The 144,179-nt window shown below is 41.5% G+C and overlaps 4 protein-coding genes across 5 annotated transcripts; 2 read left to right on the top strand and 2 right to left on the bottom strand.

Moving 5' to 3' along the window:
- Window positions 1–2,418: 2,418 nt before the first annotated feature.
- Window positions 2,419–10,486, top strand: LOC306982998 (cystatin). 2 transcript variants are annotated; one of them, XM_079582648.1, is made up of 6 exons: window positions 2,419–2,564; window positions 4,052–4,158; window positions 6,650–6,801; window positions 7,069–7,170; window positions 7,239–7,385; window positions 10,473–10,486. In XM_079582648.1, the coding sequence occupies exons 2-5, from the start codon at window positions 4,071–4,073 to the stop codon at window positions 7,335–7,337; spliced, it is 441 nt and encodes a 146-aa protein (XP_079438774.1). In that variant the 5' UTR covers window positions 2,419–2,564; window positions 4,052–4,070; the 3' UTR covers window positions 7,338–7,385; window positions 10,473–10,486. The 2 variants fall into 2 exon arrangements, with proteins under 2 accessions (XP_079438774.1, XP_079438773.1); XM_079582647.1 differs by lacking the exon at window positions 10,473–10,486 and having other exon boundaries at window positions 7,239–7,433.
- rassf6 (Ras association domain family member 6) lies at window positions 9,724–19,275 on the bottom strand. The gene is made up of 11 exons (XM_079582630.1): window positions 18,977–19,275; window positions 18,768–18,844; window positions 17,297–17,375; window positions 14,857–15,017; window positions 14,692–14,783; window positions 13,548–13,744; window positions 13,362–13,463; window positions 13,226–13,277; window positions 12,456–12,574; window positions 12,176–12,273; window positions 9,724–10,132 (listed from the first exon to the last, which is right to left on the bottom strand). Exons 2-11 carry the CDS (start codon window positions 18,824–18,826, stop codon window positions 10,057–10,059), a joined length of 1,035 nt encoding a protein of 344 aa, XP_079438756.1. The 5' UTR covers window positions 18,827–18,844; window positions 18,977–19,275; the 3' UTR covers window positions 9,724–10,056.
- Window positions 19,276–30,688: 11,413 nt separating this feature from the next.
- musk (muscle, skeletal, receptor tyrosine kinase) lies at window positions 30,689–59,378 on the top strand (the record flags this gene model as incomplete). Its single annotated transcript, XM_079552171.1, has 17 exons — window positions 30,689–30,695; window positions 31,887–32,013; window positions 32,089–32,240; window positions 32,455–32,582; window positions 32,653–32,794; window positions 33,372–33,496; window positions 36,633–36,792; window positions 39,658–39,664; window positions 44,763–45,026; window positions 45,475–45,668; window positions 46,082–46,105; window positions 46,178–46,266; window positions 52,190–52,358; window positions 52,843–53,026; window positions 53,476–53,667; window positions 55,463–55,611; window positions 58,646–59,378. 17 exons carry the CDS (start codon window positions 30,689–30,691, stop codon window positions 59,374–59,376), a joined length of 2,844 nt encoding a protein of 947 aa, XP_079408297.1. The 3' UTR covers window positions 59,377–59,378.
- Window positions 59,379–72,665: 13,287 nt separating this feature from the next.
- lpar1 (lysophosphatidic acid receptor 1) lies at window positions 72,666–117,208 on the bottom strand. The gene is made up of 3 exons (XM_079582628.1): window positions 116,850–117,208; window positions 94,412–95,163; window positions 72,666–73,768 (listed from the first exon to the last, which is right to left on the bottom strand). Exons 2-3 carry the CDS (start codon window positions 95,145–95,147, stop codon window positions 73,449–73,451), a joined length of 1,056 nt encoding a protein of 351 aa, XP_079438754.1. The 5' UTR covers window positions 95,148–95,163; window positions 116,850–117,208; the 3' UTR covers window positions 72,666–73,448.
- Window positions 117,209–144,179: the final 26,971 nt, after the last annotated feature.

Here is a 144,179-nt window from a genome sequence, read left to right as displayed (position 1 = left end):
CGGGGTGGCCGCGTGTTGAGATTAATAGTGTAGAGTAAACACAACAGCAGTTTTTATTAGAACGAATAGCACTTCCAATGCAGCTGAGAGGCAAACTTTCCCGTCTTCATTTTTTGCATATAATGTTGGCGCCCCCTTCTGGAACATACTTTACATTACAAAGTATTCCATCTCTGCTTTTGCAAATACGTACATGTGTTTTCAGTTTAGAATTGCATTTTTGTCATGACTATCTGAGAGAATAGAGTATTCTAAATTGATCATATTGTCAACATTGTTACATGTGTGTAGGCTATACTACAGTGGGGAACCATATGTTTACATACACATTTGCATTTTATTTTTCTCGCTGTCTGACATGAAACCAGAATGAACTTTTATTTTTATGTTTTAGGTCAATTAGAATTTGAAAAAATATTTCTTTTTGTCAAATACCAGAAGAATGAGGGAATTTTCTGCGCAATTTTTTTTTAAATCACTTTTTACAAAACCAAAAGCTTACATACAGTGCTGAGAAAAAGTAAGTGCACCATCTGGAATTTCTCATATTTCTGCCTAAATTGGTCACTGACGAAAATAAATAAATAAATAAAATTTAAAAAAAGGGGGGGAATCTTGCAAGCCTGGGAACACCATCCCAACTGTGAAATAGGGGGGGGGGGCAGCATCATGCTGTGGGGTTGTTTTGTTGCCTGGCCTGCCAAATATCATGCTTTTTCATAGATATTTCAAAGACGTGTAGCCAGACTACGCGCCTGATCTCAAGTATGATCTCAACGATTGCCCGATGTCCATGATTGACAGACGGCTTCAACCAATTAGAGCAACGATGGACACGTCGCAGTAACAAGCAGCAGGAAGCCTTTTCAAAAACTTCCTTATTTATGAGGAACGCTTGGAACGCTGTTTCTAGCTCCGGTTTTGGGGATTGTACATTTTTCAAATGATTTAAAAATGAGAAAAGAGCAGAAGAAAAGAGTGTATCGGTCGCCTTTAATGTTTTGGAAGAGCGCGTGATGGTAACCACCCAGACGGTTCTTCTTTTAAACAGAAAGGAGGAGTGTCTGGCAGGCCAGGCAAGTTTTCCTGCGGGAGGGACTGGTGCACTTCACAAAATAGAAGACATCATGAAGAAAGAACACTATGCGGAAATATTGGAGCGACATCTCAAGACATCAGCCAGGAAGTTAAAGCTTGGGCGCTGATGGGTCGTCTGAATGGACAATGACCCAAAGCAAACTGCCAATGCTGGTTACAAAGCGGCTTAAGGAAAACAAAGTCAATGTTTTGAAGTGGTCATCACAAAGTCCTGATCTCAATCCAGTTGAAAACGTATGGGCAGAGCTGAAAAGGCATAGGCACACAAGGCGACCTTTAAATGTGTCTCAGTTACACCAGTTGTTTGGAGGAATGGACCAAAACTCCTGTCAACTATTGTGAGAAGCTTAAGGAAGGAAATCCAAAACGTTTGACCCAAGTTATACAGTTTAAAGGCAGTTCTAACAAATATTTATGAAATGTATGTAAAGTTTTGGTTTTGTAAAAAGTAATAAAAAAAAATGTGTAGAAAATTCTATCTCGCATTCTTCTGGAATTTGACGAACACACACAAAAAAAAGTAAAATTCTAGTTGACCTATATAAAAGTAAAAGCTAATTCTGGTTTCATGTCAGACAATGAGAAAAAAAATGCAAATGTGTCATTTTATAAAGTGTATGTAAACATATGGTTCTCACTGTATGATTAAGATTGAGCCACCACTTGTAATTGGTTGTTCGTTTGTGCAACTGGTTAATGTCAGAATAAATAATAATAAAACGCATTAACCTCATGTAGGATGTTCTCTGATTGGAACTGCAGCTGTAAGTGTGGGAACCCCCCACTTATTCATTCATTCATTTCCAAAATACAAACTATTATGTTCATTTTATCTTTTTTCTCATGCTACAATTTTTTCCTCTAACACAATTTGTCCTTTAAAGCAGAAAGTGGCAGTGGCTATTTCTTTATTTCTTTATTAAATTCCAAAATACAAATTATTACGTTGTTCATTAGATCTTCTTTCTCTTGCTACAATATTTTCTTACCCCCCACAATCTTTCCTTTAAAGCAGCAATTCAATTTTATTTTCATCTATTCTTTTGTATACAAAATATGTGGTGTGAGATTAATTTCTAGCACCTTGTGAGTCATCCCACACACTAAAACACCCTGACTTTCAAAGTAACACTCATTTTCACTTCCACTGCTTCCACTCCTTCTGCTCACAGCCTCTAAAAGCTCCCCCCTCCCCAAGCCCTCCCCTCCTATTAGAGACAGAGCTGGTTTAAAGCCCGTGTGTGTGTGTTTGTGTGTGTGCATGGCGTCACTACCAGGCAGCAGCAGCAGCAGCAGTCAGCGTGGTGGTGTTGGCGGTGGTGGGTGTGGCTTTTACCGAATGGCTGAACATTCCTGTGCACTTGTCTGACAACTCCCGCCCTCCTTTCTCCTACTTATATGCAGATTATTCCCCTCAAGCTGGCATTACGGTGCTCCACTTCCAGGCAGTCCACACACTTCACAAGGTAAAGCTGTTTTTTATTTTGTGTTTCTGGTGATTTCATTGAAGATGCAGCACATTTCCATGGCCCCTTCTTTGTGTGTGTTGAAACAATGGGCTGTGTTCTAGATGTGATGACGTGATCATTTCAGATGGGTGGCAGGAACATATTGCAACTTTACTGGGCAGTTTCTGAAGAAAAAAAATATATAAAAAATGCACCAGCTTATCACTGTAACCTTGTTTCATACTTGGGTTTGTGTTCACAATTTCCCCACATTAAGGCGAGACACTGCAGGTGAATAGGGGAAAAAATGCATATTTACAGATATCAATTTGAAACTTTTGCTGTAGATCACTGGCATAAATGTGAGAAAAAAATACATTGCAGGTTTTCTGTCATTTTATCTTTTCATATAAGAACAAGGTGTTTTATGCCTAAAAATGCCCCAAATTTCCCATCTTTTCGGCGACGAAATCTGAATAATAGATAGAGCTACGTTCAAATTTATGGTTTCATTTTATTGGTAAATGAGTTGCCAAGATTTTTGTCAGAGGGGATTTAGGATATCTTGTTTAGTTTTAAAATAAGCTGTTTTATGTGGAAACATTTTTTGACATTCAAAACTCAATAAATGGGGCTTAGGGATTAAATAATAAAAAAATCCCTCTGAAAAAATCTTCCAAATATTGTTCAGTCTAAGGCTGGAAAATTTGAAGTCTTTAGGTCCTACTGACGTGGACATAGCGTCGCAACAATGACAGAAAAATGTGTTTTGAGAAAAAGGACCTTGACATTGCATTCTCCCATGTAAGTCTATGGGGGAACATTGAATCAGCGCAATATTTAAACATGTCATTGTGAAGATTAGGCATATTTTTTGTTTCCAGGTGAAAGCTTGTATGTTCTGAGACCAATTTGGCCCAAAACCTGAAAACTGACAAAATTGAGTTTTGCCTGTAGTGTTTCCCCTTAATCTTGAGATTTAAAGTAAATACTATGTGCAATACATATTTCACCTTAGTTCATTTTTGCTGACAGAGAAAACACTGAATATCCTACCAGTGTTTTTGCCTCATATATGTGCACCCTTTAATTATATAGATATTAACCATAACCAGGGTCAAAACATCTGTGTGTTTTTACTGTTTAAAGCCACCTCAATTTTAATTACTGGACTTGGGATTGTATCATCAAAACCACTGCGATTTCTGGGATTCCTGGTGCAACCCATAGTAATAAACCAATGATTTTGAATTATAAAACGCTCATTATTGTTGATATAAAAGCATGTGCACGCTACAATAACATGGTTTGCACTTTTCTATATTGATTCTAGTCTTTGGGCGATGTTTGCTAGAAGCCCCCTAACATTGATTTTCATTGTAACATTCAATTTAAAGCCTTCAATCTTAAACGCTCTACACTCAAGGCAACACTAGTAAGAACCACTTTTGATCCGTGACTTCTCGGCGTAGTATCCTCTAGCTAAGGCATGTATTTCCGTGCAGGTTTTGCTGAGAAGTGAAGATGTCGGCCCCACTGTCAGTGCTGATCACGTTTTCCGTGGTTCTGCTGTGTCTCGGGGAAAAGCCCGTGGAAGACGTCATCAAGCCAAGTGAGTATTTGAATATTCCAAAATAAACTCTTCCCTTATGAGTGTGTGGCTTCACAAACACGACACAGTGCCAAGTCCTGGGAGGGATCACGCAAACAGTCGTTGATAATGTGCGTTGCCTGAAGTGGAATAATGCAGTCGAAGTGTTTGCGCTGCACCCGTTGTCGTATCATGTCAAGAGCGGTTTCCTCCATGTGGACAAACTTGTAATTGTGAACATACCTGCACTAATGGCACACAAAACCTGTTTGGCGTGGATGATATGACGCCTCAACGATAACAAGAACAACTTTCCAGACCACGTAGACTCCGACGTAATCTCTAATCCTTCCACTCAACAGTGTCGGTTTGGGAACACCATATGCCGCAGGGACATGGAATTTATCATATTAATGGCAAAAGCTCAGGATAATGTGACTTCAAATGGGTAATCCGGTGAAGAAAAACAAGTTGCTCTGTGGATCTTTTCTTGTTTTTTCTGTATTCTACGAACGAAAAGGACTAGAGTGGACCTAAAAAGAATCAAAGCGCCGAGGAACACGTCTCGTCCGTTTGGCCAAAAGAAACACTTAGGATATAATGTTACACAAAAGCAAACACTCAGCACAGTTTTCCCTTATTAACGGGTGCTCCACAGTTGCTGAAGCGCGCATAGGACCTGCATTGTATTTGGTGTGGCAGTATACACAATGACTTCATGATGCCTGTGTCTGCCTGGGTGAAGTGACTCACTGTGTGTCATTGAGCTAGATGTATGGGGGCAGCTGTCAGTGGTCACATGACAGAACTGTGTGGTTTGTCAAAGGCTTTACCGTCGTCATTTACTGCACTTTAAACGGTGTCCAACGCAACAAATCATGCCCCATGGGTGTATTAATTATACCCCTAACCAGAGATGTTATTCAGTTGTGATTTGCAATAATTCAGTCCTGTTTTTTTTCCATCTCATTTATGACCATTTGAGTGAGCCTTAATATTTTTCCGCTCTCAAACGCTATGCTCACTCCAAGATACGCCGGTACATCATCATGATCCATGTTGTTCCTCACATGTTTTCAAAAAGAGAGTTCATTCTTTATTTTGTACAGACACAATAAATATATTATATATTCATTTCAAAGAAAAAAAAAAAAAAAAATAGTGTGATTCAGGCATTTTAGTACTTTAGGCGCACACTTAAGACAAGATATGTAATAAAACATCAATAAATGCATGCTTTTACCAGGATGTTCAGCACCAAACATCTTTAAAAACAACAACAACAGCAAGTGCATGCAAAAATTCAAACCTTTTCCTGCAAACTATTATTAAAAAGATAATGTTATTTTCAAATAATATTGAGACACTGTTCGGTTTAACCTTCAGTTTAGATCTGAAATATTTCCAAGTACCCCTGAGATGCTCTTTTATGTGTCCTTTATTTCCAGTCAAGATCATTTTTTATAATGCTTCCCATTGTGTTCCCATTGTGTTCCCATCATTTGTTTCCCCTATTACTTTAATAGCAACTCCTAAAGGTATTTTGTTGCAAAGGTCCACATGACATAATGTCTGGAACCTCTTATCCCCATATCATTCACAGTAGAAGAACACACTTGGTCCTATCTGTAAAATGGGATTTGTTTCTTGGGAAAGGCTGCTGTGCGTCATTGGTGACAGGCTGGGCTTCGGCCCAGTGGCACAGAGGGAGGGTGTGGATGTTGCTTTAGGGTTGTTGACTAATAACTTTCCACGATTCTTCAACAGCCACTTAATTGTGGAGGACTTTATTTTTCCTGCTCCGGGAACTGCATTTAAGTGCCTAAAATTAACTTCATTTCAAAGTCTTGAGTGGCATTAAATATTTCTGGTTGATTGTGGCATTCTCTTGACTAGAGATAAGAAGGAGGTTGGATTGACGCACCGGCCACATTTAAAGTGGGCATGTAATGCAGAATTGTGCGTCTCAGCACTGATTGTTTAATGGCCTTGGCGGACAGCATTCAGAATTATAAATATGGCCATGGTTAAGCACTCATTTTTCAGGCCATTCATATATTCATTCATTTGCTTGCTTGAAGTCATTGAAGTATCCCAGAAATCCTCTACCTTCCCTTTTAATTCAAATGTAGTTTATTTTTCCAATTGAAAGTGTTCCATTACATCATTTAACAGATTAAAATAGGTTGGAAGGTAAGCACTCATTTTTTTAATGGCATGCTAACAAATCAATGCGGCGTATAACGGTCAGAACAGGTCTTTTAAGGGCTTCATAAAATTAGATACACTTTTGCATTCTATCTATTACAAACAAAATCCAGAAAATCCAAATCAAAGCCCTTCAGCTGTTGAAGAAGAAATGGCCAGAATAAACAGACTTACTCAAAACTTAAACGTTTAGTTGGCACGTGATGACATTTGAACAAATAAATTGTATTTAGCCTTGATTTCTGGGCTGTTTTGCTTTAAGGAACATTACATTTCCTAATCCATGTTACTCTTGTCCTGACAGAAAAGACGCAGTTGCTTGGAGGGTGGTTTGAGAGGAGCCCAGACTCAAAGGAGGTTCAGGATGCAGTGCAGTACTCTATTAAGATGTACAACTCCCACTCTAAGGGCAAGAGGCTGTTCCGATTGGACTCAATCACCACAGTACAAAGTCAGGTACGTCTTTATAAATACTGAAAACACAAAGCAACAAACAGTAAGTTGTCTTGTCAGGATGTTCATGGAGCTCAGCGGTGACCGTCCAGCTCAAAAACTAGCTCAGGAAGAACATGTTTGATTAACGTATTCCATAGATTTGTCAAAAAACGAATAATTTATGGTAAAAAAATATATATTTTCCTATGACTGCGTATCAACAAAACATGTGCTTCTGCCATATCTTTTGTGATATAGCACAATGCTTGTCTTTGCTCTTTACTGTAGGTGACAAACGTTGTCAACTTCAAGATTAAAGCCATATTGGGAAAAACCAAGTGTTCCAAAGCCGAAAACCATGACTTGGAGCACTGTGAGCTGGAGAAGAAGGTATAATTGTCAGTTGTCATTATTGCATATAAATGAGTTGGTTGTATAACATGTCTGGGTTTCGACAGCGCATGGATTGCCAGTTTGTGGTTGCCTTCAACCATAGCAACAAAAAGCACGAGATGAAGAGCCGGAAATGTACGAAAATGGTCAAGCCTAAAGCCTAATCTCTCCTTTTACTTCATACTCCCCATGTGTTTGAGTTTATAAGCCTGGTCAATTTTTGATACAGTTTTTGTTCCTTTTCTTCAATAAACAACTTTCCCAAAAAACATTTGGCTGTTGATAATTTATTGTAAATGGTTTCTCCTCAAGTTGTGTCAGAAGTCACAACACATAATCCCACACCAAAGATAAGGTCATAGAAAGAGAAAACTGTATGCTACACAGAATGGAAGCAATAACCTAAACGGAAGCCTGCATCTTTTATGAAATACCTCTGGAAGAAGGAGTTTGCATTATGAAACCAATCCGAGAAATTGAAATGTTGATTTTGATACCCACTTTGAGGAACAATCATTTTCTTGATGTGTTCTTGATACGATGAGTTCATGAATCGTTCTCAGCTCATGTGGCAGTGGAACCGACCATCAATTTAATGATGCCAAGCTACGACCCAAATAAAAACATATTTTCCCATCCAATGCTTAAATCATTGATTCAAGCATTGAGCTGATCATTTAACAGACTCAGGTTGTGAGTCTGTTAAATGAGAGAGATTATGGTTTACTTCCAATTCACAGACAGGACGTTCATGGTGAGTGTGGATACTTGCTCCTCTAAGGTGCATGGAATTACATGTGGTGTGCCCCAGGGTTCAATTTTAGGCCCAGTGCTTTTTAATCTGTATATGCTCCCTCTTGGTGATGTCATCAGGAGACACGGGGTCAATTTTCACAGTTATGCTGACGATACACAGTTATACATCTCCATGTCTCCAGATGACACCGGGCCAAAAGATGCACTTTTTAACTGCATTTTAGATATCAAATTCTGGATGGCAGAAAACTTTCTCCAGCTTAACCAGGACAAAACTGAAATGTTAATCATCGGCCCTGAGAGAGAGACTTTTTCCAAAACTACAGTCACTGTCTCTTCCTCACAGGTGAAGAACCTGGGTGTGATCTTTGACTCTGAGCTGGCGTTTATTCCACACATTAAGAATATTACAAAGATATGTTTTTACCATCTAAAGAACATAGCCAGAGTCCGCCCCATTCTCTCTCGGGCCAACACGGAGACGCTCATGCATGCTTTTATCACCAGTTGCATCGACTACTGTAATGCCCTGCTTTCTGGTCTTCCCAAAAAGAGGATCTCAGGTCTACAACTTTTACAAAATTCGGCAGCTCCTGTCATGATGAAGACCAGGAGGCGGGACCACATTACACCGGTTTTAGAATCGCTGCATTGGCTCCCCGTGTGTTTCAGGATCGATTTTAAGGTTCTTTTAATGCTTTTTAGATGTCTTTATGGTCTTGGTCCTTCTTATCTGTCAGAACTGCTTTTACCTTACGAACCTTCACGGCCCCTTCGCTCCTCCGGCAGGGGTCTCCTAGTTATTCCTAAAGTCACCAAAAAGACTCATGGTGAGGCGTCTTTCCAATATTACGGCCCTCGCCTCTGGAACGACCTGAGGAGGAGCTCAGGGCTGCAGAGAACGTTCATGTTTTTAAACCACCTTTTTAGCTTAGCCTTTAACTGACTAATCTATTTATTTAATCCTAATATATAAAATATATATATGGGAGGTTGTCCCAGGCGCATTGTTTGAAATGTTGTAATCTGTAAAGCACTTTGTGATACCTTTCCGTATGAAAAGCGCTTTATAAATAAAGTTTGATTGATTGATTGATTGATTGATTGATTGATTGATTGATTGAGTGTGATGGGCTCCAACCCCTTTCCAAATGTTTCCCCGGAGACCTTTCTGCTTTATTTTACTTAACAATTATCTGTCTCCCTTCTGAGAAATTTGGTTTCGACGTGTGATCAGCTGCACGTCAGGACATCACACAAACTGCTGCACAATACAAGAGACACACAGTAGTACACATAAGTTGCAAAAAGTCTTTAATGTGCAATTTGTGTCAATTACATCAGCGTTCTCTGCTCCCTCTACACTCACTCGTGCACACGTACGTACGCCCCACACTCACCTCTGGTCATGTAACAGCTTCACTGAAACTGGGACAAAAGAATGTAGGTTTTGTATGTACACAGATGCTCCTGGTCTGTCGAGATTCCCAAAGCAGCTGGTGGTTTCGTATTTGAGGACTGACTCGATTGTAAAGATTAGGATGATGTTCCGATAGGCACCGAACAGTCTTAGCTTGATACTGTATGTCAAATGTTATTATGCCGAATAAAAACAACTAATGTATATTATACGTGCATTTTCTCTGTACAATGATTTAGGGATGAACACAATCTGCAGACATTTGGACTGTTGTTTTGTAAAAGCTGCTTTTAAACAAAAATGATTGAATGGTTTTTACATTACGTACAATGTTATATTTAAGATGTGACTGAAATCCCTGTTTCAAACTCCAATATATTTTTGAATCCTGAAAGAAAGTCTTAGTTATGTGCAGTCAGTGGAACAGTGAGATCACTGGCTGAGGTTGCCTTGTGGGAATAGGACTTTTCCGTGAACACATTTCCACCACGGCCATTTTTTTTTTCTTCTCAAATATCACACACATAGCAAAAGATATTCCAACTGAAGCAATGTTAAATAAAGCACTTTAAAAACTACCCATTAAAAAAAACTAGTTACAAAACCACATTCAAATATTATTGTCCACATGATCCTGTCTTTGCCATCTCTCAGGGAAAAAATGTGTGTGTCTTTTAATCTCTTTCCTCGATCCTCACAGCGAAGTATCAGACGCTGGTCTCGATGTGAGGAGACACTTTGCAGTTCAGAACATTGGACAGGAGTCTGTGCTGATGATGGTACCTGGAACACAACCAAGACTGAGATAGACCACACTGGCTCCACCACCTGGTTTAAACACGCTATTGCAATTATTATCAAGCGTCCTTTCTTCATATGCATTCTTACAGAGAACAGTACTTGTATGCAGTTTCAGGGCACTGTGCGCATGTGGGAAAAGTGTTTCGTCCTGTATTGTACTTTGGGCAGTGCCATTAAAGGTGATCTGATATCCCGTGGCAATGTTGTAAATTGACAAGACAAAGTTTTGTAATGTATTGTAATAGTCAAAATTGACCTCTTGCAGAAACCCCACCCCCTTTCAGAAATGTTAGCTACTAGTTCCGGGAGAAGTGTGTGTTAGTGGCACTTTTTGATGCATTACCTGTGTGATATCCTCCAGATTGAGGCAAAATGGGTTTCAATGTGCAGTAGAAGAACTATATTCAAAATGTGTGTTGAAGCGGACACTACTTCTAGACCAAATATATAATATCAGAAATTATCCCTGGAGCTACCTGAAATGCAAACAGCACAGCGACCACTCAGACTTAAGCCCACTGTGCCCTACAACCGAGTGTAACTTATACGGCCAGTCTGAGGTAGGCGTAAGTTGCAGATTTAGCATGAGATGTGCGGAAAGCGGCTCACATAAGCCTGACAAGACGGCCTCATACCGCATGGTGCCAGATATTCCATGTTTTTGTTATTCGGTTTTGAAAGGGAAGAAACAGGCCCCCGCTCCATCTATTTCTATGGGAGGATATCCAGGAGATGTCTGGTAGCAACGGTCAGGGGCATCAAACTGCTGGGGTAAAGAGTAGCCAGGGCCCAGAGCAGGGTAGGGGCCCTCAGAAGTGCTCCTATAAAAGCGTTCTGTATTGCACTTTCTAAATGCAGAATTTGGTGCTTTACCCCTGGCAACGGTTGCTGTGAGGTATGATTGGACAATGACCATTTTTGGGGCAGGGTTTTGCGAAAGGTCAGTGGATCAGCTGCAACAGTCATTGGTGGCTATTATGAAAATTGCTTACATTGGTTTTAGCAGTATAAATTTGTAATGCTTAGCTAGTGAAGAGAAGTGATGAATAGGGAATATGTGCAAAATCACACAAAAGATCATATTTTGCTCCAAACTTTGACAATATCATCATTGACCAACAAAATTTGGGAACACTTTATATTAAGATATACTGTGTTGTGAAGCACTTTGTGGCCTTTGTCTGTGAAAGATTACTTACTTACAACTACTTACTAAGTATTAATAAACTATTACTAAGCATGAACAATTAACAGACCATGAATAATACTGTATGCTAGACAGTGTTAATTTCGTCGACTAAAATATTTAGTCTTAATTTTAGTCAAAGTGTTATTTTTGCCGACTAAAACTGGACTAAAACTAAATTAAAAGTTTCTTGTGAGACTAAAACTATGACTAAAATGTCCAGATATTTTAGTCGACTAAAACAAGACTAAATAAAAATGAAAGGGAGAGACTAAAATCAGCCAAACTTCTATTGACCGTCTGAAAGAGCCTCAGATCATGTAAATTCTCTGCCAAAGGATCAGCTCTGAGCTTTGTTCATGTGGAGCAGCTCCATGAAGCAGAGGAACAAGATAAAATATGATTATAATGAATATTATCAATGCAAAGTCGAGTAAATTCGTCTTAAATTTAGTCGACTAAATTTACTTGCAATTTTAGTCGACTAAAACTAGACTAAAATTGAAGATATTTGTTTGACTAAAGCTAGACTAAAATCGAATTACATTTTTGTCAAAAGACTAAGACTAAAACTAAATTAAAATATGTTGTCAAAATTAACAATGATGCTAGAGTAGAATAAACTACTTATTATATTATTATCTATTAACATACTAATAGGCCATGAACAATATCCCTACTCTAACCTTAACCTTAACCCTAAACTTAAACAGATTACAAATGCTAATTAATACCATAATGCTTAACAAGTACATATATAAAGCGAAACCCAAAAGTTCACTACATTTGTATAGCTTCACCAGGACAGCTCATACGACAATGTAGTAAATAGTACTTACTTGCTGATGACCCTCTGTATCTCTTTGCTCTCCTCTTCTCTCAGCTTTAGGAGGACCTGCTCCAGAATAGGAAGCTCGAGATTTAGGTACTGAGCAACCTGTTCACAAAAAATTAACAAATGAAAATACAAATCAATTTTTCAAACACTAGTACATTTTTAGACTGATACATCAAAATATTAATCTTTGTGAGAAAAATATATATCATTGATTCAATATTTGTAATGACATGAAGATTATACTGAGTAACTTTGTGGTTTCGCAGTAACCCAACACGTACATCATTGCTGACTTCCTCCTCCTCTCTGTCCATCAGAAAGACCTTCATGATGTCCTCTGATGGGCCCTGGAGGATGCGCTCCCACAGCGGCTGGTCTCTGTTGCACAGCTTCCTCTTTTCTAAAATGATGCACACACAGTCAGTATCAAAACTGGTCATTCAAAGGAACCATGTTTTACACAGGATGTAAAACAGGCTGATGAGGTGGCCCTCTACTGGTCAAAGTGAGTAATAGAGTACGTTTTAAAGTCTGGTGAAACTGTGTGATCGGGGCACTTAAATCACAGTTAACTATTGGGAATTGTGTGACATATCATGTATATAAACTGTTCCCTTGTCAAAACCATACAGTTTTTCAGTTTGTTGAGTTTCTTCACCCACTGTGTATTCAGTATGTGTTCTGTATTTCCAGGATTTTGAGTTTTTAAAAGACTTTATTAAAGCCCATAATCCTGTGTGTGAGTGTGTCATTGATTCCTAGTGTGTCATTAGCCAAAAGGTTAAGCCTGTATTCACTGTTTTATAGATAGGATCCACGTCTATGTCACTATTTTTATACATGGCCTTATAGTTTTAAAGTCTACAGTTTTCAAAGGTTTCCATTTACAGTGTCTACCCAGTTTAATTTTTCAGGTTCAATATTTCAATATCCCAAAAGTGATTTATCACCAAGAAACAGAGCCAGAAAGGCTTTCGTATGAGATGATGTCTTTCTAAGTCTAAATTAAACAAGTCCACTTTCATTTTAATTCATAAATTCATATTGTTACCTCCACTCTGGTGAACACAGTACAAGGCGAATTCTTCAGGATCGTTCTCTATCTGCAAAAGAAAAAGTATGTATTAATCAGCATAAATACATGTTTAATCATTTAATTTTACATTTCTTTCAGTATTTCTTTTTACCTTGAACTTGTGCAGTAACTGTTCTATGACCTGATGTGTCGACATTCTGCTGGTTATCCGGACCTTTGTTGATGCTCCGTGGGTGGGAGTGAAAATAGATGTCTAGAGGCAAACAAATTGGTATTATTGTTGTTGTAAGTTAAGCTATTGGGACCAGCTGTGGCCAAGTTGTTAAATAAAAGGTACCTTATAATTATAAAAGTGCCCATTGATAGAAAATCGGTGCTGTCGTTCCTCCTCTCTTTGCGCTGCTGTTTTGGCCTTTCTCCTCATTTTGACCAATGACGCGTCGCTCTGGCACCGGACCAGGTTTGACTCCGCCTCCTGCTCTGTGTTCTTGTGTCTCATTGGACGCAGTGTGGTCGTCTCATAAGGAATCGGAGCTTTAAAACGTGAAAACAGAAAACAAAAACTTAACAATTGATCAAGCACGCAGGTTTCCAGTTTCCATTTTTAGGGATTAACTTCTAAACTTTTTTGTGTTGATAAAACTGTATAATCCAGTGTTGCATTAAATGGCGAGATCTCCCATTAGAAACCTCATACCACATACGTTCAGTAGTGTTGCTCTGGTACAATTTTCTTGCTGATACGAATACCAGTCCGAAACCGTATTGAGTGAATCGGACTTATGCCGGGGTTCCACGCTTCTATTCAGTACGGTTCAGTAGAAGTACTCGGCTTCCCACGCATCTACTCTCATGGATGTGCACGCTGGAATACACATTACTGAAGGAATAACGGAAAACTTTTGTGAGCCGCGGTGAGAACTATGTGGACTTTTGGTGGAGTTTATGGAATTGTTCAGAGGTGCCAAGGCAAACACTAGAGGAAAGAAGCAGCTAAAAACAAGCAATGAAGGTAAACTAAGTGCTAATGTTATGCTAACAGCAGCTAAAGTTGTGCTAACAGCGTCTGAATGCGATCAACGGCAAAGGTGTGAGGGCTGTTCTGTCTTTCGTTGGCCAATCAGAGGCCAGCAGTCTGTTTACATCATGTTAGTATCTAAATCTTGTACCTGGTCAGCCTGGATTGGCTTTGACCTGGGCAGTGGGGACGCTCGCCTAACAGGGACAGGGTAGACCAGGCACTGGGCTGGGTAGGCCTTGCCAATGGAAACATGCCATTGTGGAGTTTTTTTCCGTTTGTTTATTCCTCAAAACCACGGCTGCTTCCCATTCTTCTATGAATCAAATGCAAACTCCTATAGATTCTACAATTGTTGGTGTTGTTCTTGGTCTATATAAGACAACACTTCACCTGACCATATTTTTTCTTCCTCCGACAAGGCATGAAGCATATTTTCTGGACGAATGTTAAACCATTTCACCTGGTGGAACGTTGCTGATGATGATGTCTGGTGTCTCTGCATTCTCATCAATCTGGTGCAAGTCAGAATATTCTCCCCATCGGGTCATGCCTCTGAAATCCCCAAAAGAAGTTGTCACCTTAAGAACTTAAGAAAAATAAAAAACCTCCTTAAGCTTTACCTCACCTCTTGCTCTCCAGTGGGCTGACAGGGATGCTGATCTCTGGGGTGATGAGAGGAGACGGCGGGGTCTGTTTGTCGTCCTGTATCTGCAGTCTGATGGGCATGGTCACTCCCCATGAGATGTTTAGAAAGCCCTCCACTGTCACCTCCCCATCCCTGTCCTGCTACACATACACCAGAACACAATTCACAAAAAACATAACGCTTTAATGCTTTTTGGGGATACTACTACTACACTACAGGCAAAACTATTTATTTTTTTCAGTTTTCAGGTTTTGGGCCAAATTGGTCTCTGAACACATAAGTTTTCACACGGAAACAAAAAATATACCTAATCTTCACAATGACATGTTTAAATATTGCACTGATTCAATGTTTGCCCATAGACTTATATGGGACAATGCAATTTCAAGGGCCTTTTTCTCAAAACACATTTTTCCGTCATTGTGGCGACACTATGTCCACGTCAGTCAGACCAAAAGACTTCAAATTTTCCAGCCTTGGACTGAACAATATTTGGAAGATTTTTTCAGAGGGATTTTTTATTATCTAATCCCTAGCCTGATTTATTGAGTTTTGAATGTTAAAAAATAAGGCGAAAATAAAATTTGTACACATTATTCCACTAAAAAACAGATTTTTTTTTTATTTACCATAAATTTGAATGTAGCTCTATCCATTATTCAGATTTAGTCGCCGAAAAGATGTGAAATATGGGGCATTTTTAGGCATAAAACACCTTGTTCTTATATGAAAAGGTACAATGACAGAAAACTTGCAATGTATTTTTTTCTCACATTCATGCCAGTGATCTACAGCAAAAGTTTCAAATTGATGTCTGTAATTTTTTTTTTTTCCCAATTCACCTGCAGTGTCTCGCCTTAATCTGTCACTCTTCATCCCTCACAAATAATAGTGTGATAATTGATATGGAAACTTGGACACCCATGTGAGCACAAGACATCAATGTTTAGTTGAAAAATCATCCAAAATCAGCAGACACTCTTTATCAAAGATGCGTCACACCGGGAGGAATACAAATCACCTCAGACCATAAGTTCACACACATACATGCCCTCTGAGAGATCAGCCCAAATACAACCTCTACTTCAATCATTCAAAACAAAAGCATTTGTCTGTTTGAATTGCAGAGTGTTGGTTGTTTGCTTTTTGGTTTGTTGTTTTTTCTGTAATGTAAGAAGCTGTGACTCTGAGCATGATGCGCTGTACCCAAAAATAAAATTCCATCAAGCCTACTGAGGGTTATAATACTTGAGCTGTGTGCCACATGTTTATATATATATATATAGCTACTAGCTAGTTGTAGAGTTCTATAGTAAACTGCAGACTTTTCTTCTATTTACATTAGTTAACAAAGGTGTCAAACAGTGTCATCTTCAAGCAGAAAGTTGGCGATTCTATCCCAGGTCTGGTGTGTGTAGCATCGTTTTCACTCTGGCACTGGTTATATTAACAATAATAATGCTTTTATTTTAAATAGCGCTTTTCTGGACACCCAAGGATGCTTTACATTGTATTATTCATTCACTCCATACTTAATGGTGGTAAGCCACTATTGTAGCCACAGCTGCCCTTGGGTGGACTGCCAGAAGCGAGGCTACCAATCAGTGCAATCGGCCCCTCCGACGACCACCAACAACTCACTCACTCACTACATTCACTCAGGCCTCCTGGTGTCTCCCATCCAAGTACCAACCAGGCGTTGCCCTGCTTAGCTTCAGAGATATGACGGGATCGGGCATAGCAAAGGCGTTGTGGTTAGTTGGACCCAAAGGGGCCCCCGACCGGAGTGCTTTTTTGGTCAGAGTGAATCCAACAGCAGCACTTTGGGCTAAACTAAACAGCTGAAACTGGAATCTGAGTAGCTCCTCTTGCACTCTGGAGCGGGTGTGGTGGGAAGGCGGCTGACGTCAAACCAGTTTTGCCTTCATTCCTCTTTTTGGAGCGAATAAAGGGCTTTGTTTTAATGAACTCAGTATGACAGGACGTTTGGATAACTATTCTGACAAGCAAAAATGTATCAGCTTTATATCATATCAAGGTATGTCTCTCTCTCTTGCCTGTCTCTTCTGCCTGCTGGAGTAAAGCTTTCCTTTCCATGTGCCCATTAAAGTGCATTGCTCCTCGGTCCTGCAGCCTCATTGTATTTATCCACGAGAGAGAAGTGACCACTGCGTGACATCAGGACAGCACATTCTCTGATTCTCCGATTCTCTTGTTTACGTGGCTGATGACGATGGCCTTTGGAGCGGGAGTGGCCTATGCGAATGCGACTGAACTTTGAAGTCCAGCATATACAGATGAAACTGGTCTCGGTCACAAAGCGCTCCGACTTGTGTGACCATACTTGCAAACGTATGGTATTGTTTTGTAAATCTAGCTCTATGACTTGAAAAGATCAGCAGCCTCATGAATGTCATACCTGAGAGTAGGTGAGATGTAGCTGAGCCTGGTCTTTCAGGAACCAGTTGTAGGTGTTTATCAGAGACAGGAATTCTGATCTGAAACGAAAGCAACGCAAACTTCAAGTTTGTCTGTGAACAACGACTCTACCTTTCTTCAAATCAAATAATAGTTTTACAAACACACCAGTGGAATTTTATGACCACAGCCTTTACAAGAAAAACTTTACAGCCTTTTTAAGTAGCATGTTTAAGAGCTGGAAAGATGGTGTCTAGGCCTATATTAATTCTGTCTGTACCACAAAAAGAAACTGCAATAAAATGTTATACGACCATGATGCAGTAGCTCTTTTAGCTCACAAGCTGATCCCAGAAAAAAACATGCGGTAAAAGAAAACAGACCAAATGTAAACCAACAAGAAACCTTATGCCTTATCACCAAATGTTGAATTATTAGATTTGAAGGGGAGACACTACAGGCAAAACTCAATTTTTTCAGTTTTCAGGTTTTGGGCCAAATTGCTCTCTGAACATATAAGCTTTCACCTGGAAACAGAAAATATGCCGAATCTTCGCAATAACATGTTTAAATATTGCGCTGATTCAATGTTCCCCCATAGACTTATATGGGAGAATGCAATTTCAAGGGTCTTTTTCTCAAAACACATTTTTCTGTCATTGTGGCGACACTATGTCCACGTCAGTCGGACCTAAACACTTCAAATTTTCCAGCCTTGGACTGAACAATATTTGGAAGATTTTTTCAGAGGGATTTTTTATTATTTAATCCGTAGCCCCATTTATTGAGTTTTGAATGTCAAAAAATAAGGCGAAAATTACATTTTTACAAATTTTTCCACTAAAAAACAGCTTGTTTTAAAACTAAACAAGAAATCCTAAATCCCCGCTGAAAAAGTCTTGGCAACTCATTCATCAATAAAATGAAACCATAAATTTGAATGTAGCTCTATCCATTATTCAGATTTTGCCGCCGAAAAGATGGGAAATTTGGGGCATTTTTAGGCATAAAACACTTTGTTCTTATATGAAAAGATAAAATGACAGAAAACTTGCAATGTATTTTTTTCTCACATTCATGCCAGTGATCGACAGCAAAAGTTTCAAAGTGATATCTGTAAATTTACATTTTTTCCCTATTCACCTGCAGTGTCTCGCCTTAAATACATATAAACATACAAACATATTGTGCTTTTTTGGAAAGACTGTATAGACATTTATTTTTGTTCTTGCGTATTTCTTTGTAAAGTCGCCTCGCTTTAACCTTTTTACCGCTACCTTAAAGTTTTGAAGGAATTAAGGCATGTTCATGAGCCTTAGAGAATTAAAAATCTCTCAGTTGAATAACTCAGAGTCTCCAATTACAATGAAACTACAAAAGGCCATGGTTTCTAGAAAGCACTATGATGCATCTGCGTGTTTGCACTACTTAGTACTTCAATGTTGTGATTGTCAACCTTCATGATGACTAACCTGGTCAGAGTCCTCCCATCTCCTGTGTGGATCACCGACTGCAATGCGCTCTCACTCATCTCAGCTTACATCTGCTCCTGTAGACAAACACACAGCAAAGCAACACATTACCTCAAGCACACGTACAAAGCATTACTTCAGTTTTCATAATTTGGGACTTTGTTGCACTGTAAATACATCCCAGAGCACCACAAGACTGTTATTCTTACCCGCGTTGTTTCTTTGCCTGCTTCGTAGTTCTTCTTCTCTTTGAAATGTGTTATAAATATCCCCTCTGTCTCTCTCTCTACTGCGCTGCAAGCACTGTCTTTCACTTTCTTTCTTTCTTTCTTTTTTCCCCACTTGTCTCCTGGAGATTTAATAACAGCGCTCCACCCAGTAACCAGTGATGACAGTCCCAGCGCTTGTTTACTCTTGGGTTACAGACCAAAGCGAGCGCATGTGCACAGTTGGAGTACGCCATGGAGTTTTCCCTTTCATTTTCATTCTTCAAGGATAAATTCTCCAGAACGCTTTCCCAGCTCGAGCTCCCGAGTTGGTCCGTGCACCGCGATACTGTGTCTAAGCCTGTTTGCAGCCACAGGAACTATCTCAGGTATTCGCAGTTGTCAGTCAAAGCCACGCCTCAGAATGTGCATTTACAGGAACAAAGGGTAGTAAAGCAAGTGTATGCCTTCCTAAATAACATGCTAGCAGAGAAGTAATAGCATGGTACCTAACGGCATCCGTTTAAGGTGCAGTGAGAATATGTGAATTCCCCTCATTTCATTCAGCGAGATGGGGCTGGGACAATACAGTATATGATTTCATGATGTATCACATATTAAGCTGAAAAACCAGTACCACATACTTTCACTGCAGCCTTTAATGGGGCCAAAGTGCTCCACTGCTTCCACTGTCGATAAGGGGCAAGAGTGGCTTTGTATTCTGCCAGGGCAGGACAGGACAGCTCTGTAGGTGCACACCTAACCACACTATTTCACTTGACATTTGGTTCATGACTTTTGCTTTTTATTCTATCGCATTCCAGATTGTGTTCTATTAATGAGTTGTATAAATGTGCTGGTTTGTAACCAATGTGGGGGGGGGGGCTGCATCATAATATGTCTCCACTTTATGGATCAAGATCAGAGAAGCAGCAGGACTTTGTGGCTGCAAATGAGACCTAATGACTCTCAGTTTCACCCCAGCCCAGGTCATTTGGCATGGTGGCACAGCGGTTAGCGCTCGTGCTTCACAGCGAGAGGGTTTCAATCTGCGGCCGGACGTGGCCTTTGTGTGTGGAGTTTGCGTATTCTCCCTGAGTCTGCGTAGATTTCCTCCGGGTACTCTGGTTTCCTCTACCACTACAAACATGTACAATAGTCCAGAATGAATGCAGTGTATCTGTGAATGGGAGGTGGCGACAGTTGTGGCTACAATAGTAGCTTATCACTGCTGAGTATGATGTACTGACTATAGCGTGGCGCTTTGAGAAGTTTAAGTAATTATTCAAAATGAGTGAATTTGTTGTTTGTAATTAAATAAGAAATGGGTGTTTTATGGCAGTCCTGCTCCCTCTTTTAGGGAGAGACAGAGCTTAAATAGTCCTCTATCTTAGTCTTATTTCTGGAACCAACAACAAGAAGAAGCTTCTGAAGATTTAAGCGAACTGTCCACAACACAATAAACCCAGTCCAGTGTCCACTGTCCAGGCCATGTACACAATGCAAAGTCAATGCATAGGGCCAAGAGGCATATAACAAAGTCCCTTACACATGCATGGATCAAACACAATACAAGTCCAAGTTTTTGATAAGAAAACTGACTTATATATAAAGACCCTTAAAGAATAATTGTTGTCATGTTAAGCCTTTTCCTGATGTGTTTTTCATCCTGTGCATTTGCCTTGTTGACTTTTCAAGTTACAAAACCCTGAATGTTGACCCCCTGCAGCTCTTCCCAGTGCAGATTTCAGCTCTGCAGTCTCACGCCTTGACTTGTGTTTTAACATTGCTTAAAGTGATTGCATCAGTCGTGTCTGACGTGTGTCTCTGCAGCGAAGTCTCTGTGCACGCTGTGTGTCAAGCTCGGGTCAATAGAACGAGACCTGCTGAACTACGGTCAACAGCTCTATGTCAACAGGGCGACTGCAGGTTTACACGAGGAACTGCACAGTCACTGTAGCCACCATTAGTCAGCACTGAGACAAACATGAAAAGATTAAATATATTGTAATTATCAGCCAAGATCCACAACTATGTTAACTACTAACAGCTATTACTACTTCCACTAGTAATAAACCACAAACTGTTTCTGCTGTTACTTCCAGATTCGGTTGGTAGTACACAGTTACAAGTATGATGTACGAGAGCAACTTTTTAAATTGTTTGTTTCCCATCATTTACGTCACTACTGAAACATAAATCAGTCTTTTACATCAAACTATTAGGCCTACTCTTCACTCACAGTACAGTACAGTACTCACTACTTCCACTTGGATAAAGTTACTGTTAAGCTACCATTACTCTCACTTAAGTAAAGAATCTACCTACCTAAATACACAGGCCTAATATACAAAGTGTTACTATGTATGATACTAGTGCTGTTCTGTTACTACCACTACTTTTTCTACTAATACTATGACTACTGTTACTACTGTTACTACTGCTCAGAGGTGAGTAGAGTAGCCAAAATATTTACTGAAGTAAATGGAACGTTCCTTTAAAAACATATTTTTTTACTAAAGTTTAAGTAAAAAGTAGTGGCCCAGATATTGACTCAAGTAAGAGTAAAAACGTACTTTTTGCTTGAGTACCTGAGCGTAAAAGTCGAATTCACGTTTCAGTGCTGACATCAATTATGAGAAACAAAACATGAAATAATGTGAAAATTGTAAACACCATAAAAAAACATATAAAATGCAACATTTGGAAGAAGAAATACGCGTCGAAATCAAGATTTACTCCCAGGGACCTGAGTTACTTTTTTTGTTTTACTTAACTAAGAGTACAGATAGTACATTTTAGCGTTACTCAAGAACAAGTAAAAAGTAGTCTACTGTATAACAAGAAAATACTTACAAAACTAGTTACTTCAAAAAGTTACTGAAGTGCATGTGCTTGAGTAAATGTAACTGAGTACTACCCACCGCGTTACTGCTTACCTGTAACCCAACATATGTACTAATTCTAAGGGCACCTAAGATAGTTTTGCGCTCCCACGTTACACTAGGTATACAAACAGAAAATAAGAGCACCCACCTGTTTGGCTGGTCTTGTAGCTTCACTCCTTTATATCTGCTGAGTGTTGTACATTATGGGTTCATAGGTCCATGTGGTAAAAACAGCTGCTGGTTAATGATTGCAGAACACGTTAGGACAGCTCAGTATGGGCGGGGCCTGCAATACCTGGCACGAGCTGATTCACTGTTGTTGATGGGTGTTTGGAGAAGGTAGTGTGGTGGAGTTGGAGGTGCACTTCCTCAGACGGCCAGCAGACGGAGGCATTGCTTCAGAAAGCTCGGAAATGGAATAGAAGCATGATGTGAAATGTAGTTCTCAGAGCTAGGTTTGGGTTACGGGAGGAGCTGCAGCTGTTTAACCTCTTAACTCCCACCTGAACATGTTTTCTCCTGTTCTCCAAATTCTGCAAATCTAAAAGCTTCTTCAATATAGCGACAAAAAATGAGAAGAAAATGAGGATGTAAATTGACAAAAATTATAAAAATAGAGCGAAAAAGTGACAAAAATCCAACAAAAAAGTGACAAAAAGCCAGCAAAAAAGTAAAAAAAATCCAACAAAAAAGTGACAAAAATCCAGCAAAAAAGTGATAAAAGTGCAGCAAAAAAAAAGACAAAAATCCAGAAAAAAAGTGACAAAAATCCAGCTAGAAAGTGACAAAAATCCAGCAAAAAAAGATAAAAATCCAGCAAAAAGTGACAAAAATCCAGCAAAAAAAGATAAAAATCCAGCAAAAAAGTGACCAAAATCCAGCAAAAAAGTGACAAAAATCCAGCAAAAAAAAGACAAAAATCCAGCAAAAAAGTGACCAAAATCCAGCAAAAAAGTGACAAAAATCCAGCAAAAAAAGACAAAAATCCAGCAAAAAAGTGACAAAAATCCAGCAAAAAAGTGACCGAAATCCAGCAAAAAAAGACAAAAATCCAGCAAAAAAGTGACCAAAATCCAGCAAAAAAGTGACAAAAATCAAGCAAAAAAAGACAAAAATCCAGCAAAAAAAGAAAAAAATCAGCAAAAAAGTGACAAAAGAGCAGCAAAAAAATGTGACAAAACAGCAACAAAAAAGTGACTATAATCCAGCGAAAAAGTGACCAAAATCCAGCAAAAAAAGACAAAAATCCAGCAAAAAAGTGACCAAAATCCAGCAAAAAAAGACAAAAATCCAGCAAAAAAGTGACAAAAATCAAGCAAAAAAAGACAAAAATCCAGCAAAAAAAGAAAAAAAATCAGCAAAAAAGTGACAAAAGAGCAGCAAAAAAATGTGACAAAACAGCAACAAAAAAGTGACAATAATCCAGCGAAAAAAGACAAAAATCCAGCAAAAAAGTGACAAAAATCCAGCAAAAAAGTGACAAACAATCCAGTAAAAAAGTAAAATCCAGCAAAAAAGTGACAAAAACCAGCAAAAAAAGACAAAAATCCAGCAAAAAAGTGACAAAAAATTCAGCAGAAAGTGACAAAAGAGCAGCAAAAAATGTGACAAAACAGCAACAAAAAGTGACTAAAATCCAGCAAAAAAAGTAACAAAAGTGCCATAAAAAAGTGACAAAAACACACAAGGGAAATAAAAAGTGACGACAATGGCAAAGAGGAGAGAATGCATTTGGTTTTGGTGGGTGGTAAGAGGTTAAGATTGATCTGCATAAAGAGATAGTATTTTTTTTAAAAATACACTCAAAGTCACACACTGTTACTGCAAATTATTCATTTATTCATGCTTTATTATTTTTTTAGACAATTCAAGAGCAACATTTATTAATTTTTTTCTACGCTTTTGAAGTGACACAAAACTCTCACTAGATTATTATTTCCCATCATGTCCTCAACCTGTTTTTTTTTTTTTATCTCAACCAATTTTACTGGGAAAATTTGAGTGTAATATGCTGTCGATGATGACTGTGTAGGATTTAATTCAGCGTCATAGTTAAAGCCTCTACTGTGTGATCTTCAGCCTTTAGTTTATGTACGGTCATTGGTGACTGTACGCAACAGGGAAACACAATAACTACATCCGCTGGCGGCAGAATGGAAGCAGAGTAAATGACGTGAAATGCCATTCCTTTCCCAAAATAAAGCTGAGACACAGAGACATAGGCTGTAGTGACAGGTGACACAAGGGCCTCCTGAACACTGTCCAGTCTGTGTGCGTGGAGCTAATGCTATAACTGAACAACCACGTTTGTTTAGCTAAAGCTATGGGGTCGGTGTAGCCTCTTATTCCACAGGGGACATACAGTATACCAGTCTTAAAGTGCTGTTTGAGCGTTCTTCTTACAACTCTTACAAAATTCAAAAATTAAATAACCTAACACAAAAAAGTCAGGTGCTTAACTTAACATATATTTTAACAATATCATGTAGGTCAGATGTTGTCTCAGTCCTGAGCCGCTGTGACTCTGTGCGCTGCCAACTTGGACTCTGGAGCACCCGGAGGAAACCTACGCAGACACAGGGAGAACATACAAACTCCAACTTCCAGACACTCCCACAGCTTGACATCCTTCATGATGTTGCATGGTGAAAAAAGTGTACGCCTGATGAAGATACCAGCTGATAAGACTGAAGTCCTTCCCACCACCACGCTTGTTAGGTTTAGGTTTATTAGAACATTGCCATAGTAGGATAGAACAACCTGAAATGTGTCAATTACAATAGAAGAAAGACAGCAATAGAAGAAAAAAAAAACGTCTATAAAACAGATTTATAAATCAACATTAAAGCTTGTGGGATAAAAGACATGTCATGTTTTTTGTGTGTTGCTCTTCTTGGCTGCTTATGGTCTTTGGTGCCTGAGCTGGTATCAAATGGAGGGGGTCTGAAGGTCTGAAACTGTCCTTCAGGATATTCTGGAGGGTCTGCAGTGTGGCCATGTCCCACCTCTCACTCAGGGATACCAATAATCCTGCAGTACCTTTTCTGCACCAGTTCCACTGACAGGCTCTTGGAGAGGCCGCCACACACTGGCACAGGTCTGATGAAAGTCAGATAGATCTTTTTGAGGACATCAGAGAGAAGTCTAGCTCTCCTGGCCACACTCAACTAGTATATATCCTGGGGCGTGTTTTAGAAAGCTTGTACCGTACAGTAGCATCCCAGGAGAGGTCAGATAATATCTGGACAGCAAGAGGTTTGAAGGTTGTGACTCTGCTCACCACGGACTTCAGGCGAGGGAGGGCAGGGAATGCAAGTCTCCTGGCACTTCCCAGCATGTGTGGTTAAGATGCAAGTCTTGCCTGGATACCTCCTTGTTTGCCCCTTTTTTGTTTCCTGCAGCTCCTCTTGTGATGCCTCCACTGTGCTGCAGGTGTGAGGGGCACTTGGTGCCTCTTCATTGTTTCAAAGGAATACATTTGTGGATTTGTAGCTCGCAAATGCTACTCAAAGACATTTAGGTCATCAACTAGCAGTTTGTTTACTTCTGAAAAAGGCCAGTAAGTAAAATATCCCAAGACTGTGTAATTCAGGTAATGCAGCTCTAAAGGATTCTCAAAGTTATTTGTGCTGAGTTGTTTTTGTTTTGAGGCCATGTTGTGAAAGGTGCAACATGGCAATCCTTTCTATGATGGAAATCTCTTGGATAACTGAGATCTTGCACAAAACATGCACCAGTGCATTCTCGTTGAACAAGACAAACTCACCCCCTCCCGTACCTGTATTCCGCAGATGCTAGCACGGTGTATCATTCTGGTTTTCTCGGGATCGGCAGCTTACTGTTCGACCCATCAGTGGAGGAGGATGCGGGGAACGTCGGCTTGGTTACTGTTAGGGTCTGGATGTGGGACCGGAGGCATCAGTCATTACATGGAGAACAGCAGCACATGTCTGAGTCTCAAAGGCCTGTCATTAGAAATGGGGAAACTGCAGTACCTGGTAAGTTTAAGGACCTGATTTTTTTTTTTGATAGCAAACAATAAAAGACGAGACCGGGTAGAAGTGCACAAAAGAAAGGTTTATTTACAGAAAAGGTGAAAAAGGCTGACAAAAGATATCTCAATGATGAGCTAAAATGCTAAACTAAAATGTTAGTTGTCCAGACTCATTCCTAACTTTCCAAACAATCGCATCCCAATTCTTCATTTTCAGGCACATTTCATAACTTGCAGGGCCACTTTTCAGGGCCACTTTTACAAAAATACTACAAAACTAGCCTGCAAGTTCATGAAATGGATACAAATACTTTATATTTAGAAGCACAGTGTAATTTCTTTTCAATACGAGAAAAAAAAAAAAAACATGTCCAGTGCCTTTAAGAACCTCCATTAAACTTGGCAGAAGTGTCCCACACCGCTGATGATGTCACACCAATGATGATGATTGCAATGACGGTTATTGGCTGAACAGAAAGAGCTATGAGAATAAAATTGTGTCTTCATAGTTGGCATTAAGTTCTTTATTAGTCATCTGGCTTGTTGTATAAAAATGCACGGAGAAAGCACCACCATTTGTGTCAGATGCAGGATTATAACGCACAGCTTCACAGCTTCTATGCAAACCTCTTGTATGAAACGTTTGAAGCACTCGAGGAGGAATGTTGTTAGGGACTGTGACGGGGTTTGCTTTCAGCCTGAGTGACTGTACACGAGGACAGAGTGCAGCTGCTACTGTCCATCACCCTGTCCATGCACTCACTGTGGACAAGAGCGGCTCCGGCTAGAGCTACATGGCTGTCCACTGGAGACACATCTCGCCGCCGCTACACCGGAATTAACTCGATTTTTCACTGGCAAAATGAAAACGGTTCAAGCTATTTTGGTTGCGGAAGCCCTTGTCCTGTTGTGTGTCATAAATCCAGGTTTCGGTTTGCAAAGAGGTAAGAGATTGAGCTCTTGTTGTGTTGTTAATGTGCTGTGTATTAGGCCGACGTACTTAGAAACAGGCATTATCTGAAGATAGAAGGGGAAAAGTTCAACCTGACTGAGAAGATAAGAAGCATAAGTTTCTCCTTATACTGTGTTTTTCTAAAGCTTTTGTTATCAACTGTTGCCGTTGTACTGCATAAAGAAATAAGATAAAACCATGAATTACAAGGCCAACATGGGCTAATATACGGTAGAGGGATATTTTTCTAAAGCATGCATCTGTTGTGGGTTGCATCAGGACGGCACTTTTGGTGTGATGTGAGATGCACTGGATGAAAAAATACTTCACAAGAAACATACTGCAATTAAGCAGAATGAGGCTGTGAATAATGCAATTATATCTACAGTATGTGTACAGTATACACACTGCAAAAAGTAATTAACTAGATCAGTATAAACATCTCAATTTGAGCACAATAATCCAAATTTTAGTTGTTTTGACGAGTTAAGAAGTTGTTGGGCATTTGTCCCAGATTATTTCACTTGTTCTGAGATGTTTCTGACTCGTTTCGATACATTTCGTCCTCATTTCAGGTCATTTTCTTTGCTAATGGGGTAAGAAAATTGGTCTTGTCTCATTGGCAATTTTACTTTCTTATTTCAAGCAAGATTTACCTTAGAGCTGGTCTGAAATGTCCTCAAACAAGCAAAGCGAACTTGGTCCGATCAGGAAAAGTGTCTAAATGAGTGAAGACCGCTCAAAACAAGATACATTTCCTCAATTCAGGTCATTCAAGCCAATGCTTGATATTCACTTTTTGCAGTGCAGAACCGCTCAAAAGTTTGGAAATACTTTTTTAATGTATGTTTTTTTTTCTTTTACTTCAACACTATTAACATTGTCGTGTTGCTTTGATACTTTACTTTTACTGTACTTTTGACATTGCTCAATGTGCTTCACAGGACTGTTGAAAACCATTTCAGCAAACTCCAAGAATAAAGGGTGGCATTTTTGAAGAATTCGAAATATAAAACATGTTTCGAGTTATTTCACCACTTTCTGTTTCCTACATAATCCCATGAGTTAGTTCATAGTGTGTGTAATAGTCTTGAAAATAAAGAAAAGCTAATACATAAAAAGTGAAAACATGTACATCATCGTTTCGATAATTATGCCACTGAATGCTTGGATAAAGTGTTGTCTTCTTAAGGGAGACACTACAGGCAAAACTAAATTTTTTCAGGTTTCAGGTTTTGGGCCAAATTGGTCTCTGAACATACAAGCTTTCACCCGGAAACAGAAAATATACCTAATCTTCACAATAACATGTTTAAATATTGCGCTGATTCAATGTTCCCCCATAGACTTATATGGGAGAACACAATTTCAAGGTCCTTTTTCTCAAAACACATTTTTCTGTCATTGTGGTGACACTATGTCCACGTCAGTAGGACCCAAAGACTTCAAATTTTCCAGCCTTGGACTGAACAATATTTGGAAGATTTTTTCAGAGGGACTTTTTATTATTGAATCCCTAGCCCGGTTTATTGAGTTTTGAATGTCAAAAAATAAGGCGAAAATTAAATTTTTACACATTTTTCCACTAAAAAACAGCTTATTTTAAAACTAAACAAGAAATCCAAAATCCCCTCTGAAAAAGTCTTGGCAACTCATTTATCAATAGAATGAAACCATAAATTTGAATGTAGCTCTATCCATTATTCAGATCCCGTCGCCGAAAAGATGGGAAATTTGGGGCATGTTTAGGCATGAAACACCTTGTTCTTATATGAAAAGATAAAATGACAGAAAACTTGCAATGTATTTTTTTCTCACATTTATGCCAGTGATCTACAGCAAACGTTTCAAATTGATATCTGTAAATATACATTTTTTTCCCTATTCGCCTGCAGTGTCTCGCCTTAAGGCAATGATAGAACATAAGCCTTTCCCCCCTTATTTCTTTTCAATATAACAGAGTGATCAATGAGTTAATTCTGATTAAGTGCATAAGTGAATACCTGGTTGATACGTACAGGCTTTAGATGGAAAAAAGATGAGTGACTTCCTGGTTGTCTGACTGTGCCGCCATAGATTTTCTGTTAATCACCATCTTCATCATCACCATCATATTTTTGTTGATTTTTTTGTCATTATAACCTCATCTTAGGGAAGGATGCCCTCACTTTGCTGAGCTGTTCGAGGATTTGAGAACAGGACAGGGACGGCAGCTCTCACCTGCTGTGTCCAGTTCACGCAGAGTGCGGGAGGTGTTTATTGGGCTGTGCTGTGTAAATCTGGCTAAACCTATATCCTCTTTACTGCATCCTGTTCGGGAGTACACCCAAGTGCCTGGTAACATGCTTCTGCTGACTCGTTATTTTGTGATACCTCCTGGGGTTGCAAGTCAACTTTCCAGGTGATTGAAGTATGTCAGTACTCGTGGACTCGTCACCTTGAGTCAGTAAAACACTGTCCATGCTTCACGTACCAAATGGTCTCCTGCTCGTCTCTGTGCCTTTTCAAACTGTCTCCGTTCAAACAATGGATGGGCTCTGACAGCTTAGAGCGTGGATGTAGCACACGAATCTGGCCTGTCCCACTGTTTACAATCTGGACTCAAAGGATGGAAAATGCCTGCAGGAGTAAAGCCAAACTTCAAAGAAATCAAAGCCAGTTGGAACCCAGTTGTGGAGCGCTGCAGGTCAAAAAGACGTGTCCCTTTATTCCAATTTACATAAGAAAATAAAAATAAAGCAGTGGCAAAAATGTTTGAGTTTATTTTGAGAAACAAATACCTAAATTAAACATTTATCCAAATCTTTATGAGATGAAAGGCAATAAATGCATTTCATGGTGTTTTTAAGCATTTAATATTTATTTTCTTGTACACTATCCCTGCTACGGTCAGTAGTTTGCACATAGCTGAGGAGCCCCCACTTGCATTTAAAGCAGTACTACTATGTAAGTCATATGCCTCTAGTGGCCATAAGCGCCACTGCAGGTGTCGTAGCATGTTGCGTTTTTTACTCATTGATTGTCCGAGAGAGTAAATACTACGCTGACAGAAAAGACAAAGGGACCGAGGGATATTGTACATCCAATTACCCAATGGAGACATACTTTTTTCACTCAAACTTGGCTGTAAATACTGTTTAAGTGGCGCTAGCCCACAGTTAGCTTTGCCCGTTAGCTTGTTAGCTTCTTCTTCGTGATTCTATAAGTGTGTATTGGTGGCTCCCTTTATAATTACATTTTTCAAAAAGTCCATGAAAAAAAAAATAGGATTTTTTGCTCTTTACATAATACAACTCAAGTCAACAATTACAAAGACTTAAAAGTGTTAATTGCGTCAGTTGACAAAAGTGTATTTTAATGTATTTCCACATAGTACTGCGATATGTTTAATTTAGTTTATTTTTTGTTTATTTAGACTATTGTTACAGCGAGTATTTTTCAATTGCACAGCTTTGCAGACATTTTATGAAAAGTACAAATGTGCAACATGTTATTTTATTTCAGATAATACAAATCTATATGTGATTGACAGCATAGGCGCTTTATTACGTGAGAGTAGATGACAGTATTTAGCCTATAAACAGTTGATTTCATTACTTCATAAAAAAAATAAAAGATTATTGTAAAAAAAAAGAAAGAAAGAAGGAAAAAGGCATTGGATGTGCATATTTTAGATCATCATCATGAAATGAGTTTGAGATATTATACTGATACATGAAACCGTGAGGATTTTTGATAGGATTTGTTTGTGATCCTGGAAAAAAACATGACTCAATCAGCAAATAATGTTAGTGACATTTAAGCAACAAGGCGCCGCACAGCCAGCAGCCAGCACGGACTATCAGATTCACTGACCTCACTGGTGGCCAGTGGACCGGACAATGGACAGTGAACGGGGCCAGAGCATTCAGTAAATGTGCATTGAGACACATGAGACAACGGGGCACACTGGGAACATGAGCCATAATATCACCGACACAAATCAAGATTTATCTAAAGACCGGGGATAAAAACCTTTGTTGTGTGGAGGATGGTTTATGGCGTTGTCCAACTGAAAGTGCCAAAACTAAAAGTAGACCGAAGCATCTGGACCGGGTTTCTGCATTTAAAGCCGTTTCAAAATGATGTCCAGATGTCAGTCGGTTTTATTTGGATGAATTCAGTCTTCCACCCTCAAATGGCATTCAATATGAAGCTTGTCTTTCTCTGTTTTTTAGCCTTATTTAAGCGACTTTCACCACGTTCAAGCTTTCACAGGCATATTTTTATATTTGTATAATTATCGACTGGTCCCTGGTTAGCTAAACATTCACACACTGTGGTAGCCTCAGAGCAATACAGTAAGCCGGCCACAAGAGGTCAGTGTACTTTTTGTGTTGCTAAAAGGGTAAGATACAGAAGGCATTGAACATAAAAAAGTATATATGATTGGTTTCTCTGGCAACTCACAAAACTTAAATTCAAGCCTTCTTCATTGTTGGGAAAAAAGGAATTGAGATTTTTACTTGATCGTAATGTAATTTTTACTATATCCAGCTTATTTTAAACTTATTTCCTGTAACCCTGGTCTCCGTTATCCAAAATAAAAGACACTCTTCCTCCCACCCCCCAACCAAGGGGTTTATGCAGCCTCACTTGTTCCGTATGAGCAAACCAGGTGGCTCCAGTCATTTATATGAGCACTTGAAATGGTATCTACCTTCTTCTCTGTTTTCAAGACTCTCGCCTCATAGCAAGAAGGCCCCGGGGTTGTGTCCGGACCGTGTGGGGCCTTTCTGTGTGCAGTTCCCACTCTCGCCCTCGCACTTACACTCTCGAACACACTCTCACTCAGCTCGGCCTATTGTACATGTTCTTAGGTCTACTGTAGGGGAGCATCTGGAGGAAATCTATGCAGGACAACTCCACACGAAAAGGACGCCGTGCAGCCCAGAGATAGAATCCGGGATCGCTGTGTCTGCATTGGTTTACTAAAACGTGTGCAATATGTTTCCTTCAGGGGCCAAGACTCCCCAGAAAATCTCATTCTGAAATCTTAGTATGACTATTATAATGGTCAAATGTTGTCCTCTCCTTCAGCCCCTCGTATCATCACATTATTGGAGACGGTGGATGTTCTGCTGGACCACAATGCCACGTTCATCTGCGAGGTGGAGTCCCGCCCCTCTGCGGACATCACCTGGACCAAGAACAACCACCAGATTATGTGCGCCACGGCCATGTATCCGTTTGAATGTCAACACATGTGAGCAGGCTTTTATTTTGTTTTTTGTCCCATCAGGTACTACGACCAGCGCTACTTGACCAGAGAGCAAGGTCAAATGCTTGTCATTCCACATGCGCGCGAGTCGGACAACGGAGAGTACTGCTGTATTGCCAGTAACGGTGTCGGAGAACCGGCCAAGAGTTGCGGAGCGCTGCAGCTAAAAATGAGTAAGTCTTGGACTGTACGCGGAGATCAAGACACAGAGCCTATTCATTCACTCCCCACACTCAACCGTGCGACGCTACTTATGTTACCAAAGCTGCCCCGGGTCTGACCGGCGGAGACATGGCTGCCAATGACTTTTCCGGCCACCACCAAAGACGCACTCACACACTTACATTCACAGCAGACAGTGTCAAAGTAATGGTTCGTTTATTTCAGAGCCACAAATCAAGCGTCACCCGACCAACGTTACGCTGCTGATCGATTCCAAAGCAGTGCTGCCGTGCGTTACCCTCGGCAACCCCAAACCTGACGTCACGTGGCTAAAAGATGACGAGCTTATCAAGGTATCCACTTTGCTTGCTATGTTTTAACCTTTTTTTTGGTGGAAAACTTCATTGTTTCTTTTTCTAACAGCTGAGTGACCGGGTGACCATATTGGACTATGGGGCACTGAAGATCCACAACATTCACAAGGAGGATGCGGGACATTATCGATGTGTGGCCAGGAACAGCTTTGGCTTGGCTTTCTCCAAACCAGTCACAATAGAAGTCCAAGGTTTGCACTTCAAGGATTGTATTCCACACTGACACTAAAAGAGGCCCATCCAGAACCAAGTTATGACCCAAAAACCGTCGCTTTTGTTTAGGATTGGTGGATTTTCATTCGATTAGTGACCGCCTAAGAAATGAATGGATTTCTTGCAGTGTAAGGTTGCTCCTATGGGAAATTGTGTTGTGCTGTGCTTCACCCATCCTTCAGTGTCACTGAGGGAGCCTGTGGTCAACTGTAGTGCTTCCCCTGTAAACCCTTCTCCACATCTTGAACTAGGTTGGAGAAGGAATCAAGAGCACCCAGCGCAAACCCACCCACAGGAAGAAGGTGCAAACGCGACACAAAAAAGGCCACACACAGTTCAGGAAGTGTACTGCTCAGCAACATCCAGTTCTGCTCAGTCTGAAGCCTCACGACAGCCCATCTCTTCCTGGGATTAACCACTCAGAGACAGCCACACAGACATCTATGGACCACTGCGCTGATGAAATATGAAGGAGCCTCATTATGGAGCCCTTGCCTCGTGCAGCACATTAAAGTGTCCTCACTGTCTGTCTGTGATTTGTGTGCGTCTGTACAGCCCCGGCTCGAATCCTCAAGGTTCCTAAAGAGAAGAGAGTGGCATATGGCAGCCAGATCTCTCTGGAGTGCAACGCAACCGGAAACCCCATCCCCACCATCACCTGGCTGGAGAACGGCAACACTGTGAGCACATGCAGATCATTCTTTATTATGTCGTATTGTACTTGCTTACAGGTTTTTTTTTACCTACTTTGATCTTTTTACCCTATTTCTAGTAGCTTACCTTAGATACCTTCTTGTAGCTTACCTACAGACCCTTTCCAAATAAGTTGAATTTCATGGAAAAGTTTATTTATTTCCATAATTCCATTCAAAACGTTAAACTTCCATTGATTATAGATTCAGGGCCCAATTCTTAAAACGATTTCAATTATTTTGTTGTTTATTTGTCCATAATTTGGGCTTCCAGCTCACAAAACTCACAAAAACAGGATTTCCAAAAAATAAAATTTTTACAAGGCATGAATGTTTTAAACTGAGTGTCACACGCGACTCATCTAAACTCAAAGCACCTGCACAGGTTTTCACAGGTTTTCCCAGGTGTCATTGAGTTTCTTCACTTTGGTTCATTTGTCTCAGTTAGGATCAATATGGGGAAGACTGCAGACTTGACAACTGGCCAGAAGAACATCATTGATACCCTCCATAGGATGGGTAACAAACAAAAGTTCATAGCTAAGGAGGCTGGCTGTTCACAGAGTGCTGTGTCCAAGCATATCAATGGAAAGCCCAGTGGAAGGGCAAAATGTGGCAGGAGAAGATGCACCAGCAAAAGAGCTGACCATGGGCTGCAGCGGATTATCAAACAGAGAAGATTCATGAATCTGGCAGAGATCCAGAAAGAGTGGAATGAGGCGGGAGTCACAGCTTCAAAAAACACCACATTCAGACGCATCTGGGAGACGGGCAACAACTGTCAGGTTCCTCGGGTCAAACCGCTTCTGAGCCAATGAAGGAAGTGTCTCAACTGGGTCAAGGAGAAGAAGGACTAGACTGTTGACCAGTAGTCCAAGGTCCTCTTTTGCGATGAAAGTAAAGTGTGCCTTTCATTCGAGAATCAAGGTCCAAGGGTTTGGAGGACGATGGTTGAGGAATAGAAACCAAGCTGCTGGAGGTCCAGTGTGAAACATCCACAGTCGGTCATGATTCGGGGCAGTGTCAAGTGCAGGTGTTGGTAAACTCTGCTTTCTTAAATCCAAGGTCACCGCATAGGTCTACCAGAATGTTTTAGAGGACTTCATGATTCCTTCTGCTGAGGATCTGTATGGAGATGCAGATTTCATCTTCCAGCAGGACCTGGCCCCTGCCCATAACGCCAGAAGCACCAAAACTGGGTTTGATGCCCATGCCATCACAATGCTCCACTGACCAGCCAACTCGCTGGACCTAAACAACATTGAGAATCTATGGGGTATTATGAAGAGGAAAATGAGGGACACCAGACCCAAAAATAAAGAAGAGCTGACGGCAAGCACCAAGGAAATCTGGGCTTCCATAACTCCCTGACAATGCCACAGGATGATGCCTCGATGCCACAGCACATCGAGGCAGTGATTAAAGCAAAGGGATTCAATACAAAGTATTGAAGATTGACATATCATTTTGAAAGTACAATATTTTGATTTATTTTTTATTTTTTTTCTGCAAAAACTGAGAAGTAAATGGTGATTTCTTCACAGTATTCTAATTTTTGGAAATCCTTGGAAATCCTGTTTATGTGGGTTTTGTGAGCTGGAAGCCCAAATTATGTACAAATAAACAATGAAATACTTGAACTTGTTAAAATTGTGGGCCCTGAATCTGTAATCTATGGAAGTTTAACGTTTTGAATGGAATGGAGATAAATAAACGTTTCCATGATATTCAAATTTTTTGGAAAGGGTGTAAAGTGTTTCAGTCTGGACTAACTCAAGGGAGAGCAAGAACTGCATGCACTGAAAACCGTTTGTATCAAGCTAAGATGAAAGCTGCGTACAGTCACGTTGAGCATGGAAATGATCAGAATGAGTGTAGTGAAGACCACTGACTGAAGTGCACTTGTGAGGGACTTGAAAGCTCACAGCATGCAGATCTGTCAGGACGATGGTTTTCATTCAGGCTAAAGAGATTCTGAGACTGCCGTCACAAAATGATCTCTCATGGACAGCTGAAAATCTATATTCATGGTGTGATATGTGTGGTTATACCTTTGAGGTCATTCTTTGCACTTTTTTTTTATTTCTGTCACAACGAATGGGCGATGGCAACGGATCCCAAAAAATCTCCACAACTTTGCCAATGACAATATTCCACTAAAATTAATATTTAACTCCCTTAATGCCAAGACAAACAATTCCACACTCCTGCGCACGTTTCCACACCCTTCAACAGTTTAGCCGTGGGATCAGAAATCCAAACAGCGCAGGAATTCTCATTATGTTGATAAAGGATTGAGGAGATTGTGTTTCATCTCGTCACTAATGCATGGCGTTATCACTGGGTTATTAGCATTTATCGACAGATAGTGTCATATGACGCTGTATAACTAACTGTGTCACTTGATTACAAGTGTTTTGAGTGAATCTCATGAAAGTTCATGAAGCTTTAATGATATTAACGTTGTAAAAATACCACATGTTAATAATAGGTTATATCTAAAACTATAATTAAATACAGAAGAAGACCAAGAATGATTATCATTGTGGCTATTCAAATTCTTTGCCTGTTTGTCTTTCTCTTTCCATCTTGTTTGCTGCAGTATAATCACACAGTTATAACTCATGTTTATAGTACGTGCTGATTTATGTGTGACTTTAGCAGCTCGTGGAGTTGTTCATTTCAGCGTCCTATAATGGGGTGACTGACCAATGCTACTGTAAATTTAGCCACATCTCCCATCAGCACCTTCACGACTCCCCCATTTATCATTTATATTTGTCCGTGTAAAATAGGATCTAAAAACAACATGCACATTTTTATTCCTATCTTTAACCATGTGTGAGAACTGGTTTGGGAATGAAAATGAGGCCACATTAATCACTAATTCTTGTTTTAAAGCGTGAATTTGTGACCCAACATTATAATATATAGTTAGACAGTGTAACTTGAAGTCTTTGGGGTGTTTGTTGTACCTGGTTGCCAATGCTCAGCTCTGGACTATTGTTTTACACCATTTAACAGTGTCCATTTGGTAATATCGCAAATGTGTCTCTTGATTTGGATTTTTTCTGTCTTGTGATGGTGAATATGGCTATAAATTCCAACCTTTTATTTCCCCCAGATCTCCGGTGCTTCCGTGGATGAAACTCTGGTGGGAGATGTGATTCTCTCTGTTCTGAAAGTCACAGTGACTAAACCCGCCCTGTACACCTGCCTGGCCTCCAACAAACACAGCGCGGGGGCCAACACCGTCAAAGCCACGGCTCGAGTCACAGTAGCAGGTAACGCCAGCAGTTAAGTGGTTCTATTTTTGTTTTTTTTTAATAAGCTATGTGGTGCAGGTGATGTGCTGAGGAGGGTTTTTTTCATCTTACCTTAAAGGGGCTATATCATGCTATTTTAGCCATTCCAAAGTTAAGTATAGGCATTTATATGATATATTGTACCTCTACCATTATGGAGCACTCATTTTTGTGATAAATATAAGTGTTTTCTGGAGGTATTTTTCAAACCCGGAAGACACAACGCTTCGATTCAGTTAACTCCGCCCCCTCTCTCCGCACATACAACTTCACCATAATATAAATAAACAGCAATAAGTGAAGTCACTTCACGATGCAGTTATACGGAGTTGACATCTGCAACACAGCTTCATAAATGGCTAACACACATGCTAATATGCTAACACACAAGCTAACCCGCGTTTGGATTGACTCACCCTCTGGTCCATCGCTGTTTACAATGTGGGACTCGCGTTGGTTATAAAAGTTAATCCACTTTGATTCTGGCGAAGGTTCCCCAAACATCCATCAGTGACAGTCACAGAAAAACAATATTTTGGCTGATAGTCGCTGAATCCCGGAGAAAAAAACAGCTGAGTGGCCTCTTCCTGAAAAGGGTTGAATATAAACTCCTCGTCCTCGTAGCCAAACGCGCTTCTTTTTCTCCGTCCGTGACATTATCGTTAGGAATCGTTAAGAATAAAAAACAGGTGTCCAGAGTAGGCAACGAGCTCCATCTTCACAGCTGCAGCGCAAACATGACTGATCTGTTCAGACGCGATGTGTTTGTTTTGGCCTCAGCTGACCTGGAAGCACCTCGGGCACATCCTTTTTTTTTTTTTTTACATTTTTTACTCTTTGTTTCTCTCTTACGACAGAAATAATGAAAAAGCTGTTTTACAAATTAAAATCAGGCCGTAAGCATAGAATTAAGACATTACATTACAGACGTCGAGCACTTCTGTTCCGCTGTTACGACACAACTGAACACTCAGCCGTTCACCAGGAGAGGGAGGAGCAGCTGCTCAGAGAGCAGGATTCAGGAGGATTACTGAGAGCTGCGTGAATGAAGCCACAAACCACTCTGGGGGTGTTTTTGATAAGGAAATAGCATAACAACATGGCTAAAAGCTCCAAAAAGTCGATTTTGCATGATATAGGACCTTTAAAGGGATTTTTCAGGATTTTTGACATAGGGCCTCATTTCCTGGTTATCCAGTGTGTTGTTGATTTCTGGAGATATATATATATATATATATATATATATATATATATATATATATATATATATATATATATATTTATATATATATATATATATTTATATATATATATATTTTTTTATTCACACAGTCGTATGAAGTTGAAGAGTTTAGTGGTGCTAGGCTAATGCTAGGCTAGTGCATGTCTATGGTAACTAGTAGCCTCCATTAAAAACAGTTTGACCCAAGCACAGTGCACCTGAGGAAAATCACTTATAACACCAGACTACCCATATAAATGTCTGTGTCGATAGAATAATTTTCTAAATATAACTGACCTTGCATCTAAATTTTGAGGGACTGTTTTCTAGAAGATCACTCCGCCGCTGCGTAGCTTATACAACCACGAAGCTGATGCTGCTCAAATAAAAGGTCTTTATAATGCAAAATGGTTATCATTATTCTATCGACACAGACATTTATATGGTTAGTCTGGTGTTATAAATGATTTGCCTCAGGTGCTCTGTGGAGCGGGTCAGACTGTTTTTAATGCGGGTTACTAGATACCTAGCACATGTCTGACCCACTACACTCTTCAAATATAATAACTGCATGAATTTAAAAAAAATCTCCTGAAATCAACAATACTCTGGGTAACTAGGAAATGAGGCTGTATGTCACAAATCCTGAAATATCCCTTTAAGATGACACAGGTACTGGGCACAAAGTTCCAAACGGCACAAAGGGACAATTTTTCATTTAGAGTATACAGTACTTAAAAGTAGAATAGAATAGATTTTTATTGTCTACCTAAGTAGAAATTAATATTTGGCTCACCGACACCAAATACATAGGAAACAAAAAAAACATAGAAAAGTAATACAAAATAAATATTACAGAGCAACTCAGGGAATCATAGATTTTTTAAACACAGCCTTGGTACCCAGTGGAACTCGGTATCGCGTCCTAGAGTTCAGAAGCTCAAACTAACAGTTCAGAGGGTGAGCGCAGTCAGAGGCAAGAGCTCGAGCTTTCGTCAGTGTCCTCTCCTTGTACAGCTCACTCAAAGGTCTCTGAGGTCTTCCCACCATCGACACCACCCTGTTCAGTTTGTTTTTTGTTCTGCAGGACATGTGATGGCACCATGCAGTGAGGTGAAATGTCAATGAGAGAACATTCTCAACAATTGATTTGTACACAGATTCTAGAATGTGTGGACCGACCCCGATTTTCTCAGAACCGCTGAGAGCTTCTTTTGAACACCTCCTCTGCATTGCTTTGGAAGGTGATCTGGGCATCTGAGATTGCCACAGTTATTTTGTTGTAATTTTAGGGGTAAGCCTATTGGATTCACTCCCTCGTGTTATTCTTTGTAGCTTCAGCTGTGGTCTACCCCATTTGCCCTACAGCCACACCCCCTACCCCATGTGCCCCAAACACACTCACCTCCCTGGGTCCGGACCACACACACTGGCCGTCCTGTGCTCACTCTGTGACTGTGCCTTCAGTGCCCTGACGCCGACAAGACATGACAGAAGTGTCATGGCTGCTCATCTCTTTTGCTCCAAACTGACTTTTTCTTCTCTAATCTCTCTGTTTTTTTTTTCCCTTCCTCTCCTGCCTCTTCAACTGGTGTCGTCTGGATTCTGCCACTTCCCCATAGAGTGGAGGTAAAGTGTTATTCAGGATATGCTTTATTCTTTCATGAACTGTTCTGTTTAGACTTACCGTAGTTGCAGATGGTTAATGTTGAAATGCTCAATCTGATGCTTCACAGTCAATACACACTCAGTGCCACTTTTCAGCTTCAGTATCACATATTCTGCATCTAGTTAATCTTCTATTTTATTCAGTTCTATTTAATATTCAGGCTTTAAACTACTAATTGAACCATCTGCACATTTAATTAATGAACTATCAAATATGTCGATTACAATGAGTATAATAAAAGCAGAAGAAAAAAGTGCCAGAGCACCTGTGCCTCAATGGATCTGGCAACACATGTCCATTTTTGTTTATCTCTTCCTAATATGCTGATTAAATCTGAAAGAAAAACAACATATCAATGCTACTGGATATCCTCTTGTGTTCCGACTCAAGTCTTTCTCAAGCTTCTTACATGGAAACATAAAAAAATAGACCTGTCTCTATTGAGTTTGCATGTTTTCCCAATGTACTAACGCCAGACTAAAATCACAAGTTTATATTTAGTCTGGGGAACACCAATTTATTTTTTCGTAGGAGAGGTGTGTTTTCCGATTGTCCATAGCCGTTTATTGGGCGCTACGAATGTCTATTATGCGTCTGCACGTAACCATAGCCTAAACTATTTAGAACAAGGTCTAAAGCTTGATCGAAAAATGGTGTCGTGTCTGCTGCTGTCATGATGGATCCGTAAATATTTTTTTTGTTTTTTCCGTAAACAAACTACAACCTTCCGTATGTCGAATAGCGCATTGTCGTCTTGCCGTCCCTCCTCGTTCTGTGATTGGTCCCCAAATCCATGTGAAATTTTCAGCCATGGTCCCCAGGCTGCTGTGCAGTTTGAAATGATTCGAGCGCACACAGCAGTCGTATCGGAGGTATTGACCAGCGATATAATACAAGAGATAGACAGTCAGCCAGTCAGACCCATTCATATGAGCCCATGTGGCCTGTGAAATTAACATGGAGCACCTTGCTCTTATCTAGAGCCTGTTCCTTAAAAGGGCGAAAAGCCGGCAAGAACCCAACCCTTGCGGAACAGGCGGACAGGCTACGAGCCTCCCCTTGGTTAAGAGCCTGTCAATCAAAGGCTTAGGCTTAAACTTTTGACTTTAACAAAAAAAAAACAGCACGGTTAAGAATTTGATACCCAGCCTAGTGTTGTCACATGGTTTTAACAAAAAGGAACTATTTGGAGCCAGACTTTTAAGCAGTGCTAGGGAGGTGCAAAGTGTCCATGGGAATCCTGTTTACAATGTTTCTTTTGGAGTCGACTCCGGCCACCAGAGTGTGGTATTGCAGCAAAGTCAGCTCCCCGCCATGAAGACCAAAGACCTCACCTATTGGTATTGATGCTCCGTTGATCCAAAAGATGCTCAATAGGCACATCAATAGCCACATTTCATGAAGGGAAAAAAATAATCCAAAACCTTAACTAAGTTTAAAATGAGAGGATATCACTGCTTATTGTTCACTTTCATCCTAGGCCCCAACAGAAAGTTTAAGCTGCTTGTGCCTAAACTCATTCCCAAAATTCCGCATTTCTATGCTAACAAAAAACTAGCCTGCAAGCTCACAAGCAAATAAAGAGGCTTTATATCTACATGGACCACAAATCACTGCATATATAATACAATAAAGGAGGACAAAACAGGGCTTTTAAAAAACCGAGCCTATTTCAAAATATTTTCTGTCCATGTGCACACATCTGGAGCTTATAAGGGCAGCATGTAAAATGTGTGATTGTGAGGAACAAATGATGGAGGAGAAACAAATGCCTGGCTGAGCGGTGAGCTGACTGATTTACAAGTCTGACTGGATTTAATGTAGTCTGTAGCTGTGGTCAATGAGCCTCCTCCCCAGCAGAGCCACATCTGGCCTGGGAGAACTCACAGCTGTAAAGTTCAGAGGGATGCGGACAGAGCAAAGGACACAGAACAGGTTCAAGGGGTGCATTGTATTTTACCCATAAAGTTCATCTCATGGCATGGATGATTTAAGAGCGTCCATAAGCGCCAAAAGAAGAAGAAAAAAAAATGTGGGAGTTTTCACACCAAATACACCATTGGCTTTCCTTGTGCCACCAGGATAAGACTATGGGCCAGATCTTGTGGTTCATAGCACAGGCTGTAGAGAAGACGAATACGCAGAGGGGTGGCGCTCCTTGCAATCTTCAGTGTCATACCTGGCGCAAAAAGAGGGCAGGACAGGAGGGGGGCACAGACTCGCATTGTAAACGCGTAACATGCGTGATACAACGCGCAATGTTTAGTTTAGTAAGATTAAAGAAATAAAACTGTCCCTCCGCTGCTGCAGCCACTCGCTGCAGATCCAAGGTGAGCGAGCGGGACAGAGAGGCAGCAGCCTCGCGTTGGACACCGTTCGAATGTGCAAAGTTACGAAAAGTACAGGATTTAACTGATCAGTTGCAAGAATACTGTAGCGTATTGGAACATTTGCGCTACAGCTACAGGATTCTTGGAGCGGCTGAATTGGAAAAGAAAAAAAAAGTTGCTATGCGCCCTGAGCTGTAGCTACACAAGGAGCATCATCAGGAGGTAAAGATTGACACACGATGGAAATGTCACCTTAAAACTCAGATCAGACGTGGTGTTGTGGCACTTGAAGGCATGTGTGGTTTATTTATGGAAAACTGTTGTTTTGGTGTTGTGTTGTGGTGTTGATCTACTGTAGAAAGTAAGCCCGTGGTATCCTACGCTCGAACAAACAAAGGCAATTTCGCTTTTGTTTTCAATTTGACATCGATTCAAAGGAAGAAGACAAGGCAGTGGGATGTAAAGAGGAACATAATGTGAAGGTTGCCATAGAAGAGTAGTGCTGCTTGTAATGAACCACGCCTCTTTTTCTTAAATAACACCCTCTCCCTTGCAGCGCAGCCTTTAGCGCAAAACCTGCGCCACATGCAAGATCGCGCGTGTACCACGTTGCGTTTAGATTTGCGCACGGACTGCGCCAGTCACAAGATCTGGCCCTAAATGTGTTCTAAAAAACGCATTAAACCTGGGTTAGACATGGACAAGCCCAGACTGTACTGAAACGTAAATAGAGCAGTTAAACAAATCTGAAATCTGAAAAAAAAATTTGCGGACAAAAAGCCTGAATCCCACGTTTTACATTTTGAGGTTTTGCTGAGGCTTAACTGAAAGAATGAAAAAAAGGATTATAAGTTAAAATGAAAAAGAAAATCAGACACAGTGTCCTCCACACAGGGAGGCCCATCTGTCTTTGTCAGGATATAATTTCATTGAAATATTAACAGAAATATGAACCTCTTCACTAGATGGTCTCTGTTTGATGCATGCCATATTTGCAGGTTAACACACATATGTATAGCACATATGGATGTGCAATACGTTTAACAATTTAAACCACAAAACTATGAGCCTCATTTACATTGGAAAAAAGTTAAAGTACAACTGGTATCGAAATAAAAGTATCAAAAGCAGGTAGGCCTACCGAAAAAATGCATGTAAGGAAGTTGTTTCTGGTTGTTTCTGGTTGTAGATGACAAATATGCTAGTATAAAAGTCATTGTTTAGGTATCGATATCGTTGAGGTATTGGGAAAAAATGTAGGATTCTTCCCTTCCCTATTACAATAGGGCCACCAGAGCTAGACAGTAGTTCCGGTGGAGTGCCATGGCAACACCCTTCATTTTAGATATGTGGCTATAGATACAGACGGCATCTCGTCATAGAAGGGGGCGTGGCCTCGCCAAGGGGGAAAATAGAATCTTTAGAGAAGCACAATTTTCCACTCCTTTTTGCCATTTTCTGGTGGAATATCAACTTATTTATCACACACAAATAAAGTCCAGTGTAAATCGGGTCCATATGGAAATTTTCTCACAGCAGATTGTTCAGTAGAAGTGAAAAAAAAGCAGTTGTAGCAAGCGCTAGCTAACCGTTAGTATTAGCCCGATGCTAACATGTAGCATGAAGTTAGCATTGTCCGTTATTCATGTATTTATGGGCTGTTGAACCACTTTGCTCCTCTCCATGTCTTTGTATCATTATTTAGTAGAAACTATGTTCATATTTCAGCGTTTGTTTCAGTAGTTTTTGAATAATTAGAGAAAATATACATTTTTTCAAAATAGTTTTCCCCCTTAACTGTTTTCAAAAATGACCATATATGGGCGATTCCAGTGATGCCGTCTGTATCTATGCTGAATTCCTTGAACGTCCTGTTTTTTCAGTATACATTCTTTGACATGCATATGAGATATTTCCAATGGCAGGCCCAACTCAGCCCAACAGTCTACCCTGTTAGGTGCACGTCCCAACTGCCCTGGCCAGGACTAATCCGGGTTAACCAGTTTTTAGGACCGACCTCGGGCTGTGGCCAAATAGCGCTGAGCTGATAGTAACGTGACGTAAGCAGACTGCTGGCCTCGGATTGGCCAGAGGAGAGAGGACGGCTCTCACTAAAACATGCAGGTCATATGGGATATGATATTTCACATCATTCTGCCGTTGAAACAGTTCATTTAGCAGACGATATCATTTAGCCGCTTTAGCATAACTTTAGCTGCTGTTAGCATAACATTAGCATGTAGCTTACTTTCATAGTTTGTCTTTAGCTGCTTCTTTCCTAAGTATTTGCCTTGGCACCTCTAAACAATGCCAAAAACCCCACCAAAAGGCAGCATTTGTCCACATTGTTCTCATCGTGGCTCTGTTATTCCTTCAGTAATGTGTATTCCAGCATACATGCTTTTGCTATGGAAAGGCTAGACGTTGAAACCCATATCGTGTCGCATGCAGCGGCCAGACAGGGCTGGGTAGATACCAGTGATGAGCGGGTCAATGTATAAACAGCCCACACCCAACCGACGTTTTCAACTAACCCGCCCGCAACTCAGACCGCAAAAAAAGAAAGAAAATATTGTACCTGACCCCCACTTTGTAGTACTGGACTAGTACTATATAAATTACAAAGCTTTAATTGGCATCTTTATTTCAAAGGGACTAGTTGGTGATTTGGTGATTGCTTGATTAGTCCTAGTGTTCATAAGGGTGAACATGTATCACTGTTTTCCAGACTCTACAAGGGGGTGACCGGTTACTGCAGTGCCTATAGAGGGGACGTGTGTCGGGGCGTGCTCCGTGACGACTCCCTGGTCTTCTTCAACTCGTCCCTGTCGGACCCCGAGGACATGCAGGAGTACCTGGTGCAGAGCTGGTGGAACGAGTTGGAGGGCCTCAGTGCCACGTGCGGCCCAGCTGTACGATCGCTTCTCTGCCACTCCGCTTTCCCAGACTGCAATCCTTCAGGCCTAGGACCGGCTCCCAAACCAGTCTGCAGGTGCGTAAACAACATTTGAATAGTTCAGATGAAAATTGCAGATGCCATTATACGTGACTTTCAACCTGTGTCTCACACAAAAAACTAACAAACTATAACATGCTACCTTTGGTTTTCTAAGCGATAGAGAGGCAGGGCAATATTGGGCTGGATGGTGATCACAGTTATTAAGCATTTGATGGCATCTTAGGGATAATATTAACAGCTATCAAATCTCTATAGTATGAGGCAACAACGTCCCTTTGAAGAAACAAAAAGCCAGGCTCCATGGGGTCTTGTTTACAATAAAACCTTCTAGCGTAGTGAAGCTTTAATCGTCGACTGGACTGAGCTCACTGATAAAGGATGTTCAGTGTTCAGTGGATGATTAAAACTCTAATACTTCCTCTAACTTTTGTTTAAGCAGTTTATATTTTTTTACCCCCTAAAATGTCCGTGTGTGTGACAGGGAACATTGCCTGGCAGTGAAGGAGCTGTATTGCCACAAGGAGTGGTTAATTTTGGAGAGTGCCACTTCAGTCCAGTCTGGTCTCTATGGTCCTCTCAGCGGGGCTCTCTCTCCCACTTTACACCTCCCCAAATGCCTGACCCTACCCAGTCTCCATGGTGACCCGGACGCTTGCACACATGTTCCCTTTGTAGGTATGAGTATCATTACACTTATGAACTGCACCAAACACCAGGCCAGCTGATATTCAGTAATAATCCATTCTGATGTGCAATGAAGTAGTTCATCATAAATGTTTGTGTATCATTTCGAGGGTAAGCTAGTTCTGAATAACATCACACCCACGGTTCTCAAGCTGTGGTTCGGATGCCCAATTATTCTTTTGACTTATGCCTATTATAGTACAATTATAGTCCTGCTTTAGTCCTGTTATGAACCTGAATTTGATCTAGGATTCAGAGAGCCAAATATTTAGAGTTTGAGAACATTGGACTACTTCACTCCACTGTCTGTGCATCACACTATTCTGTAGTAATGGTTTACCTTTAATATAATGAAAATGCAACAAACAGCTGATCTGAAAATCTTATTTGTATTCCTTTTTCAGACATCAAGAGAGATGAAGTCACAGGTGAGTCCTTGTGCTTTGCGTAAGCTGAAGTTATAGCTGGTCTAACATTTTGCATTTTTCCACGTGCACCAGCTTTCTGCTACAACGACAAAGGGCGTTTCTACCAGGGAGACGTAAACATAACCAGATCAGGAATCCCATGTCAGCCATGGAGCCAACAGGTATCGCAAGACTTTTGGTTAATACAGTGTTGCTCTTTTTTGTGTATTAATCTTGTATTTGTATTAATTTTGTAATGCAATATAGGGCAAAGCTGTATTTCTCTGGGTTATAGTTGGTTGACTTTACTATAGGGGGACTGAGATTGAAAGGCCGCGTGTTTTATTGGAATTTCCATTCAGCATTGTAAAGTTTATCGTTTGAAAGCATCAGTTTTCTCAACATTGAGAGATGTATAAAGCAAAATTAATATTTTTAGGTTTATAATGTTGGTTAATTAAAACAAAAAAAATCACTTCATTCAGGCAGTTTTGATAATCCTGTTCACATTCGTAATTTTTTTTTCAACTAAGAGCTTCAATCTGTATTTCCTGGATAATGTTGCTTGAGAGTGAGGATCCAAAAGTGTTCTTGACATTTCAAGTCCATATCCCCGGAGCCATTCTGCACTGAAACAGTGAAAAACAGTGTTCCAAATAGGCTGAGTTCACGTTTCGGAATGTGATGATGTTATAATCTGAAAGAAATCTCCAAAAAGAAAATGGACAAATATTGAAACTGGTCATTATTTGGATGTGATTGGATTCATAAACCTGGTGCAGATGGTAGAGCGGGTCGTCTCATGATCAGAAGGTTCGAATCCCGCCCGTGCACACTGTCGTTGTGTCCTTGGCAAGACACTTCAGCCTCTTGGCCTCCAGTGTCTGTATGAATGAGAGCGTGAATGGGGGATTGGTTCCTTGCTGTGAAGTGCTTTGAGTGCCTAATGCAGGTGGACAAGCCTTTGAGACCTTTTGCCATCACTTTTGGGACACTTAAAGGAACAGGCCACCGTTTATGCATACTGAGTTATGTTCTTTCCTGAGCGCAGACGAGTTGATGCGTACCTGCCTGGTCTTTACGCGTGCGCTCTGTCACGCAAAAAGACCAGAGATGTTTTTGGCCTTTAGCCTCTCCTCCTCTCCTCTATGGGGCCAAAGGTTGGAAGTTAGAAGTGACCAAGGTCTTTTACATTTTCCCTATTGAAATAAGTTTACATGAGCGGCTCTACGATCCAAGTAAAGTCACCCAATATTAAACATGTCGATTTTCTAAGCGGATAAAAGTGGTACTATAGTGTAAGGAGCACTTTGACTTTAATATGCAGACGTCGAAGGAGAGGCTTATGCTAACATCTTTGGGGTTTTTTTGCGTGACTGAGCGCACACGTAAAGACCAGACAGGTACGCATCAACTCATCTAAGCTAAGGTAAGAACATTACTCAGTATGCAAAGATGGTGGCCTTGTCCTTGACCATTGTGACCGTTTTTGTTTCATGTGGAACTGTACCTGAAATGTCCGAAGTATTGGCCAAAAAACATGGCAAAAAAATCTGCATTTTGACCAATACCATAGTTCTTTTTACCTCTCGACAGAATCTTGTGAGGTCATGTAAACGCAAACCTATCACTAAATGCATCCCCAGGCGTGACTTCATTCAAGCTTGAGTTACACAGTTGAATAGTGTGTGTAGCTGCCTAACAGATCCTACATGCAATTGGATTTAATAGATATCCAACTGATGTCTTTAACATAAACACTTGTAAAATATTCAGGCTTTATAGAATCCTCCCTTCGGCTTTATCTCTTAGACTAAGAGCCCACATGTGAACAGTGCAATCCCTCTGGTTTCACCCTCTGACCAGAATGGATGACACTCATGGATGCATCTAACAGCCCCAGTATTCCCCATAAACCGGGCTACGTTGAATGTCTAACTTTCAAATTGTTGCTGCGTTGCCTGATTGAATTACTAGAAAAATAACAATCTCACATGGTCTTTCCAAGGCTGGACTTAAAGCAATCATGAGTCACTAAGTTTAATAGTGTGTACTGTATTTGCTGAACCAATGCTATGGATTTTAAATATATCTTATCATAATAAACGGATGCCTTTAACATGCCTTGTCTTCCCCCTTTTCCTCTTGCAATCCAAGGCCATCGTGTCAAATTCTGGCTCCCCCATGTGCACACTGTCATTGGGTCCTTGGGAAACACACTTCACCCAGCTTGTCTTTACATTGGTGTATGGATGAGAGTGTGTACAGTATGGCTGAGCGGTTCCTTGATGTAAAGTGCCTAAGGTGAGGTGCCTGAGGTATAAATTTACCATTGTCCCACTGTGGGGGATCCTGTATTTGCGCTTAGACATGAGAAAGACAGAGGGGTGAACTGACTTTGCCTTGTAGCCCTCTTGATTTCCCACACTCACCGGTTCTCTTCATACTGTGAAGAACTTTGCTGGCTGTGTGGCGTGGTCCGGTACAAGGGGTCAGCCATGTCTCGTGAGGCAGATGATCTTACACTACAGTCCTGTGTCCCTGTATTCTCTTTGGAACTGTATCCTGGAGTTTGTCCTGGTTTTTCTCCAATGACTGGACAATGGCCAGTAAGATATTCTCCAATGACTGGACAATGGCCAGTGAGATATTGGCCAGTGACGTGTGATGTGCTCTGCGCCATTTTCCCGGGAGGTATTTCCGTACTTCACATTGCACTATGAGGAATGCCAAAGCTGAGGTGCCCAAGTGGGTTAACATGTCTGAATAATACTTCACTTAGGACCTGAGAAGTAAATACCCACATGTCAACCATTGCCTTCACTTTCTGACCGTGTTCTCATGGATGCTCTCTCACAGACGCTTAATGTCTTGCCTTTAACTACTGAACTTTTCCTCATAAACCGAGCTACGTATCCTTAAGTGCTAACATGTGCACCGTCATTTTCTCATGCATGCGCGGCGGCCACACTCCCACAGCTCCTTTGTGGCCTCGCTGCCAGGACTTGAGGAGAGGGGTCTGTTGTATTGCCATTACTGCTCTCCTGTGCTATAGCTGCTGTGTCCTTGCCAGGTCAGCATCGAGGGAGGGGCCGCCCCACTCACATCCTGGCTCTGGAAGCTATTAGCCTTCACACGCATACGCTGCACAGAATCCTGCAGTGTTCACAGCCCCGGAGTATTACATGAAAGTCATCCAACATTAGAGCCCCATTATGCAATTCACAATTAGCCCCAGACAAGTCGCCCCTTCCTCCCTCTCACCCAGCCTTTCACACATGCTCCGCTTTAGATGTTCCGAGTCGTGAATCGTAAAACGTGTGTATGCGCATAAAAGTCGAAGATAAAGTCAGGATTTAATATGTGCGAAAATGGCCACACGTGATTGTGGAATGGTGTTGGCCTGCTTTCAAATATAGCTCGACATAAATCAGAGGTTCCCAATATTAGGCTTCGTTCTTTCTTTTGCCTCTTTGACAGAAGTCACAGTGGCTAATATTGATTTGGTAGATTCTGTCATATGATTCTTGCAATTTATAAAGTAGAATCATCTGATAAACCTTAATGTAAGTCGCCAGGCTTGTCCACTAGAGTGGCAAAAGCACTCTGATGTGTGTTTTGTATACCAACTACAAAGTGTCTTACTCTTTCCCAAAGGCTGTCCGTATGCTAGTAGTAAAATGAAGAGATTCGAATGAATAGAAGTGGATGACAGCTTAACAAACTTCTCTGGCCTGTCGTTCTCAGCTGCAGCAGCTTTGTGACCCACATCACAAGCCACGACTCATACACAAAAACATGATTTTCTAATATGAAAAAAGTATTTTGCATTTTAGCCTTGTTAGCGCCATGAAGCAAAAACAATATTTCTTCAGAGTTCTGTTGAATGAAGCAATAATGAAGACTACCAACAAAGTGCCACAACTAACTAAAAATTGGTCCAGCGACCCACTTTTGCGTCCCGACCCCAGCATAGAACCTTGCTCTGAGCTGACTGTCCCGTTTAACCCTTCCTTGAGCCGTCGCCTTAACGTGGTAGAGGGGTTGAGCGCCCCAAATGATCCATGAGCTGTGTTGTGGCTCCCATGGCAAACTGGTCCTAAGCGACGGGTCAGACAAAGAGCAATTCAGAAGCCCCTAATGATGAGAGACCAATAGGGCCCGTTTCATTGCGTCAGCCTGAAGGAGCGCCTGTCCTGGACGCACCACCTGTGGGCTGAGCCAAAGGGGGCTGAAGTGATTTGAGCGACACAGAAACAGATAAAGCGAATGGATCATTGGAAACTCAAATAAATCAGTTGGAGAAAGAAGAAAAGAAATACAACTTACTAACCTGGCCATTCATTTGGTTGCAGTCATTCTTTTAGCATTGACTTCCTTATTGGAGGCTCTTAAATCCTGTTGTTTAATTTGATATCTGTTACTCGTTTCTGACAGTTCCTGAAACAAATTACCATTCATTTACGCCATTCCTTTTGCCTAATGGCTTTACATCTCTGCTCTACATTCTTCAAAATGGTGCTTATGTGGTAGCAGCAAAAGGCACTTAATCCCTTTTTCATCCGCTGATGTTTTGTCTCCGCTGAAGTCTGGGTTTACAGAGAAAATACAGTGACATCATGCAGCGCTCATATCCTGAGCCGTGACTCGGATCTGCCGCTGAGCGCTGCTTATTCATATAGGATGAAAAGTCTGCTATGTTCAACACTGTAGCTTTATTTGGATGATTAAGATCCAGACCCACATCAAAGTCTGCATTTCCTCCTTTAAGTGCAATAATAACGTGACTGGAAGGATTGAACTGGAGCAGTCTTGGACACACAGATGGCCTTCAGCTGAAATACTACTTTAATAAAGCCCTTCTTTTTCCTTACATATGTTTTGCTTTTACAGACCTCAGGACATACTGGGTGTGTTAGTGGCATATTAGCAAGTCACAACAGTGTTTTTCTTTCATGATCAGGATTCAGAGGCAATCAGGTGGCTCACTCACGCAAGTCTTTCCCAGGTTTGAGGGTCAAACATAGACGATGAATTAGCAATGTGGACTAGGGTTTGTTTGGGCCATGTCGTGAGATGATAATATTTAAAAGAGCGCACTGTTTTGTCTCTTCCCCTCATGTGTCCTGTTTAAATCACACCCCTTCTGTAGAGATGTGGGCTTCGCTTGTTCAGATGAGGAAGCACATGTAACATGTGTGACACTGTGCAAATGATTGAGCAGGCTTTCTTGTATTTGTATAGCATTAAACTGTTTACTACACCAATATAGTTGCTGTAGGTTCTTGTACTGTGTGACATGCAAACCATATGGGCCTTTGTCTTACATTTAACCTCCCTGCAAACCAAAACGAATACCTCTGACTGTTGTTAAAGTTCGGATGATTATTTGAAGTACCTCCAGTGCGTGTTAGGACCATTAGCTTAAAAGAGTGTTATATTTGACCTCGATCCTGTGGGAAACGGACACAATGGGCCAATCGGTGAAACCCATCTTTCTGCTCCTCTCGCAGGACTGGCCGCTGAGTTGATCTTGTGATGAGTATCTGAACACACAAAGACACCAGATGTTCAGTGTTTGAGCTGGCGCTGGGGATTTTGGAAATAAGCAGACAGCTCTCAGTGTCTGTCACGATACAGCAGTTTCTTTTACCTTGAACTCCACTTTGGGGGCTCTCACCAAATATGTTTTGCGTTCTTTGACCAGTCATTTCCAGGAGAAGTTAAGATCTGTCCTTTTTGGTTTTCCTGTTTAAGTCTTTAGAATTCTAAGAAAACTTAGGGTCTGTTCTGAGATTATAGGATAATGTAATAAGCAAACATGTTTTAAAAGCGTAGGGAGTTTTCCTTTGGGCACGTTGGCTGTGTGGGGTTTACTGTTAAGACAACATTATGTGTTTAAGGTTATCCCATTCGATTTGTGGAAAATGTAAATATTGTTAATAATAGGTTCCAGGCTCCTAACAACTTTAGAGATATAATACAAGGAGGATGGGCTGCTATTGTAACTAAATAAAGGGAGTCCTGCACACAAAACAAACTACATTTCATAATATACTGTACTTAACTTGTTTTTGCTTCATATCCAATTATACTGTCTTACAGGATCCTCATCAGCATCGACTATCTGTGGACGTCATTCCCGAGTTAACGCATTCGGAAAACTTCTGCCGGAATCCTGGAGGCATTAGTGAGAAACCCTGGTGTTTTACAACCAATCCCAACATCCGCTGGGAGTACTGCGCTGTGCCTCAGTGTGGAGAAATTGAGAGAGGTAACACTGTTAAAGAAAAAAAAAAATCCTTTAGCTTTTTTTCCCACACAATTTTACATCACATTATTTGAGAACACAAAAGTGTATCCACAAAAGCAACAGGTACCTTAGTTATTTAAAATAAAACATATACATTATAATGAAAACATGGGTAATTCTGAAAAAGCTAGTGCCTACTATTTCTAGAAGTTGTTAATATTGAGGTAAGCAAGTGAATTTTAGTGTTTTCAGCATACATTTTGAGACTGCATTAACCAACCAAGTGGAAAGCTAAGAGCCTAAAACCGATCCTCGTGGGACACTGCACTTCAGCTTGGAAAGACTGAAAGTTTTTACTTAATCAAAGACAAGGTTTTTACTCTGTTATTGCTTTGTTACTATATTCTATTTTCACTACTGTATGTTTGGACTAAAATAAACAAAAAGTATAATTTTGAGTTAAACTGACATTGATAAACGTCCGTGCATTACTTTGTCGTTGTAGTGTTTCAGCCCGAGCCCTCTCCTCCTCGTCTCATCCCCCGTGTCCCGCCTGTGACCTCCACCTCCCCAGCTTACTCCATGTCCGTCATCGTGATCGTCATGACGTCACTGGCTGCCGCTGTCTTCTTCACTGTGGCCATTCTGGCCTGCCATAGACGCCGGAAACAGTGGAGGAACAGGAAGAGGTTAAACAATCTGACAAACCGTTTTCAACCCAGCTGCATATTTTATTGTGACCTTTTTATTGTGGCTGCCAAATCTGAATGTGCAGTTATGGACCTCTGAGGATCCACGTGAATTCAGGATCATATTTGAACAACATTTATGGCTATCTGTTATTCTTGACCTCACAGAAAAGCATGAACTCAATCGATCGAGGGCTCTGTAGAACTTGTGATTTTACAAAACAACATCTGTAGAGTTTTATTCACACGTTGCTTCAAAAGTTGTCAGCAGAAGAATGTTTGAACACACATCTCCATGTCTATATCTGGCATAAAACTGCATGACAAATAAATAAATGTAAGTTTGCCCACAGGCAGCGTAGGTCCAATAAAATATAGGACAAAGTTTTTGCTCCTCCTGCTCTAGTTTCTTTGTTCTAACTTACTATTTATGTATGTCTGGCTTGCAGAGTGATGGAAACCCCAACGCTGACCACCCTCCCGTCAGAGATGCTGCTAGATCGCCTTCACCCCAACCCCATGTACCAACGGGTCCCTCTGCTCCTCAACTCCAAACTGCTGGCCCTGGAATATCCTCGGAACAACATCCAATACGTGCGGGACATCGGAGAGGGAGCTTTCGGAAGGGTTTTCCAGGCTCGGTGAGTCTGACCGCACAATAGAGCAGAGTGTAATGCTGAGAATGCTCTGGCGCGTTGGCCGACAAACCGTGACAAGGCCAGGCCGCCAGTGTGCTGAGGACTACTGCGTCATTTACAAAGTGACACATACAGCACATACAGGTGTCGGCTTTACTTCACACCAATGCTGTTCAAATGTCAGTGTGGTCCTGCAAGATACGTCAGCAGAGTTTAAATTCATTGTCACGGAGTTTCATTTGATTCCATGTTGCTGGTGGGGTCTTTCTGTTTTGGGATTTGGTGTCTATAGTCTCTGCTTTCCTTAGGCCCTTGCTAAAGTTTTGAGGATTGTTACCGAGGTGTGACAGGGTGATTTCTATCTACTACTCCAGATAAGTTGGGCCAAATGTAAAGGGCAATTTTCGCTACGAGCCACCTAGTGCTTATAGCAGGGGTGTCCAAACTTTTTTTCATGGGGGACTGCATACTGAAGCGTACACTGGGTGAAAGGGCCATAGATCAGTAGCCTAGTTAGTGCCGCAAAACTTTTGACTAGCAGAGGTTTAAATTGCCACACCTTTATTTCTGCTCAAAACCTTCATGCCAGCTCTGTCTCACAGTAAACGGTTAGTTGTTAGGTTAGAATTGTATGGAATTATTACATTTCAAATAAAAAGGACTATCTCTGATGATGTGTCCCGATTCAGCAAAAAGGCAGAGGGCCACGAAAAATTGGTCTGAGGGCCGCATTTGGCCCCCGGGCCGCACTTTGGACACCCCTGGCTTATAGGGATATTTCACGATTTTTGACATAGGGCCTCATTTCCTAGTTATCCAGAGTGTTGCTGATTTCTGGAGATATTGTTTTTGTAATTCATAGAGTTCTTATATTTGAAGAGTTTCGTGGCGCTAGGCTAGTGCTAGGCTAGCGTATTTCTACGATATCAGCTAGCCTGCATTAAAAACAGTCTGACCCGCTCCACAGTGCACCAGAGGCAAATTACTGATAACGCCAGACTAACCATATAAATGTCTGTGTCCATAGAATAATTTTTGGAATATAACTGACCTTGCATCACATGAATGATCGCATTTTGAGGGACTATTTTCTAGCAGATCACTCCGCCGCTGCGTAGCTTATACAAACACGAAGCTGATGCTGCTCAAATATACGGTATTTTAAATACAAAATGGTTAAAATTATTCGACACAAGCATATATATGGTTAGTCTGGCGTTATAAATGATTTGCCTCAGGTGCTCTGTGAAGCGGGTCAGACTGTTTTTAATGCAGGCTAGCTGATATCATGGGAAATGTGCTAGCCTTGCATTAGCCTAGCGCCACGAAACTCTTCAAACATAAGAACTGAATGAATTACAAAAAAAATATTTCCAGGTACCAGCAACACTCTGGATAACTAGGAAATGAGGCCCTATGTCAAAAATCCTGAAATATCCCTTTAAAGGGACTATTACAAGCTCTCTTATACCAACTGAGCCAGTGTCGCTACCTTAAGCTAGTTCCGTGTGATGACCCCTGACATTAAAGAGGCACTCAGTAAAAGTCTATTATCGCTGATTTATCCCTGTCTTCACTTTCCATGGATGACTTATCACCATGTGTCTTCCTCCCTAAACTAAGTACAGAATAAAACATTTATTCTTCTCGTGAGACGCCACAGGAAGCGGCTCTCCCCCTCGAGCGATGTGTACTACTGTCAATGCTAGCTCCTGGGATTCGGGCATGTTATTAAAGAAAACACTCAGTTCTATTTTAACACTTCATGGCTCAGCATCCGGACTGACATTTCTTGCAGAGCCCCGGGTTTGCTGCCAATGGAGTCCTTCACCATGGTGGCTGTGAAGATGCTGAAGGAGGAGGCATCGGCCGACATGCAGAACGACTTCCAAAGAGAGGCGGCGCTAATGGCGGAGTTTGACCATCCGAACATCGTCAAGCTTCTTGGTAGGTGCAAGAGTCTCAAACCACATAAATTAACTAATCGTATAGTTTGAATCTTCATAATCAGAAAATTGTAAATGCAAAGGTAGTATATTTTTTTCCTAGGTCACTGGTTTAGTTCTGAACAGCTGTGTTTAACATGCAGAGAGTGTGGATTAGCTCAAAAACAGATGTCGGTAAAGTGAATTTAAAGATTTGGAAGACATAAATATTTGGCAAGACTACGTACCCCAAGAGAGATGGGTTTTGTTTTGTTTTGTTTTGGGGTTTTTTTGGGGGGGGGGGCTGGTGTCCAACATGTGACCGATTAGCAAGGATTAGCAATGTCAAGCACAAATCAATGAATCGTTCAAGACAACTTCACGAACAGTGAGATACTGATGGGATGTGACTGGATACATGTTTAAAACATTATGTTGGATGTAGATACAGCAGGACACGTTTTGTTCATTGAAATATAACTTCTTTTTTTTATTTTTTTTATCTCAGAGCTAACAGCTAGTATCAAAAAATAACACCACAAAAATTCAAATACATTATACTAAAGACAGGCCGATTATTTTTGAGTGGCTCATTCAAATGCTTGGCACTATTGTAATTTTTGTTCAGTGTTACCTGTAAGCATCAAGACAAAAACACCTACAACGATGAACGGAAGTATCCTCCAGTGAATTTTGTGCTCCTGATGCAATGTTTTTAGCATGATGCTACTGACTGTCCACCAGTAACTCATGTAATCTTGAGCTATTCTTTTTTTGTGTGTGGACAAGACACCGCAACTAACTCATAGGGAAATAACAGCACACAGGAAGAGCAGCGCCTCCTGAGGATACACTCCGAAGTCATGTGACGCGTGTGCACATAACCCATTAATAAAACAAAACAAGATAAACTCTTAGACTGTTACGTAGTGTCATATTTGAATTTTAAAAATGTATGAATTCATGTTCCTTCCGGATTATATCACATGCACAAACAACCTTTTAAAAATATATATATTTTTATGTTAAAAAAAAAAGTCCATCTCTCGCGTGTTACTGTTAATTCACTCAAAGGATGACATCAACTTTACCTGGAACAAGACAATCTCAGGAAGATTTCAAATCTCACTCACAGCTGCTTTTGACATATCGTATATAGCATCCCCCAATCCCTGGATCAGTACATCGGCAAGTGCAAAAACAGATGGGGGATGAGAAGATGAGTTGGTTGGTTCCCACAAAACTTAAAATCTAATAAAACATTTTTTTTTAATAAGTCATTATTTTGTTTCTATGCCATGATCCTTTCTGCACAGCCTTCACTGCAATCCATGACTAGCCTCATTAAGACAGTTTCACTCCAGTCCACATTAGTCAGCTACACGGCCCATTGGTACAGCATACAGCTCAGGCTACAATTATGGAAATTCTACTTATTTGCTTATCCCTGTCTGTATCCAAAGATCAATAATGAACGTGAAAAAAGGTAAAGTTATATTCAATTGGCATTTAGCCTTTTTACGTCAGCATCATGTTCGCAAACCTAGAATCTGCCGCCGACAAATGAGTTGATTGAATTATTACTCCAATCATGGAACTAATAATACACTTCAGATGAGAGCTAAAATTTCAGCGTGAGCTCAGCCAGATGTCCGAAACAGACCCCCGTATGTTTTTCAGAACTCATAATGGAGTCTTAGTATTTAGTATTTTTAGCGATGGGTCAAAACTCATCCTCCCACCACTGACCTTTTGTTGAGGCAGCTACCGTTGAAGTGCGCTCCTGTTTCTCTTGGACATGTGTGCGGGCCACAGAGGGGCCAGATTTAGACAGTGTTCTCTGGGGAACTGTCCTCCATAACCTCCAAGGACGTTAAACAGCGCTGATGACCTATACCGGCTGCCTATTCTTGGCAAGAGAGATGTGCATACATGTTTTTGTGCAGTCAAAGGGAAGTAAGTGATCGAACCGTGCATCTAAAATGTATATAATAATTCAATCACAGAGTTGTTATTAGCCAAACTGGTTTCAGCCATGGGATCTGGCAACCCTAAGTGTGGGACTCATTTTGCTTTCTGATTGGATAATTGTCTTGAGAAACAAAACAAACATACACAACTTCAACTTTATGTTAAAATGTATTCGTAATTGTGAATATATCACCATTGCAGCGGCACGTTGGCTGAGTAGTAAGCGCTTTGGCCTCACAGCTAGAAGGTCCCGGGTTTCCCACACCTCCAAAAACATGCTGGTCAGGCTGGCCCACAATGGCGGCGCGCTGAGTCGCAGCAGCTCAGGACTAACCCCACATCTGATCTACGTTATTTTGTTGTAAAGTTGTATAATGACAATAAAGTTCTTCATTCATTCAGTCAGTAAACTACAAAAAGTAAATATCAAGCATTGGCTTAAATGACTTGAATTGAGGAAATGTATCTTGTTTTGAGCGGTTTTCCCTCATTTAGACACTTTTCCTGATCGGACCAAGTTCACTTTGCTTGTTTGAGGACATTTCAGACCAGTTCTAGGGTAAATCTCGCTTGAAATAAGAAAGTAAAATCGCCAATGAGATAAGACCAATTTTCTTACCCCATTGGCAAAGAAAATGAAATAAATAATAAGGACGAAATGCATCGAAACGAGTCAGAAACATCTCAGAACAAGTGAAATAATCTTCTTAACTAGTCAAAACAACCAAAATTTGGATTATTATGGTCAAATTGAGATGTTTATACTGATCTAGTTAAATACTTTTTGCAGTGTACAATTATCAGTACAATCAATATTTGATGTTTTACTTTTTTACCTGGAGACATAGATGAGTTTTGTTTATGAAATATTTACAAGTAAATCTTACATATAGTATCTTGTTTGGATATTGCTGTAGGGTTAGGACAGCAGTCTGGTTGTGAGCGTGGGGGTTTTGGATTTACTTGGAAAAGAAAGTCTGATTGAACTTCTGTATGTGTAGTTACAAAATCGTTCTAGCTCCCGAAAAACTAAAGCTCAATCAATCTGCCAACTTCTGAAACCCTTCCCATGCCTCTGTCCTCAGGTGTGTGCGCAGTGGGCAAACCCATGTGCCTGATGTTCGAGTACATGGCCCACGGAGACCTTAATGAGTTCCTCCGGCGGCGCGCCCCGGCCCAGTCCAGCCGCGCCGTCAGCAGGGTCAGCATGTCCATTCGCAGCTTCGCCTCCGACTCTGAATCCCATGGGCTCAACTGCGACCAACAGTTTTACATATCGAAGCAGATCGCCGCGGGGATGGCGTATCTTTCGGAGCGCAAGTTTGTGCACCGGGACCTGGCCACGCGCAACTGCCTGGTCGGGGAGGAGATGGTGGTGAAGATCGCTGATTTCGGCTTGTCTCGGAACATCTACTCAGCCGATTACTACAAAGCCAATGAGAATGACGCCATCCCGATTCGTTGGATGCCCCCGGAGTCGATTTTCTACAACCGCTACACCACAGAGTCGGATGTGTGGGCGTATGGCGTCGTTCTATGGGAGATCTTCTCGCACGGCATGCAGCCTTATTATGGGATGGGTCATGAAGAGGTCATATATTACGTAAGAGACGGGCACATCTTGTCCTGTCCCGAGAACTGTCCCATGGAGCTGTACAACCTGATGAGACTGTGTTGGAGCACGCATCCAGCGGATAGGCCCAGCTTCAGCAGCATCCACCGAATACTGGAGCGCATGCACCAGAGCACGGTCAACACAAACGTGGACATCAACAGCACAGAGACAGAGACCCCGGAGAAGGAGCCAGACTGCTGAGGTGGGACAATCGGATTGACCACTGAGAGACAGTAAACACCAAGAGTGACCATCCCAAGGAAATGATTATTTTCAAAGTTATTTCAGTCATTTTCACAGTATCACAGCATTATTTTTTAGATTGTTTGGGGATGTACTATATTAAAAGTCCCAAGTTGATGTGAATTGAGATACCCCTGCAAAACTGTCATTCTCATCAAATGTATATGAGTTGTATGTAATACAAGTTACAGTATTATTACACTGAATGTCTCAGTACAGATTGTGCTGTAGGTGCTATATTTGCAGGTTTATTGAAAATGTTTGCATTCCTAAAATCATTAGTAATTCCCTGTTGGTTAGTATTTTAGGCTACGATTGGTATTGGTCAGTTAGTGAGCTGAACTGCAGATACTCGTTACCCATGCAACTTCTAATCTGATCAGAACTGCAGAGATGTGTAATTTGGTTTTAGTGTTTTCTGAAGAAATGTTCTGTAAAGCCAGTTTGTTGAACCATATAAGAAAGATGCAGAACAGTGTTTTTTGTTTGTTTTGTTACTAGTTATATTTCCAAAGTGGCAGGTGGTCACTTTAAGATTGTTATTGATTCCATTGTTGGGCATTTTTATTCACATAGTTTGATTTTGTATATGTACATATATATACATTTACCTTGAGGTATTTAAAGGAATAGGCCACCGTTTTTACATACTAAGATATGTTCTTACCTCACTTTAGACGTGTTAATATATCCCCGTCTGGTCTTTGTCCGTGCGCTCTGTCACGCAAACGGAGCACATACGCAGCCTCTCCCACATGTCACATAGCTCCAAAAAAGCTCACGATAGAAGCTACCAAGCTCTTCCACGTGTTCCCTATTTAAATAAAGTTACGTGAAGTGTTTTCATGCGAAGTATATTTACACAGAAATGTAACATGTCGATTTTATAAGCAAATAAAAAGGGGGACTATATTGTGAGGCGTAATGATACGAGGAGCACAGCGTCCGCGCAGTAACTCCTAAAGACTTCCCCCCGCTCACTTCCGTCAATAACCTTTAGGAGTTACTGCGCGGACGTTTTACTCCTCGTATCATTACGCCTCACAATATAGTCCCCCTTTTTATCTGCTTATAAAATCGACATGCTACATTTCTGTGTAAATATACTTCGCATGAAAACACTTCACGTAACTTTATTTAAATAGGGAACACGTGGAAGAGCTTGGTAGCTTCTATCGTGAGCTTTTTCGGAGCTATGTGACATGTGGGAGAGGCTGCGTATGTGCTCCGTTTGCGTGACAGAGCGCACGGACAAAGACCAGACGGGGATATATTAACTCGACTAAAGTGAGGTAAGAACATATCTTAGTATATAAAAACGGTGGCCTATTCCTTTAAATCATGTCAAATAATTACATGCCTTCAAATTGTTTTAAAAGATAGTTTTTTTTTAATGAAAAAAAATTAATGTGTGGACAATTTGTAATAATAACCTTTCAAATAAAGTTTTTTGTTTTCTCTAATTATTAGTTATTTTTTTTCTCTAATTATAAGAGAGAGAGAGAGAGAGATGATACTTTATTGATCTCACAGATGGAGAAATTGCATTCGATGAGAGAGCATCCGGCAGCAGCACCCATTCAGAGCGCACCACTCTTTTTCCACTCTTTTTTTTCTTTGGTGAAAGATCGTTGTGTCGCGGCCGCCATCTTCACTGTTTTGGTCACAGGAGGAGCACTGGTTGATGGGAAATCCGTAGACGATGACCACGGCGGTGGAGCTCTTGCGCTTGGCCACGATGTTCTTGGCCACACAGGTGTAGTTGGCCGTGTCGGACAGACGCGCCTGTATAGTATAAATAACATTGTTCTGATCGTGATTGATTAGTAATTCTAAAAAACTTCAGATTTTATAATAATAAGTCAGGAACAAATCAGGAATTTTCATTGTTATCTTGGAAAAAGGCAATACTGCTTCAATCCCACAATTTCAATCAAGAACGAGAAGATGAAGATCAGATATGAGCAAATCTGGTGTAAAGTCAAGAATGTGTAAATGTACGGCAAGTCAAGAAGAAGACTATCTATTTATTGTATATTGTAAAAGGCTTCCTTTTTTGAAACGTGTCAAAAGTGTCAAGTTTACATTCAAAATATATCTTCCGTTTTATCGGGGGCCTGGTTGAGGAAGTAGCAGTCTGAGCAGAGATGCCCAGACTTCCCTATCCACGCTCACGGAAAATGTGCAATCGAGTAATAACTAGGTATCTAATAGTACAGTGAATATAAAAACTTTACAAACAAAACCAAACATAAGGTTTAGATACATTCCAATTCCATATGCTTCATTTAGAATTTTTGTTTAGCTGCAATTGTGAAATAACACATAATTCAAATAGTATAGGGTATAATAATGTACATTAAGGTATTGTTGTCCAAAATTAATATTTTATCTACAGGCATCCAAAATCTGTTATCTAAGCAGCAGGTCTTTACCCTTGTCCGGTGCAACTTATTCCCTCTCCCCTGATAGAAAGTAATTCAGTATCTGGGGCGATAATCCTGCAGCTTCCCAGTGACCACACACCTTCATATTATTGTGTTATGGTAGTAAGTGCAAATGAGCTAAAACAACCCAAATGTCAAAAGTACTCCTGCTGTGCATTGGTTTTCAAACACCACCATGTGAAACTACGCTGCAGGAGAAAAATGTGTTCATTTTCACGCCTCACCGTCATGCAGTTTCCGAGATTGTAAGGACTGTAACCGTGACGTGCACCACCAGAAAAGTGCAGCAAGTAGAATCAGATTACAGCCCCAGTCAGTTGTTGGAGACATAAACACTTGGTGCTGGTTGCGTTGAGCTGCAGTGGAGGATGTTGACAGTGCTTGTGTGTGAGTATGTGCGTGTGCTGCGGATGACCAGAGTAAACAGTTTGGACAAGGCCGAGCTCAGTTTGGCTCGGGCCGTCCCATCCGTCTTTTGCAATATCTAAACTGTGGACCACTGCCCTGCACTCCCACTTCCTCCTCCGAGTCTGCCTGTCTGCGCATTTTACACCCCACTTCCATTATCAGTGAAGTCAGGGTCTGCCATTTGATTATGTGACAATGAGACAGAGGACAAGGGGCAAATATGAAGCCAAAGGACTGAGTTCAGATAATTATCATCGCCATGGCCGTCATCATCATCATCACCATCACCACATCATTTATGTTATTACTGGGAAATATTTGGTTTAAAGTACTTAGTAACTTGTTTACCTTAATAAATCCTTTCTGTAGTCCCTCTGGGGGTAATACAAGTGTTAATGGGATGATTGGAGGGTATTTCATCTCCCCCTGGTGTCTCTGGCCAGAAAACCACAGTTGCAGCTTTCCTGTACCGGGGCGAAGGCCTCAATACACATTAATGGAATCACAAAGGAGAAGCTAGCAGGCTAACAGACAAAGCTAACTGTGGGCGAGCGCCACTTAAGCAGTATTTACAGCCAAGTTTGAGTGAAAAATATTTTCTCCATTGTGTAGTTGGATGTACAATATAAGTAAGTAAGCAAGTAAGTAAGTAATCTTTATTTATATAGCGCTTTTCACAGACAGAAGTCACAAAGTGCTTTACAGTGGACAGCAACTAAAACAAACAGTAAAAGACAGTAAATATGTATTCAAAGAGGCAGCTCTATTTGCTCTCGAAAGCCTTTTTAAACAGATGAGTCTTAAGTTGCTTTTTAAAAGTCTCCACAGAATCGAGGGAACGCAGTGACAGAGGAAGTTCATTCCAGAGACGGGGCGCGACGGCTTTGAAGGACTTGTCTCCTCTGGTTTTGTAAAGGGTCCGAGGAACCATGAGCAGGTTTTGACCTGAAGACCTCAGACTCCGAGCTGAAGTGTAGCGCTGGATTTGGTCAGTGATGTAAACTGGAGCCTGTCCGTGAAGCGCCCTGAAAGTCAGAACCAGAATTTTAAAGTTAACTCTGGAGACAACTGATAGCCAGTGGAGAGACTTCAGCACAGGAGTAATATGGGCTGTCCTGTTAGTGCGGGTCAGGAGCCTCGCTGCAGAGTTTTGAACATACTGTAGGCGGGTCAGCTCCTTTTTATTTAGGCAGGTGAACAGGCTGTTGCAATAGTCCAACCGCGACGACACAAAAGCATGAATAATAGTCTCCAGCTCTTTTTCTGAGACCAACTGTCTCAGCTTGGCGATATTGCGCAAATGAAAGAAACAGTTCTTTTCATAATAGATATAATATCCCTCTGTCCCTTTGTCTTTTCTGTCAGCGTAGTATTTACTCTCACGGACAATTAATGAGTAAAAAAAGGCAACATGCTACGACACCTGCAGTGGCGTTTATCGGGGCATGAGTTCCCCGATCCCATCCATCCATCCATCCATCCATTTTCTTCCGCTTTATCCGGGGCCGGGTCGCGGGGGCAGCAGTCTCAGCAGAGATGCCCAAACTTCCCGATCCACACACACCTCCTTCTCCTTCTCCTTCTCCGTCTGGGGGGACCCCGAGGCGACACCAGGCCAGCTCGGAGACATAGTCCCACCACCGTGTCCTGGGTCTTCCACGAGGCCTTGTCCCACTAGGACATACCTGGAACACCTCCCGCGGGAGGCGACCAGGAGGCATTCGGAACAGATGCCCGAGCCACCTCAGCTGGCTCCTTTCGACGTGGAGGAGCAGCGACTCTACTCCGAGCTCCTCCCGGGTAGCTGAGCTCCTCACCTGATCTCGGAGGGTGCGCCCAGCCACCCTGCGAAGGAAACTCATTTCGGCCGCTTGTATTCGCGATCTTGTCCTTTCGGTCATTACCCAAATCTCATGACCATAGGTGAGGGTGGGAACGTAGATCGATCGGTAAATCGAGAGCTTTGCCCCCCGACTCAGCTCCCTCTTCACCACGACAGACCGATACAGCGACCGCATCACTGCTGACGCCGCACCGATCCGTCTGTCGATCTCACGCTCCATCCGTCCTCACTCGTGAACAAGACCTCGAGATACTTGAACTCCTCCACTTGAGGTAAGGACTCCCCACCGACCTGAAGAGGGGAAGCCACCTTTTTCCGGTGGAGAACCATGGCCTCAGATTTGGAGGTGCTGATCCTCATCCCGGCCGCTACACACTCGGCTGCAAACCGCCCCAGTGCGTGCTGAAGGTCCTGGTTCGTTGGAGCCATCAGAACAACATCATCCGCAAACAGCAGAGATGAGATCCTGAGGCTCCCAAACCGGACACCCTCCGGCCCCTGGCTGCGCCTAGAAATTCTGTCCATAAAAGTAATGAACAGAACCGGTGACAAAGGGCAGCCCTGGCGGAGACCAACACGCACCGGGAACAGGTCTGACTTACTACCGGCAATGCGAACCAAGCTCCTGTTGCGGTCATACAGGGAACGGACAGCCCTTAACAGAGGGCCCCGGACCCCATACTCCCGGAGCACCCCCCACAGGGCACCACGAGGGACGCGGTCGAACGCCTTCTCCAGATCCACAAAACACATGTGGACTGGTTGGGCGAACTCCCACGAACCCTCAAGCACCCGCCGAAGGGTGTAGAGCTGGTCCAGTGTGCCACGGCCAGGACGAAAACCGCATTGTTCCTCCTGGATCCGAGGTTCAACTAGTTGCCCGATCCCAATTGAGAAAATCTCAAATCCAAGGAAATTAGATTTGTTCTGACATGGTGAAACAACTTGGTAACGTTGCTTATGTAGTCACGTCAGAGTGGGAAGAAGTCAGGCGGGGAAGTGACCCCTCATCTTACAGAGTGCAGCTATTCATGACTGATATCCGCCTTACACTAGTCTGGCTTTGCCAAAACTCTCGTAAACATTTCCGCCGTTGCTGGCTCTGCATGTCCCTGGCTTGTCTTGGGCTAAAACTTCTTCAAGTGTTACAGTGGTTGGGACTAAAACAGCACGACACGGCCATGGACGCGATCCTGTGAATTACATGTGACTGCTGTGATTGATTCGGCTACACCACAGTCGCCAAAAAGAAGCTTGTCTTCCGTGTGTTTAGACCCACTTTCTTTTGTGCAGGAAGGAAGTAGGTCTGGCTAAAGCCATTCTAGCCTTAACTGTCTCACAATATAAAAGGAATAAGGTTGTGCAAGGTCGAGTTATACATCATGAACAAAATACAACAACATGGCGGATGGTGTACGATACGATAACATTCGTCTGGGAGGTTGCCGGTTCAAACCACCCGTGGCTCTTTCTGTCATTCTCTAGTTCCCGAATAAGAGGCTTAAGTCCTACTGTCCAGTCACAGTGATGTGGCCGGCCGTGACAGGAGGGGCATCTGGTGTAAACCTACCAAATGTGACCGGTTTGCTGTGGTGACTTAAATGGGAGCACAGATTGTTATGTTTGTAAGAATTATAACTCAAAGTGAATTTATAAAGTGACCGTGGCCTGTGTTTTGTCCCACTCGTGTCTGCAGATTTATGCATCCCTCTGACGAACAAGAAGAAAAAGGAAGTCAGGCAGCTCCGGTCGGTCAACAGAAACATTGGCAGCCGTTGCTAGGTCTGCACTCTCATTCCTGTCATCCTGGAAGCAGCGTAGATGGTGGCCTTGTGCTCACAACTGTAGTTTTAAAGTGATAGTCTCTAAGATTGCAAAGTGAGGAGAGAGTGAAATTTGAAAGCAAAAAATGAAGTGCCTTCCCTTGACTACTGATTGAACTGAAAAGCCACTCCTAGTTTGTAAACTTTCAAAAATAAATGATCCCTTCTGTCCTGATTGGACCTGACAGGCCGCTTTGCAGGAAAGCTCATCTCATTGGTCAAAGAGATAGCCTGTGGATACTGATTGGTTGCTAAAATCAGCAAAGAGAGGAACTTTAGAAAAAAGTATTATCATTTAACATGACTTTTGTTATGTCAGATTTCAGACACAGGCGGTCGATATGCAATCTATTCAACTTGTAAAGTATTTAAACTTACAGATTATTACTATATGTATTGCACCTATAGACTCTATAGGTAATACAAGTGTTAATGGGATGATTGGAGGATCTTTAACCTCCCCCTGGTGTCTCTAGCCAGAAAACCACAATTGCAACTCCTCTGCCTCCGGGTCGGAGCCACCAATACACACTAATGGAAGCGCGAAGACGAAGCTGACAGACAAACGGGCAAAGCTAACAGTGGGCTAGCGCCACTTAAACAGTATTTACAGCCAAGTTTGAGTGAAAAAAATGATCTCCAAGGTGTAAATGGATGTACAATATCCCTCTGTCCCTCTGTCTTTTCTATCAGGGTGATATTTACTCTCACGGACAATTAATGAGTAAAAAAACACAACATGCTACGACACCTGCAGTGGTGCTTATGGCCACTAGGGGCATGAGTTACTTAGTGCTGCTTTAAAAATAGCAAACACAGTTGTTACACCATAAATGGCATCACACAACCACTAACTATGAGTGAAAAAATAAAAATAATGGTGTTATCTTTCGTATTCTTTAAAAAATAGTCACACACAAAAAATATGCCAGTGCATGTAAACTTTTGAGCACAACTGCATTTTTTTGTCAGAGCTAGAATTTGATTAAAACAAATCGGAAATATCTACTAGCGTTTTTGGTTTTGAAGATATTGCTTTATAATAGCTTTGGCATGTAGATTTTAGAGTAAGATTATTATTACGTGGTGGTGGAAGCTTCATAAACAAGCTAAAACAAAAGCTCATCCAGACGCTCACTTTCATCTGTTGGTCTTATTTCTGATCACAAAACAAGCTGGACTAATTTGGTAAGTAGCAAATTTCAGCTACAAATATTATTTCAAATTGTGAATGTTGTAATATGAGCTTATTCCAAACCCTTGTGTACCAGTTACTTTTGAATGTTTTTTATTTACCTCGGTCACCTGCGGCTCTGGACAGAACCCACTAGAGGTTGCCAAAGCTTCATAATGGGTCACAAGGGATTTTTATTGATTGTTTTGTCAGTAATTTGGTTATCATTGCTATTATGTTGTGAAGCAGAGTTTGCACATGACAAACATGCTGTAAAATATATGTTATATTCCTGTTAAAGTTACCCAATAAGCTTAATAGATTTCATGTCATGTGTGAGGATATTGCTTGGTTATTTTCAGGCTCTGCACATTGAAACAATAATAAGAACATTCTCGGTATATGACTCAATTTTATTTCATTATACACATTCTTCATTGATTAAATGTTCTGCTCAATTTTTTTTTTTTTATATTTTTGAAACAAGATTTACTGTAGTTCAAGACATCTGACATTGAAGTACATAGTTAGTAAAGACAGTTATTAAGACAGGCTGACAAGGCACCGCACACTTTACAAGCTCACAATACAAAAGAGTGAGCATTTGGCCATGACATGAACAACACTACAGGACATTACAACATTTACAATATTCCCTTTGGTGATTATAACAATGCGCATTTATATACACATACTGTACATTTACTTACATTGGTATACAGTCGAGTTTAGTTTACATCACCTGAATGCAAGATAACAGCAAATGTATTCACAAAGAACATATTCATTGCGTCTATTGTTTCACAAGCGTAGTTTTAGTGTAAGTGAGTGAGGCATTTAAGCAACAAATACTGTCACAATTTTCAAAACTGAATTAAGGGAATGGTAGCATGTAAGCTAATCATGGCTCCATTTGCGTTGCCCAGGGACTCATGATACATGACCAAACTGTTTTTGCACATTTGTGCAGTAATTGGTGGCTAATGCTTAAGAGAAAATTGAATTGCATTGCAATCAGCTCATATTGCACTCTAATGCAAGCTTCATAAATAAAACAGTCTGATCAAGTTGCAAAATGTTAGCCTTGATAATTGCCTAAATCATATTTTATTTTATTCAGGAAGGAAGCTGATATTGTTCTCGTAATGAAATTCACTTATTTTTATCCTCCTTAAGCATATTGTAAACCCAGACATGGAGATAATATTTAATCTACTTATATAGCATTTGTATCAGGCTTGTTATGCTGCATTTCTGTGATGGTGACCCTACAATTTATGAAACGGCTTAAAAACTCATCCCTGTGTTTGATGTACTCTTTACACCCTCTTTCATTGTTTGTAATAAAACAAGGATACAGGAGCAACACATTTACTCAAGTAAAAGCATCAGATTAAAATTCTACTCCAGTAAAGCTGTATATAAGTATCTGTTCGGATGTACTGCATATGTAAAAAGTAAAAGCATTTCACACAGTTTTTTTTCCACTCTTGAAAGGTGGTAAAGCTGAGCATGAATGAGTCGCTGGTGTTTTCAGATTTCATTGTTGTGATGTTTCTGATCAGAACGACTTCACTGCAGCTTTAGTTTCAGGGAATGAGGTCACAAAGAGGTCAAACCAAAACTGAAAATACTTTTTTTTCTTCTCATCCAGTAGAAAAAAAATCACAAAGAAAATACTCAAGTAAAGGAAAATGACCTCGAATTAGTACTTTGTTTCTGCCACTGCCATCATCGAATCATCCAAGCAGAAGGAGAATGTTTGAAGCAAGTGTTCCAAACCAAAATGTGCTCAGTATTACCCACAATATGATACCAATTTATGTTTACATCAAAATCATTATACTGATGTTTCATATTTACAAAGACAAAGCTTTACAAATAGCATTCATATTTGCACAGTGCAGGTGTTCCCTTCATGTCAGAAATGGTTTGGACCAGATCACAGGCGTTTTGTTGCCCCTTTAAGACGATGACATATGAGGCTAATCCAGTCGCTGCTAAAGCTCAGGTTCTGGACGCAGAGCAGAAGCCTTCACTTCTCAGAAAGCCTTTCGCTGTTCTCTCCGGGCCGGGTCGGTCCATATATTTGGCCAACACGTGTTTCAGTTCAAGTCACAATAAGAGCACTCAGCTGGCATTCTTCACGGAGTGCGTCACGGCGCAGCCACTTTGAAATCAATACCGAGAGTGCACCAACAGAAAATGATAAAAACTCTGACTTGGCTTTTTCGTCTGTGAAAGTGGACACACGCATTGTGGCTTGTGCGCTTCTCTGTGTTTATTTCACTTCCTTTGCGCAGATCCATGTAAAAAAAAAATAAAAAAAAATACAAGCTTTCATTTTGAGCTAACTGCACGCTAACAAATCAATGATAAAAAAAAAAAAACACATTTTGAGTGGAGAGTATAACTTCCAGGAATGAAACAAAATACTGCTAGTGGAATGTGTTTGATGAATGAATCAAATACCATGAATAAAACCTTGAAAAAAAAAGTACAATTTGCACGATGTGTCCCCTTTAATACAGTCACAGGCATGTAACTCTCGACAGGTGGCTCTATTGGCTAATTTGGATTTTTTTGTCTATTTTTAAAGCAGAACTAATGCCCCTAGAGGCCATAAGCGGCACTGCAGGTGTCGTAGCACGCTGCATTTTTTTTTACTCATTAATTGTCCGAGAGAGTAAATACTACGCTGACAGAAAAGACAAAGGGAGAGAGGGAGATTGTACATTGTGCCACAGCCCAATTACACAATGGAGATATTTGATTATATTTTTTCACTCAAACTTGGCTGTAAACACTGCTAACGTAATGCTAGGCAACAGTTAGCTTTGCACGTTAGCCTGTTAGCTTCTTCTTCGTGATTCTATTAGTGTGTATTGCGCCTCCGGGTCGGAGCAGGGGAAGTTGCGATTGTGGTTTTCTGGACAGAGACACCAGGGGGAGATGAAAGACCCCCCAATCATCCCATTAACACTTGTATTACCCCCCCCCCCCCCCAGAGGGACTACGGGAAGGATTTATTAAGGTAAACAAGTTACTGCTTTAAGTATTGTTTCTTTATACCCATTTTATTCTTTTTACCTGTTATTTTGGGGATTTTTGGGAGGATTTGGAACTCTTAGAAGGTTTTACATACCATACTTCTGATGGCATTAATGATGAACTTTACTTGCCATGCTTTGGTTAAGACTATGACTATTCACGTATGACCTGCTTTGTCCGGGACTGGCCCTCTCTGCTTTGGTCGTCATAAACAGCTCGAGCTTTGGAACGTTAGCTTTGGAGCTCGGCCACCCAGACAACCTGCACTATAGAACTGTAAGTCCAACTGTGTTTCTGACCTGCCCACGGTCCGTCAGTCCTGTGTAAGCCTGGCTTGGTGCTCACGGCAGGTAATAAGTCTGGCTTGTTGTTCTTGGACCAAAGTCAGATCCTGCCACGTCCCACCCAGTTTATGAGTACTTAGCGGCGCAAACTATGTGAGATCAGTGAATCATTTGAGAATATAGAAATCAAGCTTGTGTATAGCTTCTAGCATTACCTCAATTGGCGAAATATTACTGTGTTATAATTAGTAAATTCAGTCAGTTCAGCACCGGGTAAGTGGTATCAGAAGGTCGGACTTTTGTTAAGTTGAGTCATTGCGAGAGGGAGTTGCCAATGATGATCCACTCTACATAATGCGTATTAATTTGAGATCGCAAAAGGTTTCACTTATTTTGTATGAGATGCATTGCATGTATCTGTATACAGGCCATGAAAATAAAGGCATTTCAACGTCACCGGAGAGTGCCGCGGTTTCTCTATGCTTTAAATGTTCAATCCGGTGTGGTCAGCTTTATCTTTTATCTCTGTTTAAGTTGACAAATTCATGGTGCATAACACAGGCACAGAGACACATTTTGAATAACAGTCTGTGACCACATAATTCAAAATATGCCATGAAGTTCGGACATCCCAAACCGCTTTTCAGTTTGAAACTGCCAAATCGGGCTCTTCCGACAAACAGCCATTTTTAGCATTGTTGAAACGTGATGCAACAAATCGACGATGGCCCCACCGAGAGCCAAGATGTCTCGCTCTTTGTGTTTACTCAACCGCATTCTCGTCTCCAGGAGTCACTTTACGTAAACATCTCCTTCTCACACATTCTCCGATTTTTTCCCTCAACAGTGCCCTTTCACCCAGTCAGACTGAGGCGTCACATCATGATATGAAGCGGGGCCGTTGAACCAGACGAGGGCACACGCAGCACAAGGCACCGCAAGAAGCGTGGGGGCGAGTTCGTCCGGGAAAGAGCACTGTCCTAAAGTCACTCTGCCTTGCTCCTTTTTTATTGACGTCTGGCCTGCACCCTGCTTACATTCGCCAGATATGACCTTAACCTTATCTTCGCGTGACACTGTGGCACAAGACCTTCCCTTCAAACTACAAACATCCTCCTCTGTGTCTTGGTACGCTCCAGCACAGCCTGTCTCTAATTTCACTGGGCAAATAAACAACTCCAGATTTCCCTTGTATTTGGCCTGAAATGACGACAGATGAATTACAAGGTTCTTCTAAAGAGCACAAAGATGACTCAGCGGTGGATTAAGTAAGGCCACTTGCTTCGACAAATCTAGTTCACTTGGGAAGTAGTGTTTCCTCTTGTTGGGGATTATCTCGTTGATAGGTTTCGACAGAACCAACACATCAAGACAAAATGACCAATTACTGTAATTCTGTGTACAAAACAAACACATTTTGTAATAAATCTGGTAAGTACACACTATTTGGAGCATCACTGTTTCCTGGTAAGGTTGGTTTAATCCGGTGAATAATTTAAGGTTAGGGGAAGGAGTTGGGCTTGTTGACATTAATTCAAGGTTTTGAGTTTGAAATGTTGTTTTTTTACAACATAATCAAGTGAAAAAGTATTACTTGGTTGAACTGATATGACATAATGTGGTGTTTTAAACTGAAGCTTTACACTTGGTTTTCAGAGTGCAAATGAATCCTCCATCTCTACTCCTCCTGACCAAGGCCCTGGTTATGGATGATCTGGAGGTGGTCGTTCACTGCTCTTACAGGTGGGTGCAGAGGATAAGTGAAAACATGTGTAGTGAGTGTAGTTTTAGCAGTCGTGTCCCAGGGCTGGCAGAATTACTTTTTCTAGTATTATTTATTTTATTAATTTTGAGTGAGTGGGTGGGGCTCAGAAGTCCAGTCTTGCCTGGGGCACCAAATTGGCTAGGGCCGGCCCTGGGGCCAGTGTGTAAACAGCCAAAAACAAATCTGAGTTTTGATTTCATGTCACTGCAGACCAGTCCACTTCATAATGGCACTCATCCAGACTTAAAAGGGTAACTTTAAAAGAAACATGGTCTACATTGTTAATTCTGTTGCTACTATTGATTGAAAAGGTAAAATCATGTTGCAGATGAATTTGCATATTTTAAGCTTGCAGGAAGCAAATGTCAGTTTCCAAACATGAGACCCAGTCATAACTTCACAATTAACCTTTTCATAGTTACGTGCAATGTTTAATTTCATGAATGAATTACTATTTTCAAACAATGTGCATTGAGTTTGATTATAACTGGGTCGTAGGCACTGATTCCGTGTGCGCCGCTGGAAAGTGCACCAACCCAAATCTTTGGGCACCAATAAAATTTGCCATGATCACAAAATGGCTCGGTAAAAGCAACAATCAAATTATAAAGAGTCGTCTTCCTCTCTTGTCTCAATCTAGCACAGTTCTGTCAGCCACATCGGTGCAGTGGCGACACTTCACACTATGTGTTTCCAGAGTTTGAGACTGGTGCTCTTCTGCTGTTTCTTTTTGTAAACAATATGATATTGTGAGTACATTGTAAGTTTAATTCTATACTTTTTTGGCAGTTGTTAATCTTAATGTATTGTGGATTGCTTGAACTGTCCAAGCCGAGAGCAGATAGTGAGCTGGGTCAGTGGGGTCGTACGGGTACTACTACCCACTGGAAAAAACAGAAATCTATAGTTTAGTTTTTTCCTCTGTTGTCAATGACACAAGACAGAAGCTTACAATTGCATAAGAAGCCAAAGTGTAAAGTCATCTTACTGAAAATCAACCTGAAACAATATATAAACAAATAATTAGTTACAATACTGGCATAACCTTCACTTCACAGATAACTCTTAAATAGTTCTGTCGCACATACAACAAAATAATAACAACTGGACCGAAATACTAACAGCCTAATGGAGTCCTTAAAATCTCAATTCCATGTTGTGTTGTATATTCTTCATTTTTCCCCCCTCTCTTCACTAGGATTTTGAATTCTGTTCACAGTCCACAACAGCCTCCTTTATACTACTGAGTGTTCGTTGTTGTGGTGATGGTGGTGCGCCCCGCCGCTCAGGACCGTGTGGTTTATGGACGAGGCCGACCGGTCGGAACCGTCCGCCGCCGTGCCGTTGACGTTCTCCTGTCGCTGGCAGCACAGGATCTGCCTGAAGGTGGCGCTCATCTCCTTGTCGCGGTACGAGTAGATGATGGGGTTCATGGCGGAGTTGAACTCGGCCAGGAGCAGGAAGAACTTCTCGTAGGTGAGGACGTTGCAGCTGGCACAGAAGACGTCCAGCAGGAGGATGACCAGGCCGGGCGTCCAGCAGATGATGAAGGCACCTGAGAGGGACAGAGACAAAGTCAGTACGGAAAACATCGTGCTGCATTCTAGTTGAGCTCGGAGGTCGGATTTTGACTTGGAGTTCGAACCTGTAAATTTTAAAAGTAACACCTTGTAAAGACAAGCCTTATGACCTCTTGAAGACGGCTGTTTCTTCTTTTTTTTAAAATCATGATTACTTCTCATTACTCACTTCATCTGTCATCATTGTGTTCTGTATGTAACACCATTTTCCACGACTGGCTGCTCAGACTTGCTGCTGCAGCTGGTTGTTCAGAAACGGCCCATTTGATTGACATACTGCCCCTGAACAATCGCAGGAAAGCAGAGATTACACTGTAAGCTATTATAAGCATGTTTTACTTGAAAACATCCCAATACAGGAAGTCTGGTGCACACATAGACAAATAATACAATTTATGCTTTAGCAGCTTAACCCAGGGGTGTACAAACTTTTTTTCACTGAGGGCCACATACAGAAAAATAAACAAATAACTGGGCCACACTCAGTATAGGTCAGATGTATACTGTAACTTCGCCGCTATTGTATTAAAAATAGCAAATTCTATAAAATGTTAACTATGCTTTTAATTGAATATGCTTTAAAGCCATGACTTAATATGTAGAATGAGCTCAGACCTGTTCACCACAACTGCCTCTAAAATCCTGCACTGTCACTCAAAAAGGTTCAAGGTTCAAGGTTCAACTTTCTTAATGTCCCGAAGGAAATTATTATGCAGCAGGTGTTCACACATAATAAAGCAAAAACAAACAAAAAAACACAGTGAGACAACAGTTGTGTTTGGGACAAAGATCATACAGTCACAGCATCCTCAGTCCGGCTCTGAAGCTGAGAGACAATCAGCATAAGATAAAAAAAAAAAGCCTAATTTGCAGCAGCTTCACTGAGCAACATATGATCATTTACCTTCGCAACAGCCTCTGGAATAAAAGAGGCCCTGGCCTGACGAGTTCGAGTACAGGGCATTAGCCTGCGTCCGAAGGGGAGTAGGTTAAACTCCTTAAAAAGCGGATGGTCTGGACACTCCATTATCTGTTGGGCTTTACGTACAACCCTTTGGCTGTAAAGGTCGTGCAGCTGAGTCTGCTTTTGTCTGATTTTACCTGCAACTCTGACCAGCTTCATCGAACAATTTTTGTTGGTCACAGAAAGAGCCCCAAACCAAGATACAAAAAGAAATGTTAAAACTGACTCAATAAAAGACTGATAAAAGATAGTCATGAGAACATTACAAACTCTAAATGAATTCATTTTTCTTAAAAAGAAGAGTCTTTGCTGCACCTTTTTGCAGATGGCGTCAGTGTTAGACTCAAAGCGCAAGTCCTTATCAATAATAGTCCCAAGGTACTTGTATTCGGAGACTACTTCAACCGGTTTTCCCTGGATCACAGTGTTCGTGCCACTAGGGGGCGCCTTGCGTAATCTATCAACATGTCCTAGGTCTTTGACACATTGATAGACAAATGAAACTGTTCACACCAATCAATCAAAATCATCAGCGATAGGTCCATGGGCGCTCTCGCTGTTTGTTAAAAGACTCACAATGACTGTGTCATCTGCAAATTTCAGAAGATGCCTGTTCCCATACGCACTTCTGCAGTCATTGGTGTATAAAATAAAAAGCAAAGACGATAAGACGCAGCCTTGAGGAGATCCAGTGGAGGAGAGCATTTTGGAGGACACAACCCCATTCACTCTTACACACTGTGATCTGAGTGACAGGAAGTTCACAATCCAGCCAACAAGAAAACAAGAAAACAACAAGAAAAAGAGAAATCAGTTTCTCTGCCAGTAGGTAGGGCTGGATTGTATTGAAGGCCGAGGAGAAGTCTATGAACAGCAATCGTGCGTGGCTTTTGGGGGCTTCCAGATGCTGCACTAAAAGATTTAACAAAGTCAGTGTGGCATCCTCAACTCCTCTGTTTGCCCTGTAAGCAAACTGCATTGGGTCCAACTTATTCTGCACCTGATTTAAGACCTGTTAATTAACACATTTTTTCCAAGACCTTCATTAACTATGCTTTGGTGTTAAGGTGTTAATTCAGGTCCGAAGTGCCGTCATGCACAAACTTAATATAGAAGCTGCAGTTACGCATAAGACCAGAGGTGGCAGTAGTGAGCATAAAATGACCAACTTGCATCTAGTCTCTGAGTTAAAAAAAACAGCCTTCATCACTTTTTGCCACATTTTTGTGACTTTTCTGTTGAGTTTTTGTCACGTGTTTGTCACCTTTTTCACACTCTTTAGTCACTTCGGTGTTATGGTTGCTTTTCAGGAAAGGTTTTGTCACTCTTTTGTTGCTCTCTTGTGGCTTTCGTTGCTTTTTCATCGCTCTGTTGTCACATTTTTGTTTCGGTTTTTCGTCCACATTTTTGTAGCTAGTTTGATTTTTTTTTTTTTCAAAAAGCTTTTAGATTTGGGCAAAGCCAAACTGGAGATAATATGCGCAGTTAAGGCAGTGATGAAGAGGTTAAAAAACACCTTTGTTAGTGGTTTGCTTGTATTGACAGCTGCCCTGGGGCTGACTAATGGAAACATGGCTATGAAAAAATAATGACATAGAAGTAGGAGGGATAAATGTGAAAAAAGATGTACTTCTATGCACTCTACAGGAACGTTATCATGGCATGTCCTACTACCCGCCTGCTCCAGTAGAATGAAAGAGCCATCATTTGTGGCCTCTATGGATGTGGCTTTTACAATTTGCAACAACTTGATCAATGCAGATAAGAAACAACATGGCAGTAACTAAACGTTGGTATCAGAAACTGAGTTGTCGCCGGCGTTGGTGTCAATTGGTAATAGATAGAAATCACCAGCCCCATCTGTCTCTCTAATGACCACCAGTCCAGTCATGCAAACACATTCATACCAGGCACGATGAGGGGAAGTGCCTTTGCCCAGGGACCAAATGGCAGCGCTGGTTGGAGGCCAGATTGAACCGGAAATGATTTGTGGGCGGGTGCACGCTGAGCCACGGTCGCACAGGAAACTAAGGCACCAAGTTTGCAGCATTTTATGAGTTTGAGCTGTTTGTACTCAATCTTTTTAGTGAAAGAAAAATCGCTCAACAACCACACGGCCGCGAGAAGCCGACCACATCACCATCAGTAAACAGGGGGAAAAACACATCACCGAAGCCTCCAAACCACTTCTGAAAGGCTTTAGCACACAAGCTCTCTTCTTGCGCAGGATTGACGCAGCCACAAAGAGACCATTATGGCTTGACAGAAGCCGGGATGTCTTGAAAATACGTCAAAGTATATGCTGGACATGAATAAATAATATTGTGTGATATACCATAAACATGTTGTTTATCATCAAGTAACAAATGGGCATGGGCACTTTAATGCCTATACGATAAGCACTCAAAACACTCCAATGTCTCCAGTGTCTGCATACACTGGAGTGTTAGGGCCCAACTGATATGGATTTATCCAATATAGGCTCATATTTTAAGTAATTTAATTGAATCTCTCAAATAGTCTATAGTTAAACATTTATTATAACAGTAAAGGTTTATATCATAGAAATTTATCTAATAGAGGTCGACCGATGTGGGTTTTTCCCAGGCCGATGCCGATATTTTTTTAAATGTGTCATCTATAATTCTGTGTATGATGTTTTTAAGCGTGTTTGTGTTGCGCTTGTGTTTGTACTTGTCTGTGACAGCAGTGGGGGGGCTGGATGAGGGCATAGGGCTGATCTATTCAGGACATTCTGTTTAGTAGGTACTTTTGATGGAGCTCGTTTGAAAGACAAAACTTAGCAGATTCAAAAAAAAAAAAAACTGTACGTTTCTATCTCTTATGGTTCTAAAATTCTAAGCAAAAATGGTATGACAAATTGACTAACATTTCTATTTAAAACACACTGAATTCTCCTAGTGAGTTAATCTGGGTTGTGAACATGGAAATGGTTACTTAGATGGAAATGGCCAAATTGTTACAGTTTTTAAACCTTTACAAAGTTGTTCCAAAATGTCATTTTTCATTTTTTTTGTTCTTCTAAATTAAGTTCATTACTGGACCTTGTAAGGACACTGTGAGGTCCCACACAGGCCCTGCATACACAGCATTGAAAGAATTAAGAACTCCAATATTCACCACTTTTAAATCACACCACAAATGTATCATTGTAACACCAAGTTGATTATGTAAGGATTAAACAACGAGGAGCCGTGCATTCGACGGTTATAATGCACGACGCGGAGTCAAGAACACCACGACGCGCAGCGGAGTGGTGTTACTCCGCGAAGTCCGCTTATACCAGGGTCCCACAAACGTAACATTTATAATAAGTATAAGTTTCATTTACTAAACTCACTAATTATGCCAGACCACCGGGACTATTTTCTGTGGATTATTAGCCGGTCACTGAAGGCTCGTCTCAGAGCGAGTCATTCTCCGCAGCTTTTACGAGGATCTCAGTCAGGCGCAACCAAACAACATAAGCACACGCTGCATCGCCAGAATCACAACACAACCGGACTAACCGGGCACTTTTCCGTGGAAGTAAACACCGATGTGCGGCACTCGTGGGCAGGAGTTATTTCACTTTTACGCTGTTTAACCTGAAGCTAGCTAGCTAGCTCAACAAGCTCAACTGTTTATGGAAACAGCTGCGGTGGAGTCCGCCTACACCAGAGCCCCACGAACTGAAACTTTTATGATTGACTTTACTAATCCAGCCAAATATGTTTAAATGCTGGATTATTTTATGTACGCCTGAAAATCATGAATAGTGCCTTAACCGTTTTCAATAGAAATGGAAAGCTCATATTTTATTAACAGTAGCTAACCTAGCTGCTCACTCTCCTCTACTTCACATTTATCAAACATTTTGTTTTGGCCAAAAACGTTGAAATTAAACAAAATCCATCTCATACGTTCCTGTCAGTCACTAATTACGTGTTTATCTGATTCAGCTGTGTCATGCGTTGCTATGGCGATGCCCACAGCGGAGTGATATCCCAGTGATTTAACTACCGGACTACGTGTGCGGTTATACCAAAATAATGCACGCTTGTTAGCCCCCACCAGCCAATCAGAATCGAGTATTCACCCAGACCATGGTATAATGCATGTTACGTGTTTGTGCTCCACATGATTGAATGAACCAGTGCGGCGGACAGTTACAGCGGGGCAACAGCCAGCTACAAGTTATTTTTCGAGCGATATGAACATTTGAAAGGTACAAAAAGTAAAAAAAAAATCGATAGGCACCCTGCCGGTCTATGATAGAAATCCTTTCTGTGCCGAAGGGGATTATCTGCTGCAGTGTCACTGAGCGAAATGGACCATGGTCTTAGGGGGCGGTATCCAACCCAGATCTTTGAATACCTGGAATACCAAGTAAACATGAAATTTGGCTTCAACACTATTTGTCCATCCATCCATTTTCTTCCACTTGTCTGTTTCCGGGTCGTGGGGGCAGCTGTTGGAGCTGCCCAAATCACATTGCACCAGCCCCTTTATGGCGGTGGTGGGTCCACAGAAGAACGGCCTCATGGTTCTAACCGGACCTGTTGGTCTCTCATAAGAGGCTTCTGAACCGCTCTTTGTCTGACCCGTCACCCAGGACATGTTTGCCATGGGAGACCCTACCAGGGGCACGAAGCCCCCGACAACAGAACCCCCAGGATCATTCAGGTGCTCAAACCCCTCCACCACACTAAGGTGGCGGTTCCAGGAGGGGCAAACCTATACCTACTCTAACCTACACTATTTGTACATGAGGAAATTTGACGGAGATACTCCCCTCCCCAGCTTCTTCAGCTGTAAATGAAGTACGTTATTTCTATAAACCCACAGAATAACTTCCTTGAACTGAACTGACCTTGAACCTCCCGTTGCAACACTATCCATGCTGTTGGGTCATTGTGGCCAGAAGTTTGCATCCTCTTCCGCTGTAGTTCAGTGAATCATCATTTCTCTGATTAGACAAGAGTCAAGCACATTGTCCCGGGCCAAGACTCCATTATTCACGAACGGCCAATTTAAGGACTGTGATTTCACTCAACAGATGCTATTTGTTACAACTATGAGACAGAAGGGTTTCCTCCATGAACTCCAGACTGAAGAACTACATATATGTGCCGCGATGAGCGACGCCATATTGACGAGCGGATCTGTTATCTGTTAGTGTTCAGTGGGCGGCAGCTGCAGAATAGGCCTGACCTCACTTCCAAGAAATTCACCCAGACCCTCCAGAGTTCGATGGATGTCCAAAGGATTGCAACCCAGCGGGGAAACTATCCCAAGAATGTGTCTTTCACTCGAAACATCTCACTTCATTCGGACCGAACCAGATGTAGGCTATTTCTAAGCCAATAACACTGCATTAACGCGTAGGTCTTGTCTTGAAATAGCCTCCCGTGAACAATAGGAGAATGACGCAAAACTTGATGTGTAACAGCGGACATATCGGGCATAACTGTGGTGTATAGAACATTCCTTTGTGCAGCTCAGTTCTGAAACAATATCCATGCTTACAAAAGACACTATGCAGCACGTTCCAATATAGCAAATAACTCAAAATCCAAAACATCTTAACAGGTCGAGTTATATTTTACCATAGGAGCCCTTCTTTGAGCAGCTTCAAAATTCTTAAATCCATTAAACTTGTGAGTTTTTGGAGAGTTTCTGCTTGGGTTTCTTTGCAGGATGTCAGAATAGCCTCCCAGAGCTGCTGTTTGGATGCAGGTGTTCATTAGTGTTATAATAGATAAATGATGAAATAACTAATGAATGAAATACATAAATAAATGGGTTTTAATGGGCATCAAAATGGTGCCTGTAAATAATATCACAAACTATAATGATACAACAGTCTCCGCACCTTTGAAAAAAGAAAAAAGTAAAACTGTGGCGCATTTGGTAGAGCGGGTCCTTTTCATGATTGGAAGGTCGTTGGTTTGAATCCCAGCTCCCTCAAATGCACACTGTTATTGGGTCCTTGGGCAAGACACTTCACCCATTTTGCCTCCAGTGTCTGTGTACATTGGTGTATGAATGAGAGAGTGAATGGGTGACTGGTTCCTTACTGTAAAGTTCTGATAAAGGTAGAAAAGCACTGTATAAGTTGAGTCCATTACCGACACACTTAAATGGCTTAAACATTGTAGCTAAAAAACAACTACTTCCGTGTACCTTGGCTCCTTGGCATACATACATGAGCCATGAAACTATGGGCTTTGAGAGACAGAACTTCTACTGTTTACGATTCAGGAAGGAACAAACATGTTATTTTGGGCGACACGCACCGCGTCGGTTTGCCCCGTCACTGCTCATGAGTGTCAGACGGAGGAAATCTGAGCGGAAAATGTAAAGAAAGTCAACTAAAAGTAAAAAGGGAAGTTGTGCTCAAAAGGTTGGATTGGAGTCTGGCACTGGTGTAGTCGAAAATGGACCCTCGCAGACGCACACAGTCATATGTGGCTCGCAGTTTGCACCATCGACTTGTGGGGTTTGCACATTCTCTCTGCGTCTGGGTGACATTTCTCTGGGAACTCCGGTCGACCTAAAACACAAAGCTTGGTTCCATCAAACCCAAGTCCAAAGAGTCATTCTCAGCTTCCGGTTGGAATCAGCCGCAATTGCGACAGGGGATCCTCAAGCTCTGGGAACAAAATTGGCAACATAATGGAAACCAGACTACAGGAAGATGCCCCAAGAAGGATGCATAGTGCGCAGCTAAAACACCGCAGAATGTCTCTCCCCGGTCTTCACCCTTTTCACCCTGAACTGTTGAACCGATTGAATAAAGCCTATAGGTACAAAAGAATCCACAAAAAAAGAAGAAAGACTCGTAGCACTCTGGCTTTGGAGTTGTGGTTCATTTACGATTTATGTTTTAAACTAAAAATGAATTTACAAAAACATTTCAAAGAATATCGGAATAGGAACTCCGGAACTAAACAAAAAAACATGCATTTAAAGCCCCCTCCTGGAGCCGCCACCTTAACGTGGTGGAGGGGTTTGAGCACCCGAATGATCCTGGGAGCTCTGTTGTCGGGGGCTTCGTGCCCCTGGTAGGGTCTCCCATGGCAACCAGGTCCTAGGTGACGGGTCAGACAAAGAGCGGTTCAGAAGCCGCTTATGAGAGACCAACAGGCCCGGTTCATCGTGAGGCCGACCTCCTGTGGACCCATCACCTGCAGGAGGAGCCATAAGGGGCTGGTGCAATGTGATTTGGGCAGCTCGGACGGCCCCCACGACCCGGCAACGGACAAGTGGAAGAAGATGGATGAATGAATTTAAAGCAGGGGTGTCAAACTCATTTTGGGGCTGAAATTCAGCTCCCACGGCGGGTCACAGGTCGCGGGCCACATATAATAGAGAAAATGTTTCCAATAAATGAATAATAATAAGCTGTGATTTGGTCAAAGCCCCAACTTGACTGTAGCTTCAGTAATAACAACGGCTTACACTTGCATTGCACTTTACAAGCCTGTGTCACAAGTTCCTGAAAGTACAGTAGTCATTATTCATTCACTTGGTGGTGGTAAGCTGTTATTGAAGCCACAACCGCCCAGGGGCAGGCTGTCCACTTACAACATGGCTATATAATGTGTTGTTCATATCCTGAGCACTTACTATGTCAGTGCCCTCTGCTGGACACGTGTGGAACTCTATCCTTTTTTTATTTATTTAAAGCCCCCTAGTGGCTGCAATGAATATTCTGGTTATTCTTTAAAGGGGGGGTATTATGCAAAATCGACTTTTTCAAGCTTTACTTCATGTTATTATGTCATTCCCTCATTAAGAACATGCCTGAAGTGTTGCCTTGGCACATTCACGTATTTTTGAGTAATCTGTAAAAACTCTGATGGCGGCCATTTTAGGGATAGCTTTGCCTGAGTCCTCCTAGGAACGCCCCCACCTCCTGGAGACGCCTCCGAGCTTTCGTCACCAGCCGAGTAACCAACCACTGCTCCTCAGCAGAACCCCCTCCCCACTGATGCCACAGACAGCGTGTGGAGGGGGCGTGTCGGAAAGGGTCAGAGGTTCTTAAAGAGACAGAGGCCTATTTCAAGACATTCACTACAGCCATTTTGAGAGAGCAATTTTATACAAGGCAGTTATTCTAATTTACTGCATTTACAATAGAAGGTTTGGTCATCATTGTAGTGTGATATAGACTGGTGCTATGTGATTGAAAAAAAACATAATACCCCCTCTTTAACAATTCATAACTCCGCACAGGAATGGGCTAGAGACTTACTTTTTAATTATCTATTTTTTTACATACTCTGGAATGTATGCTCTACAGGGCAGGGGCCGTATGTTTAACACCCCTGATTTAAAGCTAAACATAAGAATACAGCATGAAGCATTTAGATATCTGCAGAGGACATAACTGAAGTCTTTGCTATTTGTGTCCATTTCACTTTGCAATTAAGACTCACTTTCAACTAATATTGCAGCCCCACATGTTTACGCACTGACGAGAAGTGGAAATGTGTGGCCGAAGCTGAGGAAGTACTTCACACTATTAGCCCATTGTTATCCTTACAGTCATCACAATGTAAACTAAAGAGGGAATGCGACTACACTGGGGAGCCTCGTCCAAGCGGACCTCCCTTTGTAATCCACCGACTCGGTTCAAAAGGTTTCACTGTTTCCCTGCAGAGTGACACATCTGTCGTCAATCGACCCTCCGCGACCTTGCCACATCAGCTGTCGTCAGAGTAACACAACATTGCAAGGCTTTACGTCTGCATCCGCATCAAACGAACTTGTCCCCGGCGTCGAAACACACTGTCGAAAGTAGCAAAGACTCATGTTGTGCGCGCTAGCATTGCTTCCAAGGAAAGATCTGTGTTACAAAAGAGTGGATCAGAAAAGAATGTGAGATACGGGAACAAAATGTGCGGTTGCCAACGGCGACTCGAGGCAGATGATGAAAGTTTCCATTGCAAAGTTGTTTTAGCAAGTCATGAATTCAAATGAGTCTGATAACGGCAAACAGAGGAACTGTCGGTTGCATGTTGAAACGTTCAAACACAGTTCTTGGATTAGGATTAGCAGAATGTTGACGCTTGCAGTGTAAAAGACCATCAGACTGACTTCCGTGAGCTCTTGACAACCTTACGGTGTTTTCTCATCTTAAACATGATTGGAGTTGTTTCACAATTTTTTGAAAACACTGCACATTTAGGTCCACCAATTCAGAACTCAAAATGCTCACAACCACCTAAACAAATGGTGATTTATGAAGCTCCTTTTATGATTTTAAAAACACCAACCATCAGCATTGTCTCGGCAATTTCAACACTTTAAAGCGAACAACGATCAACTCTTACTCAATGATTTTTTTAATGTTCCTTCCTGGTCCAACTAGGCCCAACCTCCTTTAGCTTTCGAGATCTGAAGGGATCATTTTGTTTGCCTTCATGATCTCCTTTAAAGGCACACTGCGTAACATTTTGGATTATACTGTACTGCTGCCAGCAAAACAAAACATGCTCCTAATGACCAGTTATATGCAGATTTGTGTTGTTGTTTTTTTGCTGCGGACTTAGATAGGACCTAACCTGCTTGAATCTATCTAATATTATAATATTTGGCTGCCTTTAGTAAACCTGGAACCGCCACCTTAATGTGGTGGAGGGGTTTGAGCGCCCGAATGATCTTGGGGGCTCTGTTGTCGGGGGCTTCGTGCCCCTGGTAGGGTCTCCCATGACAAACAGGTCCTCGGTGACGGTTCAGACAAAGAGCGGTTCAGAAGCCCCTTAACTCCTGCGGCCGTCCTTCTGTGGACCCACCACCTGCAGGAGGAGCCATAAGGGGCTGGTGCAATGTGACATGGACAGCTCCAACAGCTGCCCCCACGACCCGACAACGGACAAGTGGAACAAAATGGATGGATGGATGGAAAATAAGTGCTTGCATTTTATTCTATGTTTATTGGGTGAAATGTTACGCAGTGTGGCTTTAATGTTAGGGCGACACTTGTATAATCACAAGCCATAATGAATGTTCTCCAGATGTTTAACAATGAGATCAAATCCATCCATCCATCCATCCATCCATCCATCCATCCAACAATCCATCCATCCATCCATCCATCCATCCATCCATCCATCCATCCATCCATCCATCCATCCATCCATCCATCCAACAGTCCATCCATCCATCCATCCATCCAACAATCCATCCATCCATCCATCCATCCATCCATCCATCCATCCATCCATCCATCCATCCATCCATCCAACAGTCCATCCATCCATCCATCCATCCATCCAACAATCCATCCATCCATCCATCCATCCATCCATCCATCCATCCATCCATCCATCCATCCATCCATCCATCCATCCATCCATCCATCCATCTTCTTCCACCTGACCATTGCTGGGTCATGTGGCTGCCCCAAATCACATTGCACCAGCCCCCATGTCCCCCTGTTTGGTCTCTCATAAGGGGCTTCTGAACCGCTCTTTGTCTGACCCGTCAACCAGGACCCTGTCTACCATGGGAGACTTACCAGGAGCACGAAAAATCATTGTCATGAATCAATCTAAATGAAGGTGTTAAAGTCCCAGCCCTAACGCTAATCTTTTCTTCAAGTTGACAGAATGACGCATATCTCTTGATAAAAGATCTTCCGCTGTGCTCTAAGAAAAACGTAATCTACGGGTCAAGACATGACGGAAACAAAATGCTCTCGAAGGTCGCAAAGTGTCCTCACCCTGATGTGACGTCAGTGAAAAAGAACACAAAAAAAGCACAAAATAATCAGCTGCTGCCATCACTTATGTGGATGCTTCCGAAACCCATTCATCTCACACGGGAAAACGCTGGGATCTTAATACATTGTGTCTCCCCACAGGCTGCGCATTACCGTTTCTCATGTGTCCCGATAGCGGCTTGGGTTTCTTCTAATGTACTTTTCTCCCATGCGCGGCTGAAGAATGGAGTAAACACTTGCGATTAAATTATCCTCCTCATCCTCCATGTACGACTCCCTTGCACCGTCAATCTCCCCCGTAAGTATCGCCCGGGTCTGCGCAGCCTGTTTCCTTGGACTCCTCTGCACCATTTGTAATTCTTTCTCACAAATCAGCAACGCGCCGTCCAAGAATACGAAACATTCCCAGCATTCTCTGAGATGAATGGTGAAAGCCACAGATAGTCAAATACAAATAATGAGGGTTTGGGTCAGTTTGGCCTCTTAACATGCTGTATAAACTTTCACCTGGAAACAAAAAATACCTAATCTTCACAATATCACCGATTCAATGTTTCTCCATCGATTTATTTGGAAAAGTGTCCTTTCCATTTTCTCATCTCCATGTGAGTAGCAGCTACAGACTTAAAGGCTTGAAGGTTTTTTTCCAAAGGGATTTTTTAACATCTAATTCCAAGCCTAGTAAAAACAAAGTAAAGGCGAATTTTTACTTTTTATAGATTTTTGACAATAAACCAGGTCAAAACATCTGCAACATGACAATATAATGGGAACATTCGGACCTCAGTCTAAATGTTAAATGTCTTTTTTAGTATAGTATGTGGTTTTGTGCCACAGATATTATAAATACTCCTGAAATTTCCTGTTTCCCGCATTCCCCACACACAAGACCGTAGCCGCTGTTATTGATAAAGAGACTTTATTGCACATTGCACTGGCGCTAATGTCACTGTGACCTAATGGTTTGGGGCTGAAAGCACAGTTAGTCTATTCAAACGGCTGTAATGGAGACGGGTGTCTTTTAAAATGACATAAAGGCTCCACAGTAAAGGGTTGAATTGGCAGCGAGCACACAGAAAGATGTATTAACAATTCAAGGCGAGTTTGAATTTTCAATTATAACCAATGGGGATATTCTTTATCACAGTGTGTTCTTCAAATAAAGCATTTTCCTCCCCCTACATGTTCCAGCAATGTCCTAATGCAGGGGTAGGCAAGTTTTCTTGGCGGAGGCCGATTTTCTTTACTGTAAATAGACCGAGGGCCGAAGCTGCTGATTGTTAGCCCAAAGTAAAGCACAGCACTGGAAACATGACCATCTTAAATGAGATAAATGACTTAAAATTGCTCGAATAAAGGTTTTTCTATGTTCAATTTCAGTCGGTTTGAACTAATCCAAGATACAAATGCTATAGCGCCAATGGAACAAGAATAAAACCCACTTGAAATCAGACATTTGTTTTTCATTTGAAATGACACAAAATTATCTTAATTAAGAGAATAACTACTACTAGAGGTTTTATGTCATCTAAAACCAGACCAAATCAACTCAAATCTTAGATTTAATCTCTTAATTCAAGTAGATTCGTCATTTCTTCCTTAAAACGATTATTCTTTTTCCAATGCACTTCCTTCAAATGCCAGTGTTGTACATAATATATGACCTAATTGGGTGTATTGACAGTATTGCTAACTTTTTTTTCTCCCATTTAACTCTAATAATGTTAAAAGTACTCTATGATTTGTGTGATAATGTCAAAATCATCTTGAGGGCCAGAGGTTCTGTGCTGAAGGGCTCGATTTGGCCCTGGGGCCTGACGTTGCCTACCCCTGTCCTAATGTGTAGAATGAGCTCGGGCCTGTTCACCACAACTGCCTCTAAAACCCTGCCCTGTCACTCAAAAAAGAGTTAATTCGGGTCCGAAGTGCCGCCATGGAACCTGCAGTTACGTGTAAGACTTGAGGTGGCAGTAGTGAGTACAAAATGACCTTGCATCTCGTCTCTTTAAGTGCCCAATCACATGGTTTTGCAAAATTGTATTTACTTGTATCTCAGCTTTAATCAAAACGACTTGTTTCAATCTAACCGTAACAGTCGACAATAAGAAAACGCTATATCCCCACAATGACAAAAAGAAATAGAGCAAAAGGACCATTTTAAATCTGTTTTTTTCCCGTGCCAGATGATCCATCCTGTAGGCTCACACTTAATACCGCGGTTAAGCTTTCCCACCGCTGAGCTCCAATCGCGTCCGAGTCGATCTTTTACTTTCTCTTGAGCTTTGACCGGGGAAGAGCCCACATGTGTAACCTTACGGCCAAGTGCGTGCAAGTGTGCGCGAAACCAACCCCGTGTTAGTTGTTTCCATCTCTGGCACTGTGAATAAATAAAGCAGCTGCGGTGAGTGGTATTACAGCGTCCACAGAGGGACAGTGGAAGTGGACAGCGGGCGGCAGGGGAGCACTCACCCTCATCTGGTCAGCAGATGGGGCAGCCCAGCCAGGAAGAGGCTGCTGCTGCTGCTGCTGGGTTTAGCTATACCTGATTAGCCCAAGGAAACATGAGTGGGTGCAGTAAAACATACAAACATGTTTCTGGGCATCACCATTTATCAACAGAACTAGGGAAGCGCTTCAGTCCTCAATGCCAAATGTCAAATATTGGCAAACGAAACTACAGCGCTACACTTCAGGCCCTTTCCTTTGTTTTGCACTCTTTTTGGTTTCAATATTTATCCATCAATGAACTTTGTTGTTTGAAATTTTGAAAATACAAAATGCTTTTTTCTCAAATTCCTCATTTTCAATTGCTATCATATAGGCCTACTTTCTTACTTACATACTAGGGGTTCCCAAAATGAGGGTTGTAAAGGCACTGAGCTGGGGGTCGTGAGATTATTTCAAGATCATTTTCAATAATAATTAAATTGCTGTAACTTTAATTTAATCATTGCATCTACTGTGAAATGTTGATTGTTACTAACACAATGATTTTGTGTATACTGCTGTCAACGTCAACAGTGCGAACACAAAAAAAAGTTATGTAGTGGTTTGACATAATCCTCAGCTGTTTCTGAACATAGGCTATAGAACAGGGTTAGGCAGGTTTTCTTGGCGGAGGCCGATTTTCTTTATTGTAAATAGACCGAGGGCCGAAGCTGCTGATTATTAGCCCAAAGTAAAGCACACTGGAAACATAACATCTTAAATGAGATAAATGACTTAAAATTGCTTGAATAAAAGTTCTTCGATGTTGAATTTCAGTCGGTTTGAACTAATCCAAGATACAAATGCTATAGCACCTATGGAGCAAGAATAAAACCCATTTGAAATCAGATAATTGTTTTTCATTTGAAATGACACAAAATTATCTGAATTAAGAGAATTGCTACTACTAGAGGTTTTATCTCATCTAAAACCAGACCAAATCAACTCAAAGCTTAGATTTAATCTCTTGATTCAAGTAGATTCGTAATTTCTTCCTTAAAACGATTATTCTTTTTCCAGTGCACTTCCTTCAAATGCCAGTGTTGTAATAATAATATGTAAGATAAGATAATAAGATAATATAATACTTTATTGATCTCACAATGGAGAAATTCACTTGTTACAGTCGGCGTTCAAGATCAATCAGAGTTGTGCAAAAACAGACTGGAAAATGTGCAATCAGTAAAATAGAATAAAAACGAGGTATCCAATGTACAACAAGCAGCAGAAATATAACAATAGGTGAGCAGCAAGCATATATGACCTAATTGGGTGTATTGACAGTATTTCTACCTTTTTTTCTCTTCTATAATAATGGTAAAACCACTCTCTGATTTGTGTGATAATGTCAAAATCATCTTGAGAGCCAGAGGTTCTGTGCTGAAGGGCCGGTTTTGGCCCTCGGGCCTGATGTTACCAACCCCTGCTATAGGCTATACGTTCCTGTGACATTAAAAGGGTTCAGTAGATATAATAAGATAAGATAAGAATAAGACTGTGAAGTAACTGTGAAGTAACGCCGACTGTAACAAGTGAATTTCTCCTTTGTGAGATCAATAAAGGTTTATCTTATCTTATCTCTTATCTTAATGTTATTGACTTAATGTGTTACAATTGATGTCGATGAAGCACAAGCAGCTGTCATGGCCCTGTCACTTCAGGAGAAACAACAGGCCAAGCTGTTCATTTTAATCAAGTGCTGCTATTTGAGCCTATAGAGGGTGATCATGTGCATTCTTTTCATTCTAAATAGAGCCCATTCCAAACAAAGTGGAAAAATCAACTAATACCATAGCTTGCATAATTCAATAGTGTCACTCACAACTGAATAATAACAATTTTTCCGCTCTATGACATCACACGCATATCCTTTGTTCCTCCAGAAGAGAAATCCAGAATATCTATAGATGCTTGAACACGTGTGGAACAGAATGCAGCTGCTGAACGTTGGTCAAAAGCGCTGGGCGTATACTTTTAGCTGAAAGACGCAGATGTAAGCAGCTGAAGTGTGCTCATGCTACGCGGATGTGCTGCTTCCACTGCCTCTGCCGGCAACTCCTGAGACGCAGGACCACAGAGATGTACTATACACCTAGCATTGTAGCTTGCAGATGTTCGAATCAGCAAGTCAGTTCATTCTGAATGCAATTCAGTGGGGAGCGGTAAAGCTATTTTTAATTCCCCTTGCACCTTCCTGTTGTTTTCACACGGAAAACATTTACGCCGGAGAACCATAAACCCATTGTGTCGAAAAAGAGGAACTTTTCCACTCATTTAGAGTAACTATATATAATTGGTTCCGGCATTTTAACTCTGCATGCACGGATTATGTCATGTAAAGTACGCCTTAAAAGGGCTAGATGCAACTTAGTCATTTTATGCTCACTACTGCCAGTCCCTTTAACCTTCACCATTTCAAATTATCTGACGCCCAAATAATCAGAAGTATCCCTGTTGTTTGCTAAAATTTGATGTTCATAAAGTTGAGTGTGATGTTTCGTTTGAGCACCTCAGCATTGATATTTTACATTTCATAATTTAAGGATTTTGAATTGCCTGGAGCGCCCTCTGTTGGCAGTGGTGGAAATGAGAAACGGGGAAACAAGTTGACAGAACTGCTCAGAACAGGTCGAGTGATGATTTGTGACTTTGAAAATCACTTGTGGGTTCTATAATAATAATAATAATAATAATAATAATAATAATAATAATAATAATAATAATAATAATAATAATAATAATAATAATAATAATACATCAAACTAGTATAGCGCTTTTTTCTGGACACTCAAAGACGCTTTACATGTGGAATAAAACAAAAGAAAAAGGGGGGTTTAGGTAAAAAGCTAGTTTGAACAGGTGGGTTTGGAGCACTGATTTGAAGGTTGGTAGTGAGTCAGAGATTCTGATGGGCTGTAGGAGTGAGTTCCAGAGAGTGTACTACCTATTTACTACCTGGGTATTTGGAGGAATCCTGAAATCAAATGATAAAGTAAAGACCCCAGTAAACAGGAGGAAACGCCAGCACCTGTAATGTCCATCACACTATAAAATCCAGTATTCTGCTTCAAGTGAAGTTTGAAGGAAAGACAGCAGAGGCAGCGGGATGAGATAACACGGCACAGAGGAGACAGATCACATGCAATCCCTTGGTATGTTTTGTCTAGGACCGGCACATCCTGCTTCCAGGCATTACCAAGTCTCTTTCCCACACTTCACACTGACAACGGCAGAGCAGGACAACTAGGAAATTAAAACTCAAGGTAAGGCACTCATAGGAAAAAATGTCCTTTAGGCGTTCACATAGACCCTTCTACAAAACTTGAACACGGTTCATGTTCAGGACTCCCTGCCTGCAGGATTAGGCTACTGTATGTTTTAGGTTGATGGGGAAATTGGAACATCTGGAGGAATCCCAATCCAGCCACATGGAGAACACGTAAACTCCACACAAAAAAGGCCATGGCTGGAAATTGTACCCAGGCCTTCAAGTGTGAGGTTAGCTGGTTAACCACTCAGCCACCACCAATGCCTTATGTTGTTTAAGGGAGGGGCCAGGGACAGGGCTTGAGATGCAGGACGCTCATCAGTCAGACACAAAAAGGTCAGATACCGCTTCTTTGATAAACAAGAAAAATTCTTCAAAAACACAAGCTTAAAGTGATAAGATTAACAGACATCTCAACCTAACAACGCAAGATATTAGATTTAAAAAGAAATCTACTTTTCTCAGTTCATTGCAGAAGCACTGTAGTTAATCTATTAAACCAGACTTTCTGAATTACTGAAAAACAAAAATAATAATAATACATTTCTGCCATTAGAAAAAAAAAATGTTCTGATAGAGTTTAAATCAACTGGGTAACACTATCCGTTAACTATAATAATATATATCGTACAATCAGCTTATTGGACATAATAGTAATGATTTCCGTCATCGACTGGACTGGGTTCCTGTTTCACAGAGAGCCTACACAAATAACATATCTCTTGGACAAATATGTTACTGTTATTTCCTCGGTGGAAATGATGTTGTACAAAAAAGTACACTCTCAAGGTATCACTCCCTTTTAAAGCGTTGGGTAGCCCTGCATGAGACATCTGGGCATCGCTGTAAGGAACTCTATCAGTCCAAAGGAAACGGGTGGTTAGAATAACTGGCCACTCAAGTCAACGGCGTCGCAGAATTCAACAGAGCCATTGTTTGGGGAGGACCTCAGCTTGTTCCACTTACTGCCACAAACACAAGCGACATTTAGCCTTCGAATGTGGATGAGAAGATAGCCATGATCCTATGACAATATATTCGACACGTGCACCACCACACTGTTCAGAAGCTTCACTAAAGCCTGTACTTGAGATTTCTACGACCAATGTGATGGAGAAAAGAGATGATAAACAAAAGGCTACTGTGACAGCTTTCAAGGTATACTGTAACTCAAAACTGCAAAAAGTTTTGTTTATTTGTTTGTTTGGTTCTCATGATAGATTAAAGGTGTCATAACTAACCATTAAAATAAGTCAGAAGGGACACATTTCAGCTCCTTGTTTAGCCATGTCAGGGCTGTTTACCTTTCGGCCTCATGAATCCCTCTGATCCACCAACATGTCAGAAAAACAGTCCTGTAGAACTTAAACATGTCTTGGAAATATAACAATTGCAAGGGAATAACTTTTAAAGAAATATGAGTGTGTGGATCATATACTATGCAAAATATTTTACACACTCAAATAGCTATAGATACAGACGGCATCTCGTCATAGAAGGGGGCGTGGCTTTGCCGAAGGGGAAAATAGAATCTTTAGAGAATCCCAATATTTCACTCTTTTTAGCCATTTTTTTGGTGGAATATGAACTTATTTATCACACATCAATAAAACCACACATAATAAAGCGTAAATCGGGCCCATATGGATATTTTCTCACAGCGGATTGCTCAGTAGAAGTGAAGAAACGGCAGTCGTAGCTAGCGCTAGCTGACCGTTAGCACGTAGCACAATGCTAACATGAAGCATTCTCCGTTATTTATGTATGTATGGGCTGTTGAACCGCTTTCTTCCTCTACATGTCTTTGTATCTTTCTTTAGTAGAAACTATATTCATAATTCAGCGTTTGTTAAAGTAGTTTTTGAATAAATAAATAAAGTTTACATGTTTCTCCAAATTGTTTTCCCCCTTAACTGTTTTCAAAAATGACCATACATGGGCGACTCCAGAGACGCCGTCTGTATCTATTGCTACCTAAAGCCACGACATGTAGTCAATAAATCACTTTTTTCTCTATTTCTAAGAAATGACAAATGAACAATGCAATATTAGCCTGTTTCTCCACAGATGTACAAACTTGGACCTGCTTACAGCAAGAAATGACTGTCATTGCTGGAACATGATGACATAACCAATGAGGGTATCAGCACAACTTTGTTTTGTAAAGAAACCTTTCCAGAAAAATGCCACTGTAAGCAGTGACCCAGGGTTCCTGTCACGTTGTGAGTCTTGCTGAAAACAACAATGGCTGTTTGTTGCGGTATGTAGTAGTGTGGTGTCCAATACTCTGCAGAGTCACTATTATGAGCATTTAAGGTGAGACACTGCCGGTGAATAGGGAAAAAATGTATATTTACAGATATCAATTTGAAACTTTTGCTGTCGATCACTGGCATAAATGTAAGAAAAAAATACATTGCAAGTTTCTGTCATTTTATCTTTTCATATAAGAACAAGGTGTTTTATGCCTAAAAATGCCCCAAATTTCCCATCTTTTTGGCGACGAAATCTGAATAATGGATAGAGCTACATTCAAATTTATGGTTTCATTTTATTGATGAATGAGTTGCCAAGACTTTCTCAGAGGGGATTTTGGATTTCTTGTTTAGTTTTAAAATAAGCTGTTTTTAGTGAAAATTTTGTAAAAATTTAATTTTCGCCTTAGTTTTGACATTCAAAACTCAATAAATGGGGCCAGGGATTAGATAATAAAAAATCCCTCTGAAAAAATCTTCCAAATAGTGTTCAGTCCAAGGCTGGAAAATTTGAAGTCTTTAGGTCCTACTGACGTGGACATAGTGTCGCCACAATGACAGAAAAATGTGTTTTGAGAAAAAGACCCTTGAAATTGTGTTCTCCCATATAAGTCTATGGGGGAACATTGAATCAGCGCAATATTTAAACATGTTATTGTGAAGATTAGGCATATTTTCTGTTTCCGGGTGAAAGCTTATATGTTCAGAGACCAATTTGGCCCAAAACCTGACAACTGAAAAAATTGAGTTTTGCCTGTAGTGTCTCCCATTAACTTCAATATAAACTTCGACACAACCATCATTCAATTCTAGCACTTTATCAGTTTCTTTGCTAACTGTACATCCACATAATGTCCTGAACAGCGGGGACTTCCTCACAGCCACATATGCCAGCAGGTTAGTTAAACTTACCCAACACAATCACCACTGTTTTCAGCAGGGACATCATCGTATCCCGGTTTCGCCTCGGCCCGGAGCTGTGCCTCGACATCCGCATGGTCCTTTGGCGCACATAGACGAAGATGTGCGCGTACAGCGTTACCATGACAACAAAGGTCACCAGGTTAAACACCGCCCAAAACACCAGGTAGGAGTTGCTGTACAGAGGCGCCATGTTGGAGCAAGACTTGAGGCTGCAGATACAGTTCCAACCCACACTCGGAATCGCACCCATGACGATTGACATTGTCCAAATAATCACGATAACGACCACCACCCGCCGATTGCTCATGCGTGTGTGGAGCTGCATCCGGAAAACCGTGATGTGGCGCTCTATGGCGATGGCGAGAAGGTTGGCCACCGACGCGGTCAAGCTAGTATCGATTAAACCTTGGCGCAACAGCCACGTGGAAACCGTCAGCCTCCGCGTGTTCGGCCCCGTGTTGAACATCAGGTAGAAGTACGCCAGGCCAGCGAAGAAGTCGGCGGCTGCCAGGTTGGCCATCAGGTAGTATATGGGGAAGTGGAAGCGCCGGTTGACGTAGATGGCGATCATGACCAGGAGGTTGGCCAGCATGATAAAGATGCACACAGTAATGCCCAGGCCCATCACAAGGCGGCTCACAGCATTCCAGTCCGAGGCCAGGTGTTTGCCGCTGCGGTTGTAGAAGAAGGCGATGGTCTCGTTGTAGTAGCACTGCTCTTCCATGGTGGAGACTGGAGTTCTGAGTAAAACAGACAAAAAACTATTAATTGGGCATGGCAGTGTTAGGATCAGGGGTTGTTTTTTTTCATCCAATGGACCAATTTAGCCAATTAGGAATGTTACCCATAATAAGTTACTGTTTTTTGTGATGTACAGTAGGCCTTTTTACTGGGTGAGATGTTGTTGGTTAGCAAGTATGTATATTTTATACTTGTAGTAAACTGAAATCCACTTTGTCATTATATTTGTGACAAAACAGACCACTCCATAGTAGTTATGAATGATCATTAACCTGGAAGTAAAAAAGAATGTGCCCGGTGCAGGCAGCTCTGAATTTGATTCCACACATTCCCCCATTTTTCAGAGTAAAGGATCCGGGATTTTTTTTGGAGGATCCGGCAAAGATTTGACATGATATAATGGTGTTTAATGTGAGTGTTCCGGCAACTGTTTTTTATCCTTTTCCCCAAATTTATCACATCAGTCCAAAAGTGTTCCTGAGCTGATTATCTTAAAGCAGGGGTACCTAACTTTTTATTGCTGTAAAGTTAATTTGTTTCTACCACCACATGCAGATCTTGTTGCATGGTCTTCATCTATTTTTTTTTTTATTGAGTGATAGAAGATGAAATAGAATGTAAATCAGTGCTATTTATTTTGGGGGTGGTCCCCCCTTCTTCACTTGACCATCGCTTAAAGCTGCACACGAGCTTGAAACATGCATATAAACAATTTGTTTGAACAATTCGGACATGCAGGAGGGATTGTGAGAGCTAGAAATGAGTTTGGGCCAAATAAAAAAAAGTCACAGTTATTGCAGGAAAAATCAGGTACCCCAGCTTTAAGGTCTTCGAGGGGCATTTGAGATGAACAAATCCACAGATTTCTTCTTCTGGGTGCCCCCACACCTGCGGCACAGTGGAGGCATCACGAGAGGCGCCACAGGAGACAAAGAAGAGGCAAACAAGGGGGTACCCGGACAGGACTCGCAGCTAATCCACAAAAGCCTTTGATCCCTACAATTGTTCAGGCTAGTGTACGTTCACTGGAGAATAGGTTGGATTGTATTCGACTGCTACAAAGATAAAGATGAGAAGGAGCGAGAGGCCACAGGCAGGAGCAGAGCGAGCAACAGGAAGAGGAAGGAGGGGGTGGAGGAGCGGACCAGTGCGGGACACCATGCTCTGAAACAGGGACAAAGCCAGGAGGCAGTGCACCGTTTCAGAGGATCACGAAAGGCCAAAAACATGCTAGTCAGGTTAGCCAACAGTCGCAGGTTCAGAACTAACAATAACATCTGATATACCCAATTTTGTTGTACACTTACAAAGTACTGTGAAACCTTCTTATATACTCAGGAGGGTCATTACTGTGTGTGTTTAATGCATAATCTGTTTATCTGCATATGCAAGAAAAGATACAATACACTGCACAGTATACGTTCAATGCACAACTGCAAACAAAAAACACATTTTGATTCATGAACCTCTGTTAAAACATGTAGATTAATAAATGGGACCAGTTGCTTTGCTGGTTCGAAGCGAATCACTCAACACAAAACTACATTGTCTTTCATACGGACACATGCTATGGGTCTGTGCATGAAACTGTTTGGCTGCACAGCTGTGGGCCACATCCACTTAGCTCTGGCAGAATAAAGGCCAGTGTGATATGAAACATGTTTGTGCCATCTGGTCAAACTTTATGGGCCGTTCCTATTTGAAAATTGCACTGGAGGACAAAGGGTGCACTTAGCAAGCCACTACAAGCCAGTGCAAGGCATTAGCGCCACAGTCGCACACTCCCAAACACTTCGATATAATGCACATAGGAATAGGCCTCGAATTGTGAACATTTCTTTTTCCTCTACAGCGGTAATTGAAGGCTATTATACTTTAGTACCACATTCCACTAATCAGCTAACAAAATGGATTGACAATATGGGGTTTAAAAAAAATGCACTTAGGAGAGCAGAGAGTAGGCGCTAGATTGCAGCTTGAACTACTTTGAAGGGGTGTTCAACGTCAAATGGTGTGTCCCTGTTGCAGATGTGTGATGCCACAGTGCCCAGGCTTCTGCTACAACCCGGGAGAACTGTATAGGCCCGAAGCCCAACTGTAATAATAGTGAGGGGAGCGTTGTTAATTTTGTTTTTCTCTGTGAGCCTGGCATTCCCGTTGCTGTCCAAGAAGCTCAGCAAAAAAAGAAAAAAAGAATACAACTTTTTATCTTTCCACCACGGAATGAATCTCTCAACCCCCCACCTGAACCGAGCACTTTTTATCCAGTAAATAACAATAAAACAATGAAAAAAGAGCAGAAAAAGCAACAATAACAGAATCAAAAAGGGACAAAAAAATGACCAAAAAGTGATGAAAATGCAACAAAAAAAGGGACAGAAGAGCAACGAAAATGTGACAAAAACATGACATATAAGCAACAGAAAAAAGAATCCAGAAAAGAAAAAAACAAAAATGACAAAAATGCTTAAAAAATGTGACATAAATACGGCAACAACGCAACGAAAAAGTTACAGATCAGTTCTCTAGGCCTTGGCTTTCAAATGAGGCGTCACACTGGCCTCGAGGATGTAAGTTTTCCGGTCATTAAGCTTCTAAGATTCAGGTAATACCAAACTGGAGAAAATGCGAGGGGTTAAGAGGTTTAAACTACGACTAAAATCATCAAATATTGTAGTTGACTGATAACTGATCTTTTCAATAAATGATTGAAAAGATGTAACCTTTCAATGATCATTTGAAAGAGTCCCATATTATTAAAATTAGACAAGGAACAAGTCTAGTGTTTTGTACAAGTAATATGTGAAAATATGTGAAATATGATTAAATACACTTAAATAAAATGGTAACCGACCCACATAAGGAACACATGAGTCCCAGTCATACGTTGGCTGCTCTGTCTCCATCCATGCCAGACCGGAAACAGTGACCCGGGGCTATATGTGTGTAAGTGTGCAAGTGGGATAAACAAAGACTAAAAGGAAGCAACCAGAAGAGGGGCCATTATGGAGGACCAGGCTTCAGACATTTTGGGTCAAAGTTCAGTGGCCTTTTGGATATACCCTCTCCTTTGATTTCGCCTCCAATATGGCCATTCATTTCCTCTACGGCTTTTTCGTACTCTCACTGTAAGTATAGTGTTGTACATGGTCTGTTTTTCATTTCATTGTCATGCATTTGGAAAAAGCTTTGTCCACGTTTCAAACAATATGCAAATAATCAAAGATACTCCTGGGAAGTCAATCAGGGTTCAAAGACTTTCCCCCCAAAAAAGTATTAGCTACAGTGGGAGGAAAATGTGTGAACGCTTTGAAATTTCTCACATTTTTGCCTAAATTGGTCATAAAATGTGGTCTGATCTTCATCAAAATCATAAGAATGAATATACAGTGTCTGCTTAAACTAAGTACAGGTTATCAGCATTCACAGGACAGAGAGGAAAAAGTAAGTGAACCCAGGAATCTCGCTGAACTGCAACAGTTTTGTAAAGATGAACGGTCCAAGATTCATCCTGATGGTTCAATAGCAAGGCAACAAAACAGCCTGACACCATGATTCTCCCAACTTTGGTTTACGAAAGAGCACTTGGATGCTCCACTGCACTACTAGGCAAAATATTCTGTGGGCTGATTAACCCAAAGTTGAACAGTTTGGGAGGAACACACAATGTCATGCGTGGAGGACAAATGAAACAGCACATCAACATTAAAATCCCTATCCCCGCTGTGAAGTCTGGTGCAGGGAGAATCATGGTGTGGGGCTGTTTTGTTGCCTCAGGGCCTGGACAAGATCAAGATTATCAAGATATTTGGCAGAAAAACCTGAGACTTTCACAACAGTGTGGAATAAGTGAGTACACCCCAGTATTAAATATCTGCTGATCCTTCTTTTGCAGCAATAACTACTTTCCTGTAGTCGCAGATTAGACACTTAGAATGATCAGGATGAATCTTGGACCATTCCTCTTTACAAAACTGTTGCAGTTCAGTGAGAATCCTGGGTTCACTTACTTTTTCCTCACTGTCCTGTCAATGTTTACATGTTATGCCAATTAAAAATATGACAACATGTAATTTTTTTGTGGTATTAGTTTAAGCAGACACTGTTTATTCATTCGTATGATCTTGAGCGTTCATATACATTTTTCTCATATCCCCAAAGTAGCTTACTGCATATGTATATGCATTGGCCTAAAAGTATATGTATTTCTTGTATATTTCTGGCCTTAAAGAATCAGATACCAGAGCTGCCTATTCACTCATCCTGTCGTGTGGTTTCTGCTTGATAGTAGTACAGGAAGTGTTACTGGCCTCACAGAACACATTCCTGGCACTTTCATATGAAAATGTGCCATTTGTGTGTACGCAATAACTCGAGGGTGGGACTGAACTGGAGGAAAACTGGGCAAGTAGATTGGGGATTTTCATGCACCGGGGCGTTTGAGGAAGAGCTGGAGTGACTAAGTTGTAAAGCATCTTTAGAGTGTGTGTGTCAAAAGCATCAAAGGGTTCTATGCTGCAGTCAAGCTTTACAAAGTACTTCTTAAAGGGGATGTATCAAGCAAGGTCAACTTTAAAGCCACGCTCCCAACTCTAAAGCATACCTAGTGCTTTGCTTCACTCATGCACTTTTTAATAATCCTGTTTATCTTGGTCATTTTTTTTTTAATTAGGGCTGGGCAATTAATAATTTGTTTTATCTAATTCCGATTTTAATAAAAGGGGGTTGTGCGTTTTAATCGACAGGAGAATTGGCCAGTCCTGTCGCATTCTAGGTCAAAGGACCGAGGCACGTGTACGCAGATGAAAACTTCAGAGGGGAAGACTATCGATCACTGTTTTTGGACTATATGGATTATTTCTGAGGCTGCAGCCTTGGATTAGCTGGACTTCTAGCAGTGAATTGTAAATTGGATCATCTTTTACACTTATAAATGCGCTCATTTCTATGTAAATACATTTCTCAAAGTACATATTATGTTCCTAGCGCTAAACTCCATGAAGTCGTGGCTTTGTGAGGCTCTCGCTGTCTGCTTCTGACATTCTTCAAACATTCAGCTTTTTTGCGACACCTTTGTAGATGTTTCTGTGTTTCATGAGCAGGTGGGGATGTTGTACTGTGAGGTCAGATTGCCATGGCGACGTGTAAACAAGCAGCAACCTCCCTCTCTCTTGGTACAGCTGCGGTTTTTGGCTTATTCTGTGAACTGCATTTGTGGTTTCTGTGCTCCACACTGTTTAACTGGATGCTTTTGTACATCTTTGCTGTGTATTTGTGAGGTTCGGTGTATTTTTACTGCAGAGAATCCATAATGGCCCTGAAGAAAGCATCTTTTTAAAAGTAAACAAACAGCTAGCTTATGAGCTAAAGACATTTGAGGCCTACAAATTTCTTCTACTGAAACACTAATGAGGCACCGAGAGCCCTTCTACAACTGCAGCACAGTGGAGGCGTCACAAGAGGCGCTACAGGAGACAAAAAAGGGACAAAGGAGAAGAAGATGGTGAAAGACTGTTGTGGAGCAGAAGGACTCCAAAATCCATATCTGTCGGGCCTTAGTCAAAATCTCAAAAAGCCAGTTTCGTATTTAAAGGCAGAGACAAAATGGCGCCTGTTGGCCACCATGTGCCTCTATGCCGGCGAAAAATGTGTGATAAAGTGTGTCGGTGCGAAGGGGCAGACTAAAGGGCCTGTGTTTTTCTTCTGCACCCTGGGAAGGACCACCCTGCAGTCGGTATGAGTGAGGTCATTACTCAAACATCAGCCACAGAGACATCCGTATGCACAAATAACACACACTTAATGAACACTGACACTTTCCAATTATGATGAGACACTAGATGCTTTTGTGGTTCTGCTGGGAGCTCAGGTTAGATCAGGAGAGACTTTAAGAGTTAATGAAGAGCCAGACACAGAATCCACATTTGAAATCATGCTTAGACTTTAAGCCTTTAATATCGGCAAGTTTGTTACAGATCTAACCCCACAGGTCAGACAGTGCTGCTCTCATAATAGTAATAATGCTAAGGGAAGTCCTCTGCTCATACCCTCTGGTTCTTATTGCATCATAAACTATGTACATTTACTTTGCCTGTAGTCTGTTTTCCTCTGGGGAATGGCTCATGTTTTAGCTGCTGGCTGCTCAATGCTTAGTGACCTTTGCTAACCCCATCTGTGCTCCTGTGACCTGTGGACCTTACTGACAGGACCTTGCAGCTTTACAATCTTCAACCCCTACAGCTTCTCCATCATGGGGCGTGTGGGTCCAGAGGTGTCTTGTTTCCTGCTGATTTACTTTCAGTTTCTCAAAGAGTGGTTCAGGGAGTCTGGTACACCATTTTCTTTCATCGAATCATCAAGCCGTTTGTTGAATATCAAATGTATCCATGTAAATGTAGATAATGTAATATTTCAGTGGACAACAAGAGTGACCAGATTAAAATACTGACTACAAGTTTGGGTTCGGTTGATTTAAATACAAACTGTGATGGGTGACACTATACAGTTGTTGCGAAGTCAAGGTAAGATTCGATTCGATGGTGATCTGGCCGGTAGTTATTAAAGTGTTTCCATGGATGAAGAAGAAAACAGACGGCCGTTTCAACAAAGCACCGAACCCACAGCACGACAGCTGTATAACTAAAGGACACAGGATAGACTCAAGCAGGGAATCTTTCAGATCCAGAAGAATACTCTGTATCCATTCACAAAATGTATTAATGTCGCATTATTTTACAGTTCATTTTCAAAGACTTTTCTGTATGTAAGTAAAGTAAGTATGTAAATGATTTGTTTTTTTGGTTGGACAGTGCATGTTAATGAACATGGTACCCATGCATGTAAACACACCACACCGGATTGTAGCCTGGGGCTAATTTGCATCCATCGTCTCACACTTGCACTCTCAGACACACTCTCATTCATCCTGGCCTATTGTACATGTTATTGGCCGTGGTTGTGTATCTGTTAAAAATAAGGAAGGGAAGGATTCTTCACTTGACACAAGCGTATCGGGATCTTTCCACGCATGGTAAACACCTTTGCGATTCTTGTAGCCAGTGGTATATAGTACCGCTGGCCGCTACATTGCCTCCATCATTAATGTGTACATAAGCCCAAAATGTTTAGCTAATTTTTAACCTTTTGGGCTGAGTTGAATCATTGTGTGTGTCCCCTCCTGGAACCGCCATCTTAACGTGGTGGAGGGGTCTGAGGGGGTCGGGGTATATAATTTTGCTCATTACTCCTGAAGTTTAACAGATACAGACATGTTACAGACACGTCCCTGGTTCACCTAAGGAATTAAGAATCATTCCATTGTAGTTTGGCACATAAGTATAATGTGCATGCAGTATATGCAATAGCCAGTGAAAGGATAAAAAAAATACGTTGGTCAAATTGAGAATTTTTGTCAGGCCTGGTGGTACTTGCAAGGCCTGATTGTTTTTCTTTATTAAGATGGTTTTATCTGTGAAAGGCTTGACAACTATTGCTCTATTTTGCATGAAGCACCGATACCAGGACTTCCACTTAAGGTAAAGCAAAAGGAAGCTGAGCACATATTGTAGAGGTCTGTAGCCACAGGAATAAGTCTTAGCTTGACAGCGGTGGATTCTTGGTCTGACCTGTTATTCTTACAATAAAGGAGCGTTTAGTCTGTGCTAAGTGAACATTTGTTATTATGTCAAGTGTCAGGCGAGGCTACTCCCTGCTCTGAGAGGCTGCACAGATGTGGAGTCTACCCCAGGAAGAGCAAAGCCGCTATGTAGGCTGTTAAAAACAACTCGGGCATATCTAATGGGGGACACAGATCAAGTTTCTTTCTGTTTATAAATGATTCAATCATTTGGACGTGTTTCTATATTAGGATTTGAAATGATGGAGAAACAGCAGGGAGTGAGAGATGGAGCTGTTGTGGATTTCAAATGAACCTGGAAAGCCCTCTGCAGGCAGATGTGGGAATGACACTTGATTAAACAGTGAGGCTTTTCACAATCACAAGCTTCCATTTTTGGCAAATGGCATGCAAGCAAACCAGTGCCATTGTGATGAACACACTTTGCTCAGACCTAGTCCAATGCTGACTCATGGGGCTTTCAAATTTGGTGGACAGTGATTCAGATGAAACACTTTGAAACATTGTTAAATGCTCAAAACAGTATATTTTACTTGATATGTCCCATATATATTTGATCATATAGCTCCATGACCTGCTATAATAGTGTTACTCAGGCAAACACTCAAAACATTATGTTTCTCCAGGTGATGCCATGATGTGGTGCCCTCCGTTTTCAGGAAGTATTTTGACTAAGGTTTATACACCTTCATCTTTCAATGATAACTGCAGTACTCAAATTACAGTATGAGTACAAAAAAGTATCTTTTACTATATCAACTGTCATTTATGTCCATGCTCCCTCTGCTGGCAAAAAGAAAAATATCCTGTTAAATCCCACACTATTTTCTAAAGCTAATATTACTGTATCAGATCATCTAGATTCTCACACCAAATGTAAACGATGATTTCCAATATAAAAGCATTGATGCATCATTTAATACAATCAACACTAAGCACTGTGGGCAATTTCTAAAGCACTTAGTTTCATTGTTGGCAATTCAATGCCTATAAACGTTTTTCTCAGCATGTAAAAGCCTAGATGTTATTGCGTAACAAAACCCAGAACATTAGCAATCATTACCCTTTTGAAAATATCTGAAAACTGCAGTCAATCTAACTGAAAAATGCTTTTACAACCATGCAGGGGAATAAATAATAGGTCCCAGTGAATATCTTCCTTGTCTCTTTACATTACACGTATTTACACCCCCTTGCCGTAAATCAAAATCTCACCTCCGCCTCCATGACTTAGTGAACACTCGCAGTGCTCCTGTGCAGGATTCCTCCACACTTTACAATCTGCAGGTTTTGAGTGGACGCCACAACATCTGAAAGTAATAATGAAACTTTCCCAAGCTCAGCGGGACACACACGTAAGAAAGAAAAATGGCAAAACTAGAAAATGACAACAAACATCCAGTTTATTTGAAAGTTTTTTTGTGAGAACCAAACATGCCATGTGGATAAGTGGGCACCAGGGTTAAAGTGAGAAAGTCTATGGGGAACTGACAAAATACTTTTTTTCCCCCACTACATGCTTGTGGACAGTTCACTAAGTATTCTATTCATTTCTTATGAAGCTGCAACATGTTATTGCCTTCTCTCCCAGCCTCCTCACTGCCTGAACTACCTGCCCCACAACCACCACTCTTTTTTCTTTTTCTTTTTTTTTTGCCATCTGAATCCTCCTTGACGCTTGGCGAGTCCCCTTTCTCCCAGGCTGCCTCTCTCTCTTCGCTCCTCCTGTGCCCCTCTCGCTCTCGCTGACTCTCCACACTGCCAGCTCCTGCACAATGCCCCCATTGTTCCCCTCCTGCTTCACTCCGCTCTGCTCTGGCTACAACGCACAGCAGCAGACGTTATACAACAGGCTAACACTTCCAAACATGAGCTTTTGTGTTATGTGTGATATATAGTACACACTCCGGTGCCCAATGTTAATGTTATGAATAGAAAGAGAGTAGAAGTGTACGATGTTGACTTGGCTTAGCGTAGTAAAAGCTCGACTTGCTCAAGAGCCATTTTGGAGGGGCGAGGGTCACATTAAACCTTAAGTAACTACTGTACACTCTTGCTCTTGACCCATATCTAAAAAAAACAAATTTTTTATGCATTTTTGGTTCAAAATATTACTTGCATTATAATTTCTTATTTTATTTTATTTTTTTACTTTTTGTTTATTGACAAGTCAGAACAACACGCCACAACAAAGGTCTTTGATTTTTTCCCCTTTTTTTCCCCTCCCCCCAACAAAACAAAACAAAAAACACCCCCCCCCCCAAAAAAAGAAAAAGACCAAAAAAAACAAACAAACAAAAAAGAGAAAAATTAAAAGACATGAGAAAAAAAAACATTAAAAAGAATAAAAAAATAATAAAAAAAATAACAATAATAATAAAAAACAAAAAGAAATGCGGTCCTATATATTAGGATTTCTAACATGTTTTGTTCTACCTAACAACAAAAAACAATCACATTTCGTAGCATGTTTTTGCCCATCGCTACACAAAAAACATGCACATTAGGGTGTGTTTTAGTGAGTGGGTGGTTTGGCTTTCGATTCACCTGTGGAGTGTGAGATGAGGTCACAGTGAAAGTATACGTGTTTACATCGGTAGTTGATATCAGTGATCCAGTGGCTGTGTGGGTGGTTAGCTTAGTGCAGGGATGTCCAAAGTGCGGCCCGGGGGCCAAATGCGGCCCTCAGACCAATTTTTGGTGGCCCTCTGCCTTCTTGCTGAATCGTTACACATCATCAGAGATGATCCTTTTTATTTGAAATGTAATAATTCTACACAATTCTAACCAAACAACTAACCTTGTACTATGAAACAGAGCTGGCATGAAGGTTTTGAGCATAAATAAAAGGTGTGGGGCGCAATTGAAACCTCTGCTAGTCAAAGGTTTTGCGGCACTAACCACCGATCTATGGCCCTTCACCTTGTGTACGCTTCAGTATGCGGCCCCCCCATGAAAAAAGTTTGGACACTCCTGACTCAGCGCCTTCACATTCCATCCCGGTGGCCCTTATGGCGCTAAAGGATCAACTTTATATCAGGTTTTTTTAGGGTTTCTGGTAGGTTTTCTGAATGGAATGTACACGTAACCATGGAGACGGTTCAATCCGCAGTGAAAACCTAGCCTACATTTAAAAAGCAATTGATCCTGGAGCGTCCTACAGGCCACCAGGATGGTGAATGACAGCGCTAAGCGAACCTCCCATGCAGCCGCTAGGTCAGTGAAAGGTCAAAAAACGTGCTGATATTCACTTTTTTTTTTTTTTTTTCACATTAAAAGTTGCATAGTGCACCTTTAAAGGGGCCAGACGCAAGTTAGCCATTTTATACTCACTACTGCCACCTCAGGTCATATCTGTAACTGCACCTTCTATATTAAGCTCGTGCATGACAGCACTTTGGACCTGAAGTAACACCGCTTTAGTGACAGTGCAGGATTTTAGAGGCAGTTGTGGTGAACAGGTCTGGGCTCATTCAACACAATAGGACATTGTTGGAACATGTGGGGGGAGGAAAATACTTAATTTTAACATTTTTAAACTCCATATAGTCCCTTTAAGTGAAAGTACCGAATCAGTCAGTCATGCGATTCCAACTCTTACAAACTAACAGTTCAGTTTTCTTCGTTTTTGGCATTTGTATCCTCCCAAAGCCAAACATTATGACCCAGCAACATAATTCGGATCGAAAACAATTTGGTCTGAACATTTTTTTTACACAGAACAAAACCAAGATTGTGAAACTACAAAAGGCAGAACTAGTGCAAGGTTACAGTGAGTGAAATAAATAGAGACAAAACCACCGCGGAAACCAGATCTGCCGAGGTTGTACAGTACAGCTACTCCCACCTTTACTGTAATAAGATTGTTCTGGATTAAGTGGATGTTTTGGAAAAAGTCATGAGTCATGGTTTACCAGTGACTGATGCTCCTCAACCTTTTCACGCACAAACCCAAACACACACACACACGCACCGCCTGGGAGAGAATGGCCTCACAACACCAGAGGCCGAGCCCAGTTTGACCCGACATGCACTATATCAGACCGTCTCATAGTTCCATTTTAAAGTTAATGCTGTACAATATATTCCAAAAAGACATGGCAGCTTAAAGGTTTTAATCACTGTTATGTTTAAGCTTCATTTTGATCCTCATTTTGTATTTTTTGCTGAAAAAAACCCAACTTGCTAATGTTTTTGTTTTGTTTTTTTGTTTTTGTTTTTTTTACCCCTCAAATTGTGCAGCCGTTTGCCGAACTGATTCTTAAACCGTTGAGGATTCATCTAAAAACACGGAAGAATGCAGGGCAATTGGAGACAGTGTTGGTATAAAAAACATTGCATGACCTGTAAGATTGTACAAATATGACCAGTTCAATGCAAAACAACATGCATGACATCATTTTTAAGGGGAGACACTACAGGCAAAACTCAATTTTTTCAGTTTTCAGTTTTTTGGGACAAATTGGTCTCTGAACATTGAAGCTTTCACCCGGACACAGAAAATATACCTTATCTTCACAATAACATGTTTAAATATTGCACTGATTCAATGTTCCCCCATAGACTTATATGGGAGAATGCAATTTCAAGGGCCTTTTTCTCAAAACACAATTTTCTGTCATTGTGGCGAGACTATGTCCACGTCAGTAGGACCTAAAGACTTCAAATTTTCCAGCCTTGGACTGAACAATATTTGGAAGATTTTTCATCCCTGGCCCCATTTATTGAGTTTTAAATGTCAAAAAATAAGGCGAAAATTACGTTTTTACAAATGTTTCCACTAAAAAAACATCTTATTTTAAAACTAAACAAGAAATCCAAAATCCCCTCTGAAAAAGTCTTGGCATCTCATTCATCAATAAAATGAAGGCATAAATTTAGATGTAGCTCTATCCATTATTCATTCACTATGGGAAATTTCGGCGCTTTCAGCAGCTCTGAATGAGGTGAATGTTGGTTTGTCCATTGACCGCAGAAAGCAATGTTTCACTTCCCAATAACATTCAGAATGATAAGTTACATTTTAAATCTACACATAAATCCTCACAGACCTCACAGCTCGAGTGCGACTGGTGACAACCAAAATCCAGTTCACGGGTTATTATCTGTGAAGTGGCACAGCACAGCCATTCATTAAAGAAAAATGGCTGTCGCATAAGCTTCTTTACCAGCAGGACTTGCCATGATCTGTTCCACATGTTTGGGTACAAGAGGTTTTCCTGGGAAGTCATTAGGGGAGAAAACACAATCCGCTCAAATCCTTTAGAAATGCGGCAAAGGAATAAGGTATGGCTTTAAAGCGCCATTTCCACTGGCAGACCCGACCCAGCCCAGTGCCTGGTCTACCCTGTTAGACGAGCGTCCCCGCTGTCTGGACCAGAGCCAATCCTGGGCCAAAGCGCGCTAAACTGATACTGCCGTGACGTGATTGGCCGGAGGAGAGCGGACCGTCCTCACTAAAGCGGCATTTTGCCAGATAGCATTTAGCCGCTGTTAGCACACCCCTGGCTTTGTTAGCATAACATCAGCATGTAGCTTACCTTCTTGCTCGTCTTTTAGCTGCTTCTTTCCTGTAGTAACCCTTTTTCTGCACTCGTGTTTAGCCCATTAAGTCATGCATAGAAAAACATATAGGTAGAATGATTATTATGATCAAGAAATGTATTTTGAATAGAAAAATAATAAAATGTGTAATATTGTCCATAAGAAATCACAGACATCAGAAGAGATGCTTTTGACACGACAGTTTATTTCAGATTGTTTTGAATATAATGATGATAATTATTCATATTTCTGAAGAAATCCCACGTTTTACTTTTACTTCACTACATTTTAGAACCTGTATCTGTACTTTCTACTCCACTGCATTTTTAAATTGGGATAAAAGTAGAAGTTTTTTTTTTTTTTTTCAATGTGACCTCTCTACAATGAACTGGTTTAGTCCCAATTTAGACTTGGTTTAGTGGTTCACACCTTTAGACCTTGTTTAGATCTAGTTTAAACCTGCCCTGGTTTAGTCCGGGTTTGGACCTGGTTACTTCCTGTTTTCACCTCAGTTAGTGAGTTTCTCGTTTAGACCTGGTTTGATTCAAATGATATAAAAAGTCCTGTACATTAAACTCTTACATACTTTTACTTTTTACTGATGAAGACTCCAATGGGGAGTTGTGCTTGGTGGTTAAATGGCGATACTCAAGTATACTATATAATATAATAAAATATGAGAGTGGTGAATTGTGACCGCTGGTGCAGCGTTTGGAGAGCATTTAACACAGCCCGATGTTCAGTTCCTCCACAGGTGGTGCAGGGCTGAAGATCTGGGGCTGATTTTTGTCCTGACATGGAGGGCTAATTTTGCATTTTTGAGATGCTTTTTTTTGCATTTAAGTTTTGGAATCGTCGTCGCAGTCGGTCATTTGCACTACGTACTATTAAGTTTAAGAAAAAAGAATAAAAGTCTGGACACCCCTGCGTGATGCTACACAAGATTGGCATCTGGACTGTTTTATGCTTTTGTTTTTCACATATCTTTGACTGACTTTGCAAAACATGTCAGATCAATGAGGTTACAGCATTTGTTGAACAATAGTTAACGACGGGAGAAGCTTTGCAGACCATTTTTCACTTCAATAACTATTCCTGTCAAATTCTCAGAGAAAAAAAAAACATGGTTTATCTGATGGGGCAAGGCTTTATTTTCTCAATCTGTTGGGCGTGTTAATGACCTCAAAAGAGGGATTTCACAAACGCCGAACAATGACAGTGAGATCACAGCTGCAGCACATGTGTTTATAACTGGGTGTGTGCTAATGCAGTAGGATGAAGTCACAGTATTGGATTCAGATCCCACATATTACAAGAAGGGGGAGTGTGTGAGTGTGGTCTATGGGGATCTGAAAAGTTTGAGTCAACAAACATTTTTCAGACTTAGTAGTAGTAAGGTAGTAAGCTTAACGACATGCACAATGTTTAATAAAGCTGAATGACAAAGAGCTGTGCCTCCACTCAGCTGTGGCAGTAGGCGGAGCTGACGGGAACCTGTCACTCTCGGCACCTTTTATTAAAGCCCTTTTTGTCGGTCAGATCAAATCCTATTGTCAAATTAGTGTCCAGTTTAGCAGAGAAATGAAACGCCAACAGAGAGTGGGAGGACCGCAGGCCGCTCGCTGCAACGTCAGATCCGAGATGAGCGTGAGGTGGAGAGAGAGGCAGCAGCCCTCACTGGGACCCTGCTTCAGGCTGAACCAGCGGAGCCGTTGAAACCACTCCCATAAAAATGATATCATTGATCAGAAACAGTCACTTTGGCTGCAGAGACCTTGCAAGGAAATTGTAGCTTCTTGGAACAGTTGTGCTACAGTTGCAGGATTCTTGGACGGGCTGAGTGAATGAAAGTTTGATATGATATGAAAGATTGAAGCGCATTTCACAAACAGGGCACCTGTTTGTGAAATGCGCTTCAATCTTGGACTTTGGGCGTGGTTTGGATGGACAAGTGTGAGTGCGCCCTTAGAGGAGATTAAGCAAAGGGAATGCATGAAGCTCTTGTTGAAGTCAGCGCTGCTTGTACCCACTTTTTTTTCCTGAGCAATACCTTCAGGCTACCAGCGAAAGCACTAGCGCCGTGACCAAGGCAGAGGCCCACAGTCTCTCCAATGTGTCCAGGGTCTTCTATGGGACACGCCTGGAACACCTCCTAACTATTCACCACAACAGTCCGATACAGCGACCATATCTGACGCTCCATCTGTCCCGCACTCGTCAACACGAACGAGACCTTGAGATACGTGAACTCCACTTGAGGAAAGGACTCTCGACCGACCTGGAGAGGGCAAGCCACCCTTTTCCAGTGGAGAACCATGGCCTCGTATTTGGAGTTTGGGATCCTGTGGTTCCTGTGGTTTACTAATACATTTGTAATGACATAAAATAAGAGTTTTGAGAGAGGGCTCCAAAGACTAATAAGCAAAAATATTTCAATGCATTCTGCAGGAAGTACAGTATAGATGAAAAAACTATCATTATCATCTATTACTTCCCCAGTTTTGGGTATTATCAGTTCCTCTTACTGTTCCTCTATAGACGACGGCAACCCACAGAGTCACATAAAAGCAGAACAGCGGTCAGTCAGCAGAAAGCATGGGACTGTGGACGTACAGCACAGTGTGACCAAACCAATTTGCCGACTTGAAGAAAATATAAAACATACAGACAACACAACAGACAAAAAGAAGAATGGACAAAACCATCTCAGCGATTCATTCAAACATTCTCTAAAAATGTGTGATTAAAGATAACAAAACATCTAAAACACACAGCAGACCTTTCATCCGAAAAAGAGAACCAAAAAAAAAAAGGCAAAGAAGTAGAAACCTATTGACTAAAACACCGGAGTGAAATAGTTTGAATAAGACTAAAAAACATTTATGAATTAGTATTACATTCATGAAAGTGAGTCATTTTGAAAATCCGCTGGTATATGTGCTTTAACAATTAAGAAGGAGATTTGAGTAAACAGGGCAACTTAAACATGCACGAATAAAGCAAAACACAAAATGCTAGTCTTAATGGAGTTGTTATACGGACTGTTTAGAAAATAAGACGTTATGTTCAGATGTTCAGTAGAAAAGGTTCATCTCCAGCATGACTCTGTGACCTGACAGGCATCACTGATATGGTGGTCAACAGGTCTGAATAACTATCCTGTAAAGGCACTTCTAATCATCATTATTGAGCTTCTCAGCTTGTAATAATGCACCAAAAAACTTCTGTTTTGTTCATTCACTTACAATGCCTGGCCAGCATTTGTTGGTTCAAAGGCACCACCTGGGTCTTTGCTAGAATTGCCAGAATATTGAAAAGTTTAATATTGATCCAATGACAAGCACGTCGTCACGTCATGAGAGGAAGACAATAAGTAAAACATTTTCTTAAATGTACTCAATAAGAGGTAGACTAAGGTGGTCATTTACCAAGAGTTTGCTTATGTGCGAGTAGTACCTGCAAAACTGGATCAGCAGCAGACACATTTATGCATTTTTTACTCAGCATTGTCTTATTATCAGATGTGGAGGCCTGCTCCTGTGATACAGTAACATCAAAGAGTAAAATATAGCGGCGAAAAGCAGCGATTATCGGCCCTCGCCGACCGCCCTGCCCAAAGCAAGGGTGCGCTTGACGCCCTTTTGTCTCCCTCAATTGAACATTACGGTATTGCTACTGCCTTTATGTTTGTTTGTTTTTACTTTATTTTTACTGCGCGGATTTTGAACTGCTCCTGGTATTATTACGCCTTACAATATAGTTCCCCCTGTTATCCACTTAGAAAATCTACATTGTTTAATTTTGTGTATTTATACTTTGTAGTGGAACACTTCACGTAACCATATTTAAATAGGGAAAACGTGGAAGAGCTTGGTAGCTTCTATCTTGACCTGTTTTGGAGCTATAGAGGAGAGAGGGAGAGGCTAAATGCTAACGCTGTCTGTGCTGTGTTTACGTGACTGAAGGCACGGGTGAAGACCAGACAGGTACAAATGAACTCGTCAAAGCTAAGGTAAGAACATATCTCAGTATGTAAAAACGGTGGCCTATTCCTTTAACACCTGATAACAAAATGATCAAAATCGGGCTTCACATGTGCGAATGGGAGCCATTTTTTATAGGCGAAAAATCCCAAAATTATTCGCCGCATACAAAACGTCAAACTTAGAAAAGTAATTTGGAAAACTTTTAAAGTTCTACTTCTCAAAATTATTTTCCACCCAAAATTAGCTCGTTCCGATAAACGCTCTAGGAGGAGATAGATTTTGTACAAAGTGAAAATTAATGGTGGATTCCATGGTCATCCAAAATGGCTAACATCCAATATGGCGGATGGCGTTGCCATAATAATATTTTTTGCTCATGATGCACGTCTGTACCGATTTGTATGATTCTACGACAAACTTTTTGCCCGCGTCCTATCTCACAATGTTGAAAATAACTATTTGGAAATTCAAAATTGTGCGAAATAAATAAATAATAATATTCCCACACAAAAACAATGTTCCCGCTTATGCGGGTGCCATAAACTATATATTTTCGGAAAGCGCTCGCACATTCATACCTCATGGTAGGGGTCACCCAGGGCTCTCAGTCGCCCATTGACTTTTCTGGGCTGATTTTTGCACTCTTCTTGTCATGCACGGGACGTGCATGACAAGAAGAGTGCATTAGTGAGTGTTTGAGAGGAGGGGAGCGCTTCGCGCCCGTTTTGTGCGCCCCACGCACTTTGGGGGAGTTTGCTCTGCGCACTCTGTACGATTTCAAGAGTCCCTTCGCCAGCCCTGATGGCGCTCGGACCTAATTAAGTGCAACATGCCCACAAAATAAGCAGATTTGACTTTTCAGCTAGTACCTGCTCTTTAGCACCTGCCTTAAAAAAAAGAGTGCTTTCTTCTTGTTGCCGTCTATCTAAAGTTTTTCTCATCTTCCATTCCAAACGTACATTGATTGAACAGACATTTCACATTCGTGTTGAAGTCTCTTGCGTTTGGAACTGAGTTGCTAATGACTCCTTGTGGTCCTTAAAACATCATAGATGGTTCACATTGCCTCAGCTCTCCTGGCTTGTACACTGTAAAACCATTACCTTCCTTGTTTACACAATACGCTGCATGCCGTTCGCCTCATCTCTGGCTTTTCTCTGTTTGGTTAATACGCTTGTCAATCACGGCCCATAGGGATCACCCCTGACCCCAAACTACACCTCTTTGTATAGAAAAGGAAAAGCATAGTCTGGCTGGCCAGGCTGTCACCAATATGGCATTACCAGTATCAGTGTTGGCACAGACTGAAATAACCCCAGAAGTATTAAGCCGTCATTACTCTGAAAGCTCATGCCGGGATGACAGTTACCTGCCCTGACTGTTGGAAGCACAGACCTGACCTTCAGTGTATAAGAATGGCTGGAATGCAGATGGCGGGCCGAGCTGGGCGTGGGGGGGGGGCTTCACTAATCAGCCAGATGTTTCAAGGACCCTTCCCTTTTGATATATGTCAGAGCTCACGCGGGCAAACGTAAAGCAGCCATCTTCAGAACACGCCCACACGCCACGGCTCCCAAAGTTTAGTTTAGACTTAACTCCACAGGTCAAGAAGTCAGCAACAAGCAGCTCTCCCTCTAACTTCACTTTCATCCCATTGATGGATTTCTCCAGCCCAAAGCTGCAAAGTGACAGCCGGGCTGAGTCAGTTTATTAGTGTGGGCTCGTTGGTCTCCCCGGCGGTGATGAATTTGTTGACCAAAACATTTCCAATAGTTTTAGTTGACATATAAACAAATAAACATCTGAAAAAGACATGTTGTATCGCCAAATGACTGTTAAGCCACAAAATATTCATTTTACTGGCCTTTTGCAAACACAGCCTGAAACAAAAAAAAACAGATAAATTGAGTTTTCTTAGGTATATGTTACGTTATATATGTTTTAGTCATGATTTCCTAATTTTGTTTAATTTAGCCCTTGTTGAGTTTCTGATTTTGTATTTTTTACAGGGTTTTTGAGACAATTTAATGAAAATAGGATAACATTTGTAGACAAAATATTTACACATACTTAAAGTGGGGGAAACCTAAAGTTAAAATTCGTAGACAAAATGAACATGATTGATTTCTCAGGGTTTGCCCGGAGCTTCAAAGTAAGTGCTCAGTATAAGTGTGTTTATTCGTCTGGACTCATTGGTCTTCCTGGTTACCACGACGACAGCTGAGATCTTGCAAACCATCCCAGTATTTGGAGAGGTGCTGCGTCATAGCTATGGCGACAGATTGGCTCTTAGCAGGGACAGTAAATTACACTATTGTTCAGTCATGGCGCAGTCTGGTATTTACAGCGGACCTTGGAATGGATGATCTGGCATCACCTGCACTTTCCGGGTGGCCCGCGCTTACAAACAGAAATGCGTCTGTTTTTTCTCTGTTTTTTTTCATTGTTTGCCTTAAGATCTTTGAAGTTTCTTTGGAGAACTTCTTGCGCATGTACAATATCAGTATCAGGGCTTGGCGTGCAAAAGGTTAAATCCAGGGCCTGATTTTGGGAAATGAGACTGCAGTTTGCAATCTTCAATCCGAAACCGTTTTATCAGTCATGAACCCAGAAGAACCCGCTGATGTGGTGGGATTCGTCGTTGTTTCCTAAACAATAAACTTCACTTTGAGGTCTGGAAAATAGAAAATGTGTGCATAAATCCATATGCAAGATTGGTCACAGGATAATTCATTACAAAAACACAAGTAAGGGTTTACATTGCTGATACTTGCACGCGGTGACCTAATGGAGAATTCGGCTCACTATTTAGACAACTTGTTGTTTTACACGAAATGTTCCACCTGCTGAAGATTTTCCCTCCGATTTTCTTGGCTTTTGTTAAATCTGATCAACCGTGTACTGCAAATCATGCATTAACTCTGCCCACATCTGCATACTTGTCATCTTGAGCATTGGTTCCGAAAGTACCATCTCACAAAATATTTGACCTTTCAAGCGCCACCGGGCCTTTTTGCTCAAGAGCAAACTAGGACTACACTTAGAAAAGCTCTTTTTTCTCCTTTTTGCATTGTGTTTCCAGTTAGACAAGAGCGCCGCCTGACTCTGCCAAAGTCTCTTATGCAAACAGCAGATATTACGGATCATTTAATGGGAGCAGCATGAAGGCGCCCGGTCCAGTGAAGTGCAAATGGCTCTCACACTGATCTGTAGCTTCAAAGCGCCCCCCGCGGCCTGTGGCAATAGGTCACAGGTAAACAGGCCTCTCACTTTCTCCCCCCCAATATGTAAACAAACAGCTCTAAAGATCACACCCGCCAGCAGCGATCTGTGACTCCATTTGCTCCGAATTGTTTAGGCCGGGGAACTTTGCAGAGCGACGCGGCGTGGAGCAGCTCATATCAGGAGTGGATGGAAAGATGTCATCAGGGGGTTTACAAGACTGAGGCTGATGATGAGGCATGTCCAATACAAGCATAATGAAAATCTTTAATTCGATTTGCTCTTGTGTGTTACGGATACGCTGGCAATGATGTGCTGAAATGCCATCCCCAATACGCATAACTTTTGAATAATCCATCCTTTCCACTACAGCCGAACACTCCAGCTGTCAGCAGTCGGCTATGTTTGCTGAAGCCACATTCCCAGACCTTGCTGTGTCATATCATAAGCAATGGAAAGTTGCACCAGTTCATAAAATAGCCTTTCAATGCGCACAACTGTATCCAGAAGTCGGGGGGTGGGTGGGCATTCACACTGGTTGTAAGGAGCGCCAAGGCGTGTATTTTGGGGCCAGCTCAAATCCATACAAAAAATATTTGAGCAAAAGCGTGCAAGCCTTTTACTCATCATTACTATCACTGTCCAAGCAGAGTAAAAGGGTTCGTTTTGATTCAGGAATTCAAGAAAAGCGATTTAGTTCTCGTTGCAGCAGTTTCCTCAAAGTACAGGGGCACGGATTGTACTATTTTTAAGAGAAGAAAAAAGTGAGTGAATGTGAGTACACGTCTGGAACTAACCCGGGATACTGTGCGCTTTAACCCCCGGGTCTAAACAGGAGGAGATCAACGCCGGGTAAAGTAAAGCCCATTGAAACCCCCGTTGACGCATAAGAAGTTTTTTTCCTTCCCAGCGCTGCTTTTTTCCACTACTTGCTTTTACAAACAAGCGCCCCCGGACCCAGAGAGCCTGATTAAGACCAAGCTGTGGCGCAACAGGTCATTTGTCCCCACGGCGGCCCAGGCGTAAACCGCTCATTACGCACAACAAACACCGCGCGTCCTCCACAGATAACGGTACACGCGCGCACAAAAGGTGGGCAGCTGCTTATGCCATCAAAGCAATTTTCATCTGCAGACAGCCAATGCCCGCTCCGCGCGTCTACGTGGCAGGTATACTCGGATTATGCAAAGATGCCCATCGCCCAGACATGGAAACCAAGGCATTTCAAACTTTGGCTTGAGTTGTTGTTAAAAGAAGGAGGAAAAAGTGAAGGAATACTGTGCAGTTAGGTACTTACAGAATGTTGTCCGATGAGATAGCGGTTGTTAGATGAAGTAGCTTAGTCCCAGACTGGTTTGTAAATGTCCGATGGGTTTGATTCCACGTTTCCAAAAATGTCTCCAAAAACAGACTCTTTATTTGGGAGAAGTTTGCGCGGCGCAGTGTCAAAGAGGGAGCGTTGTGATAGAAAACTCCATGAAAGCAAAGCCAGGTAAGCCTTTCATTTTAGTTCCGCGCATGAATCCGGTCCCTGCTCAGTGTTTTTCGGAGTTTTTTTCTGAATAGTTTGGTTTTGGTTCGCCGGTCCAGATGATGTCCCGTCCGTGCGTAAAGTTTAAGCCCGTGCCGCTCTGCGCTGGCGCTCCGCTCTCTCGCTCACTGCCTCCTCTCCGAGCTGCGCGCGAGGACCTTTGTCTGCGCATGACGTCAGTCTCACGCACGAGCAAACGCGCACTGTGCCGCTCATGCTGCAGAAAAGCGACAAAGACTGGCATTGAAGAGTGTTTATGGCTTATCTGCATTCGTAAACATTGGATTACGTGGGCATTGTTGATGTTTCAAAAGGAGGTCACGGGATAAACATTTCTCTTTGAAACACTTTTTTTTTATTCACAGATCCCAGCAGTGGTTGATGAGGATAAATTCATAGCTCGAAAGGCTCGAAATTCTCCATCATAGGACCAAGACATGAAGTGTTGCAATAGCAGGAAAAAGAACCCAAATGAATGAATGAATGAATGAAGGTTTAACAAATGTATTCTCCAGAAAGGGGTAAATGGGTCCAGTGGAGCAGGTGGAGCAGCTCGGTATCGGGCTGGGGGCCAGTGGAGCAGGTATACAGGAAAAAATGGTTTGAAAAAATGAGACAATGAAAAAAATAACAGGAAAATCATAAATTCTTTAGCCAGAGTCCGGTGTGACGAACAGGCGAAGAGTGGAGGATGAACCAGGTATTTGCTGGTATCATATACGCTCCGCCCAGGTAAGTCCCACACTCACACATGCACACAGAAGGGGAGGGGGGGAGAGGAGAACATGAGATCATGACATTAAGTTATTCAAATAAATCTTCTCTCAGTGTAGGTTATTTTTCGGGTCCGAAACTTCAGAACTTCTTTATGAGGGGTTTCCAGAGGGGACTCTTGTAGAGCACCTGAAGAAAACGCAGACACAGGGAGATCATGAACATTTCTCACGGAAAGATCTCACCTGCACTATCCACGATGCCACCGTGCATTATTAATCGTGGTATTTTTATTGATTGATTGATTTTCAAACACCTGAACTTGTCTATTGTTTCACTCAGACATGTTTGAGGCTGATCTCATGAGATGCCACTTCCGTCTTGAGCCTGATTATTTCATCAGTCAAAAACCTATGCTAAAAACTATGCCTTTTTATGTGCTCAAATATGAGAGCTGTTTCCCATACATATGCATCATTTTAAGTTCGAAAACAGACATCACCCATTCCAAACATTCTCAATGAATTCATGTTGTCATTACGGAGCAGCAATTAAAATCTGTTACCATTTTATGTCATTTAAAACCTGCAGCGCGGTCTTGCAGTCACCTCTGGAGCATGCCGATCCCGTTTGTTCCATTTCCCTGTGGCTAATTGGAAACACATTTTTTTTTTTCTCGATGACTTGTTAAGAGAGGGAAGGACGGGAAGAGGGAACGGGGAGCAGAGAAAGAGTAGGGCGTGAGACTGACACCCCCGCGCTCAAAGACATATTGTATTCCTAACTAATTAACCTCACCTCAGCGTATAGGAAATATGCGGCTGCTGCCTGGCCTCCCTGTGCCGGAGCCCTCCTGGGTGATGAGAAAGCATTTGGTCGGGACACTTGAGGCCGCCAACTTTGCCCCATCTGTGAACACTTAGCGAGGTGTTTGTAGTTAACCAAGCACTGCAGCTGGGGAGCGCGACGGAGTGTTAGAGCACGACACACTGAGTCAAGCAATGCCATTTCACGCCATTCGCAAATGACATATGTGTTTATGGTGTACTAGATCACTTTTGATCATTTCTCTGCATAAACTGATTAGGTTAGAATCAAGGTGACATTTGTTTTCACTGTATTGAGGAGAGAGGGTTGCAAACATAATTAATTATCTGTGAAGCAGAAAATGTAGGTGCCGAAAGTTCTATAACGACGATAAGAAAATAGCAATTCAGAGGATGTGTTAACTGTTCTTCCTTAAAGCCAAACAGTAATTCAACCTGGATAGACTCAAACAGACAAAAGCAGCGATTAGGAAGATTTATTGACATGTATATTAGTTTTGGCGATCAGACCCCGGCGGTAACATCGATGTATGAAAGTCAGTATGGATGAACAGCTTGTAGTTAGGGATGTCTTCCCCCGGAGCCTGGACACTGGTGGTGGTATGGAAGACCCGTGAAGAAGCCGTGGACGGAGGAGGCAGAGATGGGGTGGAGGTGGGTCAAAGCACAGCTGGGAAGCGAACGAACCATGATTGCTGGGGCTTAAAAGCGGGACCGAGGGCGATGATTGGCTGCTACGGAGGTGCGGCTCTTACGCTGATGGCTGAGGTGGAGGTGTGACCCTCTCAGAAGCGGTCATTGGCTGGAGGTAGGTGATGCTGGAATTAGTCTCCCAGGTTGAATTAACGCCTAGGCTTCATTAACCAGAGCAGAGGTGAGAGAGCGTTCCATTGTTTGGGGTGGTTCAATAGAAAAAGGGCTTGATCATCTCACTTCTTTCAGTTATTTGTTCTGAGGAGCACAGAGCACTGACAGGATGGTGGATCAGCAGCAAACAGAGGGATTTCAAACTGGACCCTGAACTGGATCGGGAGCCAGAGAAGGGTCTGGAGAGCGGGAGTGATGTGTGCAGGTTTTGGAGTGGTGAAGTAGAGTCAAGCTGTCCGTACCTGCTGAGAATGATTCAATAATCAAGCCTTGCGATGATGAAAGCATTCGCCAGGTCAGCTCGAGACAGCTCACTTCAGCCAGGAGCCTGATCAAGCTAAAAAAGCTAAAAGCTGTCAAAAGTGACGCCTAAGGTTTTTTACAGTTGTGGAGAACTGTGGTAAATTCACGCCAAAATGAAACTTTTTAAATAAGTCCGGGACTTCTTAAGTTTTATCAAGCACAGATTAAACTTGGAGGAACACCACAAGTTACTAATGTTGGTTAGAAAGATTGGTAGTTGGTTGAACATTACATCTTTTCAGGGCCAAGTAGAGATCACAGCAGTGGTTGGAAGAAACCTCTCTCGCCTCTAATAACAATGTAGCAAAAAATAAGAGTAAGAGTGAAGCCCTGCACTTTCGTTCTGATTGGGAGTGTTTGGACACAGTCAGTGTTTTATCCAATGATTATGAATAATTATTTTGTGGAGAATTGGGGATTTTGTAGTTAATTGATGTGTCTACAGCGGGAACCATATATAAAGATACATTTGCATTTTTTTTTCTCATTGTCTGACATGAAACCAGAATCAACATTTATTTTTTTTAGGTCAATTAGAATTTTCTAAATAATTTCTATTTGCTAAATGCCAGTTGAATGACAGATAGAATTTTCTACACAGTTTTATATTACTTTTTACAAAACCATTAGTATTTGGTAGAATTGTCTTTAAACAGTGACTTGGGTCAAATGTTTTGGATTTCCACAAGCTTCTCACAATAGTTGGCAGACGTTTTGGTTCATTCCTCCAAACAGAACTGGTGTAACTGAGCCACATTTATAGGCTGCCTTGTGTGCCTATGCCCTTTTCAGCTCTGCCCATAGATTTTGATTGAGACCAGGACTTTGTGATGACCACTTCATGCACCAGTCCCTCCTGCATCAAAACAACCCCACAGCATGGTGATGCCACCCGCGTATTTCAAAGTTGGGATGCCTTGCAAGATTCCCCCTTTTTCCACCAAACCATTTTTTTTTTGTACGGCCACATTATATGCCTCCAAAAACTTTTTTATTTGCAAACTCCAAACTGGCTTTTTAATGTTTCTTTTGGAGTAAGTTCTTCTTCCTGACAGAGTTCCCTCTCAGCCCATGTCGGTACAGGACTTGTTTCACTCTGGATAATGACAAACTTCAGCATCTTCACCAGGTCTTTTGCATTTGTTCTTGGGCTGGTATTCACATTTCAGACACAGCTCGTTCATCTCTGGGACACAGAACCCGCCTTCTTTCTGATCTGTATGATGACTGGACATTTCCATCATTGTTTGATCCAATGAACCTGAACCTTCAAGTGTCTTGAAATTACACCCAAGGATGAACCAGACGTGTGCTTCCAAGGACATCTCATCGTCATCTGGGCTTTCCCAAATTGTTTAAACGTATAGTAATCTTAGTGTATGTAAACTTCTGACTTTGTAAAAAGTAACAAAAACATTTCTGAAAAATCATATCTCTCATTCTTCTGGCATTTGACTTTTTTTTTAAATTCTAATTGACACCTTAAAAAAAACATAAAAGTTACTACTGGTTTCATGTCAGATAGTGAGAAAATAAATGCAAATGTGTCTTTTTATTAGGTGAATGTAAACATATGGTTCCCACTGTATATCCCTTTGAGTCAAGAAGCAGACAAAACAACACAAGTGTATGCTGGGAAACTATCAAACACATCAAACATGCATATAGACTGCACCCGGTTAAGCAATCGATCATTACAAAATGGTTCAATAAGAATGTCTTGATTGATGGTTGTAATACTGTACATTAATAGGCTTAAGGTGGCAAGGAAATATGATATTTCTCCTCTTAAACCCATGATTGTTGCTTCAACTTGGACAGAGCGATCCATGGGGTTGAGTGACATGTCTGCTGGCTCCGTGCAGAGGGAATTCAGCTCCAAACGACCACCTAGTCAGACATGTCAGCTGCAATATCTGGACGTGTGTTTATGAAAGCTCAGTGTCTCTCTCCACTGCACAATCCAAAACGAGTATTTTCTTTCAAGTCGCCCCACCGCACACATTGATTTCAGTTATCATCCCCACAAAGGCCGACCACATCCTTCTGAACTTCATTTTCAAATTGGAAACTACGCCACGTGGAGAGGGGCAGAAACATGTTTCGCAATTCTAAAATGGGACAAAAGGTAGAAGATTTATTTTTAAAAAAACAAAAAACATATTTATTAGGTTGTTTTAGGATTGAAAACGCTCTGCCTCTCATCCAGGAAATGTCTGGAGTTCATATTTTCTTCTGGTTTGCAAATTTAAATCCCTCCAGAGAGTGGGTTAGACTTGTCATGTGCTCCACCGTGTTGACTCTTCCACCTTGTTTGCTTCTTCGTTTTTCTTTTTTCCTTTTCTGATTGTTGAGCATCTTTAGGTTATAACTAGGGAGGCACCAATACCACTTTTTCTAAAAAACGATACGAGTGTGAAGACTTTGATTTAAATACTCGCCGATACCGAATACCGATACGAGTACAAGGCATTTTCTTCAACGTTCTTACTTTTTTCACAGCAGATTGGTTTGTAATTAGTAAATTTACTCATGAACATTTCCTTAAGTAAAGTAGGCGACACATTTAAGAGCAGTTTTATTAGAATTGTGCTGATGCCATTTATGTTTATTTTATTTTCATTCAATATATTTTTTTATTTTTATTGCACTGTCCATCATAGACAGAAAAGCCCATGTCCAAAAGCTCCCAATGCCTGTTCTTTATTCATTTATGTATTTTCATTTAACAATAGTATTGAGATGTTAATTAAATGGTCTCTTTTTGTCTTTACTTCAGCTCCGTGTGGATTTTCTCGTGTGTTTTGTAGCAACTTAGCGAGTAGCTTCAGCGTTTTCATTGTTCTGCTGCAGCTCATTTTCACGCAATATAAACATGCTGTATGTCTTTAATTTGGATTTTCTGAGGACTTTTTAGTCGCTGGGTTAGTTTTTCAGACGAATAAACCCCTGGGCATAAAACGGCATCAGAATGGCCAAAACTGCTAGCCGCGAGTTAGCAACATTAGCCTGTATGTTGTAAACACTGCAGACGCTGCAGCACTAACAACATTAAGCTCTGGTTAAATCCAGCACAGACTCTGGTTTAGAGAGCGCAGTCTGTAATAAAGTCAGCTCTATGTGGATTATTGTATTTACACTAAAGAATTCTCCAGTTTGTTGCTATCGTCTCTCCTCAGCTGAGAGGTGCGCCTCGTAGGTGCACTGGCCGCACGTCAAATGGTATCGGTTTCTGGTATCGGGACCTCATGAATGAGTACGAGTATGAGTACAAGCAAGTGGTATCGGCCCGATATCCGATACTGGTATCGGTGCATCCCTAGTTAAAACTATCAATTATTATTACCACCTGAAAATACTCACAGAAACAGAGTGGCGTTAAGAAAGATTTATTGGACATCAGATTGAGGCTCAGATTGAATTTACGATGTGAAATACATGACGATGATGAATGATTGACGGAGCCTTCCCCCGGAGCCTGTACATTGGTGGTGGTAGAGGATGAGACTCGGGCGGCCAGTTGACAATGATGAGCAGAGCAGAGTAGAGGCCAGGTGGAGGAGGGGCGGAGAAGGGTCGCAGCACAGCTGGGAAACGGCCGAGCGATGGACGAGGAAGCTTAAGAAGGTGGATCCTGGGCGATGAATTGTTGAAGCAGGAACGAGCTGCTGTCGCCAAGATTCGGTTAGAGATGGGACTGTGATTGGTTGACTGGTGAAGAGCTGCCGGTGATGAATCAATGCTGCAGGTAGTTCTTTCAGGTTGTGTTTGCGTTGAAGCTTCATTTTAAATCTGCGGTTTATTCTGAACTGAGGAAGCATCTTGGAAGAGTAACATCTTCAGCAGAGTTCAGATAAACATACAGGACTGTTCAATAATAATGTGAATGAGGAAAACATCATAAAAACTCCCAAAAGAGAGTTTATGGTTGTTTTAAATTGGAAAGGGGCAATATTTCCCAAGCGTTAGCACGACTGACCAGAGAGGACCACAGATCGCAGTTAAAGGGGGGGACCCGTGTTTGCTGAAGCGATTTGCCTAAACGCTGGGGAACCACGAAGCTACATTTGTGCTCTTGTTGTTATAGAAGCCTCTCTGTTTCACGCACAGCCAACAGGGCCAGTTTAAACTGTGGTGACCCACAATGGAAAGCAAACATTGCGCCGCGGGTCAGAGGAGATCCCACCTACCACGTTAGCGTACAAGGGGGGGGACTCAGACCTACACTACACCAGTCAATTTCTTATTTATGCAGGCACACACACCAGACTATATGTAGTAGTCATAAACTGTATAGGATTCCCTTGAAGATTGAGTCATCATTTAAAACAGTCTACGGCACGGTATTCCTCACGTAGCAATCTGCTTCCACACTTATTTTCTATTTAACAAACAAATAGGGCAAGGGATATTATCTGGGGGTACTTGGAATTATTTCAGATTAAAAAGAAGATAAAAGAAAGGTTGTTGAAAGGAAAGGTTATGTAACGAAATGCAGTAAAATGTTTGGATTTTAGCTTTATTTTCTTACCATGAAAGGGTTCAAGGGATCTGCAAGACAAAAGAAAACGACTTGATTGCCAATAGATATAAAATAACAAGGCAGTGAACCCTGCTTGTAAGAAAATTTGGAACAATTCTAAAGTGAGGAGGAAAAATTGAAACATGGCACATAAGACCATCGACTATTTCGTTTTTAAAAAAATCTTGGGCTCAACCAAGGCATAAGATGAAAGCACAAACCCACGAGTTGTCGAAGTGCTGCGCTCACCACCCAGCACCGCATCTGTGAACATTTACCAAGGTGTTTGTAATAAACAAGCCCACATAATTACGGTAATAAGGACTGAGGGCTCACTACTCTAATCTAAGCGATCCTACCTTTCAGTTAGTCCGTCTTTGCCGCAAACGGGTGAGTCACTGTGTATTTTTCATTCTGTTTGAAACAACATCATGTCCTCTCATTTGAACACAACTGTTAACATAGGAGGCGTATAAAAAACAAACTGTTGTGGAAAAGCCTGTGTGGTCTGAAAAGAGTCCAAAGCAAAACCTATGACATCAATTATTTCTTGCCAAAGCCATTGCAGTACAGCTCAGAGTAAGCTGCTACACCTTGACCTTGTTCTGAGCATCATTTTGACAAACATGGTAATGGTCAGGGGCGGACTGGCCATACGTCCATTCTGGAAGAGCACAGAAGGGCCACTGGCTCTAGGGCCACCGGTCTGGCCTCTCACTTTACCTTACCTTTACCCCCGGGCGTGACCGAGCTTTGCCCCAAATCTAAAAGCTTAAAGGAAAAGCATCCAAAAACAAAAATGTGCTGGAAAAGCAACAAAATGTGACGAAAACGTGACAACAAAGCAATGACAAAAGCGATGAAAAAACAACAACAACATGAAAACCCCCCGAAGAACAACAGACGAAAACACATGCCAAAAAAGCCACAAAAAAGTAATGAAAAAGCAACAAAAACATGACAAAAATGCAGCGACTTTTCTAGAATTTAGCTTTCACATGAGGCGCTACAGTGTTGCTCTCCAGTCAAGAAGCCTTTAGATTTGGGTAAAGCCGAACTGGAGAAAATGCTCTTGGTTAAGGCGGGTGGTAAGAGGTCAATATATGTATTTGTGGAAGTGTCACATTTACGCTAATTTGGGCCAGGCTGACCAGAGTCCAGGGCTGTTTTTCAGTCCCCAGTCCGCCCCTGGTAATGGCTATTTAAAAAAAACAAAAAAACAAAATGCATTTGGACATACATTAATAGACAGCACAATCTTCCCTTGTGTGTTTGAAGAGACTAATGGCTCCAATGATCCAACAGCATGAGTGGATTCATCTCACAATGTTTACCGTGGTCAAATGGCTGCACAAAATGGAATTGTAGTTGCATGTGGAGATAAGTAAGACCCTTTACAAACATTGTGATGGAAAGCGATGGTTCCAGTGGATACAGAATGGAGTGGGATTTATGACCAGGATAAACAATGATAAAGTGTCTAAAGAGCCGTGCTGTTGGGCCACGTTCAAGCTAATAGGGAAACGACTTCCTGTTTATCGCAAACATTTTTTATATCAGTTTCACCCCTCTGCCCCACTGTGCTGCATTTGAACAACTCACCATGCAATGTAATGTATTGAACTAGGTTTGCATGATGTCGAAATGCTTTCCAAACAATAGCCTCATTATATTCTTGAAGTGCGCACCCAACAGGAAACAGCTGTTAGTAGGCTGTCTTTGTTTTTCTAAATATTTTAACTCAACATTAGCTTGTCATTCTCTCAGAACACGACTGCTGATATCCAAAATAGGCATGCGTTAAGTTTATTTTTGCTTTTAGGGGGTTGGATTTGCTCGAGTGTGCATTCTCCTTCAGCTACTCACTGTAACTTGTCTTCCCCACATCACTCCCAAACAAATCCAACAAGCAAACTGCACCAGACTCCAGTGCAATAGAACAGAGCAGTTTGGACACCCCTTTGGGCGCTGAATGATTCAGTTGATGTGGTGGAAACACTTTAAAACACTCTGTCCTGCACCGTACCACTCCTAGCCAAAGAGAAGTCAGGTGTGGGCAAACGTTTTGATGCAAGGGCCGGATTGAAAGCATAGGTGGGTCCGCATTTTGCATCCGGGCCGTAGTTTGGCCACCTCTTAAGTGATGTCACAGGCTGTAGGAGCAGATTAGCCGCCCTGCTTCCAGCATTTGTCATAGCGCTCAAAAGGAACTCGATTAGGGCTGAACAATTTTGCCAAAAATCAATATTGCTTTTTTTTTTTTTAAATCAATATAGCGATTTCTATTGAATAAAAAAAACAACTATACAAAATCTGCCATTTACCAATAAATAGCCTAAACTGAGACAATGTTATTGATCATGAAATATTTCCATCTGACTTATTATGCGCTCCCCTCCTGGAACCGCCGCCTTAACGTGGTGGAGAGGTTTGAGCACCCGAATGCTCCTGGGGGCTCTGTTGTCGGGGGCTCCGTGCCCCTGGTAGGGTCTCCCATGGCAACCAGGTCCTGGGTGACGGGTCAGACAAAGAGCGGTTCAGAAGCCCCTTATGAGAGACCAACAGGCCCGTTTAGAACCATGAGGCCGTCCTTGCGTGGACCCACCACCTGCAGGAGGAGCCATAGGGGCTGGTGCTATGTGACCATGACCCGGCAACGGACAAGTGGAAGAAAATGGATGGATGGATTATTATGGTAAAAAAAATATGAATTAGATTAACTAATCACCTTTTTGGTCCTTTATAATCATTTTACATAATTCAAACAACCCCACATGGTCATTTATATAACTTACAACTTACAGTCTTATATTTGTTATAAATAGCCTAGATAATTTCTTGCTATTTGCTTTGAATTGTGTTTTAGTAAGTGTGTGAGAGAAATTCTAACCTTCAGTGAAATATTCCCAAACATAAGCCTCCTAAAGGTTCCTGCGGAGCAGCAAACGACTCATCTTCATCTCTGTGGAGGCAGAGACGTGTGAATCCAAGTGGACGTGAGTTTTTGACACGCCAGGAGATGATTAACTGCGGCTAACTCAATGCTAACAGAGACAAAAAGCAATCGTCCTTCGCGGTGGCTGTATCATAAATTCTGGAATTTTCATTCACATTCATTCATTGCCCGCCATCTCTCGCCTCTCCATTCACTTCTATGGGTCGCGGCCATCAGCAGCCTGGGCCACAGTCGCGTGTGTAATATCGTAATAAAATTGCAAAGGGTTAGGGCTGAACGATGAAATGCTATTCATTGTTCAGCCTGACTAACAAGGAGAACACATAAACTCCATCCAAAAAGACCATGATATGGAATTCAGACTTTGGACCTCCTTGCAGTGAGGCAGGTTGCCACCCAGGTACCGTAGTGGCACGGTGGTCCAGTGTTAAGAGAAGGTCCCGGGTGCCATGTGGAGTGTGCATGTTCTCCCTGTGTCGGTGTAGGTTTCCCCCGGGTTCCCCTACCATTAAAAACATGTACATTAGGGTGTATGTGTGTATGTGAGAGTGCTTCTGTCAGTCTACCCCAGGACAGCTGAGACTAATAAAGTATCAAGTACGACGTGCATGTAAATTGTACTATGTAAAGCACTTTGCGACCATGTCTGTGAAAGTCATTTCCTGTTGATATTGACCAGCTATATTTCCCTCTTTTACTTTTTTTAAAAATGCATCTGAAATAGAAGCGTTAAGTATTTTGGATGCACAGAAGTCGGTAAGAGGGGCGTCCAGGGGTTTTACGAGTTGGATTTCAGAGGTGTAGCCAAGGACTGCAGGGTTAGATGGGGTGAGAGAGAGGAAATGGCAGGAAAAAGTCTGCACTGGAGGAGACAGACGAGGCTAGATAAACAGCCCCGGGGCAGGGACATGAATGACATTACAAAGTCAACACAGGCTCAGGGTAGGAGCGCGAAAAGAGCTGATTACAAGCCATCAATGATATTACCACAATAAACTCCGATATAAAAGGCTTCCAAATGAAAACATCTTTGCACACTAGTTTTCATTAGAAGTGTTTGAACAAAAGCTATTCATAACATTTCGCGACAATAAAGTAGCAATGCACTGGCACGCGTTTCAATTCTTTGTCATAAATTATATTGTTCAGAAGGGAAATATCAGCAAATTAGTTGTGCTTCTATGTACATATGTCCATATTAAGAAATAATAAAGACATAAAACCGTATTCCCCTAACATGCCCTGCAAGTCCGGTTGGAAATGCACTTTATAGAAGAACAACATTGATATTGTGGTTAGCCTTTACTGGAATTCACAAAAGATTTATAGCATGGGGTGAGGCAATAATACAGCCACGCACTGGGAAGTCGCTATATGAAAAGGCTAAATGGATTTCCGACACAGCTTTAAGGCTCTAGGAAAATAGCTCTAACTCGAACTTCCTTATTCAATTATAAATAAAATCCAAGTCAAATTTTCAATAGCTCCAAAATCCAAAAGAAAAGAAGCAAAGAACTCTCAGCATAAAAAGGCTCCATTCAATTTAGGGAGGGAAGGAAACCAGATTGTTTCAAGAGTGTAAGCAATTTTACTAAAGGTCTATCGTGTCACATCTGTGAGAAGTACATGTTTTCCGCAATGCTGGGAGAATAAGCAATGTTACAATTGTTTTGACATTTCTTTCTATTTTGATAAAACATAAACTCGAAAGATTTTCTTTTCTGCCTCACACTCCAGCCTGTCAGTCTGGGTGTTCATGGTATCAGTTCAATTTCTCCTGGACGAGGCGACCAGATGTAACGGTAAAACTAAACAACTTAATCTATGTGAGTATGACAATGACCAAATTGACAAAAACGCCACCTGGAGGACCAAACAGTAAGCGCTGGTAGTAAAATAACGCCCACAGAAAGGCAGCACAGGTGACCTGAAGAGCAAAAAGAGACAGTATAAAAAAGCATAATGTAATTGTACATTGTCCTGATAAATAAATTAATAAATAGAAGGGAAGGCCCGTCTGATGACCCTACAGGTTAGAATTGGATGTACATTAGAATGTGGTTAATACTAGGCTAGTTTAGGAGCTTTATGATCATATATACAGTAGACGACTGCAGTTTTAAAGTGCAGGCGTGGAGGCACACCTTAATTCCAGACTAAATGCGCACAGCTGCACAAAAGGTGTAATGCAAGCTCACATTTAAAATATATGATCTAATTATTCATGTTTAGGTGGTTTACCAAAGATGGACAATGTTTTACAATAAAGACTGTGGGAAATAAGCGCAGCCCCACGCCAACACAACAACCTTAAACAAAGCCGAGTTAGACCCAACGAATGAACAAATTTACGAATGAGAGCGTCCCAGGATGAAACAGGATGAAGTCAGCCCGCACGTTGACACAGAAGCCTACAAGAGCGATTACTTTAGTACAGAACATTGTAAACGATTTGATGAATGAAAGCCTACGAGAGGGTCAGAATCGATGTGTAAGACAAGTTTATGAATGAACCATGGATACTATGTCAATGTCAATGTCAATGTCAATTTTATTTATAAAGCACATTTAAAAACAACCATTGTCGACCAAAGTGCTGTACAAGAACAGTAACAATATGTACAATAAACACAATAAAAGTTAAACACAGGTTATTTATTTACTTATTTTATTTCTTTGTTTTATATATATTTTTTCCCCTCTTTTTCTAGATTCAATTTAAATTCTGTATTTTTAAGGAAGTGTGTTTTTGTTTGTGTTTGTGTGTGTGTGTGTGTATATGTTTTGTGCGATCGGTTGATTGGCCTTTGGTTGGGGAGGAGGGTGGGTGGTTTTTTACATGCAGTTAATTTCTAAGAAATGTGACACACTATACTTACAATCTTGCAACTGTATGTCGGGTTATATTAAAAAAGTTCAATAAATAAAGTTTGAAAAAAAAAAAAAAAGTTAAACACAGGTAATATATAAAGGCACAAACTGTATCTGGTCTACATGGAACCGAAGGCCAAGGCAAAAAGATGAGTTTTTAATTTGGTTTTAAACTCCTCTACAGACTGAGCCGAGCGCACATGTAGAGGAAGGCTGTTCCAAAGTTTAGGGGCCGCCACTGAGAAGGCTCGGTCACCTCTGGACACACGCTTGAATTTAGGAACAGACAAAAGAAGCTGGTCAGCAGACCTGAGAGCTCTGGAAGGACAGTAGAGCTGCAGCAGTTCTGACAGATACTGAGGTGCCAGCGAATTTAGGCATTTAAAAACAATCAGCAGAATTTTAAACTTGATGCGAAAGGGAACTGGAAGCCAATGTAAGGAGGACAGAATGGCAGTGATGTGCTCCCATTTTCTTGTGCCGGTCAGCAGGCGGGCTGCGGATACTACTCACCACGGAGATCACCACGAGATATGATGAGCCTCTGTCTGCCATTGCCTGCCATTGCTGCAGCACCTTCATATATGGGCGACAAAACAAGCTAGTTTCCCATTGGATAGCATTGCACTTTACACACATTTTAAGCAACTGTAAAGCCTAGTTTAGTTTCAAATTTCTGTAGAATTTTCTTTCTGCAGCTAGATTTTGCTCCTGTGATAATCAGAGGCGTAGCTTGCCATTAAGCAAGGCAGGCAGTTGCCTGGGGCCCCCAAGCCAGCAGGAGCCACCAGAGGGCCAACAGATTTTGGCCATCGCATACCCCCTGAAAGGGCCCCAAGAGCCCAGCCCCTCCCTCAAGTGAGGAGAGGTTTTGCTTCTGGCAGCAAAAAGGAATGAAAGGAGGATGAAGAGGAGGAAGGAGAGCGGGACAGCAGCGAGTGTAATAAGCTACTGTAGTTGTATGTCTCTGAAGAGCTTTCTTAGCAGCCTTCATTGTTTGCCTTCAAATAACATCAACAAACGTTCGCCCCTCAAATGTGGTTCGTGCTAGTCTTTTGTGTTGGATCATCATCACCGCAACGTGGCATTGTCAAGAAGTGCGGATTGTTCAGGTGAACTTCAGTGTTTGAAATGTTCTGTAACTCAGTGGTAGACCATCGTTCTCTAAACTCAATTTTTTTTTCAAATTTTTTCATTGCAGCTCTCATCCTGTAAACACCTCATCCTTGTCTACGATTTGAGACCGGCTGTGACTAAAAGGTTCTCCCTGCGCTCGAACAATTTAAACCGGAACCTTTCCTGACTGATGTTACTGTGCTAATGTCATTTGCAGTGTAATATCACTCTGGCTTTTCCCAGAGAACACCCTGCTGCCTTGTCTCTGCAAGAAAGTCATTCACGTGACAGTGTGATAGTTGGTTAGAGCCAATAAATGAAAGACATTTTAAAATTACTTGTTGGTGGATTTGCTCACAAAAAAAGCTCTTGCATCACCATAGCAAAGGGGATATCTACATATGCATAGTGAGTTGAGAGTTTGCACCCTAGCTCCGACAATTTCCCACTCTCCCCATATTCGCCCTCTTACACGCTTTACTGTCTTGTCTGGGCTTATAGGCCATAACGTATTTAAAATCATATCACTTGTTGACTCCCTTCAGCTCTGTCTACTCTTCTCTCCCACCACTTGAATTTTATTGCCGCCAGGTCGCATGTTTGCCATCCCCGTCACCATCTTTCTGCGTTATTGTTGAGGCAGAAAGCACGCTATGAGCTGGAGATGACAGACTAGTGCCCCAGTGGCTTCCTGTGCCTAAGGTAAGTGATGCACACTAATAGCCTTTCACCGCAAATGACCACGCTCGTGATGAAGTGGATCTCTTTGTATTGTAATGGACTATATCGGTTTACAGCCCTTTCCCGCAATCGCCCAAAAAAAAAAAGAAACACTTAGAGCTGCCCCGTTGCCAGGCTGTCATTGTAAAAGAGAAAGAAAAGGGGGCTGTATGACTGGGGGAGGAAAAAACGAATATTTGCAATTTATGTTCTGAGAGCAAGCTTCAGGAGCACATCCAGGAGCAATAACATTTGACAGAGCCCCTAGAATTAACTGCAAAACTGCAAGAATGTGGTTCTTGTTTGTACAGATGATATACCATTAAAAAAAATTGTCTGGTATGTAGCTAGGTAGGATGGATGGATGGATGGATGGATGGATGGATGGATGGATGGATGGATGGATGGATGGATGGATGGATGGATGGGGTGGATGGATGGATGGATGGATGGATGGATGGATGGATGGATGGATGGATGGATGGATGGGGTGGATGGATGGATGGATGGATGGATGGATGGATGGATGGATGGGGTGGATGGATGGATGGATGGATGGATGGATGGATGGGTGGATGGGTGGATGGATGGATGGATGGATGGATGGATGGATGGATGGATGGATGGATGGATCATCCATCCATCCATCCATCCATCCATCCATCCATCCATCCATCCATCCATCCATCCATCCATCCATCCATCCATCCATGATCCATCCATGGATGGATGGATCATGGATGGATCATGGATGGATCAATGTGCTCCTCTCCTACTCCTCCTCCTGAACTCCACAATCATCTACTTAGTCTTTCTAGTGTAAAGGATGAGGTGGTTGTACACCCTCCAGTCCACAAACTCCTTGATAGTTTCTCTGTACTCTTCTACCTCATCCCTCCTGATCAGGCCGAAAACTGCAATATCTTCCAAGAATTCCTGGAGAAAGCTGTTGTTGGTGTTGTGCTGGAAATACATCGTGTAGATCGTGGCATTGCAAGCAAGCAAACCCAGTCAAATGAGTGACACGGAGAAAATAGATTATACCCTGTAGGTTGAGATGTCATGTCCAAAAGTGTTCTCTTTGTGAACCACATCATGAATCATTTCTTTCGTGGAAGGTTGCTAATGATGGTTTGATAATTAAACTCTTAGTTGAACAGTGCAATTTGACAGCTCCCTTTGTTAATAGGTCAGTGACACACAGCTAATTGTTTAAAAAGGCTGATAATGACAGACGGGTGACAAACGCAAGTAACAGATGCATTCTTCATGGTTGCATTCATCCATCGCTTCATTGAAATGAATCTATAAAAGAAAGGGGGGAAAACCTGATTGATTTCCAAACTAAACTAGGTATAATTTTCTGCAATGAATAACTTATGTCTTGCCTTTTTATGAGGCTACAGAGGCTAGATAAACATCAGAAATGTCCAGCAACAAGACTAAGGAACTGCTCATGTGTTATTTGCCGCTGTTTGCCAATGGAGGTTGCCATGACACTCATTTATCATATGACCAAGGCATAGAGTTTCAAAGCAACGGCATGATTATAAAGATAGGTTTAAATTGCAGGAGATTTACCGCAACATTGACTCACAAGCTTAAGACCGCATCAGCAACTGTGTGATGCAGCGGTGTTTCCATTACTAAAGGACAAATTGAGCTGATTTGTACATGTGTCCCTTCATATTTTAATCTTAAGCCTAGTTACCACAGACTCTCGCCAGTTTAGTGTTTTTTGTAGGGTTTTAAAGCACAGAATTCTGCATGTGCCAATAACTTTTACCCCCAAATACTGTATATTACAAAGACCTGCAGTTCATAAAATCATACCAGGGTCCAAACCACTCAGTCATCATGTTGTGTAATATTGAAATGTAACGTACACAACAGAGATCACATTTAGGAGAGGCTTTTTAATAAATGGATAATAAATCACCTAATCAAAAAACAGTTTTGACACATTTCCGTAATATTAACTAAACTGTACACAAATATTTCTTGTACATTTGCCAAACGTGGTTAGAACTAAAAACACCTATGGAGTAAAGAAAGGTATAACACCGCCTGAACCACTTGTACTTCCTGCAAACTGCGCTAGAGCTGGGATGAGAGGCCTTGGCTGAGCACACATAAACACTGTTTGGGGACATCTGTTTGTTATTGAGAGTCTGGGGTCGAGGTCGAGTGTTTGTAGTGGGACACTCTTACAGAGTTATCAGGGTGAATGCTTCAGTGGACCAGTGACATCTCCATTACAGGTTGTAGAGAGTTAAATATTAGTCAATGCTTTAACTCACAATTTATCAAAAGATAATTAAAAAAATAATCACGGGTTAACTGCATTAAAGTTTAACTACAATAGTTTTCACCTAATACAATATCTAGGTTTTACCTGAAGTTCTGTTTATTTATGTATTTGAACAGGGACAGTGAACAATCTCCGAAAGCCGAGATGTGTTGTACCAGGTTGAAGCACACAGCTAATTTTCACCTGTCTACAGAGCACTTGCATTACAAATTACAAATTGAAAGCAACTGGGCTTTTCACATAGATTTATGAAAGTTATTGAGGCAATTATTGGTTTCTGTTTCTTTATCCATTATAGTTTCGTCTGGGTCTTCGGGTCTTGGTTCAGGTCTTGGTCTGGGTCTTGGTTCAGGTTCTGGTCTTGATCCTGATCTAGATCCTGGTCTGAATCTGACCTGGGTCTTCTGTTTTGGTCACTGAAAATTTGCTGAAGGTCCTTGAAACTTCTTAAATCCTTGAAACTGGTGATATCCTTGAAACTGTTGGTCCTTGAAACAGCTGAAATAGCAAAAGCTGCAGAAATGGCTGAAAGACCTAAATATACCTGAAGTCCTATTAAAATGAATGGGCAGAATTCCCCACACAAATGAATCCCATACAAAAGAACTGAAAAACTGCAGATGGCGGAATTTTTCTGAATAAGGACAAGTTGCGGAAGCTCAACATGCACAAATGACTGAAATTGCGGGGGAAAAAACTGCCGAACGGGAGGAACTATGGAAAAAAATGAAATTGCAGATTTTCCACATTAGATATTGTTGTTATTGTATTTGTAAGTTTGATTTGTAGGTGACAAGAATTGCATTTCCACACACAAAGACACTTTTACTTACACAAAGGAAAGGAAAGGCACGGCATGTTTATTTAGACCTCTCATTTCGAACACAACAAGTGCCACCTGAGAAAATGTGTGTTTGTGTTACAATAAATAAAAACATACATGCAGTCACGTTAGGAATATTAATTGACGTTTGGAAGTCAGTTGTCCAGGTTTACCCAACATCTCAGCTCATGCCCCTCTTATCCGGACTGCAGAGCTGGAGGTCTGTACCGTGTGTGTTCCTGTCCCAAATGGACGGAAAAGGTATAATGACCGGAGAGAGGCACCCTGCTGCTTCTGAACTGCTGAAAGAACTACTCACTCACAATATAGGGATAAAAACTAGAGAATTAGACTGGATGAGTAACTTCGATAGGGTTTCAAAAACTGTCCTTGGTAAAAAAATAAAAATAAAAAATAAAGAGATACGGGTGCCGTCTCTGGGTTTCAATGGTGGTAGTATACAGCTCGGTGACTTTGATATCCTGGTATTTGCCTTACAGCAGAAGGTTTGATTCTGGACCAGTTGAGGCCTTTGCATGTTCTCCCCGTGTCTGCGGAGGTTTCTCCTATCGCTAAACTGCGCCACATGGAGCCAGGTTTTCAGAAATCTCAGACAGACTTACCTGAGAAAAAAGAAAAAAAATCCTTTCTAAATTACACTTAATTCCAATAACTTTGCCAACACCCTGAAGCCTGCTAATATTGCATCTATATTTTCTTGGTTTGCGATCACTAAAATGCTACAGAAGAACTTTCCCCGTCGTCATCAAACTGTGGTGTGAAGACAGACCAGAAACCTATGGCTATATCATATCTTATGGCGATACAGGTATATTATTATGTATGTAAACATTGCTGCTTGCAAACATGAATAACAAAAAGCACAGACTTCTGCCAAATCAGAGAGAAATGATGCATTTGAGAGACACTCTGCAAATGAACTGCTGTGTCTTACATCTACAAGCCTCTAAAGAAGCATTGAGGATAAAAAAAATCAGAGCCTCCCTGATGTAGTTTAGAGTTTGGTGTATGGATCGTCTGCCACATCTCGAGCTTGAACCAGAACATCCAAAAGATCCTTTATGATAACTTAACAATTAAAGTTATGGTCAATGTTGTTGTTATTTTCTTTTGTTTTCCCAACAGTTGCCTCAATTTGTCCCTGGGCTAAAGCTAATCAGGCTGCCGCGGTAGCTACATTTCTGGTTGCAAAGCCCTTAATTGAAAGCAGGCCAGGAGCCATGCAAAGATGCTAATGCAGCCCCCACCGGCGCGGAGCAGCGTGGCGCGGCATGGAAAAGCCATTACAGCTGACAGAGAAGGCCTTTTATTTGGAGAACCAAGCTCAGGTTCACATCAGGAACCTATTACCTTCAACTGGCTCGTCACCGTCAGCAGCAGCCGCCTTCCCGACCCCCCTCTACAGTCGTTTAGAGATTTATGGCTTTTAAATAGGAGCCGAATCTTTAAGGACACAGAGTTATGTTATAGATCTGTGCCTTAGGATCTGTTCCATGTAGCCTGCTCCATTGTTCTGCTGTTTGTTCAGTGCATCTGCGTAAAAAACATCAGAGCGCTTTTTTTGTCTGTTTTTTTTTTTCACAAATGAGATCCGTTTTCCAGTCAAGAGATTCGGGTCGACCATAAATGTCACATCACCATTGCCGCGCTGTGCCCACTTCTTCGGCCTATCTGTTTTATAGCACTGTCCTCTATTTCCTCTCTTTCCGATGGAGCTCTCAGCAGTAGAACTTGGTGGAGCCCAGTCTTTCCTTCCTGTCTCCTCTCTATCTGCTTTCTCTCTCTCCACTTTCCTTTTCCCAATGCCCAAATAGTTCCCCTCTGTGTTTTTCTTCTTCTTATTCACCTGCTCTTTGTCTTCTAAACGTTTGCCTGTGCCACTTACCTTTTACTTTATTCATGCGCCAACAGAATTGCGAAATAGACTTTTGTACTCTGTAAAGCTTTGTCAAATGAAGGTCAAATAGATAACACTGGTCAAGTTGCCTCAGAGTCTTTGTTCTAAATACTTTATTCTTCCCATGGATTCCTATGGACTTCAGCTGCATGACGTTTGACTGTTAAGGATGCCATTTGTTGGACTCTTGATCGCTCGAAAGATGAATGTGTTCAGTGGCTAAGTGCGGTGGGTAAAAGTCTGTGTGAGTTCTTCACCAGGGCTAGCCTGCTTTTACCACATCCTCGTACAAGGGTCTGGAACTTCACTATTGAGCTCCGTTATCAGGTGGGAGGGGTGAACTCTGGAACGATTGGATCTGATTTTCGCTAGGATTTGGTTGTGATGTATGGAATGCGCCCGAGTGAGTGAAGCAGCTATCAGCTATTCCAAGGCTTCAATTTTAATTTCTGGATATTTGGGAGCCAGAACGCCCCTCCTGGAACCGCCACCTTAACGTGGTGGAGGGGTTTGAGCACCTGAATGATCATGGGGGCTATGTTGTCGGGGGCTTCGTGCCCCTGGTAGGGTCTCCCATGGCAAACAGGTCCTAGGTGACGGGTCAGACAAAGAGCGGTTCAGAAGCCCCTTATGAGAGACCAACAGGCCCGGTTAGAATCCTGAGGCCGTCCTTCTGTGGACCCACCACCTGCAGGAGGAGCCATAAGGGGCTGGTGCAATGTGATATGGGCAGCTCCAACAGCTGCCCCCACGACCCGGCAACGGACAAGTGGAAGAAAATGGATGGATGGATGGATGGATGGATGGATGGGAGCCAGAACGGATTGAAGAGCTTCCATTACTTTCGAGTCCGCCGCCATTGCCAAACTACAACCAGCAAATGTGGCGAAAATGCTTGACGTCACCTACAAGCCCCGCCTCCCCCGCTCGCTGAATGGTAGGTTGAAATTCAACCGATGTAACGCGGCCACTGAGATCAAGCCCAGACGCACATGTAGGGAAATTATAATTGACCGGAGTTTACGGATGGCTAAGGCCAGGCTCCACCAGGGCTTAACATGATCCCCCATTTGGGATTCGCCCATTTCCTGATTTTTGAGGGTAATGGATCGAGGAGCTATTTTGAAGGATCGTAAATCCCATTAATAGAGGCCTAGCTTCAAAGTCATTGCTTAGACTGCATTTTTCACAGAGTGTCCCTTCATTCTGGGATACCTTTCTGTCCCTGGTGCCGTGGTTAAAAGTCTATTTAATGTGTGTCCATGTTTGTTTCTGTCTCTGCGAGAGCAAGCTGAACTGACAGACACCAGACTGATTCTGAAAAGAATCAGGGTGGATGGCTGGAGAACGCCGCTGCCATTAAACATTAGTCCATTGCACCATGATGCGAAAAATCTATCCGTAACTGGTAGCACTTAATTACAACCTGGGAACCCTCAAATGCCAGTAATCCAATTGGTATTGACAGTGTTATTCATCTGTCCATACTATTCTCATTTTTCACCCGCCTTTCCACCTCAGTTGGGCAGTTTCTTTACGTTGCATTTGAAATCACGGGTTTGGTGTATGATATGTGGAAGCCTGGCCACAGGAATGCATGTGGTGGGCGCGTCGGTAGCAGCTGCTCCGAGCCGTGCCATGGCTGCGGTGAGGCCTGCCGTGTGGTGCCATGTAAACACAAGGCTCCGTGGCAGAGCTGTGGTCAACCTCACACTCTGCACGCTCCCCTCCCGCTCGCGACTGGTTCTCTTCTGTTTCACTCAACTTCCCTTTGTCATGTTCCCATTTAGCTAATCCTATTCCGAGTAGTCCCTGCCATTAAAGGAGCGGACGGGTCCTCTTTGACATGGAAAGTACTCGGCCTTTCAAGTGTACGGTAAACTGTATTCTCTGGTTATGTAAATCCAGTCATATTATGATAACAGGAAAAGATGACCATACATTTATTGTGCATTATTCAGGCATTTTAGACAACATACATTTTTTTGTGTGTATAATGACAAGCGCTTTCACTGAATTCATACAAATGTGCATGTGGGGAACAGTTGAAACAGCTGAAAGGCCCTATACCTTTTATTACACTGCGATCCAAATTATTATGCAAATGACATTTTTCTAAGATTTTCTAAATTGTCAACTCAAATGAGAGTCAGCATAATTTTCAAGTCTTTAACTGGTATTGGATCATTTAAATGAGGTTGAAAAAATCTCCCAGTGATAACAGTATTTTTGTCAAAAATAAATATAGTAAAAACCTCAAAATCCACTGTTCCAAATTATTATGCAACTCCTCATTTCAATATATTTTAAAGCTTGTATTTAACTGAAAATGGTCATTTGTTGAATTTGTAGCATTAGGAGGTCATATTTACTGAAATCAAAGCTATTTCAATCAAAAAAATCTTAACAGGTCAAGTTATATTTTACCATAGGAGCCCTTGTGTGATAGCAGCTTCAAAATTCTTAAATCCTTTAAACTTGTGAGTTTTTGGACAGTTTCTGCTTGGATTTCTTTGCAGGATGTCAGAATAGCCTCCCAGAGCTGCCGTTTGGATGAAAACTGCCTCCCACCCTCATATAAGTTTTTTTTGTTGAGGCTCCAAAGGTTCTCAATAGGGTTGAGGTCAGGGGAGGAGGGGGTCCACATCATGAGTTTATCTCCTTTTTTGCTCATAGCAGCCAGTGATGCAGAGGTATTCTTTGCAGTATGACATGGTGCGTTGTCATGCATGAAGAGGATTTTGTTAGGAAAAACACGGCTCTTCTTTTTGTACCATAGAAGACAGTGGTCGGTCAGAAACTCCACATATTTTTCAAAGGTCATTTTCACACCTTCAGGGATCCTGGAAGGGCCTAAAGGGGCCGACGAGCTCTCTCACCATGATTCAACTATTTCACGCTTTTCATCAGCAGAGATCCTTTTTCTTTCCCATAATGCTTGAAAATGATGATTTGCATAATAAAGCGGAACATCCTTTTTCAGTAGTTTTTCCCTTAACTGGGCTTAACCTGAAAACGAATCATCCCAGGTCTCTGAGATTAATGTCAGTGATTCATAGAGCCCCAAGACACGATACCATCCATGAGTTTCCTTAAAAAAAAAAAAAAAATTACCTTTTTGACACAAAAATACAATTTGCATAATAATTTGGAACGCAGTGTACAAACAATAACTTTTCTAACACACTTGTGGCATCCCAAATCTTTATGTGGATGAGAATTGATACAAACACTTATATATATTATATAATCAGTTGCACAGAGTTTTTTCCTCAAAAGGATGCCAAAATAATATTTGTTCCACTAAAAAAAAAAAAAAAAAAATAGGACCTTTAAGGATGCTGCTGTAAAAATGTCTCACTTGCTTTGCTTGTCTCACTTAGCCGTAACCTCAAATTATAAATCACCTTTCTCTCAAATCAAAATAACATTCTATATTTAGCTCGCAACATTGCTGGTTTAAGGTTACACCAACATGGCGGCTTGCGTTAAATATCACAAAATCCATTGTGTGAGCCATTTGGGATTTTCCTTCCACTAACTTTCCCACATCTTCTATGAGCGCTGAAGCCTTTGCCACAGGCTTGTGTTCATACATGTGAATTTGTGTGGTCATATCCTGTCGCGGGAAGCAGGTAAAAGCGTGGATGTCTGCTTTCAATCAAGGCGGGACCTTAAGTAGCAAACCATGTCAGACATTCTTGGATAAAGGGGTATTTGTTTTAACGGCGGAGGAGAGGATGTTGAGCTACCACCTATTGTGACACTGTGCTGACACCGTGATACTGGGTCGCGTGCACTGTGTGAACGACCTCCAGGGTGAAGCCTGTGAGAAACCGACTTCTCAGCAGGACAAGCATGATGAAGCAGCAGATTGAAGAACATTGTCTGGCCACAGTGGACAGTAGGTCGGCGAAGCAAAGAATTGCGATATAATTTGAACTAATTCAATTTATAAAACCACTGACGTAGTATTTATCAAGTCAACTCACTTCATTCACACAAAATAAACTTTGTATCTACTTAGGCTCTCTCTCAATTCTTTCAAAGAACTTTGTCAGTGTCACAGGTTGACGGGGTTTTTGTTAAAGATATACTACTATTGCTCTAAAAGTAATCATGGAACAGTGCAGCACAAGTTTTTAGGTGAAATATTTTTACAGATGTGATTTGTAGACAAGTAAACAACATAAATACACACATTTTGGTTCCAGAGTTCACAGATTACTGATTTATATTTTCTTCACATCCATGCATTGATTATCAATGCTACATACATGCTAGTCTAGAGCAGAGAGACGCTAGTTTTAAACATCAAATCATTTAGGGCTTGTCTTGGTTACACTCACATATTTAGAGTTAAAATCATGATGATTCCCTGTAGATTGATTATTGTATGACTTCCTTCAGTTGACAAAATGATATGGAACTTGTTTGGATTACATTGATTACATTTGTTGTAAATCATACAAATCATTCAAATGTGTTGTTCCACAGCAGAGTGTCACATATATTTTATGAATAAATACAAACGTATACAACAAAAGATTTTTGAACATATGGATATTGATGCAAAGAAGCAGAAAAATACATGTTTAACATTCTAAATGAATGTCCATGACATATAGACAGTAATGCATTGGTTGTATACAGTTTGGCATTATTCATTCACTCCATACTCGGTGGTGGTAAGCAACTATTGTAGCCACATCTGCCCCAGGGTAGACTGATGGAAGCGAGGCAACCAGTCTGTGCTATTGGCCCCTCCAACCACTCACTCGTTTACTCTCTATGATCACAAAGGCTTCCTGGTGTTCCCAAACGGTCTCCCGTCCAAGTACCAACCAGCCCCTCTCAGGGACCCTGCTCAGCTTCTGAGATCTGGTGAGAACAGGCACAGCAAAGAAAGATATATAAATGCTATACATATATATATATATATAAATGCGGCATAACAGTGGTTCAAGGATGTCTCTTTAGACCCGATTTATCGGAAAAAGAATGGAAGAAGAAAAAGGAGAAGAGAGAACTACAATGAAAGAGAGATCCACTCCAATGGATGTGCCTGTAATGACACATATCCATTTGCAGAAGGGCTGTACATCTGCAAGGTTAAGATTTAGTTTAGTTTAGTTTAGTTTAGTTTTATTTAATTTAATTTAATTTAGTTTAGTTTAGTTTAGTTTAGTTTAGTTTAGTTTAGTTTAGTTTAGTTTAGTTTAGTTTAGTTTAGTTTAGTTTAGTTTAGTTTAGTTTAGTTTAGTTTAGTTTAGTCAGAATGACAAATGTCCTTTGACATTATGGCCAACACCGCCTTTGCTGTGCCTGATCCCGTCAGACCTCAGAGGCTAAGCAGGGAAGGGCCTGGTTGGTACTTGAGAGGGAGACCGTTTGGAAACACCTGGAAGCCTTTGTGATTGTTGAGAGTGAATGAGTGGTTGGTGGTGGTGGTTGGAGGGGCCGATGGCACAGACTGGTTGCCTTGCTTCAGTCTACCCCAGGGCAGCTGTGGCTGTAGCTTACCACCATCACCAAGTATGGAGTGAATGAATAATGACGACAGTGTAGCGCTTTGACAAACTTAGTAATACAAGTGTAAGCCATTGTTATTATTATTATTATAACATTCATTAAAACATGCACTGTTGCAGTGGGACATACAGACCAGTTTACCTGTGGTACCAAGGTTGTGTAATATTGTACAGTAGTTGTTTACTTTTCTCAATATTTTGTGTAAAGTAGTGTGCACCAAGACATCACATCGGCAATGCATTTTTTGTTTGAAATTTTTGTTGTTGTTGAAACGACTTAAACACCATCCATCCATCCATCCATTTTCTTCCGCTTTATCCGGGGCCGGGTCGCGGGGGCAGCAGTCTCAGCAGAGATGCCCAAACTTCCTGATCCACACACACACCTCCTCCAGCTGTTCTGGGGGGACCCCGAGGCGACACCAGGCCAGCTCGGAGACATAGTCCCACCACCGTGTCCTGGGTCTTCCACGGGGCCTTGTCCCTCTAGGACATGCCTGGAACACCTCCCGCGGGAGGCGACCAGGAGGCATCCGAAACAGATGCCCGAGCCACCTCAGCTGGCTCCTTTCGACGTGAAGGAGCAGCGACTCTACTCCGAGCTCCTCCCGGGTAACTGAGCTCCTCACCCGATCTCGGAGGGTGCGCCCAGCCACCCTGCGAAAGAAACTCATTTCGGCCGCTTGTATTTGCGATCTCGTCCTTTCGGTCATGACCCAAATCTCATGACCATAGGTGAGGGTGGGAACGTAGATCGATCAGTAAATCGAGAGCTTTGCCCTCTCCCCTTAAACACGCATTTTACAATACTAATTAATTAAGGCTACTCTCCTATAACTTTGTTGTGTTGTTTTTTTCTTTCTACATTCGCATTATAATCTTACAGTCAAATAAGACATTGTTTGAACTAATGTCTTTCTATACAGTTTTCCTTTTGCCCCCCCCCCCCACCCACCTCCATCTGTCTGTTGTGGCTGTGTAATGTACTTCATGTGATTTATATGGACGCCGCGGCTGCGGAGACTTCAATTTGGGCTTTGAAGTCTTCACAACCCCAAGACTTTCAACACTCGCCTCTCAGTTCTGCTGCCAGAATATTAAAAACGCAAGGGAGCAACTCGGGGAGAAACAGAGGACACAGTGGACATGTCAGGGCCCTAAAAACAGAAGTGTGGGACAGACGGAGGAGGGGGGGAGGAAAAGGAGAGTTGGGAGGAAGTGCACCCAGCCCAGAGAGGTAAAAGAAGGCCTTGTCTGCTCCAACAAAGTCCCATTTGAGCTCTGTGTAGTTTGGGTTCTTTGGTGTTGGTCAGTCTGTCCCCCTACAACTCATTCCCACAATTCCTGATTTAGAAAAGCCGGCGTAATCCTAAACCGCAGCATTATAGCGTTTAATGCGGACAACTTCATATATAACACACAGCACAGTAATCCTTTTACCTGGATTTGGCTGAATTGGATGCACAATCAAACATTTCTCACAAAAGTCAGAGAAATTTTGGTTCAAACTGAATGCACTCAAATCATCATGTTGATATGAATTGAAACAGGAACCAATGTACTGTAAGTGGCACATATAGAGTACGTATCAAATTCATTGCAAAAATCAATCCTCTT

Source organism: Gobius niger, assembly GCF_951799975.1.
Source record: "Gobius niger genome assembly, chromosome: 2".
In the NCBI taxonomy this organism is placed as follows: Eukaryota; Metazoa; Chordata; class Actinopteri; order Gobiiformes; family Gobiidae; genus Gobius; species Gobius niger.
The sequence above is the reverse complement of the archived record's forward strand: the minus strand, read 5'-3'. Positions and strand labels throughout refer to the sequence as shown.

What these genes read in the sequence shown, in the direction of transcription:
- LOC306982998 (XM_079582648.1), top strand. Translation starts at nt 4,071, where the DNA reads ATGTCGGCCCCACTGTCAGTGCTGATCACGTTTTCCGTGGTTCTGCTG. An exon ending in GGAAGACGTCATCAAGCCAA is followed by an intron (nt 4,159 to 6,649) that starts GTGAGTATTTGA and finishes TTGTCCTGACAG; the next exon opens with AAAAGACGCAGTTGCTTGGA. An exon ending in ACTGTGAGCTGGAGAAGAAG is followed by an intron (nt 7,171 to 7,238) that starts GTATAATTGTCA and finishes GGGTTTCGACAG; the next exon opens with CGCATGGATTGCCAGTTTGT.
- rassf6 (XM_079582630.1), bottom strand. Translation starts at nt 18,826, where the DNA reads ATGAGTGAGAGCGCATTGCAGTCGGTGATCCACACAGGAGATGGGAGG. An exon ending in GATGGGAGGACTCTGACCAG is followed by an intron (nt 17,376 to 18,767) that starts GTTAGTCATCAT and finishes CTTTCGTTTCAG; the next exon opens with ATCAGAATTCCTGTCTCTGA. An exon ending in GGCACTTTTATAATTATAAG is followed by an intron (nt 13,464 to 13,547) that starts GTACCTTTTATT and finishes GTTTGCCTCTAG; the next exon opens with ACATCTATTTTCACTCCCAC.
- lpar1 (XM_079582628.1), bottom strand. Translation starts at nt 95,147, where the DNA reads ATGGAAGAGCAGTGCTACTACAACGAGACCATCGCCTTCTTCTACAAC. An exon ending in AACAGTGGTGATTGTGTTGG is followed by an intron (nt 73,769 to 94,411) that starts GTAAGTTTAACT and finishes TGTCCCTCTCAG; the next exon opens with GTGCCTTCATCATCTGCTGG.